The following is a 115,615-nucleotide window of genomic DNA, read 5'->3' as shown; positions in this document are numbered from 1 at the left end:
CAAGCGCTCAGCAGCCACATGGCCCACTGTGCTTGCCTCTCGTGAGTCCTGTTTAGCTCCAGGGCCAGACTTGCCAGCTGTCTTCTCTCAAAACTCTCCTTCCAGCTCAGTGATGCCCAAAGTTCTACCACCACTGAGCTTCTCATGTGGAAAGAGAAAGGCTTCTAGATGGAAGGCTTCCAATAGAAATGCCCCTAAAGGAGGTGTACTTACTGTGTTAAATTCACAAGTAGCCACTTTTCCTCTGATTGTGATTTGGTGGAGAGAGGAGGCCACTGAACCTGAAAGAGACTTAGGAGCTGCAGAGGCGCCCCTGGAAAGGTAGAGCTACCAAGGATAAATACATGTGTCACTTATTACACAACAGTGATTGGGCTGGATCAATGTCTTGGAGCCTCGATTTCCCAGTCTGTTAATTGGGCTTCGTGAGGCCTGCCATGTGGGCAGTTTGGAAGAGTGAATGGGCTGACTCTGAAACAGTAGTTCAGGAAACAGTTCCCCTTTCCAAATCCCCCGAGAAGCTCTCAAGCTACTGTGGTGTTTTGTCGCTTCCCAAGCAGGGGCAGAGAGGGTGACAGGGAAGGCGGTGGTGTGGGTGGGCCGCCGAGTCAGTCCTTGGGGTGGTGAGAAGGCCCAAGCCGGTATTCCTGAGCTGTTGCCGGGCTCCCTTGCCTCTGCATCCCCTGAAAGGGGCTGCAGGAAGCCCAAGAATCCATTCCTCCCACCTCCACTAAGTGCTCACTAAATAGTGATTAACTCAGTGAATCTCTCCCGGAACCAAGAATATAAATTCCCTATGATTTCCCCGACCTTGGGTGGCCCAGCCAGCCTCTGTGTGCTCTGTCAGGTGCCCAGTACCTAGTTCACTTTCTGTCAACACTAGGGACCCCACCCAGCTGGCACTCCCAGCTCCGGGTAGGGTGTAAGGGTGGAGACCTGGGAGGAAGGTCCCTGCAGGCAAATTAGAGGATGGAAGGGGGAGGCTGCCCCACGGTCACCAAAGGAGAAAGAGGGCTCAAGGGGGCTCAGCCCCAGCAACTCCTACTTGCCATCCACCTTTGCTACAGCAGATGCTGACATGAAATCACCTCTGGTCTCCCACCCCCGGTTCTCAGGCCATGCCAGACCTGTGTAGCACAGTCCTGCTTCTTCCTTCCTGGTTCCTGATTTGCTCCCTGTAGGAGAGCAAAAGAGGTCAGTAGGAAGTCGGTTGGCCCAGAGGTTAGGACTGGGGAGGCAGATAGGATTACTGGGTATTTATCTTTCCCTAGAACTGTCCCCTGCTGATGATCTCACCCTAGGCTTGGAGTACCGAAGTTTATCTGCTACAGCAGGTGCTAACAAGAAGTCACCTCTGGTCTCCTACCCCAAGTTCTCAGGCCACGCCAGACCTCCTCTGTAGCACAGTCCTGCCCCTTCCTGGTTCCTGATTTGCTCCCTGTAGGAGAGCAAAGGAGGTCAGTGGGAAGTTGGTTGGCCCAGAGGTTAGGAGTGGGGAGGCAGGTTGGATTATTGGGTATTTACCTTTCCCCGGAAGTGCCTGTGTACACAATCTCAGCCTAGGCTTGGAGTAGAGAAACCAAACAGGGGCTACACCTCTTGGTGGCAGGCAGGTCTCTGCTGTCCCTGTCCTCCTCCACACACTGAGGTCCTCCAGGGCTCAGGGAAGAACAGGATGGATAAGGAAGCAGCAAGGAAGCAGCTTGGGTAGGAGTTCATTGCCGGAGGGAAGTGCCTTCGAGACAGCAGCAGATGCTCTCTGGCACAGCCACTGCTTTATAGGAGCTGCATGGTGATACTCTCATGGCCTCTGCCCCTCACCCCCTACCTCCCCTCTCCCCTTAAAGCCCTGGCTGAGTTCAGACATTGAGGTCCTTCCCTGGGCACCTGCAGAGACATAGGATGTGCAGGTGAGATCGCTCACTGGATTTTATCCGCCCTGGGAGCTTGCTGGGGATTGCTGGGGTGGGGAGAAGCCTGTGTCCTCTGGTCTTGGACCCATGAGGCCCATGAGGGGTAGATGGAAAAGATTTGACATTAGGATTCCTGAGTTCTAACTAATCCTGGGTCCACCACCAACTGACTGTGATTTGCCAGGTCACTTCAATCTGAACCTTTGTTTTTTATCCCTTAACAGAAGGGTTTGGCTAAATCAGTGATTTTCAATAGGTAAGCCACAAGAATTTTTAAAACATGCAATACATGACTATTTAGTCAGGGGCACTGACCTCTCTTCTTAGATTGTAAAAAAAAAAAAAAAAAAATGACAACAGTCAATACAATAGTAGCCATTTGGCATGAGTGAATCGAAATTATACCTAATTTTTTTTTGTCAGATCAGCAAAACATGTAATTTTGTAACTGAACGCAGGTCCAGCTTCCTGCCATGACAAAGGCCAATACTTGAGAGGCAGGTGCTGTTGTAAAGGAAAGTGGTTTATTTTCAGATGCCGGCCATCTGGAGGATGGGGCACTCATGCCTCAAAACCCATCTCCGCATCTCAGTAGAGGCAGAGTTTTTTATAAGGCGGGGGCGGGGGGTGAATAGAACAGAGATCAAGGGGAGGTTGACCAGCACAGTCCACTCCAATAAGTCAAGTGACAGTCCTGTGTGCGTCATCTGGCTTCACGTCATCCTGGCTTCGTGTCTTCCTGACTCCACATATCTTGATTTTATGGTTGAAGGTCAGCAAATTTCATGGACTTGGGATGCCTGAAGGGTGGAGTATGTATCTCTTACAGTTCCTAGGAATTCATAATTCCTAAGAATCTCATACAAACATGCTATTTATCTACAAATTACATAAGTCAGAGTTAGCACTTACAGAAACGTCAAAAGAGATCAAGGGAGGAGGTTGAAAAGCTCTCTATGTTCAGAGTAGCACAGCCCATTCCAATAAAGCAAGTGACAGTCCCATGTGCATCATCCTGGTTTAGCTATCCTGGCTTCACGTCTTCCTAGGAACGTGGTGGGGTGGGTTAAAATTTCCCACCATTACAATTTTCCACTGTTAGTTTTCTGGTGTGCTGCAGAATTTTAGTAATTAGTTTGTGTGTGCCACAAGATGAAAATGTTTGAAAATCGCTGGGCTAGATGATCTTAAGGTCTTGGGGACTAGGGACTGAGGACTTTGTTGTGTGGTGTCCCTCAGGACTGAGGTGTGAGGGGCCTTCTTGGGTTTTGGTTCCCAACCAATGTGTGTATGAAGGGGTAGCCTGAGGGGGCAAGGGCAGCCTATGGAAACTCCTGTGTCCTGGGCATCACCTTGCTCTGCTCCTTAGCTTCAGTCTCCAGGTGTGGTCCTGAGGGGTTCTGCACATCCCAGAGCTGGGCCTGGGAGGCCTGGCCTTATCACTAACTTCCCTGCTGTTGGCCACTGCCTGGCCTCTCTGTGCCCCACCTAGGACCAGAGGCAGAGGCAGAGCCTGGCTGGTTGGGGTAGGGTAGCAGTTCATCCACAGTCAGGAGGGAGCAGTGGGAAGAAGGGCCCCTTCTGGGTTCAGCACCACTGAGGCATGGTGTAGGTGCAGCTCCCTCGAGACCAGCTCTAGTCTTCAGAGGGGTGACACTGAAGCCCCGTGGGTCCTGCTGTGAACTCACAGGCCACCAGCTACCACCAGCACTGAACCACCAGCTACCAGCTTCTCCCACAAGCCTGTCTGAACTCCTCCTCCCTGGCAGGAATTCCAAGAGGCTCTTCAGGTTACCAGGAGATAATAGTAACAGTTCTTCCCCATATCATACAAGTTTGTACATTGTTCAGAAAATAAAGGAAAGTAAGTAAAGAGAATATAAGATCAGCCATATCCTATTTTCCAAGGATGGTAATAACTTAGAGTACTTCCTTCTAGTTTTTCCCTGTGCATTTATATATATATATATATATATATATATATATATATATATATATATATATATATGGTACAATTACAATCAGGAATGGGAATTACTTTACTCACTTTCCATTTTCACTCCTAACAGATAAGGGCTTTTATTGAACAATCATACTTCCCATTAAGGAAATTAATACTTCCTTCATATCATCTCATACCACAGCATCTCAAGTCCTGTTTTCCTTAATTATCTGAAAAAATGTGACTTTTTAATACTTGGTTTGCTTGAATCAGGATTCAAACACATTGCATGTGGTTATGTCTCTTAAGCTGTTTTTAATCTATTATAGTTCCTCCTCCATTTTTATTTTAATAACATTATTATGTTGAAGAAACTGTCCTACACATACTGTTTTGCATTTGTTTTCACTTAATAAAGTCTTGATTTTCTTTCAATGCCAATAATTACAGAGTGGGGCAAAAGCAGGCTTACAGTCATTTATATGGGAAATAATACAATAATTAATAAATAATATAAGGATAAAGTCTGTTTTGCATACTTACAACTGTAAACCTACTCTTGCCCCATGTACATAAACTATCATTTTTAACCATTACTGTATATCCCATTGTGTGGATGTACTATCATTTATAAAGCAAATCACAATATTCTGTTATTTGGATAGTGGCCATGGTCTTATGATAAAGATGTTATGACTATCCTTGTGCCTACATTTTTACACCTGTCACTTATTATTTCCTTAAGTTATGTTTTAGAATGAAAATAGTTGGGTTGAAGCATATACACTTTTTTTTTATTTTTTTAAGAGTTTATTTTTAGAGAGAGGGGAAAGGAAGGAGAAAGATAGGGAGAAAAACATCGATGTGAGAGAGAGATATCAAACACCCCCCGACCAGGGACTGAACCCGCAACCCAACCATGTGCCCCAACCAGGAATAGAACCGGCAACCTTTTGCTTTACAGGGCAATGCCCAATTAACTGAGCCATATCATCTAGGACAGAAGGGCACATACATTTTAAAGGTGACTTGGTTACACAAGAAAACAAAACATTGATCCTGGGACTATCTAAGAAAAATCTGAGACTGGGGGTGCTCCTGGGCCCTGTACAATGTGAGAGGACTCTGGAGTCTGGGACACCTTTCAGGGGTGCCATGAAACTGCTGGCTCTCTGGCTTCAGACCAACCTTGGAAAAGCTGGGGGCTTACATCTCAGCATCTGTAAACTTGGACAGGTCACCACTTCTTCAGGCCTCAGTTTCCTTATTAGTAAACTCAGTGGTCCCTTCCAGCTCTGGGACTACTGTCAGGACATGAAAACAAACAGCTCCTACTAAGGGGTGTCATAGGATTCATAGGGAACTCTGGCTGGGTTATAGTGGAACAGTGAACAGCATCGGTGAACTTGTACTGGAAGACTCTCTCCAGTCTGCCAAACATCAATGCCAGGAGACTCTGGGTACCACTCACCAAACTTTTACAAGTCATTAAGAGGAAGTGAGAGTGGTATGTGCAGAATGTTCTTTTTTGGCTCTGGCCTCTCAAACAGACATAAATCCATGTGACATAGAATGAATTGGAGTAATTATTAAGATGCAAATTTTGGATTCTCCTGGCCTCAAGAGATTAGCAATTTGTAGGACTCTTTAGTAACTTGAGTTCTGAGTAAGTGATTTGAATACAATTGTCAGATTGCTATTTTTTAAAACTTTGTATTGTTGTTCAATTACAGTTGTTTGCATTTTTCTCCGATTGCTCCCTCCTGCCCTGCCCACCACCCTCTTCCACCTTCAATCCTCTCTGAACCCCTTCCCCTGACCCCATTGTCCTTGTCCATGTCTCGGATTCTGTTTTGCTTGCTTCTTTGTTTTATTGCTTAGGTTCCACTTATAGGTGAGATCATATGGTATTTGTCTTTCACCACCTGGCTTTTTTCACTTAGCATAATAGTCTCAATTTTCATCTATGCTGTTGCGAAAGGTAGGAATTCCTTTTTTCCTTCTGCTGTGTAGCATTCCATTCTGTAAATGTACTGCAGTTTTTTGATCCACTCATTTCCTGATGGACACTTAGGCTGTTTCCAGCACTTGGCTATTGTAAATAATGCTGCAATGAAATAGGTTCTTTTGAATTGGTGTTTCAGGGTTCTTAGGGTATAATCCCAGCAGTGGAACTGCCAGGGCAAAAAGCAGTTCTATTTTTAGTTTTTGAGGAAATTCCATACTCTTTTCCACAGTGGCTGCACCAGTCTGCATTTCCACCAACAGTGCACTGAGGTTCCCTTTTCTCCATGTCCTTGCCAGCACTTGTTTGTTGATTTGTTTATGATGGCCATTACGACCAGTGCAAAGCAGTATCTCATTGTGGTTTTAATTTGCATCTCCCTGATGGCTGGCTAGTGATGTTGAGAATCCTTTCATATATCTATGGGCCCTCTGTATGCACTCCTTGGAGAAGTGTCTGTTTAGGTCCTTTGCCCATTTTTTAATTGGATTGTTTGTCTTCCTGGTGTGGAGTCATGTGAGCTCTTTATATATTTTGGAAATCAACCCCATGTCCAAGGTACCATTGGCAAGTATATTTTCCCATACAGTTGGTTCCCTTTTCTGTTTGCTGATGTTTTCTTTAGCTGTGGAGAAGCTTCTTTTGATGAAGTCCCATTTGCTTATTCATTCCTTTATGTCCCTTGCTCTAGGGGATGTATTGGTGAAAATATTGCTGTATGGAATATCTGAAATTTTCCTACCTGTGTTCTCCTCTAGGATGTTTATGTCACACAACTTAAAGTCTTTTATCCATCTTGAGTTTATTTTTGTGTATGGTGTAAGTTGGTGGTCTAGTTTCTTTCTTTCTTTCTCTCTCTCTCTCTCTTTTTTTTTTTTTTTTTTTTTTGCATGTAGCTCTCCAGACCTCCCAATGCCATTTGTTGAAGATGCTATTTTTACTTCATTTTATTCTCCTGTCCCTTTTGTCAAATATTAATTGACCAAGGAAACTTGAGTTTATTTCTGGGCTCTCTGTTTTGTTCCATTGATCTATGTGTCTGTTCTTATGCTAGTACCAGACTGTTTTGATGACAATGGACTTGTGAGGCGAACGTGATAACCACTACACTACGGAAACTCGTCAACAGTGGACTTGAAATATAGTTTGATGTCAGCTATTGTGATCCCTCCTACTTTGTTCTTCTTTCTCAAAGTTGCTGAGGCTATTTGGGGTCATTTATGGTTCCATATAAATTTGTTAAATGTTTGTTCTATATCTGCAAGATATGTCATTGGTATTTTACTGGGATTGCATTGAATCTATAAATTGCTTTGAGTATTATGGACATTTTAATAATGTTAATTCTTCCAATCCATGAACACGGTATATGCCTCCATTTATTTGTGTCTTCCTTAATTTCTTTCTTCAGTGTTCTGTAGTTTTCTGAGTACAGGTCTTTTACCTTCTTGGTTAGGTTTATTCCTAGGTACTTTATTTTTCTTGTTGCTACAGTAAAGGGGATTTTTTTCCTAGTTTCTGTTTCTGATATTTCATTGTTGGTGTACAAAAATGCCTTAGATTTCTGAATGTTGACTTTGTATTCCACTGTTTTGCCAAATTCACTTATTAGGTCGAGTTGTTTTTTGGTGGAGTCTATAGGGTCTTGTATATACACTATCGTGTCATCTGCAAACAATGACAGTATTACTTTCTCCTTTCCAATTTGGATGCCTTTTATTTCTTTTTCTTGTCTGATTGCTGTGACCAGAAATTCCAATACTATGTTGAATAGAAATGGTGAAAGTGGAAACCTTTGTCCTGTTCCTGATCTTAGGGGGAAAGCTTTCAGTTTTTGCCTGTTCAGTATGATGTTGGCTGTAGGTTTTTCATATACAGCCTGTATTATGTTGAGGTATGCTCCTTCTATTTTCACTTTGCTGAGTGTTTTTAGCATAAATGGGTGCTGTACTTTATCAAATGCTTTTTCTGCATCTATTGATATAATTGTGATTTTTGTCTTTCCTTTTCTTTACATGATGTGTTACGTTTATTGATTTGCAAATATTGTACCATCCTTGCATCCCTGGGATGAAACTCGCTTGATCACAGTGTATGATCCTTTTAATGTATTGCTGGATGCAATCTGCCAATATTTTGTTGAGGATTTTAGCATCTGTGTTCATCAGAGATATTGGTCTATAGTTTTCTTTTCTGCTGTTGTTGTGTTTTTATCTGGTTTTGAGATTAGGATGATGCTGGCCTCATAAAAAAAGTTTGGGAGCCTTCCCTCTTCTTGGATTTTTTGAACTAGTTTAAGAAGGATAGGTGTTAGCTCTTCCTTAAATGTTTTGTAAAATTCTCCTGTGAAACCATCTGGTCCAGGGCTTTTGTGTGCCAGGAGTTTTTTTGATTACTGCTTCGATTTCACTAGCTGTTACTGATCTATTCAGGCTTTCTGCTTCTTCTTTATTCAGTTTTGGAAGATTGTATGTTTCTAGAAATTTGTCCATTTCACCCAGGCTTTTGAAGTCCTTGGCATATAGTTGTTCATAGTAATTTCTTACAATCCTTGTATTTCTGTGGTATCGGTTGTAATTTCTCCTATTTCTAATTTTATTTATTTGGGTCTTCCTTCTCTCTCCCCCTCCCCAACAATGAGTCTGGTTAAAGGCTTGTCAATATTGTTTATCTTTCCAAAGAACCAGCTCCTGGATTAATGATCCTTTGAATTGTTCTTTCAGTCTCTATGTCATTTAATTCTGCACTTGATTATTTCCTTCCTTCTACTCACTCTGGGTTTTGTTTGTTGTTGTTCCTTCAGTTCTTGTAGATGTAAAGTTAGGTTGTTTATTTGAAATGTTTCTCTTTTTTAGGTAGGCTTGTATTGCAATGAACTTCCCTCTCCAGGACTGCCTTCACTGTGTCTCATAGGTTTTGAGCTGTTGTGTGTTCATATTCATTTGTTTCCAGAAACTTTTTGATTTCTCCCTTGATCTCATTGTTAAACCACTCATTGTTTAATAACATGCTATTCATTATCCACAAATTTGACTGTTCTTGAATTTTCTCCTTAAGGTTGGTTTCTAGTTTCAAGCCATTGTGGTCTGAGAAAATGCTTGTTATGATTTCAATTTTCTTGAATTTGTTGAGGCTTGTTTTGTGTCCTATCATGTGATTTATCTCTGAAAATGTTCCATGTGCATTTGAAAAGAATGTGTATTTTGCTTGTTTGGAATGAAAGGTTCTGTATGTCTCAAGTCCATTTCATCTAGTGCATCGTTCAGTGCCACAATATCCTTGTTGATTCTTTGTTCACAAGATCTAGCAATTGTAGACAGTGGGGTGTTAAAATCCCCTACTATAAGTATGTTACTGTCTATATTTTTCTTGAATTCTTCCAAGATTTTCCCTATATATTTGGGTGTTCCTATGTTGGGTTCATATATGTTTACAATGTTTATGTCAACTTGATGGATTCTTCCCTTGAGTATTATGAAGTATCCTTCTGTGTCTCTTTTTATGGCCTTTGATGATATAAGTGTTGCTATCCTGACTTCTTTTTCCTGTCCATTTGCTTGGAATATTTTTTTCCAACCTTTCATTTTCAGTCTGTCTAGATCTTTTGTTCTGAGGTGGATCTCTTGCAGGTAGCATATGTGTGGGTCATGTTTTCTTATTCATTCAACTACCCTATGTCTTTTGATTGGAGCATTTAATCCATTTACATTTAGGGTTATTATTGATAGGTACATATTCATTGACATTTTTCCCCTTTGCACCTGTGTTCCTCTTTCTCTCTTTCTCTCACTCTTTTTCTTCATTTTCTTAAAGCAGTCCCTTTAACATGCCTTGCAATGCTGGTTTGGCAGAGGTGTATTCTTTTAGCCTTCTTTTGTCTGGGACACTCCTTATTTTGCCTTCCATTTTAAATGAGAACCTTGCTGGCTAGAATAGTCTTGGTTGCAGGTCTTTGCTTTTCATTACTTGGAATATATCTTGTCATTCTCTTCTGGCCTGTAGTGTTTCTGCTGAGAAATCAGTTGCTAGCCTTATCAGAGTTTCTTTGTATGTTACTTCCTGTTTTTCTTTGCTGCCTTTAAGATTCTTTCTTTGTTTTTGAATTTTGCCATTTTTATTATGATGTGTGTTGGAGTGGGCCTCTTTGGTTCATCTTGATTGGGACTCTCTGTGCTTTCTGGATTTGTGTGACTTTTTCTCTCCTCAAATTAGGAAAGTTTTCTGTCATTACTTTTTCAAACAGATTTTCTATCTTGCTCCTCTTCTTCTCCTCCTGCTATCCCTATTATATGGATATTATTATGTTTCATGTTGTCCTGCAGCTTCCTTAAGGCCCTTCATTCTTTTTGAGTCTTTTTTCCTTTTCTCACTGTTTCTGGGAATTTTTTTCTAACTTGTCCTCCAGCTCACTGATTTGATCCTCTGCTTCATCTAGCCTGCTTTTTATTCCTTCTACTGTGTTCTTCAATAAAGAAATTGTATTCTTCATTTCATCCTGGCTCATATTGATTGTTTCTATGTCCTTTTTCAGGCTGATATAGTTTGAAGTCATTTCCTTGTAGCTTCTCTGTAGTTCTTTGTAATTCTCACTGATGTTGAACTTCCTTATAACCATTGATTTGAACTGAATGTCTGATCATTTACTTGCCTCTATTTCATTTAGCACTCTTGGGTTTCCTTCTTTCCTTTTGAGGCAAAATTTTTGTACCAAAATTTTTGATTGGGGGTTGTTTCTTTGTCTCCCCATTTTAGGGGAGACTCTTCTTGTTTGTTTCTGCTTCTTAAGTTGATCTGTTTTGACTCTCTGTCTTCATGGTATGAACTTCTATGGTAAGAGACCTGTGGTGCTCAGTTGGTGCAGTCTCCTTGATCTCCTGAACTTGATGCTTCTAGGATGCCCTTTTTGCCATTCATGTTGGCTCTCTGGATGTAATTGGGATTTGATTGTTGTTCAGTCATTCTTTGGTGGGTCCTTACCTCCAGCTGGCTGACTAAGGGTCACTCCACCCACCACATCTTGTATGCTGTTGTACAAGTGCTGCCAGAACAAAATCGCAAAGCCCAGGAAACAAACCCATACCCACAAGAATAACTCGCACTCCACAAACCCGCTATCAACAGCAAATGAACAAGTATTAAACCCTGGAAGGTGTGGCTCAGTGGATTGAGCACTGGCCTGTGAACCAAAGGGTCACCAGTTTGATTCTCATCCAGGGCACATGCCTGGGTTGCAGGCCAGGTCCCCAGTAGAGAGTGCACGAGAGGCAACCACCCATGGATGTTTCTCTCCATCTCTTTCTCCCTCCCTTCCCCTCTCTGAAAATAAATAAAATCTTTAAAAAATTAATTGAGTTCAAAGCATTGTTATTTTAAAAAACAAGTGTTAATAAGGGTGTAAAGAGATGAAGACCATTACAAGAAAGGAGATGTGAATATGAGATGACTAACTGAAAGAAAAATGATTTTGAGAGGGTAGGGGGAGGAGCACTAATAAGAGTAGGGAATTGGAGGAATGCAAAGAGAGAGTAAAATTTATGTTATAAATACAAAAGGGAATGAAGAAGGCAGAATGGAGTAAGAGAAGAGAAGCATATAGTATTAGGCCTAAACAAAAATTTTAAAAAATAAAGTGAGAGAGAGAAAGGAAAAGGGGAAAAAATAAAAATAAAAATATAGGAACCAAACTGGAGAAAAAGATCCACTGCAGCACTGTTAACAGCAAATGAGCTAAAATTAATATAAGTGGGATGGGAAGAAGAAGGAAAAAAAAGAAGAAAGAAAGAAAGAAAGAGAAAAAGAAAGAAGAAGGAAGGAAGGAAAGACAGGCTTAAGAGATGTTTAGAAGAAAGGGAAGTAATTCTTAGATGATAGAGGGAGAGGAAATACTAAGAGTGAGGAATGAAAACCAGGCTAAGACAGGCAAAGTTAAGAATTTGAGGGGGGGAAAAAAGAACAGACAGGATGAAGACCAAATGGAGTAGGAGAGAGGAACAGTACAATCTGAGATTTGAAATACAAGAATAATGAAGATCTAGAGATAAAATTGAAAAAAAAATGCAGCAACAACTACCCTATCAACAACCAATGAGCAAAGATTGCTAAAGGTGGAGAGAGAATGTGGGTATTTTAAGAGCATGAAAAAGAATGTGAGAGGACCATTGACAAGAAAATTGGTTTTGAGAGGCTGGACAGGGAAGAAATAATAAGTGTGGAATGGAAACACGCTGTAGCAAGAGAGAAAACAAAATTTAAAACAAAAATAATAAGAGGAAAAAGGAAGGAAAAATGGGGTAAGAGAAGGGAGGAGCAAATATGAGAATTGACATAAACTGTAATAAAATATAATGACTTCATATGCACAAATTTGAAGGACAAGAAATGAATGTTTAAAAACTATTCAGGAAATAAAATATCACAAATCATGGGAAAGACCATGGTGGATTTTGTCTCATTAGTATCTAGTTTTTACCACTGTTTTTTCTTTCTGCATCTGCCTCTGGTGATGTTAGATGAACCAGCCTGGACTTAGACAGCCTATTCAAGAGTACCAGAGTTCTACTGTCCGTGGCTGACTCCTTCAGTTGTTAATCTAATCACTTTGCACTCAGCAGTTAGGCTTAAGCACCACAGGGTGGGGCAGAGTAACTCCTGGGGGGCAGGACTATTTCTTCCCCTCAAGCTGATGCCACTCTGGAGAGGAGTGGTCTGCCTGAGCAAGGTGGCTTCTGCAGTATGGAGAATGACTCAGCACTGGGATCCTGGTGGCTATTCTCTCAGTTCTTTCCTGAAAGCCACCGTCTCCAGTCTCTCCTCAAACATCTCTAGTCCATTCTGCTCCCCACTTTGCTGGAGCCCAGGATAAGAAGCTGCATATGAAAAATTTATGCATTGTTCCTTTAAATGCCTCTTTATGTCTCTAGCCATCCATCTCCAGCAGAGAGAAACCCTGCCGCTTTTTACAGGTGGATGTTTTCTGTGCACTTTTCAGGCTCTGGTGCCATAGGCTGGGAAGACAAGCTTGGGGTTTAGACCCCACACTTCTCAGGGAGATCCCCCCAGCCATTGAAATATCCCTCTGACACTTCAGCTGCCACCCATGGGAACCCAGCCATTCCTTTTGCAGCGCCTCTGCTCTCCCTACCAGTCACGTGGTGTTGAAGCTGTTTCTTCTGTCTGTCCATGGTTATAAAGCTTTTCTACTATTGCTCAGTTGTTTGTCCTGGATGGTTTCTCCACAATTTAGCTGTAATTCCAGAATGATCCTGTGAGGAAGTTAGTGTATCTTCCACTCACTCCTCCACCGTCTTCAATTGGCCTCAAATTGCTATTTTAATTTTTTGTCACATATATATTAACGTTGTGCTTACCTCACCTAACAGTACAGCTTCTCAAATGTGCTTGCATATTTGTGCAGTGTGCTTTTGGGAACACTAAATTAAATCATCTCTCTTGTCACCCGTTATGTGGGATGGGGTGAGACTGCCAGTGGTGACAATATCAAGGATTGATTCTAAAGAACTTCCTGAAAAACTGTTACCAGTAAGCAGATTAAAGGACAGCATTTTACCTGCATCACAGTGAAAGAGGGAAAAGCTAAGAGGAGAAGTATATTCAGAGCAAGGTGAAAAATGTGACTCACTGAGGCCTTTGGAGACTGGGGCTACGGGTTCTAGGGAGCAACCGGGATTTCAGCATAGGGACAGATAGTCGTCCCTAGGGCTCTCCCTGGCCTCCTCTAGACTTGGCTTCCCCCAGTACCACCTGCAGCCAGTTCCTAGGAGCAAGGCGGGGACAGGAAGAGCCGCTGTAAAATAATTACAGCCCTGGCCCCTGAGCAGCCTGGCTAGGGTTACATCTTGAGCTCAAGAATTACTCGTTAGGCCTAAAGGACTGTGGGGTGAAACTGCTGGTTCTGAGAAGCAAGCTGTTTGCATGCTTCAGCCGTGAGGCTGCGTTCATACACTATCTTTTGGCCTTTTTAATTAACCATCTCTTACCTGATGGCAAGCTGAGTGACTGTCTACAGCGAGGGGGACTCTTTTGGCACCTCTCTTTAGTTCTTGCATGCCTGCATGTGTGGTCTTAGTCACGTTTCTGGACTCCATGACACTGATTTTTATTGCTGGATAGAGTCAGGGACCTTTCATTTTCAGAGGAATTAAGGTGGTACTCATTTATGGCTGCCAATGCTTTCTGTGTTATCTTTATCTCTCAGGCTTGTCCTGATTACTTCCCTTTATTTGCTTACTCCATCCCCGCCTCCCACCTTGTGATTTCTGTGGAGAATTTTGTGTTTTCTGGTCTTTGTTGTTGTTGTTGTTGTTTTTTACATTTTATTATTTTTAGAGAAAGGGGAAAGAAGGGAGAAAGAGAGGGAGAGACACATCAATGTGTGAGAGATACATCGCTATATCTGACTGCCTGTTGCACACCCCCAACCAGGGGCCTAGCCGGCAACCCAGGCATGTGCCCTGATTGGGAATTGAAGTGGTGACCATTTGGTCTGCAGGCCAGCACTCAGTCCACTGAGCCACACCAGCCAGGGCTGGGTTCTTTTAAATTAGGTCAGAGGAGAACATTAACTCATCATTCTAAAATTTTAAAAAAATTGTATTTATTGTTTTTTGGTTTTGTTTTGTTTTTCAAATTATAAGAAAAAGTTATTTAGACAGTTACAGGGATAGTGGGAGTGAGCCAGCTGGCCCGCGTAGGCTCAGGAAACAAGTCACGAAGCAGAAGAAGGGCTCTTGGCACTAGGAGAGGGGCAGGCAAAAGTAAGGCACCTGGGGGATGAGGAGGGGGACTGGAAAGGTACAGAAGTGCTCCTGAGAGGAAGGGTAGGCCCATCCTTCTAGTTTTTTAAACTGTTTTTACATCCTGGCTGGGTTCTCAGTTGGTTAGAGGTTCTTCCCAATGCACCAAGGTTGTGGATTTGCTCTGCCAGTCAGGGTACGTACAGGAAACAATAAAAATTTATATTTCTCTCTCTCTTTTCCTTTCTCTCCCTAACCAGTAATAAAATAAGGAAAAAAAATCCTTTTAAACTGGTTTTCCCATAAAAACCTGTAACAATATTTTTATCATTCCTGCTAATTTCTATGAACAATTATGTCATATTTTAATTTTGCTTTAGAGAAGTGTGGATTTAAGTGTTCTCTCCCCATCCTGTTCCCCTTCTACCTCCCAGCCTTATTCAGTCTTCTGTATTATATTGCTGTCTAAAAAACTCTGTCAAATATTTACTCTGCTAGTAGTTTTCACACTATTGTGTCTGATACACTGTTTAATTAGACTTCCGACTATTACATGTGACTTTTTCAGATCACTTCTCTTTATTCATGTCCGCACTATTTCTAATCATTACTTCTATAGCTGACAATCTCTGTTGATGAATTCTTTCCAGGCTTCCATTTCTTGAAATTTTCTCCCAAAGGGGAAAATCACCTGGGACCCTTATCTTGAGTTGCTAATTCCCTTTCCTTCAGGTTGTCTTTCCTTCATGTTCTTCTTCTTTCCCAGTAGTGAGAAGTGAGGTTCAAAAATATTTCATTCTAGCTTCTTTAAAAAAGTTTTTCCCAGAGCCCCCTTGAAAATGGAAAAGTCAGCATTCATGCTGCCTATCACAACCAGAACCAATAAATAAAGACAAGGACTGAATCTTTATAGGTGCTTTATTCAGATGCCGGTGATCTGAGAAGACGGCAGGTTACGTACACTTAAAAGACCATGTTACAACTCATTTCAAGCTGACATTTTTTATAAGAAGAAAAGTGTAGGTAAGGGGTTTGGAATTCAGGGAAAAAGTAGGTAAGGGGTTTGAAATTCAGGGAAAAATTTAACCAGATAAAAGCTGCTGTCTAGCAATTTTCCTAGCATCCTTTCATCTGTTGACCTGTGATTCTTTTTTTATATACAGACTTTTTCTTAAAAAGACTTTTTAAATTTATTTTTAGAGAGAGGGGAAGGGAGGGAGAAGGATAGGGAGAGAAACATCGACGTGAGAGAGAAACACCAATTGGCTGCTCTCATGCACGTCCTGACTGGGGACGGAACCTGCAACCTAGGCATATGCCCTGATTGGGAATTGAACTGGCAACATTTTGCTTCATGGGAGGATGCCCAACCAACTGAGCCACACCGGTCTGGGTGACTGGTGATTATTTATCTGTACCCTGGGCAGCAGAGGTCTCTCTCTGGAGCACAATGATTCAGATACTATCTTGATTGCTTGCAGCCCTTGTGGGACACAAAGGTTAAACTGTTTATGAGTTTCCTGAAATCAGGGTGGGCCCAGTTATACATCCCAGCTACTGGAACAAGAGATTTTTACATGCATTACATGCTAAGCTTATTAACTATAACTTAAAAAGTTTCAAACACTTGAGTTCCCTATCACCCTAACCAGTCACTAAGTACTGCAGCCATTTATGTGGTTTTTCTTGATCTCCTCTTTTAATTTGCAGAATTGGCAAGTAGGTATGTAGAAAAGTGTCATGGAAGGCCATATTGCTCTAAGCTTTATAACATTGTCTCATTTCACCTTCACATTTGGCAGGAAATTGAGACTCAGGGCAATGATGGAACCTGAAAGCAAATAACTGACACATGGGACTTTGATCTCCAAAAACTATTTTTCCCTAACCACAGTGATGCTGCATTTTCTTTCTGATATTCTTGGGTCATTGTGTGGCCCTTGTAACTTATTTTCCTTGTTTAGTTGCTAAGCTGATTAACTTGTTGTTTAATTTGGCTGTATTTAGGCTTTCTATGCTAGTATTTTTAGCAAACTCCTGATTATTTGCTCTCCTCTATACTGGAGATTTAACTCAGCTGAGAAACAAATGTCCCTACCTTACCCAACCCCATTTTCCTAGAAACCTCCTGTGTTGATAATTTGTACTATATCCTTGCAGATACATACATACTATATATATTATACACACATAGATTTAATTTTATAAAAGTGGAATCACAGCCTGGTTATATATATTTCATGTCAGTACATGTAGATGATATTCATTCTTTTTAGTGCTAATATGATTCCACATGTGGATGTACTACATATCACTCTATGTCCTTTATCATTCTTCTGATAGTGGGTGTTTAGGTCTCTTCCAAATGTTGCTATTCTAAACACAATTAAATTCCTTGTACATATGTCTTTTCATATAAACACATAAAATATTTCTGTAAGATTCTTAAAAGTAGGGTTTCCATGCTGAAGGATATTACCACAATATTTTTTTGTCTATTTATTATTACAATTTTTAAGCATCACCCATTTAAGTCTCCCTCAGGGAGGCAAACATGTTTTCCTCTTTTCTAGCTTTCAGAATAAATACTGTCTAATCAATTGGATATTTATAACTCTTCAGCATTTCTCCTATTGTTTCTTCCTTCTTCAGGTTCCTTTTAGTCACCTTTTCCCTTTTCGTGATGAAACATTGATTTTTTAAAAAAATAAGCATCCATTCTATTCCACAAAGCACTCATAGAAATGGATAATACAGATCATGGAGTTCACATTTAATTGAGGGTAGTGACCAGGAGGGAAGAGATGACAAATATGACCCTTGCAGGTTCCGATGTTATATAAGGTAAAATAAATAGGATAACATGTTAGAAGATGCTCCTGTTTTCTATTGCTGCACAAAAAACCAACCTACATTTAGTGGTTTAAAACAGAAACACTGAATTTTCAAAAATTTTCTTTTGAACAGTCAGTGATAATAATAATTTTGACTTGACAACACTCACTGTAACAAAAAACTTTGAATTTTTCTGTTCTGGCTGCCAGTCCTTGCATATATGTGGTGGGCAAGAGTAGACTTACAGTTGTAATACAAGTAAATAATACAATAATTAATAAATAATGGTACAAGAATAAACTCTGTTTCACATACTCACAACTACTTTTGGCAACCACTGTAAGTAATTGTAACTTTAAAAATCTCTGTTTTTAGATTATGAAAGTAATATATACTTGTTATTTAGAAATCAGCCAAATGTGAAAACAGAAAATAAAAATCACTCTTAGTTCTATTCCACCCCCAAGGGTAAGCACTGTTAACAATTTAAAATAAATATTTTCATAGTCACCATCAAAACACAGCTATGATTAATTTTCTCTTATTATGTAATGTAATTTATTCACCAAATACCCCATGAGAACCTGGTCTGTGCCCAGCACTGTCCTAGGCAGTGGATTGATGAGAGTGAACAGCGAAGGCCTAAGTCCTGCCCTCCAGGGGCTCACAGAGGAACAGGAGAGGACACTGAGCCAGCACTGTGCTTGCAAGTGTGACGAGGTATTGCACTTTCCCCCCTGAGTGAGCCTGATTTTCCACTCCTGGAAGGCCGGGGGTGTGTCTTGCATTCCTTTTGGGTCCTGTGGATCTAATATGGTCTGTATTCACAGCAGTTACTCAAGAAATGTCATTTGAACGATTAACAATGGGAAACGGATAATGAAAAGGTTTGATTGCTTCCTGCTCATCTTTTTTTTCTATACCTTTAGAAGTACTAGAATGGAAAGAGTGAGCAGAGATTCCAAGATCTCATGGGACTTGGGTTCAAATCCTGATTCCCCCTGTTACTAGCTGGATGTTTGTGGCCAATTTGTTCTCTGAGCCTCGGGTGCTTCCTCTGTAAAATAGAGGCAAGCAAATATACCTCTCCCAAGAGTTGTGAAGATTAAATGAGGCCATTTGTGTAAATGTGATATAGGGTCTTACACATAAAAACCCTAACATGTTATTTCCCTTACTCTAGCCAACTGAACCCCAGATAAGGGGCAGGGGCAGCTGTTTCCCTAAAATAAGCCTTCCCTTCATTTGGGACGAGTGGAGAAGGGAATGGTTGAATTTTAGGTCTGGAAGGGGTCTTATTTATCCTTTTATTTTCTTGGTGAGGACATTGAGGACCAGAGAACTCAGGTAACTCCCCTAAGGCCGTACAGTAAGTTTAGTAGTAGGGCTGGTTTCCATTCGAACATCCAGTGCATTTTGGGCAGCTGCTCCTAGAATCTCACTACCAGCCTCTCACTCTCAGGAAAGGGAGTATTTTAGTCTTACAGTTCATCTGAGGCTGCTCTCCAGGGAGGACAAGGATTCCTGTGAAGTCGGCTGGAAAGATTCCAGGACATTTATTTACAGCTTCCTGGAATCTGGGTGGGATCCTAGAGCTCACTAGCCAATGTTCAGTTCACAAAGGCCAAGATGGAATGAGTTTCGAAGGGAGTTGGCATTCCCTTAGAGAGGAGTGCAGGCTTCCTTCTCCTTCTTTTTGGGAGATAGGTCATGATGGGGAGGTTGGTGATCAGCAGAGAGCAGGTCTGCACTAGGATCGAGTCACTTAACATCAAGCTCGAAATATTCCAAACTCCTTAGAATATGGAGCTCTGCCATCCAGAGCCTCAGCTGCTCTTAGTAATAGTAATAATAATAACAATAACAACATTACTAGATGCCAGATACAGTTGAGGGCTCTCCATACATTATCTTTGCCTGAAGAATTGCAATTTGCTTTTGAGAGGTAAGATAAAGTGGTAATTAAGGGCATGGTCTCTAGTTAAAACTTCCTGGTGTCAGCCATGGCCAGCTATCTTCATTGGTTAGCAGGTCATCCTCATACCTCCAGGCTGGGGGTTCAATCCCAGGTCAAGGCACATTCAGAAAGCAACCAATGAATGCATTGACAGGTGGAACAACGAATCAATGTTTCTTTCTCTCCTTTCCCCTCTCTAAAATTAGTAAATTTTTTAAAATTAAGAAAAAAAAAACTGGCATCAAATCAAGTCCTCTCACATTCTGGTAACTCTGGGCAAGTTGTTTAAGTCTCTTTGTGCTACAACTTCTGTGATATTGCGATATGCAATAAGAAATATATATATATAGTCTTTATCCCCAATTCTGGGCTCTGGAACAGAGATCCCAAAAGCCTTGCAACTTGCAGTTTCACCCCCTGCTTCCAACCTCTGACAGCCAGGGGCATGAAAGGGACTGAAGATTGAGTTCAACGGCCAATGGCCAGTGACTTAATCAATCGTGACTATGTAATGGAGCCTCTCTAAAAACCCAACGGACAACTCATTGGCTGTTTTTATTGGAGAGCTGCCACAGCGGCCAATCAGAGTTCTTCCACGCGCCACCTTGCCAGCCCAGGCTTCACAAAGACAGGATTTCTTTTATTTGGGATCTTGCTCTATGTATCTCTTTATCTGACTGTTCATGTATATCTTTTAATACCCTTTGTAATAAATCAGCAATCTAGTGAGTAAATGGGTTTTCCTGAGTTCTATGAGCCACTCCAGCAAATTAAAGGAACTCAGGGAGCAAGTATTGGGAACTTCTGGTTTATAGCCAGTCAGTCAGAAACACAGGTAACACCCTGGACTTGAGACTGGCATCTGAAGTAGAGGGCAGTCTTGTGGGCCTGAGCCCTTAGCCTGTGAAATCTGATTCCTACCTCTGGGTAGATAATGTCAAAATTGAGTTGGCACTTGTTGGTGTGGGGAAGCTTCCACATACATGGATTGGTTCTGGAAACCCTTTTCACCCTCCTTATCTGTAAAATGTGGAGAAAGGGTAGCACTTACCTCATAGATTGTTCTAAAAACTGAGTGAATATATCTAAAGCACTTACAATAGTACTGGACACACAGCAAGCCCTGTGTGCATTAGTTGTTAAAATCTTATAGTCACCTTCTTAGGGCCTTCCATTAATAACCTTATCTAAAGGGTCCCCCTTCATCACTCACTAGCGTGTTACATATTCTATTTTATTATCTACAAGGCTCTTTATCATGACCTGGAATTACCTTATTATTTATTTATTTCTTGTCTGTTTGCTCCAACTAACACGTAAGTTTATAGGAAATGGGCCAGTGGCTAGGACATACTAGACAGTCAGCACATATTTCCTGCATTCAACTGAATTATAGTATTGGATTTTCCCAAATTCTTTGAAGCAGATATTCCTGTCAGCCCCATTTTATGGAAGAACAAACAGGCACCGAGAGTTTCCTTTGTCTGTCAATGTCACTCAGCTGGGACTCAAACGCAATTTGAGGCAATAGCCCTTACTTTTAATTACTATGCTAGATTGGCTTCTTCTACTCAAAAATCCTTAGCAATTGGGTGGGAAAAGTGGCACATCTTGTCAACTTTCTCCCTTCTCATTTGGGGCAGAAGCTGGGTCTGAAAAGTTGGAAAAATAGGCAAAAATCTAGTCTTCGTTCCCCTCTTACAGAGCTCAGCCTCAGCACCTCCCTATCCTCATCCACATCCTTCCCACCCACCCACCGAAGAAGTCCTTCTATCCAGCCTCATCCTCCTTTTCTCCACCCTCAATCCCATCACCACCCAATCCCATCTGATTCCTTCTCCATCCCTGTTCTATTCTCATCCTATTCTCTATCTCTGTGGCGCAGGCTTCGGTTGGGCATTCTCCCTGTGCCTGAGACCAACATCTGTGATCTGAGATAGAGGAAGTTTGTTTTCTTTCACAGTAATATTAAAAAATTCCCAGGAAATTCCTCTGAGTCACCCGTCCATGGTCCTCCTTCACTGAAATATTTTGTGGCCTTCCTTGTTTACATATTTTCCAGAATCTAACTGACCTCTCCTCTACACCCATTTGTGCTGCTAGTGACAGCATTTTCCCAATCCAAAAGCATGTTAGCTGATGGCTGCCTGATCCTGCCTTCCAATCCACTTCCCAGAAGAGTTACTCACAAAGGCCCGAGAAGAGTGGGGCCAGTTGAGGGTCCTCATGATTGCCCAGCCTGAAGACACTTTTACTCTCCCTGTAAGTCCTTAACTTTTATAACAGCAATGAGTGGGAATCTGGGCAAGGTTAGACAGAGCAGCCTGATAGCATAAATGAATGTCTCTATCTAGAACCTGGCTAGGGTGCGGAGTCAGGACAGAAGCCAGTCAGGCCAAGTGCCACCTGAGGCTACTCAAGATCATGATGGCAACTTCCTCTGTCTAATGGGACATGCACTTGGCATTGTCTGGCATTTGGGCAAGAGTGATCATGGAGTATTCAAGAGACCCTCACTCAGACCCTAGCAGGGCAGAGGGTAGGAGTGAGTAGAGAATGTTACAGGTAATCATGACAGCCATGTTAACAACATACTGTAGCCTAGCAAGGAGAGATGAATTAGGATGGGACAGATAAATATTTTAAGTGGTCTTTAGAAGGAATAAAGAAGGCACTGATGGGTTAGATTTGGGCCACTTTTTTTTCTCTTCTGGCACTTTAAATTCCCACTCTTATGTTTTAAGTTCACCAAACATAAGCCTGTGAAACCCTGGGCTACCACTTGACCCTAATAAAAACAACCCTAGGCTCCCCTCTCCCTACCCATGGCCTCACCGTGTGGCCCCAGGTGTGCCATGTAACTTCCAGGGCCTGTTAAGTACTGAACACTCTCTCTTTCAAAGTTCCCTGATGGTTATTGTTGAGGGCATCTTACAATCACAATAAGAATCCCAAGGACTGGTTCAACCACTACACTGGTTGTCAATAGGCTGCTATCAGCATACGACTCCTACATTTCCCCATCTGTATAATTTCCTGGGCCAGTATCATTATCTGGCTTCCTAAGATCCACACAGACAATTTAATAGATAAGGAACCAGACTCAGAGAAGGTAAGGGATTTTTCTTTGTAACTACATGAGGGTAAAATTGACATTAGAATCCAGGCCTCTTAGTTCCTGATCTAGCACCCTTCTAGTTCTGTCAGAAATGCCTTTATTTAAAAAAAAAAAAAAAAGATATTATTTATTTATTTTTAGAGAGAGGGGAAGGGAGGGATAAAGAGAGGGAGAGAAACATCAATGTGCTAGAGCTACATTGATCAATTGCCTCTCGTGTGCCCCCAACTAGGACCCTGGTCCACAATCCAGTCATGTGCCCTGACTGGAAATCAAACCAGCAACCTTTTGGTTTGCAGGTCAGCGCTCAATCCACTGAGCCACACCAGCCAGGAAAGATTTCTTTAATATAGAGGGCTGGGAGCCAAAGGCATGAGGCCAATCAGAAGAGGTAGGGTAGGACCAATGAGGACAGGGGCAAGGGGCCTGGGGCAAGGATGTGGAGATGGCCTGAAACTCCCTGCGACAAGGTCCCATTGACTGGAGAACTCCATAACTCAGCAATTTCATTCCTAGATATAGTCTGTCCAGAAGGTATCCAGCCATGTACTATGAAAAATAGAGACACTTACTGAAGAAGATACAAGAAACATTTCACATAGGATAATGATGCCTCTGTCCCCTTCAAAGTAGGCATCTTGGGACCTCACACAGTTCTCCCAGTCACCATCAGCTGCCCTGTCGGATTTTCCTGAATCTCATAAATGGTCTGAAGTCTCTCCCCTTTCAAAGATGATTTTAGTATTGGGAAAAGCCAGAAGTCGCAGGTCACCAAAACTGGGCTCTAAGGGGGCTGAGTCACCTGGGTGATTTGATGTTTCACTAAAAAACTCTGCACAAGACATGATGCATGAGGGGGCACATTGTGGCAATGAAGCTGCCAGGCATCAGTTGCCCATAGCTGCAGCTTTCTGAATGATCCAAATAGCTTCCTTGGAGGAATGTTCAAGCTTAATGCAAAAGAAATTTTCTAAAGATTTTATCTATTTATTTTTTAGACAGAAGAGAAGGGAGGGAAAAAGAGAGGGAGAGAAACAATGTGTGGTTGCCTCTCATGTGTCCCCCACTGTAGACCTGGCCCAAAACCCAGGCATGTGCCCTGACTGGGAATCGAACTGGTAACCCTTTGGTCCACAGGCTGGCACTCAATCCACTGAGCCACACCAGCCAGGGCTTAATGCAAAATTTGATGCAGATTCATCGATCTACTCACTCAGTCATTTTGAATGCAACAGCCACAGAGTGCACATGCTCACTCAACTGGTGTCTACCACCCCCACTGACTACACAGCGAAGTCATCATTGTTTACACATACACATTCCAGTCCACTTTCCTTGCCTGCCAGCTTACACAGATGTCATGCAAACCATTTTCATTATACTAACAATGTTCGGACTTTTTCTGGGCAGACCTCATAGACCCAAGAGGAATGAGTGCATCATTTCCACCAAAAAAACAGGTAGAAGAATGTAGATAGCAGCTTTATTCCTAATTTAAAAAAAACTAAAAACAATCCAAATGTCCACCACCAGAAGAATGGATAAACGAACTATGATACAGCCCTAGAATGGAATACAACTCAGCAATAAAAATGAGCAAACTACTGATACATACAACAATATGGATGAATCACAAAGACATTGTGTTGTGTGAAAAAAGTCAGGGTCAAAGGAGTACATTTAGTGTAAGCAAAACTAATCTGGAGAAATCACAGCAGTTGTTGCTTCTAGGGGTTGGGGAGACTGACTGGAAGGAATGCAAGGGAGGTTTCTGGGACAATGTAAATGTAGTGGTAACACATACACGGTAACTTTAAGATTTATACACTTTGCTGTATGCAAATTATACTAAAATTTTTAAAAATTTAAAGCTCAAGTTTTTAGGAAAGATCCAGTTGAAGAAGGAAAATGAAGGGTCTTTTTTTTTTTTTAAGATTTTATTTATTTATTTTTAGAGAGGGGAAGGGAGAGAAACTTCAATGTGTCATTGCATTTCGCGCACCTCCTGCTGGGGACATGGCCGGCAACCCAGGCATATGCCCTATGCTGGGAATCGAACTGGAGACCCTTTGGTTCACAGGACGGTGCTCAATCCACTGAGCCACACCAGCTAGGGCAGGAAGGGCCTTAAAAGCTAAAATTGGAGGTGACATCCTGTGTAAGGTGACCAATTGATTTTGTAAGGTGATTCCCCAATTTGCCTGGGAGTGAGGGGTTTCCAAGGGTAAAAAACTTTTGGTGCTAAAACTGGGAGAGTCCTGGGTAAATCAAGACAGCTGGTTGCCCTGCTCCTATGGAAGTGGGGAACTGAGAAGGAGTTCTGGATGTCTGGCCCAGGGCTGGACTCCCTTGCTCCCAGAGTCCCAGGGCTGCTCCAGTGGCTCAGACAGTGGGCATTACTGGCTGACACCAGGATCAGCATGGCTGGAGAGATATCTTTGTTTCTCTGGATTCCTGACCCTCTAGGAGCAGAAGAGGTTGGAGATGGAGAAGGAGGGAAAAGACCTCAGAGGCTGAATTGAGGCACTTGGGCTGGCCAGGTTCTAGGCATCACAACTGAACTGGGCTCTCAGGATGTCCTCACTCAGCCCTGTTTTCACATCCCCACCCCGTCCTCCCTCAGATGCCTAGGCCAAGAAAATACCAAAGCAATACATTGATTTCGTGGAAGAAAACCAGACATGGGGACCTATCTGAGGAAACTGCTGTTGTATCTCTTCACCCACACAGCTGTCATACAGCAGGGACCGTCTCCTTCCCATCTGGTCTGCCACAACCCGAGGAGGCTTGAGCTGGAGGGGTCTCCTCTGCCTTCTCAGAGCATGGGACATATGGAGTAACAAGGGAAAGACTGTCCCAGCTCTCCAGCTGAGTCCGGAAATGGATTTTGACAAAGAAACTGCCAGCAGGGCTCGTCTGCAGAGGGGAAGCAGGCACCGGGGAGGGAGGGCTCAGAAGTTCTCGTAGTGGTGCACGAAGAGGGCCTGGTCCTGTCTGTTGATGAGCTGACAGGCCTTCTCTACATTCTTGGTCATTCCTGGAGGGCCACAGCTGAATACCCCAATCTTTCGTACCTGTCAAGTTTGGGGTGCGGGGAGAGTGGTTGCAGAGAGGACAGGCCTGCCAGCTTGAAAGGTTCAGTTCCCAGGAGGAACTTGCTTCTCAAGCCTAGCTGGAACGACCAGATCATCAACACCAAGCCCCGAGGAGGAGATCTGAGCTAAAGGTGGAAAGGTGGGTGGGGGCAGAAGCCTTCCCCTGACACTTGACCTTATCCTGGAGCCTGTTGGGAGTTCTCTACTCAATATAGAGCTACAGCGTAACTTGAAGGCAAGAGTCCCAGGATGGGTATGGGTGGAACTAACCTGTGGATGAACCTCCTGCAGGGATTTGAAGAAGAACTCAAAGGGGGGGCGACCAAAGTGGGTGATGGAGCGCAGGCCAGTGAACAGACTCTGGTTCAGCACCTTCTGGAAGTGCCGCTCACAGATGTACTGGTGGAGGAAAGAAGGGAGGAGGAAGTCAGAGCCAGGCAGAGCCAGGGTCAGCTCCTAGCAGGAGACCCACCCATCCTGCCCGGCTGGCGCTGACGTACCAGCATGGTGGTCCTGAGGTCGAACTTCTCAGCCAGCTGGGTTATATAAATGTGCACGGACACCAGGTCCTGGCAGTCATTCTCCTCCACCTCCCGGATGATGTCAGCCAGCCACTCGAACTGCCGCTGGGTCCGTGTCACCCAGATGAAGTATATCTGGGACACATGGCTGGAGCTTAGGATTCAGCTCACAGTTCCTCCACCCCAGATGACTTCACTTGAGAGGCTGTGAAGCCCCAAAGTGCCCACAGACACGGAACGCCTGTCAGGATCCACAAGCTGGATCCAAGTCTTCTAACCAACAGATCCAGGCAGAGGCCTTTCTGGCTATACTTCTTACCCTCCCTCAAAACATTTGGCATCTGGAAAACCGAGTATAAATGGTCCTGGCAGACCTAGTACTCTGTGGCCTCCAGGGCCAAGCAGGCCATCCGCACCCACTGTGCTGACTTATACTCAAAGCCAGGAGCTTTTTCTAAGGCTACTCTGTTGTGATATGGAAACACAATTAGTCCATATATTCCCATTCCTTTGAAGAATGGGAAAGAGACACTCACCTTTTTACAGAGCATTTGGCTGCCAAAGGATGACTTGAAGACCAGGTCTTTGAGAATAGATGCAAAGGGGGTGACCCCAATGCCTCCTCCCACCAGCACTGACACCTCAAACTTATGCCACTCCTGGTGGCCCTCTCCGAATGGTCCGTCAAGGTACAGCTGCCAACAGAAGGGGGGATGAGATGAGCCTGGCTCTGCCCCAGCTCTGAGGCTAGAAATGGTGTAAGGGGGCAAGGAGAAGAAAGATGCAAATATATCCTTGCCTCTTCTGAGGCACCCAGCTCTCTCCCTGCCTGGCCTTGGTGTGTCTGGTGCTTCTGATCCCAGGGTAGGGGAGGGTGGGGAAACATCTGCCAATGCCAGAGCCCAAAAGTGTTTCCCAATGGTAGGCACCTTCGGGTATCTGGCAGAGCCGTCCAGTGAGGGCGAGTAAATCTCCCTCAGGCGAGTGGTCCAGGGCCCCGCCGCCCGGATGTGCAGGCTGAGCGTGTCCTCGTGGGGAGCCGAAGTCAGCGTGAAGGGGTGGTACTCGTTGGTCCCCAAGGCCAAGCAGGCGATCCGCACCCACTGTCCTGACTTGTACTCAAAGCCGTGGGGCCGCTGGAACTGCAGGTAGGTCACCCCTGGGGGGGTCCATCATGGGCAGAGAAGGGCAGGGATCAGAAGGCTTGCTTCTGGTACCTGAGGGTATCCTGTCCCCTCCACATGCCTGAGTCACAGGGAACAGTCCTGTGGTCTGAACAAGTGGGGCTCCTGGGGCTGGGAGTTGGAGAACACCCGCCGCTATTTCCTGGGTAACCTGAGAGCTGGGTTTCTGGGCTCCTCTGTTCCAGCCCCTCTTCTCCTCTCCTCTCTCGCTTCCCACAAAAATCCCAGGTCTGATACAAGCCTACTGGGTCAGAGGATGCACAGAGGTTCCCCATGGACCATTTCGGTGTCTACCAAACCTCCACTGTTGCAGCCATATCGGCATACTTCCTGCACTATCATTTATGTTTTTCTTTAAATTGACTTCCTTTTTCAATTTGATTTACTTTGACAAGGAAGTTTAGGTTACTAAGGTAAGTGGGAAACCAGTATCATGTACTCTAAATAGCAGGCACTGTGTTTTATCAAATTTTTGCTGGATACTCTTTGTGGCCGGACCACAGCTGAGCCTCAGGCCTGTTCTCTCTTTGTTGCACTCTCAAGTATTTGAAAGTGCAAAATGCATTAACAACACCATACTAACACTTCGTTCTCAAATAATCTTGATTGAAATAAAATAGAAATGAGATTAATTTTCTTACTATGTGAGTCCTAAAGGTTGGATGGTCCCTGCACACCTAAAATCATCTCCACCACCCTCGACAGTGACGTGAATCCCCACGTTAGCCAACACTGACTCAACAACAGACTCTCACAATCGGGCCATTTGCCTGTCTCTGGAAGGGAGTTGTTCTGCAGAAAGAGGTGGGAGAGGGTATACGGTTCCCTGTCCTGACACCAGGCCACATGTGTGGGAGTCTTTCTTGTCCTTAGACTCCTTATTCTGCACTTTCAGCTGCCCCTTCTCATAGTCACTTCTCACTGCCTGCAAGTCCCCCTGGGGTTGCATTGACATCAGAAAAACTGGAGGGGACTCAGAGAGGTTATCAGTAGCCAAGTTGGGGGTCAGGAGGCCTGGGAAGCTGTCTCTCCACATCCCCTAAGTCGACTTCCAGTGCTCTCCACCCAGGGTCAGGCCAGGCCTGGTACCTGAAGGCAGCAGCTCCGCCTTCACCACGCTGATCTCCACCTTCTTCCGGCTCAGGCTCACCAGCTTGTCCCCCCCATAGATTAGTGCCGGGACCAGGAAGAAGATGTGGAAACGGGGAAGCTGGATCAGGCCGAAGCTGCCATGGATGATGATCTGGAGACATGGCCAGTTAATACAGCTCAGGCCCAGCCAGGCCCCCTCCCTGCCCGCCCCTTGCCCAGACACTGTCTGCTTCAGCTCTGGGCCTGGGCTAGGTAGATGAGGATGGCATCAGCCTCAGAGACTGGTATCCCAGAGCTCAGGGTCTCAGTTGGAGACTTTGGGTCCTATTCAGCCTGCTCTCCTTGTCATCATGAGTGCTCATCTTGCCCCATGGCTGGGCCCTGCACAGAGAAGTCTCTCACCAGAATGTAGAGCAGGACGTAGAGGTGGTGGGTCAGCCAGAAGCCCCGGAAGCTGCGACGCCGGAAGTAGTGGGAAGCAAAGACGTACATGATGGCCAAGACCAGGAGCAGAAGCACCCCTGTCATACCTGGGGGTATGGAACACAAGGACAGAGAAGAGTCTCAGGGCCTCATCCTGGGCTGAGAATACAACAGAACAGTACCCCTATTCTGCCCGCCTTCCCTGACCTCCCTCATCCCCCCAGGTCCCCAGGAGAGCTTGCCTAAAGGGGCCGCAGCTGGGGCTTGTCCTAGAGGCTAGAAAGGGAACTTATGACCATTATACACAAGTGTGCATTCATGGGAAGATGAAAGCAAAAGCAGTTTTCATACAGAATCCCCTGACCCCTCACACAGCCTCGCTCCCTACCTGGGACTGTCTGGAAGAACCACCAGTAGAACTTCTGGGGAAAGTGGGACCTGTGGGGAAAAGACACGTGTAGCCTCTGGCTGGGGCAGAAGGTCCTCCATCACTGTCACAATGTGATCCTGTTCCTGTCATCCCTGATGGCTCAGGTTACTGGGCCTCCACCCAGAGGGCCAGCATCCTTCCAAGGAACATGGACCTAGTCTCCCACAGTTCCATCCTCTGCTTTCTCAGCAATTCCTCCTCCTGTGCTGTTCTGAACTCTCCAAATGTGGCTGATCTTTGCCTCCTTCAGTCCTTGATTCATGTCCTATAAACTATGAGGGCAGGAGTACATGTTTTGCTCAGTGCCCTATGTCTGTGCTCAAACAATGAAAGACACAGAGTAAAAGTCCCATATTTGCTGAGTGGTTGCATGTATCTTGGCATCCTTCCTCCCTGGCTCCTGGGTGGACACAATAAATGTTTGCCCAGTGAATCAATGGTAGACTGAGATGTGTGTCAGGTACATGTGGGACAGAGTCCCCAACTTCATCTGTCAAACTCCCTTCCTGGCCAATCACAGCCAGCTTCCTCCCTGAGGGCAAGGAATTCACCTCTCAGTGGCCCCAAGGGGGCTGGCATCTCACCCTCACTCAGGGAGAGAGTGAAGTGTCTAGGACCATCAATTTCTTCTCTATTATACCCTTAGGCCGGCCCTGGTGTCCCTAGGGGACCCTCTTCAGAACTGACCCATCATCCACAAAGACGTTGGGGAAGATACAGGACAGCAGGCTGAGGGGGCTGACTGAGAAGATGTAGACATTGACTGCATGGCCAGCACTGTGCAGAACTGAAAGAGACAGACCATTAGAGATCCCATCTGGGGCCAACTCTACATTCAACCCCAAGGGAGGGAGAGAGAAGGAATGGGGAAAAGATGGAAGTAAAAAACAGCTCCAGTTGCCTCACTATGTTCCCTACAGTTAGTCCCAGGGGGGCTGCAGCAATGAGGAGATTGCCCAGGATCCACGTACTGGCCAGGACAACAGCAGCCATGGCGATCCAGCGATGGAAGTCCACTGCAGCGTCAAAGGGCACGTAGCGGTTGAGGAAGGTCTCTCGCAGGAAGGTGATGAGGTTGCGGCACATGGTGAGCAGGATGTAGGAGAACATGAAGGAGATGCTGGCGGCTGTGCCCCGCGACAGGATGATGCCCACAAAGGTGGTCTCTGCGATGCCGGAGGGTGGCGAGATGAAGGCGTAGTCTGAGGACAGAGTGAGACACTGAGGAGCGGGAACAGCAACCAGAGGGCTTCCCTCACCCTTCCCACTGCCCGAAACCTTGAACTCATACAGTAAGCACGCTCTGCAAACAGGCCGGCACAGATGGCTGAGAAGACTGCAATGCACATGATATGTCGCCGGTAATTCTCGACGAAGCGCTTGTACTGCTGCAGCTTCTGGGCCAGGAAGCCCCGCTGCATCTTCTCCGGCAACGCCTCCGTGTACAACCTCGGAGGGGGCACCACTACCCTGCAGCAGTGGGAGGCAGGGTGGCTGTAAAGCCTAGGCACCCTGGCTTCCCCTAAACACCACCCTGTGAAGGAGACCTGGTGACCCCGTGGGGGTCAGGATGGACCACAACAGAGAAAGGGAAAAGCATTTGGGGGGCAGACTCCCAATCCCCCAAGCCTTCGCTTCTCATCTTTATTTGTTCCATCCACCCCGTCTTCTGTATCCCTACTGCTCTCCTTCCTCTTCTTCCTGCCTGTTCTGCTCTTTCCTCTTTCTTCACCTGCACAGGCCTCACTGCTGTGCCCAAAGTAGGCAGGAGCCAGGAGACTCCTTCTTGCCATCTTGGTGTTGTATCTGAGTGCCAGACTCTAGCCTGAAGATTAGGATGTTGATCATTTGACTGTATAGCCCACCAATCAGGTTAGGTACAAAGGGTATGAGACTCAGGATCGTCACTTGTGTGTCAAGGCGGTGTGGCCAGGGCGCAGAGACCATGAGATCTCTCCCCTGACTCCTGGCTCCAGGGGTCTAGGAAACACTCACTTTTTGCCAAACCTCTTTTTCAGCCCAGGACCTCCCAGCTCTGGGGCTTCTGGGGCAGGAGACCCCACTTTCTGAGGGCAGGACCTGAGAAAAAGTAAACAGATCTCATTCTCCCCTTGTCTTTGCAGCCAGGAGAAGAACTGCTGAGGTCAGAGCTATGGCTGGGGTGGGGTAGGATAGGGGTGAATCCTAGGACCCATCCCTGCCCACACAACCAATCCATAAAACTGGTCAGAGAGGAGCAGGCAGGAGGCAAGGTGAAATGAGTAAATATGATCTAGTCCTCTGTTTTAGAGGATGGCTCTGTCCTGCAGTGGCAGGGAGACAGCCAGGCTCTTGAGAAGTATGGGGCTTGGGAGGCAGCTGGGATTTGTGCTAGGACTGGCCATGCACTGGAAGCTACTTTGAGAAGTCAATGTCTGACCCCAGGGTCAAATTCAGCCAGCCCTACTTCTTTCATTTCTCTGCAGGGGACTGGGCCAAAGGGACTCCCCAATGTCCCATTCCTTCTCACCATTTCCCAGAAGTCCGAGAGATGAATGAGACTCGAGAGCTGATGTTTGGTTTAAAGATGTCTGCAACATCTGGAGAGGAGAACAAGAGGCTAGGCAGGCTTCCTCGTGAGAGCGGCGGTGGGGGGAGGGTGAGATGGGAGATTATCCCTCCACAACCACCACCCTCTGGGAAGGCTGCCAGGGCATGAGGACTTGGTCATGTCCTCATTTCCTGCTCCAGCTCTGTTCCCCTCACTCCCTACGCTGAGTACGCACTGCACACAGGGCAGCCACTGCTAGACAAGGTGGCGATTCTGCACAATTAGAAATAGGAATCCCCTCCAGGTACGTGCCTGGGCCCTGCAGATTCTTTGTGTAAAGAAAGTTATGCCTTTTCCTCTGGCTAGATACACCCCAGGCCAATGCACATGACTTGGTGAGCAGTACGTAGGCTGGATTTCATCTCACTCTTGAACCCTCTGTGGGCTTCTCTGCGCAGTGCCAAATTTTACAGCTGTATGTGACACCCTTGATTACACATGCCAGGCTCTGTGCTATGCACAAGAGCTAAGAGAAAAATGAGATCTGGGTGGTATGCACCAGGAACTCTCCTTCTTGACTCTGACTATTCCCTACATACTCACATACCTCCACCTCCACCTTTGACGTGGAGCTGTGTGCGGCGGAGCTCACTGTCGTGGTCCCGCAGCATGAAGTGGAAGTCCTCCCACGTCAGCTCCTCCTTGTCCTGGAAGCCCGACTCCCGGAACATGGACTCCACCACCTCAGCCAGCTGGGCCTTGGACAGGCAGTTGTTGGAGATCTCGATGAAGGACCTGGGGGACAACCCGAGACAGAGCAGCTTGTCACCTGGCGAGGTCAGGCTTAGACAGGTGCAAGGTGAGGTGGGCCCTGGATGATTTGAAGCTCTTACCAGTGACATGGAAAATAGCTCTTAGAAGGTGTTTATTCAGCCTGTACCTGACACTAAGCTGGGTGGGCTGGCCAGAGGCTCAAAAGGCAGAACAAAACTGAAAGTGACCTTTACCAATGAAAGATAGCAGCCTTCAAATGGAGGGGAGGTCATCTACACTGGGGATGAATGTCCACTTAGTGTAGGGACGTGCCTAGGTATGCCATGGCCTTCTTGCATGGCAGGCTCTCTGCCCACTCTGCTGTGCCGAAGCCTCCCACACCATCACTGAGCTCCCTTTTTCAAGGTCCAGCAGGGGCACAGACAGCAGGGGAGGGAATGCAGCTGCACTGGCTGCTGCTTCCTTGTGCCACAACCCCCAGGGCACGGACAGGAGAGTTTCCACACCCGATCTGACAGAGTCCATGGTGGCAGCAGCAGGGGCTATGCTCTTTTCTTCTGCTGTGTTTTGGGATGAAACAAACTAACCATGCAAGTTTGTGTGAGTCCAGAAGAAAAAGACCTTCTCCCCCACGACAGAGTAAGCATCGCCATCACATTAAAACAACAACAATAACATACACATCATCCCACTAAGACTGAGCAAGCTCCACACACTGAGTATAGGAGAAGGCAGGAGCTCACCCCTTGAGGACAGTGACTTACTGTACATCCCCTAGGCCCAGCCCTGGCCCGGGCCTGCGATGGCACACCCAGTGAGGCACAGTCTGCAATCGGCTGGCTTCACCCTAGCCCTTCTAGAAGCCCATGTCCAGTTGTGCATCTGGACTGTAAGAATGGTGTGGCAGTTAAGGGGCATGCGGAAGTCAGAGGAAAGGATTAAAGGAGCAGAAAAGTTAAAAAGATCTGGGTTGTTGTATGCATTCTGTTCATTGATTGGTTCGTTTAATTCATCTTACTCGGTTAACTATGTACTGAATGCCTGTTATGTGCCAATTGCAGTGCAGAGGAGGTCCATTCAGCAGGGAACAATGAGAGATGTGAACCCTGTCCTTACGGTGCCAAAGGGGACTGTGTTACTGGAGCATTATCTTCAGGAAAAAGAAGTCTCAAAACTGATTTTTTTCAGGACACTACAATCTGAAATAGTTTAAGAAGCAGTAAGAGAGAAGCATTGGAAAATAGAGGAACTTTCTGTGTTTCTCCTCTTGCCTGTCATGGTGATTAATATTGGAAGAATGACCAAGGTCATCTGTCCTCCATCCATCCATTATTTCACTGCATCAAGCAGTGTTAGGCATGCGGTGGATGTCACAAAGATCCAAAGGCATCCAAAGGGGCGAGTGGACTTCTTTTAGTGGTCATACTGGTGTTAGTTATGGTTTTATTGTTGTTTCAACTAGAGAGGAGGAATTTTCTGGCTGGTGTTGAGAGTGCAGATATAGACCCTTCTGGAGGCAGGGGTGTAGCCAGGTAAAAGTTTGAAGCTGGCTGCTCTGAGAGTCTACGACACACTGAGAGCCAGCTCTCAGTGCAGATTGCCTCCTCATCTACCCTCCTCTGACCTGACTTGTTTTCCTGTTTAAAACATCAGGAAGTCTCAGGACTGGAAGGGTCCAGCCCATACCGCATCATGGTGAAGAACTCTTCCTTGGAGAGAAAGCCATTTCCATCAAGGTCATACATGGTGAACATCAGTCGAGACTTGTCTTCTGGGGAGCCTGGGAAGAGCAAGGGAGATGAAGGTCATCTCTATGCTGAAAGAACCCTGGCTCCTGGGATGACCTAATACTTCCTACCTTTCATGAAGACCACCAGGATGTCCAGGAACTCCCGAAAGGACAGGTAGCCATTGCCATCTTTATCAGCCAGAGAGAACATGGACTCCACAAACATGTCCTGGGGCTTGAGGCCCAGGGACTCGGCAAACTCAGCCCTGCTCAGTTCACATGTCAGAGCTTCTCGCACCATCTGTGATGAGTCCTGGGGCAGGGCCCCTGCATCCGCTTGGTCAATGTCCAACACCTGTATCCAGGAAGCAGCAGAGGGAGGGAGAGAAGGAAGTGAGGCCTGGCTGTATACAGCTCAGTGACCCTCACACCTCTCCAAAGTCCAATTCAGAAAGGGTAAACCCTGGCGTCTACTACTAGTCCTCAGATTTACTTCTGACTTGGGCTTCTGCTCTCCAGTAGAAGGGATGACTCAAATCTCCAGCATTTGGCTTATTTTTCTCCCTGGACCCAAGACCCAGGAACCTTATACAGTAGAAATGGTGCTGGGTCTGCAGGGAACAGAGACTGGGAGCAGGGAGAGGCAAAGTTTGGGAATGCAAAGTGAGAGAGCCCATACTGGGGACAGAAGATGTAGTAGACATGGGTGCACAGGCAGGAAAAGGCTAGGAACACATTCTCTTGCCAAGTCAGACAGGCTGCCATGTGACTGATTTGGTCTCTGCAAATTGTGCAAAGATTTTAAAAGTCATATAAATGTAACAACCAGTTGTTAAATGTCTACAATTTACAATTGAGTTGTGACTTAACAACATCAATAGATTCTGCGACTTTAAGCAAAACGACATATAACAAAACCAATTTTATTATAGGCTCATTGATACAAACGAGTTAAGTTCCTATTTCATCTCATCAATGCGATAACAAAATGATATTATTAGAGGATCTCCTGTATCAAGCATTTGGGCTAAACACTACATAAAACAGTGTTTTTCAAGCTTTGGAGTGTATCCCCTGGTGGGCTTGTGGGCCCCAACCCCAGAGTTCCTGGATCACTAGGTCTAGAGCAAGGGCACGGGTCGGGGAGGGCTGCTGAGGACTCAGATTTTTTTTTAGGGGATTTGCATTTTTAACAGTCCTAGGTGAGGCTACTGCTGTTGGACAAGGGGCCATACTTTAAGAACCACTGATGTAGACTGTCTCACTGAATCCTCACAACAACCCAAGGAAATGGATCTTATTTCAGTACACTGTTCTGTAGATGAGGAAACTGACATACAGCGCAGAGATGATATGACTCGTCTAAGGCCACACAGATAGTGAGTGGCAAAACTAGGATTCAATCAAGACTATCAGGCCAAGGATCTCTCCAACCCCAGGGTGGTCCCATCTCCAAAAGGCACGGCCATGGCACCTGGGCAAAAAGGTGTCTGAAGAAGACCTCCAGGATACGGCCTCTCTGCTGCTTGGTCACAGCCTTCCTGAATAGCTCATTCTCACCCATCTCAGTCATGTTGAGGCCCAGAGTCCAACGCACACAGAAGTCTCGCAGATGCTGCACAAACGTGCCTCGTTCCTCCTCAGAGTTAAACTGGAGCACCTGGATGGGAGGGAGGTTGAGCCAATGCTCAGAGCTCCAGCTTCTGGTTCAGCCCCCCCTCAAAGACGCTTAGGTTGGAGGAGGAGGAAAAAGGCTGCCCCCATCCATCCAGGTTGGGAACAGGTGAATGGCCCAAGAGGGTCAGAAGGAGGGTTGGGTTGAGTCTGGGGACCTCTGAAAGGTGTGCCTCTCCCAGCATCAGCCTTCACAGGTGAGCTCTGTAGCTAAGGAGAGGGTGACCTGGGAGGACTCGCTGTGAGAATAAAGGCAGGATGGGCTGTACCAGGTCATACTCCTTGGGGATCCTGAGCAGCAGGGTGCGGCGTCCACAGTTGCTGGACAGAATGAGGTTGACCTGCTGCGGGGGTCGCAGCTGGACAGTGCGCAGCACAGTGAGACGCCTATCCAGAACCTGCAGACCCCTGTCGGGGAGCAGCTGAATGGTGACGGGGCAGCTCTTCTCCTTAGGGCCTGGCCACTCCATTGCTGTGAAGGAGACATTGGGCAGAGCAGTTCAGCATAGGTCCCCAGGCCCCTGCCCACAGGCCAATTCCACTCTACCAGTCTGAGCAGGCATATCAAAACCTGACTTTCTCCCCACATCTGTAACCTGATTCTTTCTTCCAGCCCTCCCCACCCGATCTGTCCCTACTGCCTTACCTCCTCAGCTCCATCTCACCTGGTACTCCGTCTTTGGTGGCCTCCTTCTTCACACTCTCTTTGTCTTTCTTTTGTAACTTCTTGAATTCTCGGCTCCGGAAATAGGCCACCAGCCCAGAGATAAGCAGACTCACTGAAGGGGGTCAGAAGGGGCCCGTGGGTAGGGGAGCCCTTCGCCTGCAGCTTCACTGAGGCTCGGCTGTTGCCCCTCCCTTCCCAAGGCCCCCTGTGCCTGGCTTCAGCTGTACCAAGGAACCAGCCCTGCAAGCCAGCAGGTAATGAGGGGCAGGGACAGTCTGTGGAAAGGGGGGAGACAGGAGAAGAGAGATGGGGGTGGGGGAAAAGGACCCACCTAGTGGAAGACAGCAGAGAGCCACAATGGTGATACCAAAACCAGGACCACTGCCCTTGAAGTAGTCAGACACGGTCATAGGCACACAGGGTGGCAAGCTGTCAGCCGTGAGCTGCTGGGGCTGAGGGCAAGGTGCACCTGAGATAGAAGGCACAAAAAATCTCAAAGCCTGAAGATCCCACTCCCAGCACTGGCGCCCTTCCCTCTCTCTGGTAAAGAACCAGGTACCCTCCTTTCTCCCTGGAACACACTCCCCTCAAAAAGTCCCCTTCCATATCCCATTTCTCAGCACCCACCACAGCTTTACCACAGGGTGCAGCCTGCAAACCAGTCCGGTTCCTACTGAGGGAGATGGCCTAATGTAGACCTCCTGGACTGACGCAGAAAGGGCTGCCTGGTGCCTGCCTCCCTAGATAGTGCCACGCGACCCCAAACCTTTTTCCTTTCTCTGGCAACATTTCTTGTGTTCTCCCAGGCCACCCACCTTCATGCCAGAAAAAGACATTGGACTGCAGGGCACTGGGGTCTACGCCGGTGACAGCCACGAGCACATCTCTCAGAGTGGTGTTTCTGATTTCTGCAATTTCCGCCTCGGAGAACAGCCTAAGTTGGAGGAAGCCAAGAATTGTTGGTATGGGAAAGGGATTCAGTCCCCCAGGGACCCAGGTGAGGAAAGAGACCCAGAGGGGCTGGGGAGCGGGGAGGGCCAGCTGGGCATCAAGGGCCCACAGGGGCTGTTTACAGGCAGAGGGTCTGAGCCCCGGGCAAGGTGGAGTCTGAGGTGGGGGCCCAGGCAGGCCTTACCCATTCCTGGTGTTCTCAAACCAGTAACGGTCACTGTCCCGCAGCCGCACAAACTGGTCAAGGACAATGGTTCTGAACAGGGGTCCGGGATCCCCATGGCTCTCCAGGAGCCCCCCAGGGAGCAGCTCCAGCAGGGACAGGTCCTGATTGTACAGGGCAGCCGTGGCCTCCAGCACCTGGGGCACACAGGAGGTGAGGAGAATGTGTACACATGGCGTGAGTGAGTGAGTGTGTGTGTGTATGTGTGTGTGTGTGTGTGTTGCCCACCCCCTCAAACACAGGACCCCATCAGCTACTTGGCTAGCTGCTCAGGCCTGAGGAAGTCTCCTCTTCCTAGATAGCCGCTTCAGTTGGTGGCAAATATTGTGGGAAGACCAGTGTGTCCCTGCTCATGGTGAGACCACTGTCAGATCCCCAGGGACCACATCTTGTGACCATCGCCACTGAGACTGCTTGGTGCCAATGATTAGCAGCTTCAGAGTCACCCAACTCATGGGTAGGAACTTTGAAGGAATAGGGCAATGTCACCCACACCAGAGGCCACCCTGCAGGAATGGTACAATGCAATCGTGAGGAACATACTCTGGAATCAGGTGATTGAATTTAAATCCTGCCTCTATGGCTAACTTAACAACTATCCCCATTGGTAAAATGGGGGTAATGGTAGTATCCACCCTACAACACTCCCGACATAGATTAATGAGCTACATGTGTAAAGGACTTGGAAGAGTAGAGCCACAGGAAAGCTTTAACTGCTATTATTATCATTACTATTCCTGACCTGGGGATCCAGGTTGGGATTGAGGTAACTCCAGTTATTCGGGGTGTTTAACCCCAAGACCAACAGAGCTTGGCTGTAGCTGGGCAGCCCCATATCCCGGCCACGTTGAATGCTGCTGGCCACGTAGTCTGTGCGGGAGAACTTGCCAGAGCCAGGCCAGTAGTCTAAGGAGGGGAGAAGACTGGACTATAGGATCAGTCACTTCAACACTGCTTTGCCCAATAGCCTTGAACTGGGCTGTTGGCACTAACTACTGCTCCTCCCCTCAACCCGAGCACTTGTCTACGTGTGACCTGTATCCATATCAACCGCACCTTGGTGTGGGGTCCATGCCACCATGTATGATGGCGGGCAATTTTTCTGGCAAGACTCTTCCCCTAATACTCAAGACTGTTTTACTTACCAAGCAGGAAATTCCCTGGCCTTTACCTCCTTAACCTCAAGACAGGGCTGGATGAAAACCTTTAGAGACCTAAACACCAAAAAGTTTATGGTGCCACCCCTCCCCTACATTCTCAGATGTAGGTAATTTAGTATGAAAACATCACTAGATGTGAGTTGAAGGAAATTTTTCAAAGCTTATTTTCTTCTAATGGCTATTTGCAATGTATGTATCTATGTTCCTGCATTGTAGGTACCCTAGGTCTGCCTGTTGATTAACTCAGAAGAATTCCAGGCTGCCCAGCCTCTGGGCCCCTATCCCCTCTGGCTCCAGAGCTCACCCCTCAGGTCTTCAACCACTATCCTGTCCTCCAGCTCTGCAATCTGGGAGGCCATTCCCAGCAGCAACTGATTCACTGCCTGGGCACTGTTCAGGTTGGGGTCCTGGAAGTAAATGACACACTCAGTCAAGGCAGGCTTTCAGGTCTCTTCCCAAAGCCCAGTCCCTCTCACCTAGGACCACTGCAGTACCTCCGGACAAAGGTCCCTTAGCCAGTCTCAGGCTCTCTTGAGCTGTTGTCCCCAGATAATTTTCGGATCACCCTACCCTTCATCTCCTACCACCCTGGAGCAGCAACAATCACGAACTGGATTGTTGCTTTTCCCAGTCTGTGTGATGAGACTGACTTTGACACACCTTCCCCTGACCCTGAACCCAAGCTGACCTGACGAATCCAGTAGCTGTTGCAGACTCTGACAGCTGGAGAGCTGCCAAAACCTTCGTTCATGATCTTCTGGAAATGACAGCTGGTATTTCTGAAGTGGGGGATCAAGAATGTGGTAAGAGAATTCAAGGAAGAAGCTGAGACGAGGTTGAGTAAAGAGAGGGACTCAGAGGGGGTTGGCCAGGACTGAGGGATGGCCCCTGAGGGATGATCCTTGAACAGAGCGGGGACATGGCAATGTGTGTGCATTAAAGATAAAGGTTGCTCTTTACCCTCACCAGAAGGAAAGGGAAGGAGGGAAGAGGGTGACCCATCTGCTGGACAAACCTAGCTCTCAGCAGCCGAAGTTCAGCCATTAGGAGGACCTGAGGAGATTTCGCTATTAAGACTGAACCTCCTGTCTCAGGGTGTTGTTTCAGGACCCCAAATTCTGCTTCCCCCATTACACTGTGGAGGCATATAAAAGGCTACAGGACCCCAAGGACTCTGATTCCCCACATCTGCCAGTGCTGCCCTTTGTTTCCCACCACCAGCCGCGCCCCACCCCCTCACCTCATGTAGACGCCAGGGGGCACCATGGTGGAGAGGAACTGTTCAGAGGCCACCAGGAACTCTGGAGAGATGCTGGGGTCCAGGAAAGGCCGGTACCCTGCTCCACCGGAGTAATGGGAGAAATAAGAGCCTTACCAACCTGCTCTCTTTCCTAACCACGACGTCCACTCAGCCCAGGGGCTCCCCCCAGTGACCTCACCTGCATACTGTGGCGGTGTTTGCTGCAGGAAGCTGGGCAGCCACTCATACAGAGCAATGTTCTGAGGGCCAAGAAAGAGGAAAGGGAAGACAAGCGTTGCAGCTGCCAGGCCAGGAGGGATCTGAGCCCAAGGAAGGCTTAGGTGGGAGGCGGTGGCCAGGCACGGGCAGTCATGGCAAAGGAGACTCAAACAGGAGAGATGCTGAGGTCGTCCCCTCAAGGAGCCGGGCATTTCAGCGGGTGGGTGCAGCTCCATTTCTTGCCTAAGTGACACTTTGCCTCCCTGTCATTTCACGGTCTGTGCCTGGACATCAGCTCTCTGGGGAGGGTGGGCTCCCGGAAAAGGACGCTTCTGGGTGGGGGATGTCCACGGATGGGGGCCTCTGCAGGGGGAGCAGAGTGTCCTGTGGACCAGGGTGTGGGCCCGGGGGACGGGAGGGCAGTGCCACTGACCTGGTAAGTGGCGATGACCCTCTTGCGCGCGTGCTGGAACAGCTCCTCGTCCCCCCAGTGCGGGTGCTCCTCAGCCAGCTTCTGGGCCATCAGATTGTGGTAGCGGAACCAGAGCAGGCCCAGCGCCTGCAGGAAGGGCTCGCGGTTCCCTCGCTCCGCCCCGAAGGCTGCATCCGACGACGTGGGCACGCAGGGGAGAAGATGAGCGGCTGTGTGACCCAGGGGAGCGCCACCTCGCAGACCCCAGCGCGCCCTCCCACCTGCCCGCCCCGCCCCGCCCGCGGCCCGTGCCGGGCCCCGCGGCCTCACCGTACAGCCCCTGGGGCCCGCGCTGTCCCGTGGCGGGGTCGGGCGCGATCCACATGAGCAGGGGCGCCTGCGCCTCGCGGGGGAAGGCGGGGTCGGGGCCGGACGCCAGCCGCCCCCCGGAGAAGCTCCGCAGCGCGTCGCTCCAGGAGTTGGAGGAGCCGTAGATGGCGCTGCCGTCCAGCCAGCCCGTCACCTGGTTGACCTGCGAGGGCGCCGGGCAGGTGAGCCGGGCTCGGGGAGTCGAGGCGGGTAAGGGGGGACCTGGGCCAGGACGGTGCCGTGGGTGGCGGCGGTGGGGCTGGGGGTGTGGGTGGGAGCCTGTCCCCCTCCGACGCCGCCAGACCCGGAGCCCAGAGCCGCAGCTGCCTCCGAAGCAGCTCCTGCCCGGCTTGCTGCCTAGCCTTACCAGGTCGCGGGGGTTGCTGGGGCTCTGTCCGGTCTTGGGGTCCCAGCGGCTCCTCTGGAAGGGCAGCACCACGTCCCCGCGCCGGTCCGGGTCGAACACGGGGTCTCCGGGCGGGATGTGGATGTTGAGGAACTCGGCGGGGCAGCCGGGCCTCTCTACACTCACCAGGTCCGAGAGCACGTGGTAGCCTGCGGGCGTAGGGTGCAAACTGGTGAGAATCGCCACTTTCCCTGGCCAAGTTTCTCAAGAACGGAAAGACAGACGTTCGAGCGCCGGCTCCGAGGCCAGCTCGGCAGGTTTTTTTGTTTTGTTTTGTTTTGTTTTCCTAATCTGCAAAGTTATTATGAGAATCAACGTAATTAATGTAAGGGCTCCTCCACGTCCGTCCCCATCTCCTAACAGGTCCTTGCACCTACCCTCCCTTTCCGGGGAAAAGAGAGTATATCATCGGGAGGAGAGCGGTGGCCGGGGACTCAGCTCCTAACAGCAATAATAGGAGCCCAGTGGCACTCCTGGGTTTGGAGTAAGGGGGGGTAAGAAAAAAAAATTAATGGCAGAAATATCACTCCAGGTCACTCCGAGATGAAGCAATGCTCGGCATGCTGTTTGGTTGATAGAGGAGGTGGTTAGGAGCCTCAGATGGGTCTCCTGTTGCACTTGCTAGTGTTTTCCCAATTTTCCCTCACCAAAGAAGACCCCCAGCACGGTGCGGTTGCGGCTGGATGGCAGCCCGGCTCTGCCCCGCGTGGCGGTGTTGCTGAGTCGGCGCGGGTTGGGTAGCAGAGGCTCTCCCAGAGCTTGATACACGCCGTCCGCGTAATTGGCCGGTACGAGGCGTTGCAGTCTACAGCCTGCAGGAAGCAGGAGGGAGACGGGCTGTGTTGAAGCACTCGGTCCCCAAAGAGCCCACTAAACTTTCTCTACTTCTCCCTCACTCCTCCACCCCCAGTGACGAGACCTCCTCTCCAGAGTCTCTTGGCCCCAGGTATACATAGGAGTTCGCTGCATAGACAGCCAGGAGGCTGGCGGTGCGCTCTCTCCTATTCTCCGTCCCTGGACGCACCTACAGCGCCGCGCTCGTGGTGCCTCAGGTTGTTGAACCAGCCGTCATAGCGCTGCACTTCCCAGGACAGTGAGAGTGCGTCTTGGCCGCCTGTGAGTCAGAGAGTGGCCCCCTCAGTGCTAGCGTCCCTGCGACGCCCAGGGTACCCGATGGCGGTAGTTTGTTTCTCTGGCTCATCGAACATCCCCAAACTGACCCAAGTGGCTATACCTGCGCGGCGTGGAGGCTGCACTGGGAGTTTCCCATTCCGCTGAGCCGCACAGGTACCTGACATGATCTTCCAGCCTTAGGGAGCCGCTTGACTGCAATTCTCCCTCCCCTCATTCCCAGGGGAGCCTGGGCCAGGACTTCTTGAAGCTAGGGACGCCAGATACTTACCTGCTGGATCCAGGGAACCAGTCAGTAGAGCTCCCAGGAGCACCAGTGCCTCTGGTCTTGCGTGGAGCATACTGAGCCTGCAGCCTGGGGGATAAGAGATGGTATGTGAGGGACAAAAAGCCGGTGTCTCTAACGCCTACAGCTGGCACAGTGGGAGGATGCACCAGCTGTTTTCACTTCTGGAGCAACGATTTTAGAAGCATTACCAAACATCCGCACCCACATACCACTCTTTTCCCCGGCATGTGGCAGCCCTGGAGATACTGACAACCGTCCCCACTCTCCATCCTGTCGAAGAACTAACCCGAACACAGAAACCCACGGGGCAAAAGCCTTCTGGAGCCTGTCAGTCAGTGGCCGGACTTTACCTCCAACCTCCTGGGGCCCACCTAAAGCCTGGAATCCCCACTCCAGCCCCCCAGGAACTGCTTCTAGAAAAAACAGAAACAGAAAAGCAACTAGTATGCTCAGGGCGGAGACATGCAGCCCCTCATAGTCTGCAATGAATGTCTGTGCATGGACACGAGGAATGGGAAGACCAGGCCCCAACCCCCAGTCCGACCCCTGGTGTAGGGCCCCAGTTGGGAACAGAAGTCTTCTTTCCTCTTGGAACCTTTGCTTTTTGGCTCTGCCTTCTGCCTCCACCACCTTACTCCCACCCCTACTCACCAGCTCCTAAGAGAGCACCTTCCCCGCTGTAGTCTGACCCTATTCTCTGGATCCTGTGAAGCCCGTTTCGCAGTGTCCACTCTGGCAAGGCCAATGCCAGGTGTGAGCCTCTGGACTCTGGGCTCACCCTCCAGCTGAGAAGGCAGTGCTCTCCTCATTTGCATAGTGACGGCCGCCTCATTTGCATGATCTCTTCCCACAATGACTGGCCTGCAAAGTCCAGACTTCCTCTGGGCATGCTGCCCGTGCTGCTATAAAAGGGGTCTGGTCCCGCACGGCTTCCGAAAGCAGAGCGAACCCGCGGAGACGCAAAGGTAACTGCTCACAGACAGTGAGAAATAATTCCACTCCTCCGCCTTCCTGACTCCTCCCGGAGCACCTGAGAGAGCTTGAGATCGGCTGCACTAGGGTGAGCCAAGGGACTCAGGCTTGGCCAGCCCATTGATTGGGTCACGCCCCAGCACACAGGGGTTGGGGAGTAAAGAAAAGCGGACCGAGCTCTGAGGCCACGGATGCGCTGTCCCCTCTCAAACAGGGTCTGCTCCCACTTGCCGGCCTGCCCGCCTGCCCGTCCAAGTGCAGCCCTCCGCACTGTTACAGCATGACTCTCTGGGATGGAGAGCTGCCTTTCTATCCCCAGACCCTGCATGCCGCCAGCTTCAGCGCCCCGCTGCTCATTGTCATTGTGGTGTTCTTGGCCTTGGCCGTCAGCTTCTTGCTCATCTTGCCCGGGATTCGAGGCCACTCGGTAAGTGGGGCTAGCAGCCCCAGTCTGGGGATGGAGGGTGTTGTGGACAGGTTGTCCCTGAAGGATCCAGGATAGTCAGAGGAGCATAGGTGGAGCAGACCCAGAAGCCTAGTGCAGGAAGCACCCCTTCCCCAGGACAGAGAGGGGTCCCGTTCAAGACATCCTAGAGGACCCAGCTGGAATCATTCAAGAGGCTGCTGCAGAGAGTAGGTACTTGGTCCAGTAATCCTGGGGCTGATTCTAGTTTTCACATCCTGCTGGGACTCCTACCTCTCCCCAAACTGCATCGCCACTCCCATCCAGTCCCCCAGGTAATGATCTTCGGGCCAAAAGGACAGAAACTAGCAGCTCAGACTGCTATGTTTCATCTGTGCTGGGTTGAGATGCATGTATATGGGTGTCCCCATCCTAAAGACTCAGATGCTTCGACACAGCATTCACACTTGTAGCAGACTGAATACTTTCCCTTAGATTCCCCTCTCTCCCAGAACATAAGTTGCCTGTTTTCAAGCCTAGAAGGACCTCTCCTCTCACAACCTTGGTTTCCTGGGAAACCGATGCACCTAGGAATATCTGAGAGGCTGTGTTTCCACCTCCTGTACTTGGCCACCAAACCAGGTCCTCCATCTCTTGGGGGAGGTGACCTCTGCCTGCTTAGCACTTCTGGACTCACTGAGCCTTACCACAGCAGTGAGCTGAGCAGGAGGTGGAACATAGCTGGGGGTAGTGAAGGTTGTGGGAGAGCACCAGGCAGAGCGAGATAGCCCAGTTGCAGGGTGGATTGGAAAATGGGTTTGGGGAGGTGCAAGCTCATGGCCAGAAAACATCAGAAATGCTAGTGGCTCAAGGGACTTGCCCAAAAAACAAGCCTGACTTCAGCCTCAAAATGCCAGGAATGTAACTGGAAAAAAAAGGCATGGAGCAAGAGCGGGCAGTTGCAGGAGCACTAAATATCCAGGTGGTATGGGGTCAAGAGAGGTCTGGGGTCTCTGGCTGAGTGCCCGTGTCTGTTCCTGCAGCGCTGGTTCTGGTTGGTGAGAGTTCTCCTCAGTCTGTTCATAGGCGCAGAAATCGTGGGTGAGTGTGTGGTGTATCGGATGGGGAGAAGACCTGGGGCGAGGAAGGAGGCTGGCAGAGGGCACCTGGGAAAGTGGAGAACTGGTGTGGGTTGTCGCCTCCCTCTCTCCATTCTCCAGCTCTTTCTAGCACCCCGTCTTCTGTCCTTACTATATATATACCATATTGGGCCCCTAGACCTCCGCCTCCATTTCTCCTCACCGTGTCCCACCTTCCACCACCACCCTCCCAATTCTTTCTCTCCAGTCGTTTCCCCAACCAACCCACACTGTGTGCTTTTTCCTCACAGCCGTGCACTTCAGTGCAGAATGGTCAGTGGGTAGAGTGAGCACCAACACATCCTACAAGGCCTTCAGTGCAGCCCGCGTCCAAGCCGACATTGGTCTGCACGTGGGCCTAGAGGGAGTTAATATTACACTCACAGGTGAGGGGAATGGGGCAAAGTAAACTTCTGGGATGGGCAGACCCCAGGGTAGGGGGAGTGCGGCAGGGGCAGCTGCAAGGAACTCTCAGATCCCGCAGGTTCAAAAATCTTTTGGTACTCATGAATTTATGCTTTCCCCAACCACTGCCAAACCTGTTTCTTTCGGGCCATCCCTTTATTATTCCAGTCCGCTCAGTTGCTTGACCCTGCCGCCCCCCGTAGGAATCCCAGTGCTGCAGCTGAATGAGACCATCTACTACAACGAGCAATTCAGGTGGCGTCTGGGCGAGAACTACGCCAAGGAGTACACGGAGGCGCTAGAGAAGGGGCTGCCGGATCCAGTTCTCTACTTGGCCGAGAAGTTCACTCCGAGCAGCCCTTGCGGGCTCCACCGCCAGTACCGCCTGGCGGGACACTATGCTTCAGCCACGCTGTGGTGAGTGCGTGCTGCAGGGAAGCGGGGGTGAGGGGTGGGGGTGGGGCGCGCGAGCGCGCGCGGTTACAGCCTAATATACTCAGGAGAGTATGACCACCCTTCGGGGCAGAATGTCAGGTGATTCGCACAGACCCTCGGAATCCCGAGAGGCTCGGCAACGGCCGGGAACCGGCTACACCCTTTGGTGGTTGCCCCTGCACTTCCGCCACCCCACCCGGGCACTCATTCTCGGGCAGAGACTTCGAGGAAGCGAGGCTGTGGGAGCCCGGGTGGGGCGGGAGAAGCCGGCTCACAGCGCAGCTGGTCTCCCCACAGGGTGGCGTTCTGCCTCTGGCTCCTCTCCAACGCGCTGCTCTCCATGCCGGTCCCGCTTTACGGAGGCCTGGCGCTCCTGGCCACCGGTGCCTTCTCGCTCTTCTCTGTCCTGTCCTTCGTCTCCATCTCCAGTTTGCCGCTCTGCCCGCTCCGCTTCGGCTCCTCCGCGCTCACCAGTCACTATGGTGCCGCCTTTTGGGTGACTCTGGCTACCGGTGAGGACCGAGCGATGGGCCCAGGGGGGCTGGGGATAGGGACGGGACCTATACCGGTGAGCGCTTTCCAGCTTACAAAGTGAGTTCACCTATATTACTAATTTGCCCCTCTCGATAGTTTGTAGAGGCAGGCACTATTATGTCCTTACAGAAGAGTTTGGTATGTTGACCAGTTAGCACGCGAACCCTAGTATCTTGTAATCCACATTAAAGGTCTTTCTCCCGGGGGGGGGGGGGGGGGGGGGAGAGGGGAGACGCGAGAGGTGTTCTCCAATATCTGCAGGGGGCAGTCCGACTTCTGTTCCAGAGCCCTGACTGCCCCCTTTTCTTGCGTCCGCGCCGCCGCAGGCATCCTGTGCCTCTTCCTCGGAGGGGCCGTGGTGAGTCTTCACTACGCTCGCCCCCGCGCTCTTCGAATCTTCTTGGACCAAAGCGTCAAGAACCGCGGTAACCAGACGAGAGAGGACTCGCCTGTCAACTTTAGCAACCCAGTACACAAGCAGCTCGAGGCCTCGGACTTAACGATCAGTACTAGCCTGTGAAGCGGATCTCAGCCTTGAACTCCTCCGCCGCCTCGGTCCCCCGCGGTCTGGGAGCAGCGCCCGCCAGACTTGGGCCGGCAGAGCTCAGGGAGAGGCGCGGCGCTGTGGAAACCCAGGGAAAGGTGGGCGGCCTCAAGCAAGGCGCCGTGCACCCTGGAGTCTCCCGGTGAGCTGTTGTAAATAAAACTTTTTCCTTTTGTTTTTTAAAAACTTTTTCTCCGTTAATTTCCGTGGCTTCTCCAGGTCTTGGGGGATACGCGCCCTCGGGAAACTTCGCTGGGCAGGTGGTAGCCATAAAACTTTCTTTTTCTTTGCTTTGCCACGAACCCGGATCTCTCCTACTGGAGAATCCAGAGTAACCCGGGAAAAAACTCTGGGAGAGGGGCGCCCTCTAGTGAGCCCAGAGGGCAACCAACCGGAGCCAGCAGCGTCCTCTCACGGACCGCGCAGGTGGATTGGATGGTAAGGCGCAGTGACCAGATAGCTCCCACTGACTCACCCAGTGGGACACTTCTCTGCAGGCCTGGCTCTCTCTCTGGCTCGCTCTCGCGCGAGCTCTCTCTCTCTCTCTCTCTCTCTCTCTCTCTCTCTCTCTCTCTCTCTCTCTCGCGCGCGCGCGCGCGCACACACACACACACACACACACCACACCCCTCCCCATTATGTGGGTAAAGCTGGGTTTCAATAAATGGCAAAGAGGCAAAGCCTCAAAGAAAGGCAGAGTTGCTTGCAGAAACATTTGGTCTTACCATGTGACAAGGTTTATGGACAGCCCCAACATCTGTTCAGCACCTCAGGTGTTCTGTTTTGTTTACCATTGATAGGTAGAGTCTCCTTTTTCTCCGCCTACAGACCTACAGACCACCTACAGACCGGGGCTGGAGGGCTAAAACAATCCATCCTATAGGCAGCTGTGGTGGTTTTATGGGATGCAAAGGAGATCTGGAGCCAGATTAGAAATCTGGGGGCCACCTGGCAGAAGAACCCTATAGGGCACTATCAGGCGCTCTGGGGTGCTCCTCTTTATCGCATGCCTTGGAGGAAGCCTCTGATAGAGGAATGTCCTGGGACACAGGACTCTCAGCTGTGGACCGATAGCGAGGGCTCAGGAGTCTCCCTTCCTCAGGATTCCACTCCTGCCCAGGGCTCTCCCCAACACTCTGATTGAAGAAGGCCTTCAGTCTGTGGGGCTGCATCCTGTGGGCCACCGCCACGACCAGGCCCAGCAGCACACAAAGCACTCCTGGGAATGAGACAATAGGTGTCTTGCTTAGTGATGGTGACACCCTCCTAAGGACAATTTCTCCTAAGAGCATCAGAACAACTCTAAGGGAGCCCTGGCATCCCTGCTTCAAGGCAACACTCAGAGAAGTGGTTGTGAGTTTTGGACTCTAAGTCCAATGCTGTTTCAATTATATCCCAGGAAAGAGAGAGAGAGAGAGAGAGAGAGAGAGAGAATCTGTAAACAGAAAAACCCTTGGGGAAGGGCAGAACACAAAGGAGGAGGCATGGGAAAGGGTATGAGGGACAAGACAGAGCGGGACAGGAAAAGACATTAAAACTGCAGGACCTTTTAATGCTATGAGAGGCAGGGACAGAGAAGGGTTCTAGCAATGAAGGACACAGAGAAGAGTGTTTAGGAGAAGTGCGAGGGGAACATGAGATTGGAAGATTTGGGAAAGAGGTAAAGAGAGAGCAGATGAGGGGCATGACAGAGAAAGAGAGAAGACACAGGGGAGTAGGCATATATAAGGAGACAGGGGAAGTGGAACTGAGGAGAGGAAACACAGAGATGGCAGATATAAGAGAGGGGGGCTTTAAAGAGGGGAAAGGCATCCTGGCCGCCAGGCCTTCAACCCCAGCCCTGAGATCCCTAGTGCTGCTTTCAGGGCTGGGTCTCACCTGTCGCGAGTGTAATCCAGAAGGCAGGCCCATGGTGAACGCGCAGTGTAGCAGTGCCCGGGCGCAGAGGACAGGGTGGGGTGAGTGACGTGGCCATGGAGAAGAAGAGTAGTCCCAGCAGCTGGAAGATGCCTGTGGCCAGCAGCATGTGGCCCCCGTAGACCAGCACAGGCATGGACAGCATCACGTTAGCCAGCAGCCAGCAGAGGAATGCCACCCTGGAAAGCCAGGACCCGGTGAAGGCTGGCCCAGGCACCTCTACCTGGAGGGCCCCAGGTGGAGGCTCAGGGACCCAGAACATCCCAGAGATGTGAGGTAGGGATTTCTGCCTTGGGCTTCCCAACCGAGCACTGTGGTGACTGGTGCCAGCTTGTCCCACTGGGATCTCCACATGAGTGGAGGCGAGATGGCTAGAACCCCTGTTCCAGGGTCTGGACTAACAGGGCCTCCACCCCGCCCTCACCACAGAATGGCCGAGGTGTAGTGTCCCGCCAGGCGGTACTGGCCATGCAGGCGACATGGGCTGGTTGGGGTGAACTTCTCAGCCAGGTAGAGCACAGGGTCTGGCAGCCCCTTCTCCAGCGCTCTTGCATACTCCTCAGCATAGTTCTTGCCTAGGTGCCAGGTAAACTCCTCGTTGTAACTGATGGTCTCATTCAGCTGCTGCACTGGTATCCCTGAGAAATGGGGCAGCTGTGCTCAGCAGGGACCCAAGGGTATTTGACTGGGTAAGGGGCTCAGCACAATGGACAGAGGGACAGGAGCTGGTCTCAATGGAGAGAACGCAGCTCCCAAGGCCTGGGAATTCCCCCTCCTACCATCCCTCTCAACCATTGCTCTTTAGACCACACCAAACTAGATCCCAAGGATACAGAGCAGAGCTTTCCTCTCTGTCACTGGTAAGAGCCCTACCTCACCTGTGAGCGTGATGTTGACTCCTCCCAGCCCAACCTGGAGCCCAACGTCAGCACGGATCCACTGGGAACTGAAGGCCTTGTATGATGTGTTGGTTCTGGCTTGGCCCACAGACCACTCAGTACTGAAATTCACAGCTGGGTTGGGGAATTGGACATACAGGAACTTAGGGAGTTCTGGTCATTGCTGGGTTAGAGTCAGAGGGAAAGCCAAATGGGGACCATGTCTGCTTTGCTCATAACTGTATATCCATTAACTAGCCTAGGGTCTGGTATATGGTTGGTTTGCCAAAAATACGTGTGATGAATAAACGATTTCCCTTGGTCATACTCCTCTTACCCCTTCCCTTCCTTCCTTTTCCTATTTAGGGAGAGCCACTCAAGCAGCTGGGGGAGGAAAACATTAAAGTTATAACATGCTAGGCAAACACAGCTCCAACTTAGAGACTTTCCATTTCTCCTTTTTGCCTAATTCTCAAAGCAAAGCAAGCAGACCTCCTCTATTTCCTCCCTCCAGTCTCCAAAGGTCCTCTCCCCACAGACATCCATTTTTAACCTACTTTCCTCTGAATAAAAATGTTAGGAAAGCTGCGAAGATGCATCCAGGATGGTTCCCCAGGACCCGCACCCCTCTGGGCAAGGATAAAAGTGAAGGGATAAGGCTACCATGAGAGAGTCCTTTGGGCAGGGCCTGGAAGCCCGCCCAGAAGCAGAGGCTGCTGTGGGGAAACAAGGAAAGGCCAGATGCACTGCTGAGGGAACCAGATGGGGTGGAGGCACTGCCCAAGACAGTTGAGCTTTACACTCACCCAGGATCACAGCCCCGATGAGTAAGCTGGTCACCACCCGCAGCAGCCAGAACAGCCTCTGAGCCATAACAGGGTGGGTGAGTTTAGGAAGAAGCACCCTCCTTCCAAGTCCACCCTTCCTCTTTCCAGACTTGGGTGATTCAGTCAATTGAGATCAGAGTGCCTGGCACACAGTAGGTGCTCAAGAGCTCTCTGTGGAGGTGGAGTGCTGCTTTCTCAGGACTGGAGCCTCTTTCCTGCGTCTGGTTGTAGTGAGAGAATCTGGCCCCCTCACCTCAAGGCCAAGATCTCTCCGGGATTGGGGGTCTCCAGAGCTGGGTTTGTTTCTTACCATTTTGCCCCGAATGCCAGGCAGGATGATGATGAAAGTGACAAGTGCAGTCAGAAAGATGATGATGATGATGGCCAAGGTGGTGTCCATTGGGAAGATTGGCTTGGGGCCAGGATAGAATGGGAATGTGTGTCCAAAAGCAGCCATTCTGGTGGAGTTGTGTAGGGGAGGGGGATGCTGTACAACAACAATAGATGTTCACTGAGTGCCCTCTGCCAGGCACTGTGCTTGGTGCCGGAGATACATCTGAGAATAAACCAGATCAGGGCCCTCTTTTCTGGAGCTCACCAGATTCCACTGTGACTGCCAATCCACTGCACCTCAGCCACCCATCGCCCCGTGTTTCGGCTGTCAGAGAACGGGGGTCTTGGCAATCAGTCTCTGCTGCCCCACGCCCACTTCCTAACCTCCAGGTCTCCTAAATCAGTACCACCATTACACTTGAGATTTCTCTGCTTCCTTTGGGACTGTCTTAAGAAATACAATTCTTCTTCTTTTTTTTTTTTATCTTCCTCAGGCCTCCAGCATGATTAGACAGAACATAAAAAGAGCTATATTTAATATCAGATGAAAGCATAAGGGTGAAAGATGGTACAGATTACAAAAACATTGGCTTTCCTCCTCAGTTCCCAAAGGAACACAGGCCAGACAGCTCTGCTAAGTATATAGCCAATTTACAGACCTCACACTGCCCATTCTGGTCTGTCCAGCTTTCTCAAGCACCTGGCTCCTGCTCTGGCAACTCCAGAACAACTGAGCTAAATTGAGTTCACCTCAATAAGCACTGAAGGAGCACCTGCCCTCCACCAGGCACAGCGCTGGGGCCAAATGCCCTTCTATCGCACGCATCATCACCCGCAGCCTTCCTCCTTGACTTAAATTCCCAGGACTCATTTCAGCTCAAACACTGGCTCAGCGATTCTCTGCCTGTCCCCAGATCTCAGGGCTAGGTTGACTCTAGTTTGTTCCTTTGCAGACAGGATACTAGGAAATGGTACCAGAACTTGTGTTTTGTTAAATCCAGACAGAATGGATTACAAGACCCACTATTGTCAGAAAGAAGGAAGGAAGGAAGGAAGGGAGGGAGGGAGGGAAGGAGGGAGGGAGGGAGGGAGGGAGGGAGGAAAGAAAGAAAGAAGAGAGAAAGAAATAGAGAGAAAGAAAGGAAAGGAAACGAAGAAAAAACAAAACTACAAATTAAATCATGACAGCCATTCTTAGTAAGATACACTTCAATTTCAGAGACATCAACATGTGGGGAAAAAATGCACCTTACAATCAAAGATCCCAACTCTGCTCATTTCCCTGAGTGTGATCTGCACTGGGACCTGGGTTTGCCCCGGAGGCTCCATAATTTATAGTCTGACCAGGTGGTGTCTTGTTAAGTGATATAGTGAAAGAATAAGCTTCTGAGTTAAGTAACTCTGTGTTTGATTTCTTCCTCTGCCTCTTGTAGAGAGGTTTTTGTTGTTGTTGTTGTTTTAAAGATTTTATTTATTTATTTTTAGAGAGGGGAAGTGAGGGAGAAAGAGAGGGATAGAAATATCAATGTGTGGTTGCATTTTGCATGCCCTCTGCTGGGGACCTGGCCTGCATCCCAGGCATGTGCCCTGCACTGGCAACGGAATCAGTGACCCTTTGGTTCACAGGCCATTGCTCAATCCACTGAGCCACACCAGTTAAGGCTGGAGAGAGTTTTATTAAAAAATGGGGATGATAGTAATGTTTACCTCATAAGGTCATTGTGAGTATAGAATGCAACTGTATATATAAAGTGCTAAGAATAGCACCTGGAACAGAATAATATCAATAAATGGAAGCTACCAGATTGGGAAGGAGGGAGCCTTATATTATTCTATTTATCTCCAATCCTTGGAGAGAACTGGGCTGGAATCAGTTGTCTCTTGTTCCAGTTCTTCAGCGACTAATTTAACAATGGGAAGGCAAATGATATAAAACCTGGTCCTTGGTTTCCTTATCTGCAATTGGATATGATGATCTTTGGGTCCCTTCTGGTTCTAAACACTGTGATTCTCCTAACAATACATTGTAGCTCTCAGCTATTCCCTCTCCTTCTGGGCTGACCACCTCCTTGTGCTTACCCCGGGGTATCACAGTATCAGGCAGACAGAGAGAGAGCCAAAAGGATTTTACTTTTAATCCTGTCTTTTGGGCAAGTTACATAACCTCTATATCTCAGTTTTAACATGAAACTTTGCTTTTTTCCTTAACTTGTCAGCTCTCCCATCCCAGAGAAATGAGTATCTCCTTTTCTTGTGGGCTCTGACACGAATCCTGCCTGCCTTCGCTGCCACCTTTCTCATCAGTTATCTCTTTCTCTGCGACTGTGCAGCTTCTCTTTCTCTGCTGGCTTCTTCTTTCAAGGATATGCTTAGATGTCTCCCATCTCAAGAACACAAAGAAAAAAGACTCTCTCCCCTGACCTTTTGGGTCCCCTCCAGCTACCATCTTATCCCATTCTCTCCCTTTTACAGCCAGGCATTTGGGGAGTATAGTCTACGTTGGTATTTCCACTGCCTTATCTCTTGAACTCATTGTGATCTGGCTTCTCCCCAGCCCAGACTTCTCCATTAGGTCACCGAGTGCTAAATCCAAAGGGAAGTTTCCCCTTTCATCCTTGTTGACCTCTCTGTAGTATTTGACACTGTGGACCATTCCGTCTTTCTTCAATCATTTTCTCCTTGGACCTTCATGACACCACATTCTCCTGGATCAGAGTCCTGCCTTTGGCCTTCTCTTCTGTGGATCCTTCTCCCTCTTAAATGTTATGCTCTCCAGGATCCTGTCTTCACTCTCTTATTTTAGCACTCTCCCTGGTTCTCTGAGGAAGCTCATCTATTCCCATAGCTTATGCTTCTCCAATCTGTCACCAGGTAGACTTCCTATCTGGGCTCCAAACACAAAAGGGTCAATTACCCCACAGGCTTTTCACTTGGATGTTCCATGGATGCCTCAAATTTACCAGGTCCCAAACTGAATTCACTGTCTCCATTCTGCTTTTGATTTTTCTTCTTCTTCTTCTCCTTATTTCTTTGGTGGCATTACCATCCCATCAATCAAATAAGCTGGGGACCTGGAACATATGCTTAAATATTTCTTGACACCATCCATGCATTTCCTTCCCTCCTGCCTTTGCCTTAGTTCAGCCTTATCCTGGCTTGCCTGGTGTTAGAACAATTTTTCTAACAAGCAAATATAATTTGGGGTGGGGGTGGGCAGGTAAAATCTAATCTTCTCACCATCACATAGGAAGTCTTTTGTGATCTGATCCCTCTGCCCTTCCACCTCCACCTTTCGGCCAGCCTAATCTCTAGCCACACTGAACTACTGGCCTCTCCCTGAATTGGACGTGCTCTTTCAAGCCTTCATGCCTTTGTATACGCTATTTCCTCTGCCTGGAATGCTTTTACCTTCTTGGCAAACTCCTTTTAGCCCTTTACATCTCAGTTTGTGTTAGCTCCTCTATGAAGTTTCCTCTGATGCCATTGGGCCTATGTGGATGTTCCCACCTCTAATGTTCTGATTGCATTTTGAACACACTTCCATGATCCCAATAATCACATTATAGTCTAATCGTTTGAACATCTCTCTCCTTGTTAGCTTCTAATCCCATTAAGGGCAGGGACTTTGTCTTTCCATCTTTGCATCTCCTTGTAGGTACACAAATCAGGCTGTGGATCAAATGACTACATGAATGGGTTCCTCTCCCTGCATGTAGCATCTTCTATTTGGAACACAAGAGGGAGCTATGCTCCCTCATTGCCCTATACCATATTCTCATTCAACGTTAACCTGAGTTGGGCTAAGGACAGGGAAGAAAGAGATTTGACCAACTCTGTCAATTTTTAATGCTTTTACAAAATTTTCATAAAGTCTCTTCAAACAGGGGGATTCTCCAAAGCATTCGTGTTCATGTTTAATTGAATTTGAAACATATATTTTAACTCTACCTGAAGATGAGTAAAAATCTGTGGATTCAATTATTTTGTAAAATATGTGATAGTGGTATTTATTTTAAAGCAGATAGACTGAAGCCGTTACAATTTTGATGGAATGCTATATTTTTTTCAAGGATATAAAGTATAGAGTATCTTGATAAGATAGAAAAATAAAGCAAGTTTGCTAAATAGTAAGAATACATGTTACATTCTGGAACTTTAAAAACAAATATTTGCAATATAAGCAAATAATAACAACATAATGTATTTTGATCAGGGTCACATATTAACATGATTCCTGCGTTTATTTGAAAGGGAGCATATAAAATATTTTACAAGAATGGCTCATTTCTATTAGCACAGTGCTTCAAAGAAGCACTAACAAAAGGCTTTATGTATTTTAAGTTCAGAAGAACAGTATTAACTTATTTCCAGTTCTCCAAAATATTTATTTATCTACTAAAGCAAAAAGGCAGTTGGTGAATGAAATTTGCCTTAATTAATTTCTTCTTGTTCAATTTAATGAATTAGGTCTTCCTTAATCCACATTGTCTAGTTTAAAGTTAATTTTTCATGACCCTGATCTTAATTTGATTTTAATTATTAAGTGAACAGTCCTCCTGTATGAAGAGATGTGACTAAAATGAAAAGATCCCACATCTAGCAATTCTCCTTTTCCTATGAAGCTTAGAGTTTCCCATAGATATCTTCCTCCTAGTTTGCCAAGGAGGGTCTAACCATAGAATTTCTTCTTATCTGATGAAAATCTCTTGTCAGTCTTCACTTGATCCACTTCTCCCTGAGCTTATCACCATGACTGGTATATATACACAATGTATAGTTATATTAATGAGCACAAGATACAATCAAATATACACCTATAAGTTCATATAAACTGAAACACAGGCTCCAGAAAGGGCTTCTCAGTAACAGACATCTAGACACAAAAACCCTTCATCAGAGGCCGCTGTGGCAAGACTGGGGCAGTTTCTCACTGCGGTAGGCCAGTCCTCACACTTTGGGGTCCTCCTTTATCACCTGACCTGGAAAGGTGAGGACACCTTTTCCCTTTCTCAAGTCCCTTAAAATACTGAAGCATTTCTCATACTCAGTTGTATTCCAGACAGTTATCCAATACCACCTACCACAGGATGAAGTGAGTTCCTATGCATGTATGAGGGGTGAGCAAGAAATAGTTCCAATCTTTAAGAAAGTTTGTTCTAGTACAAGCCAGTCTTTAGCATCTGAAGTTCTTATGCACCTTCTTACTGCTCTGTGGCTTCTCTTATAGCTTGACGGGAAGAAATTCCTGAAGTCCCCCACCCGCTTCTCCCATCTCTGGGACCTACAGAGTAAGGACAATTAATTCTCTACAAATGGGGGTGGGTTACATGCCTGGAGTTACCAAGAACTCTGACTGGTGACACACAGTTGCTAGAATGTGATGGGTGGTTTATTTCTCTGGTTGGGGTTGACCCCATTAAAAGTTTATAGCCCTGGCCAGCTAAGGAGACTCTGTCAGAAACTCCTGTCCCAGCCTCTCCTTTTCAAAAACGTGTGTGGACATGTGTATATGTATTGTTGCACTAAAGGAAAATGTAAGTGGAGAATCAGAACAAAATCTGAAAGGTAGGATGAGGCAAGAATCCCCAGTAAAGGCTGAGGTAGGTAAGGATCCCAGGAGTGTTGAAACATACAAACCAGACTATTCAGACTCCAGATAAGGATTCAATGTCTGTAAGCCGTGTGGCGTTTATGGCCTTACCAGGTTTTTTTCTTGCCTCCTCTTAGTTTCTTACCAAACTTTCTCTTTGAAAATCTAATTTTGATCAGGGTGGGCAAAAGTGCGCCCCTAGGGGCCGGGGCGAGGGCGGCACTTCAAGGCTCCCTCAAATACCAACCCCGACAGCACCGACCCCCAACAAGCCACATCGCAGCCACACACACGGGACCAGGGTTCCCTACCTTCGCCTCTTTCCAACAGTATGTGAGTGGCAACTCGCGCCGCTGGCCTCCTCCTTGCGGAACCTCACACGCGACGCTCTCGGGTTGAATCAGAGAGGGACACGGTCCGGACGTTGTCACCAAAGCGTACCCTTTCAATCAGCGGGGCTCCCTTCCGTCCCCCACTTTTCCCATTCACTTAAGGACCAAACTATGACCTGACAAACAGGGCCCGGGATGCTGCCCCGCCTCCCACTCTCAGACCGCACTCCAGGCTCCCCGGAGCTGCCCCACACCAGCCTGGCACAGAAAGGGGACGGGTGCCGTTGCTTTCCGCTGGCATTCCTTTGACCCCTCCTTCTCGTCCCCCCCTTCTCGTCCCCCATGCCCGCACCCCAGGCCGCTCCAGCACAAACCTAGCAATGCATTCCGGGGTGCAGGCGGGGCGCGGTGAGACCTTTGAGATCTCACGGTGAATCCTCCGGGACGGGTGTGGTTAGGACAGACTCCAACAGAGTCTGAAGATGGGTGCCTTGCTTGGACGCCTGGCCAGGTCTTCGGGTGTTGATGGATCCTATTGGTCTTAGAGCCCAGAACCAACGGTGTGGAGAGAATTCGGGGAGCGCCTCTCCTCCCCCCTGCCCCCTCTCCGTCTTTCTCCCTCTCCCAGCCCCAGCAGACCCATAGAAACGGACTTGCCTGGTTCGCCGTCAACCTGGCAGAACTAGGCGAGCCCTAGCCACGGAGAGGACATTCCCTCCATATGAGCCCTGAGAGCACGTGGCGTCTCACCTTGCACGCCCAGGTCCCCTTGGAGCACCTCATCCAGTCCCCCGAGCTCGGGTTTCTATCCCGCCCCACTCCGCCCCGCCCCGCCGTAGAACTGGGGCGCGCCAGCTCTTCACCCACCAGCCCCGCCCAACTCCGCGCAGAGCTGCAGAGGGTACCGGTCGGGTGTCGTGGGCCCATCGAACCAGGCGGGAGTGAAGCTGCAGTCCCTACTCAGGGAACACCGCGGCCGCAGGTCAGATCACGGAGAGCTTCCCTGGGCCCGCAGATCTGGGCTCTCGGGTCGGGGTGGGGTCGGGGGAGCTCCAGCCGCAAGGCTGCGTCAGAACGCGGCGCAGCTCCGCATTTTTGAGGCAAGGGGAATTCAGCCTGACCCTCCTTGGCCTCCATTCTTAGCCTGAGGCTACAGTGGGCCCCTTTAGGGCCTATCCTCCACTCTACCAAGGTTTTGGGAGACTGGATGCTTTGGTTTCTGGGTGTTGAGTGGTCTGGTTTGCTTGGGCTTACGGGTATCTCTCTGGAGCTCCTCCTGGCACCAGCACATGATGCCAGGGAGGGAATCTGGGGCTTTTAGAGATCAGGCTTTCTTCTTCAGTCCTCCCTTGGGACTAAGGAGGAACTCCTAAGGCCTTGACTCATCCTTTCCCCACCGCTCTAGGACTTCATGGCTGGAAAAGTTGCTGTGTGGGTCTAGAAAGAGGCGGGCCTGTATTTTCTCCTTGGTTCTGCCACTGCCTGGGGCTTTACTGCCCTTTCCAGAGGTTTACTGCCTTCCTTTCAAGGTTATTGAGAAGTTACCGAACCAATGTTGCTGTGTAAACCATGTGGCTGCCCACCCACAAGAAGCGGTTACTTAGTATGTCCATCTTCTCCTTCAGGTTGTCCCCAGAGCCTGGCCTGAAGGCTCACTGTATGCTATTATGGGTTGACATTGGCTGCCAGAACATTGGTGTCTGGCACCAAAAATGCAGAAGTCAGAGTGATGGGGGGAAGCGGTAAGACATCCTAGATCAGGCAAGGACCGCTGTGGCCACCTCAGTGTGTCCCGCCTTTGAGTTATGACAGGGCCTACGTTTTTTCATTTGTTTAACAGGAGATGGTGAGTGGGGATGAGGTCACTCTCTGGGTTCCTTCCCGTGAAACTAGACAACCTGTCCAGAAGCCTGGAGGGTTTGGCTAGAGATGAGGCTTTGCATGAGCCCCCCCTTCCTCCTGTAGATAGTTCCCCAGCCCCAATCCATCCCCAAACTCCACTTTGCCTTTAGGAGGTCTCCACTGGCCGTGAGTACTCCCTGTGCCACTGAGAAGTCCCAGCCTGAGTCTTCTGCTGCCTGTTTCCCTGTTGCCCCTGAGTGATTTATTGGCCTAGGGAGAGAGAGCAGGAAGTTGGCATTAAACACAGGAACCCCTCTGAGTCGACGCAGAGGAGTCAGGCTCCAGCCTACCTTCTCTATATCACTTCTACATAACACCTGCCACTTTTCAATCTCATATTTGATTCTGGCAACCATGCTATGAGGTAGACAGTTCAGGGATGTTCACTCGCATAGCTGGAATAGGAAACCAAGGTCCAGACCCAACAAGTGACCTAAGATCTACACAGTGGACTGGAAGCAACACCATATCCTGGCCTCAGCCCAAGGTCCTGGCCTCCAAGCAAGGCTCTGTCCAGGGAACACACACTGCAGTAGGCTGGGTCAAAACAAGATTTTCCAATTAATCTGAGGCAGTAAAGTCCTGGAAGGTGGGGATTTCTGTTTGCTTTGTCATCACTTAATCTCCGGTGCCTAGGTCAATGCCCACTACATAGTGAGTGTCCATCAAGTATTTGTTGAACAAATGGAAGATTCCTGGGCGGGAGTCTCCTCTTTGCTCACCACTGTGGCCTCGGTCCACGCCTTGATTCACAGGGACCTTGATTCAGAGGTCCTGGCTTGACTTTCCTCAATTGCTGGTGCTCATTCTCTCTGTGCCCTGTCTTTTTCTAGGGTCTCCATTTTAAGGTATTCTCTATTTTCATCATGGGCTTCTACCTGGCTTTGGCATGGACTCTCCTGGTTGGGCCACCGATGGTTACGGGTAAGTACATATTGGGGGAGAACCATGGCCAGGAGCACAGGAACCCAGCATCTTCTGGGCTTTCCTAAGGACAGAAGCTGTATCACATTTATCTCTACCCCTGCTCTGTAGCTAACACAGGAGTCTGCACAAAGTAGGTGCTCATTTCTAGCTTGCTGACTAGATGGATGGGTAATGGAATAAAATGTTCCCCCAAATTGGCACTTCCTATTCCATTACTTTTATTTTGGGGTCCCTTTGTCTCTCCCCTATCTTCTCTCATCATAAAGGACCCCTGAACCCAAATAAGAAAAGATTGGTTACACACACAAGAAAATAAAGGATCTTGGGGTCAGATTGGACTGAAAGCTGACTTCCCCAAAGGGAAGTCACCAATGTTTTAAAACAATATGATTAAGAAAAAAAATACAACCCACAAGAGTTTCATCTTGTTACTTTTGGCTTTGGAAGTTTCTTACTAGAATCTGAAGCCATTCCCTGTAGTCCGGGTCTCTGAAGAGGGGAGTAGACTTAAGGTACTACAAGTTCCCTTAAAAAAAGCAAGTCCCTGATTATCAGGGGATGCAAGAACAGGAAGCAAAGAAAATCTGTGGAATAATCTGTCCTGGCTGGAGGCATAGGATAATGAGATGGCCCCTGCAGCTTCTCCCTTGCCAAAGCTGCTCTTGTTCTCATTCCTTCCCGCCTTCTCTATGCTTTGGCCTTAGATATTCCTATTCTCTTCCCTCTTACTCTCAAGAGGCATTCTCCCCCACCCCTCCCCAACAGTCCCCACCCTTTTTTCTGCTACTAGTTCATGTAGTTTTATTTTATTTTTTAAAACTTCATTTATCTATTTTTAGAGAGAGGAGAAGGGAGGGAGAAAGAGAGGGAGAAAAACACCTGTGTGAGAGAGAAACGCAATTTGTTGCGTCTCGAGGTGCATACCTCAACCGGAATGGTCCCACAAACCCAGGCATATGCCCTGACAGGGAATCGAACTGGCAACCTTTCACTTTGTGGGGCTATGCCCAACCAACTGCGCCATGCCGGTCAGGGCCAGTTCATCTTATTTCAGCGATCACATGTATGCGGCTGCTCTATTTCTGCCCCAAGTCTAGATCCTTAGTTGGGTTCTGTAGGGGTGAAAAAATTTTCCCTTCTTCCCTTCTAGGTTATTTGACCGATTTAATACTTGAAATGACATAAGACAGATTAACAGGAGAAAAACAAATTGAACTTCATGCATATGAGAGCACCATAAAAATAAGAGATCCAAGGGCAAATTAGGTAGTTGGGGCTTCTCTGTGACCCTAGGCTGAGCAACAGGGTAGGGGCCTGGGGCTTCAAAGGGGAGGAGGGAAATTCACAGGACAATGAAAAGAGCAGATGTTTGGTTAGACGTTTGCCCTGCCATACAGATAAAAAGTTATCTCTAGCATTAGCCCTCTTTCTGAGCTAGGCACCTTATCTAATTTTTTATAGTGGTTAAGGGAAAGGTAGTTTTTTTTCCTGAGTTTACTGTGTCTTGATTGCCTTCAACTCAAAATAATCCACATGCCAAAGTGACATATTTTGGGGTTACTTATTCTGCTGCCCTCAATTCTTTCTTCAAATATCAGGGCCTGAGTCATCTTCCCTCTCTGACCTCCTGGGGTGTGTGCTTGCGTGCGTGCGTGCGTGTGTCGGGTGTGGGGCAGGAGAGTGGTCCTGAGATCCTGTCCTTTGTCTAAGTGGGGAGACAGTCAGAGGAATGGGTGTCTCTCTGACTGGTGAACAGCCTTTTCTTTGCTCTGTTCTCTGAGGTGAGGAGAGAGGGAAACTCAGCCCTGTAAGCCTCCTAGTTTGGGGAAAGGAATCTGGTTGGTCATCTGATCTACTGACCAGAAGGACCCCTGCTATATTTCTGATTCTGGATCCTTCCCTCTGACCCCATTGCCTGAGTTTTTCCCTCAACAGCTGAGTGCACCCTCCCAAGTCCTAGTTTTTTTGGAGCATGATAAGGTCAAGAGGAAGAATTAAACAGGGGACACGATGCCCCCAAAAAGGGGGAGAGCAGGGGTTATCCACATGACTGTTAGTCCCTGATCCCACCCAAGAAACTGGGAAAAAGACCAAAACCACAACTCTGTGGCTCCCATCCTTTCCCTGGGCTCTGCTCAGCAGGAGAGGGCCAAGCCCCTCTCCATGCTGCTGCTGCCTGGAGATGGATCACAGAATCACATGTCCTTCCCTGGGTGAAAGAGTGGCTGGCTTTTGGGGAGCAGCTGGCTCTTGCTCTGTATGATGTCTTAAGGCTTGGAATGGCTTCTGTCCTGCTGTGTCCCCCAGGGAGCTGAGATGTGAGGGCAGTGGAAGTCTCCTGCATCCCCTTCCCCATTGCCACCATCCTCCTTCTGCTTCCTCTTCCTCTCTGAGGCCGTTTGTCAGGACACTGCACCTGGCTCCCTGGCTATAATCCTTTAGTGCTCCCTGCCATAGCTCCACCCCCCACTCCCACCCCCACCAACAGTTTAAAGATTGGTCTTGAACTTGGATATCACTTTGCTCTGATTCTCTCCCTCTGTACCCTACTTCCCACATCTGTGCTGGGTATCCACTCTCTGCTGACCCAAGTACCAGGCTCACAGGATGCATATCCTGCAGGCCTACCCATCCTTTCTTGTACTGACTTGCCCAGCTGCCCCTTCCTCCCTTCTCACACAGGAGCTCAGAACCCCATTTTGTGGGAGGTACAGCGCTTTGATGGATGGTACAACAACCTCATGGAGCACAGATGGGGCAGCATAGGTAGGTGAGAACCAAGTGGATACAGAGCTCCAGGGTCAGGATGGTACCCACCACTAAGGGGCAAGGGCTGGCAGGCACCAGCAAGGGCTGTCCATTCCTAAGGTTTTATGATTTGTGGTATGGAGGAAGCCTGGGAAGGGGAGGTCAAGGAGTCCCTCTGAGGGCTGCTCCTTGTTGCTACCCCTCCCATCCCAGGCTATCGGCTGCAGCGCCTGGTCCCAGCCACCTATGCAGATGGTGTGTACCAGCCCTTGGGAGAACCCCACCTGCCCAGCCCCCGAGACCTCAGCAACGCTGCCATGAGGGGCCCTGCAGGGCAGGCCTCCCTGCAAAACCGCACAGTGCTGGGGGTCTTCTTCGGTAAGGACTTCAACCTGTAGCGGAGGGAGGCTAGTGGGGTCAGCTAGACACCTCTGTGCTTGAGGGGGGACTCAGGGAGTGAGGGAGAGAAGTGCTGGAGGGTCAGAGAGACAGGGCAGAGAGATGGAGGGGCAGGCGATGGGGTGGGGTAAAGGTGGGAGCAGAGGGAGAAAGTCTGGTTGGGGGAGGTATAAATGTGCCCTAGGCTGGGCTGTGGATGGGGCTGTGGATACAAGCAGGAGCATGAATACAACATGGTAGGACTCAGTGGGGTGCTGTTCTCACTCTGCCTCTGTGGCTCCTAGGACAGGCTCAGGGCAGGGTTCTTACCTTGGATGGAGGCCTGAAGGGTGTTGAAATAGGGGTGCTAGGACCTTCTGACTCCAGTGTCTAGTCTGTTGGCTCCCAGCAGGAATGTCAGGCTCCTGCTAGAAATTCAGGTGCCCACACTTGCTACCCAGTGTCCACCATGCCACTGAGGCTGGCAGCTCCTCTGGGCAGGCTGCCAGCCTGAGTGCCAAGGCACACTCGCTGGGCACCGCCCAGTTACCAAGGAGAAGGCCAAACTGGCAAGGAAAGCAGTTTGGACCAGGGTGTAACAAAGTATTGGGAAGCGATGGGCAAGGTCAAGGTTGGGACTTGCCCATAATGTCTGTTGAGTCTTTTGAAGCTTGGGGCTGGGGGTGGGGAGACTGAATACCTGCGGAAGAAAGGAGAGTGGCCTTAGCTGGCCCTAGCACGCCCTCCCCCATTGCCGGCAGGCTACCACGTGCTCTCGGACCTGGTGAGTGTAGAGAGGCCCGGCTGCCCCGCCGAGTTCCTCAACATCCACATCCCGCCCGGAGACCCCGTGTTCGACCCGGACCAGCGCGGGGACGTGGTGCTGCCCTTCCAGAGGAGCCGCTGGGACCCCAAGACCGGACAGAGCCCCAGCAACCCCCGCGACCTGGTAAGGCTAGGCAGCAAGCCGGGCAGGAGCTGCTTCGGAGGCAGCTGCGGCTCTGGGCTCCGGGTCTGGCGGCGTCGGAGGGGGACAGGCTCCCACCCACACCCCCAGCCCCACCCACGGCACCGTCCTGGCCCAGGTCCCCCCTTACCCGCCTCGACTCCCCGAGCCCGGCTCACCTGCCCGGCGCCCTCGCAGGTCAACCAGGTGACGGGCTGGCTGGACGGCAGCGCCATCTACGGCTCCTCCAACTCCTGGAGCGACGCGCTGCGGAGCTTCTCCGGGGGGCGGCTGGCGTCCGGCCCCGACCCCGCCTTCCCCCGCGAGGCGCAGGCGCCCCTGCTCATGTGGATCGCGCCCGACCCCGCCACGGGACAGCGCGGGCCCCAGGGGCTGTACGGTGAGGCCGCGGGGCCCGGCACGGGCCGCGGGCGGGGCGGGGCGGGCAGGTGGGAGGGCGCGCTGGGGTCTGCGAGGTGGCGCTCCCCTGGGTCACACAGCCGCTCATCTTCTCCCCTGCGTGCCCACGTCGTCGGATGCAGCCTTCGGGGCGGAGCGAGGGAACCGCGAGCCCTTCCTGCAGGCGCTGGGCCTGCTCTGGTTCCGCTACCACAATCTGATGGCCCAGAAGCTGGCTGAGGAGCACCCGCACTGGGGGGACGAGGAGCTGTTCCAGCACGCGCGCAAGAGGGTCATCGCCACTTACCAGGTCAGTGGCACTGCCCTCCCGTCCCCCGGGCCCACACCCTGGTCCACAGGACACTCTGCTCCCCTGCAGAGGCCCCCATCCGTGGACATCCCCCACCCAGAAGCGTCCTTTTCCGGGAGCCCACCCTCCCCAGAGAGCTGATGTCCAGGCACAGACCGTGAAATGACAGGGAGGCAAAGTGTCACTTAGGCAAGAAATGGAGCTGCACCCACCCGCTGAAATGCCCGGCTCCTTGAGGGGACGACCTCAGCATCTCTCCTGTTTGAGTCTCCTTTGCCATGACTGCCCGTGCCTGGCCACCGCCTCCCACCTAAGCCTTCCTTGGGCTCAGATCCCTCCTGGCCTGGCAGCTGCAACGCTTGTCTTCCCTTTCCTCTTTCTTGGCCCTCAGAACATTGCCCTGTATGAGTGGCTGCCCAGCTTCCTGCAGCAAACACCGCCACAGTATGCAGGTGAGGTCACTGCGGGGAGCCCCTGGGCTGAGTGGACGTCGTGGTTAGGAAAGAGAGCAGGTTGGTAAGGCTCTTATTTCTCCCATTACTCCGGTGGAGCAGGGTACCGGCCTTTCCTGGACCCCAGCATCTCTCCAGAGTTCCTGGTGGCCTCTGAACAGTTCCTCTCCACCATGGTGCCCCCTGGCGTCTACATGAGGTGAGGGAGGGTTCAGATGTGTTCTGGGAAATGCAGGGAGGGGGGCGGGCGCGCGGGGTGGGGGCGGTTGTCAATTGAGAAAAATTGCCCTCAGGAATCTTCAAGACAGGATTATCAATCTGAAGTCTAGCCCATTCCCCCAGGGAACAGTGAATATGAAGGGGAAGAATAAAAACAATTGTTTAAAAAGATATATCATTGTGGTTTTTAAGCACTTTTACGTCTCTTTTCCTTCAACTGGTGTAGATATTAATCCCCTAGTTTAAGACAGGCTAATTGAGGCTCAGAGGGTGAGTCACAAAGCCTGTTAGCCTGAACTGCAGTTCTTGACACAACCCTGGGGACATTTTTAGCTGTAAACACAGGACCTGGGGCTTATAAACCTTTTAGGGAAATTATAATAAAAATATATGAGAGCTGAAGATAATGCTGGCTCCAAAATAATAAAAAAGGAACTTTAAAAATATACATTTAATTAAATGTATACAAAGCAAAGCATATCAGTATACCTTTCACAATTGCATTATGACTTAAAACAATTCATAGATTGGATTTGTTTACTCTAGAACAATTTCTGGATGTTCCTGATGATGGCCAAGAAATCATAGCAATTGAGTTATCCATAGACAAGTAATTTTAAAATAACAATGAAAAATTCTTCCAAAATGCATGTGTATATGTGGAGAGGGAGAGAGAACACACAAGAGAGCATGTGCAAGCTCTATGCGCACATTTTTCAATGTTTGGTCTGATGTGGGATGAGGGACCCTGAAATCAGATTTTTTGGGTCCTACCTTGAGCACGAGCCACCTCCAGGAAGCCAGACCTGGCCCCTAGCTACGCAGCCTTGAAGACCACAGCTACTGGCTGACGTTAGGACCCCGGGGTCTCAATCAACACTCCCCTCCTCCTTGCATTTCAGAAATTCTAGCTGCCACTTTCAGAAGGTCATCAATCAGAACTCAAGTGTCTCCAGAGCCCTCCGAGTCTGCAACAGCTACTGGAGCCGAAAGGTCAGGGCTGGGACATATATGTGGGCGGGTATACGTGTGTTGTGCGTGCTTATGTGCATGTGTGCATGTGTGTGTGGTGAAGGTGGGCAGTAGGGCTGAGGCAGCCAGCTGGGATGGGCTCGGGTGGAGGAGGCAGCCTGGGGACCAAAGCCATCTCCCCTACCAGTGTCTGAGATGACCAGGTAGCTGTATAGGGTCAAAAGCCAACTCTCTACACTCACCTCCGGGCTGTGTGAGAGACAGTGGGATCTGTGTAAGTGTGGTTCTACATTCACTGCTTCCTCCTAGGTTTTTCTTCTCCCTTAGCAGCCCTGTAGGCCTTGGAGTACCCCAGCCATCCCAGCCCCCAAGGAAACTTCCTAATTAGACACACCCAGGGCTGCATATGAATATATTTTTGTGGGATGGGGGCAAGGAGGAAGGAGGGATTCTGGGAGATTACCAGGGATAGTCTGTCCATCCAAACCAGGTCATTGTGGGTCAAGAGCATTGATTGTTATTTTAAAGCAAACTCAGATTTTTTTGTGTAGGGTGTTCATAAGGGAGGAAGGGAGGAGGTAGGAAAAGAGAAGAGGAAGGCACAGGATCCGTCATGGAGCTGAGTTGAAGGAGACTTCAACGTCCTCCTAATTCTTTTTTTATTATTTCATTAAGTTTATTGTATTATTTTATTAGTCTCTAATGCCCTTTTTAGTAAGAAGAGGACACTGGGTTCAGAGAGGTCCTATGACTTTCCCACAATCACACAGCTGGTCAGTAAACAGAACAAGGACTGAGACCTAGATCTTATAGTGTTTTTGTCAACCACATTCACATTCTCAAGTCTCCTAAGATAGAAGAAATACAGTTTTTGGTTCCTTGTGCTTAAAGAGACCAATATCCCAGCAGCATGGGCTTTGAATGGGGATATCACTCACTCTGAGCAGGGAATCAACTTGAGGAAAAGGAATGACCCACCAGTCTGGGAGTGAACCACAGGACTGGGTAGAGCACTACAGGGTGGAGGGAGCCTGGCTACCCAACCTCTGGTCCCATTAGCCACACCCCTCTCCTCTCCTCACCCCCATAGCACCCAAACCTACAAAGAGCTGAAGATGTAGATTCGCTGTTACTGGGTATGGCCTCCCAGATTGCTGAGCGAGAGGACCATGTGGTGGTTGAGGATGTGCGAGGTAAGGCCAAGACTGGCCCCTATAGGCTGCATACCCCTGGCCCCTGGGAGAAGGTTCAGCTGGAGCTCCGGAGCCAGGGAGGGAGGGCTACCAGGGCTGGGAGCCTGCTCTGTCTCACTGCAGAGAGAGCTTCTGGCCTGATGGCCACAGCTCCCTCTGAATGGCTCAAGTCCCCCTGGGCTGGCTAGAGCCTGGGGCGTGGACTAGAGGAATTATGGTATGGCTAGGCTTCCTCAGACTTTCTGCTATCACATTCACAGATTTCTGGCCCGGGCCACTGAAGTTTTCTCGCACGGACCACTTGGCCAGCTGCCTGCAGCGGGGCCGGGACCTGGGCCTGCCCTCTTACACCAAGGCCAGAGCAGCGCTGGGCCTGCCTCCCATTACCAGATGGCAGGACATCAACCCTGCACTCTCCCAGAGTGATGGCACTGTGAGGAGGGGTCGGGAGCCAGAGGCCAGGGTGGGAGGATCAGGGCACACTGGCTTAAGACACAGAAGATGGGCCATGAGACCCAAGCACCAGAGACAAGCAGCTGGTGAAAGGGGCAGGGCGCACCCAGGTGGCTTCCCCCAGTATCACACCCCAGCATGGAGGGTCCCAGACCAGCAGGATTTGGCTTTGGACTCTGTGACTGTGCAGATCCAGCAAATGTTTGTTGAGCATCTGTTGCGTGCCAAGCACTTAATAGGCACTATCTCATTCTTCCCAACGATTCCCTGAGTTGGTATAGAAAGTCCTTGACTCAGGAACAAGCTGTACTTTCGTGCACTGATATTCAAGCTGCCTTTGGGGAGTCAGCCCTCCACCCTGGGTGAGTGGCATTGCCTGACAGCCAACAGACCAGTTTTAGCTGCCTTACCATCTTGGCACAGTGGTGTTTCTACAATTGTATGACAACTTTATTGCCTTTGCCGTTACTATTTCATAATATTGGTGCAAGGTGGAGGATTGAAAGGCGGATAAAGAAGGGATATGTACATGGGGCTCATAAACTTTATAAAATCAGTATAAAGTTAGGAATCACCAGGTATACTCACAGTGGCAAATCTTTTATTTCAATTGTGCCTTGGGATTAAGCCGGTCAAGTGCTTATTTACATCGTAAAGAAAAGAACTAAAGTAAAGGTCAAGTAGAATATGCTTCTCATATATTGTTGAAGACTGTTTTTAAAAGGCGATGCATATATGGATATTTGATTTTTTTAAAACATACTTTTTAGATCTAAAGAATAGAAACCTCTTGTAACACATCATTGTACCATTCAACATCTGCACTGATTTTGGTCCTTCAACTTTTATACCTTTTCAAGAATAAGTTCCGTAGGAGACTGGCTGCCTATTTTATTGCAACTTTATAAAATAAGCAGCTGAATCTGTGAGAGAATTCCCATAATGAGTTAACTTATGTAAAGCACTCAGCAGTGCCTGGGGCACAATAAGTGAACTATTGTTACTGTCATTTATTATTATTGTCATCTCTGAGGCTGATCCCTGGGAGCCACCTCTTTGACTGAGGGTGGGTGCCAGGTCCTTATACTCACTCCTATCCTTTCTTGGCCCCAGGTGCTAGAAGCCACGGCTGCCCTGTACAACCAGGACCTGTCCCTGCTGGAGCTGCTCCCTGGGGGGCTCCTGGAGAGCCATGGGAACCCTGGGCCCCTCTTTAGCACCATTGTCCTTGACCAGTTTGTGCGGCTGCGGGACGGTGACCGTTACTGGTTTGAGAACACCAGGAACGGGTAAGGCCTGCCTGGGCCCCCACGTCAGACTCCACCTCGGCCGGGGCTCAGACCCTCTGCCTGTAAACAGCTCCCCTGGGCCCTTGATGCCCAGCTGGCCCTCCCCCCTCCCCAGCCCCTCTGGGTCTCCTTCCTCATCTGGGTCTCCGGGCCTGGGGCCTGCACCTTTCCCCCACTCTGAGAGCTACCCCCTTCTCCCATCCCCAGGCTGTTTTCTGAGGAAGAGATCGCAGAAATCAGAAACACATCCTTATGGGACGTGCTGGTGGCTGTCACCAAGGTGGACCCCAGTGCCCTGCAGCCCAATGTCTTTTTCTGGCGTGCGGGTGAGTGGCCAGCGGGTACTTGCAGGGGTTAGGGGTCTGGCATCTCCTTCCTCCTCAGCCGAGGGTTTGGTTCAGTGAATCTGGACAGCAGACTCCAGAGAGGGGAGTGAACTATGGTTCTGCCCTTGGGGACTTTGGATCTGGGCACCAAGGTTGCCACACACAGCTGTGTAGGTTTCCCTCCGCCCAACTCCAGGAGGTGCCCAAGTGAGAGCAAGGCTGAGGCTCAGAGAGACCTGGTATGGAGACTCACATTCAGCTGGGATGGGGCTGGGGGTGAGGGGGACACTAGGAGGGCTCAGTGTGGTGAGGAAATGCCAACGCCTCAGCTGTGACAAGGGAAGGGGTGTGTGTGTGTGTGTGTGTGCGCGCGCGCGTGTGTGTGTGTGTGTGTAGTTGAGGTTCATTTTAGACCCCACTTGTTATCCAAGTAGGCAAATGCCACATTCTTGGTACAATGGCAGGGACAATGGCAGGGTAAGCAGCCCCCTCCCCTCTGGTACCCAGAACCATCCCCCAAGCCTCTGCTTTCTGCTTCCCTAACTTCTTCAGTGATCCTGTGCCTGAGCCTGTAGCCCAGCATCCCAGCCGCTCAGGACTCCGGCTTTCTCTGTTTCCCCAGGGGACCCCTGCGCACAGCCAGGACAACTCAGCACCGAGGGCCTGCCGGCCTGTGTTCCCCCCGTCATGAGGGACTATTTCAAGGGCAGTGGATTTGGCTTTGGGGTCACCATCGGGACCCTCTGCTGCTTCCCCCTGGGTAAAAGTGATGGGCAGGGTGGGGTCGGGTGAGCGATGCAAGCTGAGGGGTGGGGTTGGTTCCATCTGTGGCAGCCAGCCGTGCAGAATACTGTGCCTTTGGGCAGGCGGTGAAAACATCAGAGCAGGAGGGAGCATGCGAAGTGTCTGACCTGCACATAAGTTGGCACCAGGGAGAATTTGCCCCCCTGTTCTCCTGGGATCCCCTCAGGGCTCAGACTGGTCAGGCACTACAGGGAATTCACAATCTACAGCTACCTGCAGGAGCCTGGGCCTGGCAAACTGTCATAGCAGGCAAATCCCTATTGGAGAACCAGGGCTGGGATGATGTTGCTGGGCCGAAAGCTTCATTCAAACTTAGTCTTTGGCACAGCCGCGTGTGTGGGTGTCAACCAGCAGCCTGGTGGAGTGGGTCCCGTCTTTGTCTGGAAAGGGACCTGAGTGCTCAGAGCAGGGGATGAGGCGACACAGGCCTCGTAGGTGCTGTGCAAAGGATGCAAAGCACCCCCCTCCCTGAAGGGAGCTTCACAATATGAAGAGGGACAGAGCTAGGACTTGGGGAAAGCAGGGTCTTGCCAAGGAAGGGAGCCTGGCAGAGGAGCCGCTGATCTCTCGAGACCCCTGCCTTCCTCTGAGCGTCCTACTGCCGCTGCCCTCCCAGGGAGCCTGCTTGTCGCCTGGGTTGTTGCCCGGCTCCGGAGGAGAGACTTCAAGAGGCTCCAGGGCCAGGACCGCCAGAGCATCAAGGCTGAAAAGTGTGTGGAGGGCATGGAAGGTAAGCCTGGGGCTGGTCAGGGCGGTTGTAGAGAGACCAGGGCTCAGGGTGGCAATCCCTGGCTCTATGTCAGCAGCCTAAGCGGGAAAAGCCTCCTTTTGGAGGCCTCCAGGCAGCCGGGGCAGGTGGGAAGAGCCACAGGGGCACTGGGTGGAAGCGGGACCCGCAGTCCTCCCACCTCCATAGCTCCTCCCAATGGCTGCAGATCCCGAGAATGACTGGGACTGCATTTCACGGTTACTGTGACTCACAGATCCCGCAAAACTGCGGCTCTGTGCATTTCACACTGGAATTTCAGGCAACAGAGAAGTAATTAATGAAGGCCTAGAGTCAGACTGACTGAGGGTTGGAATCTTAGTTCCACCAGTTTGGCCTCAGGCAGATTTTTAAATTTCTCTAAGCTTATTTTTCCTTATCTGTAAAATAAGAAGAATAATAGCACTTACATCATAGATTTATGAAGATTAAATGAACTTGTTCCTGCAAAGTACTTGGCGCAGTGTCGGGCCCATCATAACCACTCAGGAAATGGTAGTTATTCTTCTCATGGGCTAGAGGCACAGCAGGATTGTCAGGGATGGGATGACCCTCAACAGCCAAGAAGAGGCAAGGAGGTGAGGAGGCCTTGCCCTAACTCCAGTTCTGAGCTGGCCTCCTTCTGTTGGATGTGCTTTGGGCAGGTCAGGCCCACAGGGCCCCAGCTGACCCAGCTCCGTCTCTCCCCAGCGTTGGAATGGCAGGGCCGCAAGGAGCCCTGCCGGCCTGTGCTGGTGCACCTGCAGCCTGGGCAGATCCGCATCATGGACGGCAGGCTCTCTCTACTCCGTACCATCCACCTGAGGCCTCTGCAGCAGATCAAACTCATCCTATCCAGCAACCGCGGGCGCCGCACCCTGCTGCTCAAGATCCCCAAGGAATATGACCTGGTGTGTCCCAGCTGACCCCCTGGCTCCTTGTCCACAGCCACAGCCAGCCAAGCAGAGGGAAGGGAGCACTGGGCCAGACAGGGCTTCTGGTTACTGGCTGTAGTATCTCATAGGGAGAGAAACTGGAGCACATTTTTTCCTGCCCCATGATTTCCACAGTCCCCTATTCCCCTTGCAGACACAGTCTGCCTCCTCCCTTCCTAAGAACGCTGTGGCAGGTCCTAGTTAGGATTCCTTGGAAGAAGCTGGGTGCTCTTCCCTGTCCCCTGATTTCAGCCTGTAGAGATTTGTTAAAGATGTTGGGAGGGGAGCTCAATCAGAGGCTAATCTTCAGCTCTGACTGTCTGGCTCATGGTCCCTTCAGTCCTCTGGCCTCCCTGCCTTCCCCTTCTCCAGTATGGAATAGAGAGGGAAGAATACCTTTATATATATATATATATATATATATATATATATATATGACTGAATGCTACCTCTGTAAGAAAACCATTTAACCCCACGGAGCCCAGGAAATAACAGTATCTTTTTGGCAAGGGCTCTCTTTCCAGTGGCCCCCAACAAAATTCATGTAAAGCTCCTGGACCCAAGAAACCATGACAGATGGTTGCTCTCCCTTCTGCTGCCTCCACAGGTGCTGCTGTTTAATCTGGAGGAAGAGCGGCAGGCACTGGTGGAGAACATTCGGGTGGCTCTGAAGGAGAGCGGGCTGAGCTTCCAGGAGTGGGAGCTGCGGGAGCAGGAGCTGATGAGAGCAGCCGTGACGCGGGAGCAGCGGAGCCACCTCCTGGAGACCTTTTTCAGGCACCTTTTCTCCCAGGTACGTACATGGGAACAGAGCCGTCCTTGTGTGTAGTGCTGTCCTTACCTGGGCATGGCCAAGCGGTGATGCCCAGGAAAGACGGAAACTTTGAGATCACAGCTAAGAACAACTCTACTGTGATTTTGGCCAAGTCACCCGACCTTAATATAAGGAGATGTTTCTGACCCCTTTCCAATCTCACCCCCACCTGTGAGACTCCAGAGAGGTGTTCCCTAGGAAGGGGCCTCTGTGCACGAGTCAACCTCTCTCCTCAGGGCTGCCCAGGCTCTCTGCCCTCCTCAGAGGCTGCAGAAACCTAGGGCGAGACAGGCAGTGTTGGGCAGTGAGAGCCTTTGATCACCCCTCCTTAGGGGAGCACAGCTGCCAGAGGCCTCTCCAGGGGGTGTTAGTGCCCACCTCCCGGACTCCTGAAAGCTACTGAGAGAGGGAAATAAGATTGAAGGGAACTGCAAGGGTTTGAGTCTGGGACAGGACACTGGAAAGGAGTCGCTCGGGAAATATACTGTAATACAGCAAGGGCACCCACAGAAGGAGTTCATCATCCTTCTGGGAAGAAGGGATGCACACAGAAAGGAAAATAACTGGCAAAGAATGACAGCTATAAATGTGACCAAAGAAATAAGTGGTCTGGGAGCTAAGCCAGGCTAGGGAAGCTTCAGGTGGGTGTAAAGTCATGGCGGGGCGTGAGATTTGGCAAGGACTCAAAGTTTGAAACGTTTTGGCTCCGAAGAGGGGAGCAGAAAGGACTGAGCAGAGGTGCCTGGTAGAAGGGCAGAAAACCAGTGTTTGAGGAGAAGGAGCAGGGGGTTGGGCCAGCTGGGGAGAGGATTCATGAGGGCAGCGACCACTTCATGGTCATTTACTGCTTGCACATGACTACTTCATTTACTCCTCAAACAAGGTGAACTTGAGTGTGTACTAGAATGGAGGGTCCTCCAACTGGGGTGGCTCATTGCCGGGGACCTGGGCACCTCTACTCGGTTCAGGATCTGCCAGGGCTGTGAAAGAGAACTCTCTATGCTGGGGGTGTGCTGCCATTTCCTGGGGATAGCTGCCAACCCTTTCTATCGGCACAGTGCTTTCAGCTTTCAAATATTTTTCATACAGTGTCTCTTGTTGACTCTCACCATAACCCTGTGAAGTAAGTAGGGCAGGTGAGGAAACGAATGCCAGACCACTGGAGCCTTGCCTGAGGCCACACAGTGAACCGGTGGCACAGTTAGGACATGAACCCAGATCTCTTGTCTCCAGCCCCACGCCCTTTCCACTAAAACACCTTGTTTCAAACAACAAGGTTTACCTCATGAAACCACAGCCAGACTTGGAGTAGGGGCGTCCAGTTGACAGACCGGAAAGACAGGAGCCATGGTTTGCAGCCTGCTTGCTCCCCTCACCATCTCCTTACACGGGGACAGCCCCTTGGGTGGGCTAAAGATGGCCCATGATGGGAATGTCACCTGCCTGAGCCCAACTTTTTCTCAACCCAACTGAGGCTTTTCCCAGTCAAAACCCTGCGCGTAAGAAAAACCCATTCAAGCTAGCATTGACGGATGGTCCGCTGACTGAAGCCGCTGACTGAAGCCATGGCGATGACTCAGGAATTCCAAAGGGAGGACCGTGACCTGGCCTGGAAAGGACCAGGGAAGGGAAAGCTATAAGCAAGCAAGGCCACACCTCTCTCAGGCTGCCTCCTTTTTCTCCGGGCCTCTGCTTCGCCCTCTCTCCGTGTCTCTGAGCACTTCGAGGAAGAGTGTGGTCCACAGCTTCTGAGTTTTCTTGTGCTCAGGTCAAGACAGACCTAGGACCTCTCAGTCCCAATTCCAGATCCCCTGCCTGGCTCAATTGTGCATCCCTGGTCCAGTGCACTAATGCACAGGGCCAGGGTCTGTAGAATAAATGGCCACAAGGACCACCCACAGGGCTCACAGAGGAGTGCTTAGGGGTGGGGGTGCTGGGCAGACACCTTAAAAGGTGGCTTCTACAAGCCTCGGCTGGCCTTTAAGTCATGGAATCCCCATCTCCTCCCTCCCTCCCTCTGCTGCTGCCCAAGTGCAGGTGCTGGACATTGACCAGGCAGACGCAGGGACCCTGCCCCTGGACTCGTCAGAGAAGGTGCAGGAGGCCCTGACGTGCGAGCTCAGCAGGGCTGAGTTTGCCGAGTCCCTGGGCCTCAAGCCCCAGGACATGTTTGTGGAGTCCATGTTCTCTCTGGCTGATAAAGATGGCAATGGCTACCTGTCCTTTCGGGAGTTCCTGGACATCCTGGTGGTCTTCATGAAAGGTAGTGGAGGAGAGCGTGATTGTCCGGAAGGAGAAGATGGAAGGGGCTGCAGACTGGGGCTGGAGACTGAGGCTGGAGTGTAGCTGACCTGCTGGAGATGGGGAAGCACTTGGGCCAGGTTTCTAGCCATGGTGGACACCTGGGAGCACCCAGGTAGGGTCAGGGAGCAGAAGAGCACCTCGCTGAGTCCACCGGTGGGTCACCCCAGTGTAAAGCCCCTTCTGGCCAGCCCAGAATTTAGGCAGGTGGTCTGGGCCTCTCATAGCATCCTCCTTCTCCCAGGCTCCCCTGAAGAGAAGTCTCGCCTTATGTTCCGCATGTACGACTTTGATGGGAATGGTCTCATTTCCAAGGACGAGTTCATCCGGATGCTGAGGTTGGTCCAATGGGACAACCAGGAGAGTGGGCCAGAGCAGGGACTGGCAGGGGAAAGAGGTGGGACATGAAGGAGGAAGCAGGAGGGTAAAGAGCAGGGGCTTCCTCCTTCTCACCCATGTAGCCAGAGACTGTTATAGTTAAGAAGGAACTTAGGATCTGGTCAGTCAGGGTCTTTCTATGTGGGCTTTGAAGGCCTGGTGGGATGGCCAGTGGCCCTGTGTCTAGGCCCCAGGCCCCTTGTCAGGGCCTGATGGCTCCCCTCCCCCAACCCCCAGGTCCTTCATCGAGATCTCCAACAACTGCCTGTCCAAGGCCCAGCTGGCTGAGGTGGTGGAGTCCATGTTCCGGGAGTCGGGCTTTCAGGACAAGGAAGAGCTGACGTGGGAGGACTTCCACTTCATGCTGCGGGACCACGACAGTGAGCTCCGCTTCACACAGCTCTGCGTCAAAGGTGAGGGAGCCCGGAGGCAGGGCTGACGTCCATTGAGCACAGCCGGCCCAGTACGTAGGGCCCACGTGCTTTGGGAGTCTGTGGGAATGTTTTCATTTCTTTGAAAACCAGAAGGAAAGAGTGAGAAGAATAATAATAAATATGTAATAATGTATCCAGCCTGGATTATGTTCTTTACACCAACATAATTATAATATATAATTTTTAGGGTTTTTTTTGTTGTTGTTTTTAATGGAAGAAGGGTCCCAGGAAGGCAACAGTGCCTAGGACCCACAAAAGTCATGATGCCGCGCTGCTGGTAGGGTGGGCAGGGTCAGGATGGAGTGGGGGATGGCAGCTGGGATCCCTCTTTCTTGGCAGAGACCCCTGTTCCTGGAGCCCAGTGCTGGGGAGGGGGATGGGGGAACAGTGTCTCCTCATTACAGCCCTACCCCAGCCATACCTACCTCCGCTGGGGTGTCAGGGGGTGGTGGATGTTTTGGTTTCGTTTGCCACTTTATCCTGTGGAGGAATGCTCAGTAAATGTTTGCTGAGTGCATGAAGACCCACTTCTCTTGTCCCGCCTCTCCACTTCCTGCCCCGCCTGTGTCTGACTCAGGCGGGTGGGGGCTAGAAACCAGGTGAGGAGTGGGCAGAGAGCAGGCAGAGGGACGGCCTGTGGCCTGCTCTGAGCTGCCTGGGATTCTCACCGGGGCATGTTGAAACCAAACCCAGCCCATCCCAGGATTATGAGAAGCTGGGGGAGCTGAGCAGTCCAGGTGGGGAAGAGGGGCGAGTTAGACAAGGCACAGCGGGCCGTTTGGTTAGGGCTTCCCCTGCCCAGGGTGGGAGGAAAGTGGGTAGAGTACAGACCCCCCACTCCTGATGCTGCAGCTTTTCGCCCTTCCCAGGCAGCCAGTGCAGCACGCACCCAGGCCAGAGGGCAGAGCAGGGGCAGGGGACTGAAGGGAGCCCAGGCCACAGTCCCAGGGATATCCAACCCCTGGGGAGGAGGAAGGCGCCGGCATGGAAAGAAAGGATTACACAGAGGGTTAGCAATGAGTACTATTTTGTTTGGCTTTTAATTGTTGTGCTTTGTTGTTTCCTCCAAATTTTACTTTGAAACATTTTAAACCTACAGAAAAGGCGCAAGAATAGTACAAGGAGTATCCCTTTCCCCCGACCTAATTCAGCTTAATCACTTTTGGCCTCTGGCCTGTGGACCAGGGTAGTCTTCAGGAAGTGACCTGCAGATTCCCAGCTCCTGTGAGAGCCTGGAATTGCTGTTCAGTCCTGCTCTGCCCCTAAGTGCTCGGCCCAGACAGGGAACAACGGGCAGCTCCTGGAGGGGGTCCCCCCGACCCAACATTTTCTTATGAATATTTTCAAACATAGAAAAGTGGAAAAAATTTTATAGTGATCTCCCGTATATGCACCACCTAGATTCCACATTTCACTCCTGGGAGATTTTAAGCTGGAGGATCGTTAGCAAGGTTTTGTGGCAGAATGATCTTAGCAGGCAGGTTGCATGCAGTTCCTGAACTCTCCCCCATAAGCCTGATTCTAGTCCCAGGAGTGAGACTGACGGTGGACACACACTCAGGGGAGCCTGCCTGGCCACCGTTGTTTCCCTGCCCACCAGTGGCTGGGTCTAGCTCCCACTGGGGGCACAGGCTGAGCCAGGGGCACCAAGAGGCAGGGTACTGGCCAGGGACCCTCTCTAGTGTCCAGATATTTGAGCCAGGTCCCCCTGAGGCTCTGAGCCCTGAGCTGCCTCCTAGCCTGGCTCTGCATTTTGCAGGGGTGGAGGTACCTGCAGTTATCAAGGACCTCTGCCGGCGAGCCTCCTACATCAGCCAGGAGAAGCTCTGGTGAGCCCTCATCTGGGAATGTTGGAGGGAGGGCTGGGGTCAGGCAGTTGCCTTTTCTCTCCCTGGAATGACTGGGATCACAGCCCACGCTAGCCCACATGAAGCCTTCGCATAAATTAGAAAAGGGCACTTCTTACTCTCTGAGGACACAGCCCTGCACTCACCTGCGGTCTGGGTCAGATGCCCTTATAAAGGGCCCAGCGGCATGTGACAGCCTTGGCTGGGACCCCCGGGATCAGACTCATTCTCCGTTTAGGTCTCTGTTGGGAGTCCTGCTGTCCCCTGGCTGAGAGCTTTGACCCTTCCTCAGTAGAGTGGGTCTGGAGGCAGACCAAGGGCAACAGAGCACCAAGTGACTTAGGTAACCAAGGTCCTATCTCTTCCTGTCCTAGTCCCTCTCCCAGAGTGAGTGCTCGCTCTTCCCACAGTGATGTCGAGGCGGAGCTGACACCACACAGACTGCAGTGCCCCATGGATACAGAGCCCCCCCAGGAGATTCGACGGAGGTTTGGCAAGAAGTACGCCTGCTCCTCCCACTAAGCCCAGGAAGTTCATCCATCCTTTCAGCATGCATGTATTGATTACTTGGTGCCAGGCACTGGGCTAAGCGCTGCCTCAGAACATCACAATCTGATGAATAGATAGTCTGGTACACTGATAATTACAGTGTCCCACTAATGAATGGCATAATAGTGATAAGAACAAGGGGCTTTAGAGCTCAAGGAAATGCTCATCTCTGCCTGGGTAGTGAGGGAAGGCTTCCTGGAGGAGTTGTCCTTTGAGCCTCCAGTAAAGGGTGAGAACAAAGCCTTGGAAGTTGGGAGCTACAGACTGGGAGGGGAGAGGTTCGTCTGAGTGTGAGTGAGAACTGGGGTAGATGAAGTGCATCCCTTGGGATGGACGGATACAGTGACCACTTGTGATGTCGTATCCCTACATGGACAGCCTGCTTGAGGAGTATGCTCTATAGCCTTTGGGCTCTGAACTATCCTTGGCTTGAGTAACTGACCCCTCCCCCGCCCCTGCCCCGTTCTCCCCTCTGGGGAGCAGGTCTGCACTAGAGTTAGGTCCTCACCTGAGAGCCAAGACTTCCTGTCTCCCAGGGTGACGTTGTTTCAGCCCCTGCTATTCACCGAGGCTCACCGAGAGAAGTTTCAACGAAGCCGTCTTCACCAGGCGGTGCAGCACTTCAAGCGCTTCGTCGAAAACTACCGGTGCCACATCGGTTGTGTGGTCGTGTTCTATGCCATCGCTGCAGGCCTTTTCCTGGAGAGAGCCTACTGTGAGTGTCGGCCACGGGGTGGGGACAGGACTTGGAAAAACCGATAACTTTGAGGGCGGGCCTACTTGAGTGACAGCTGCAGGAAGGACAGTGCGGGGGCAGACTGTGAGCGACAGAGAGTAGCAGGGCTAGGCCTGCACTTGGTGCCAGCCGTGGGGGCAGGACCTGCTGGGGGTGCTTGGGCTTGTTTGAATGAAGACTTCGGGAGGAGGTTGAGAGTGGTGGCTGGCCAGGGCCTGCAGTTGACCTCCCTCAGTGGCACCCTGTCCTGTGCACTGCACCCCACTTAAGTGCCTGCACCCCTCTGCAGACTACGCCTTCGTCGCGCCACCCTCCGGCATCGCAGAGACCACCTTTGTGGGCATCATCCTGTCGCGGGGCACAGCCGCCAGCATCTCCTTCATGTTCTCCTACATCCTGCTCACCATGTGCCACAACCTCATCACCTTCCTGCGAGAGACCTTCCTCAACCGCTACGTGCCCTTCGACGCTGCAGTGGACTTCCATCGCCTCATTGCCTCCACTGCCATCGTGCTCACAGGCAGGCCCTGGGAGTCCCTGGGATCCTCCATGTCCTCCCGCCCCCCACTGGCTTCTGCTCCTCTGAGAGCCTCCTCCTCTCTATCTGCACCTAACTGGAGTGTGAGTCTTGGATGCCTTCTCATAAGGATGGAGGTGGCCCCAGCGGCGGTGTGAGGCCCAGGATCTCCTCATTGCCCCCCCCCCCCAGTGCCTCTTGCCACACTTGCAAGGCCACCTTACCGCCCTCCAGCTGACAAGTTACTAACACCCCAGAATGAGTGTACATACTCTGTGGTCTTACAATTTTTATGTTTTAAAACATAATTCTGTAAGAGAAACCAAAAAAGTGAATTTCTAATATAATTTGGACTCATGTGGTTGTGTTCAGGGATGGTGTGTGTGTGGGACATGGGGAGACACAGGAAGTTGATCAGAGATCAGAAGTCCAAACCCCTAGGGTCCTTCAGGCCCCCAGCTCTGGCTGGAGTTCTACACCTTGGGCTGAATGGGTTGAGCACCCCCACCCAGTTGCCCCCAGGCTCACCGCACCCTGTCTGGTCTTCTTTAGTTTTACACAGTGCAGGCCATGTGGTGAACGTGTACCTGTTCTCCATCAGCCCACTCAGCATCCTCTCCTGCCTCTTCCCTGGCCTCTTCCACAACGATGGGTGAGTACTGAGTGAGGGGAGAGGGGAGGGGGGTATTATGTATGGGTGTAAAGAATCAAATTATCTTGGCTCAGAGGAGCCAAGATTATAGGTTATAGGACAGACAATGACCAGCCTGAGCCCCCAGCCCCAAGTCTGCAGAAAGGGAGGCTGGTAGTTAGGTTGGGGTGCCTTGTCTGGGGGGTCCTTTCTGGAAGACCCAGACCTCTCCTCTCAGGATCCTTCCTTGTGTTCCCTTGCCCACAGGTCTGAGTTCCCTCAGAAGTATTACTGGTGGTTCTTCCAGACTGTGCCAGGTGAGAGCCCTTCTTGCTCTGTGAGTTTCTGGGCCTGGCTCTCAGCTCCAGGTTCTGGGCTCTCATGGTGAGTCAGGCTGTGCCCTCTGGCCCTGAGGACTCTCCTGGGCGAGAGGAGACTGCTTTCCAGTGCCCCGTTCAGGAGCTCGACTGGGCGCCCACCCCAACTCTGAACCAGCTCACCCTCTGTGGAATGGGAGTGGGCCCCCTCCACTCTCCCAACACGCACCTACCATGCTGGTGGCTCTGAGAAATGCTGTGCCCCACCTGCACAGGAAAGGAACCAGGCTTTGTCAAGCCAGGTAGACTCCGCCCAATCCCACCCCTTTTAGTTTATCTTGACAAGGACTATTTAGAGGTATATCCCTAACTCCCCATAATCACCCATTTTAGGGCTATTAGCTGTGAATCTATTCAAACACTTCTTGAACGTATTTATATTTTCAGCTTGTTCCCTCCTTGGGGTAACACATTGTCTGTACTCACTCCTCTGTGTAACAGCACAGTTTTTAAAATTTTTTATTTTTTAATCCTAAAATGATCTGCTTTGAACTTCAGAGACTGCTTGCTAATTCCTGCACACTGGGATTTAGAGGATAAGGCTGTGTTTATACTCCTTTCTCCATTCTGTACTTCACAGCTTTGGTTAGATCCCTTCTTAACCTCTGCTTTTCCACACTTCAGGGCTCTAATCTTCCTAAATTCTGACTCTCTCCTCCTTGATCATTTGAGGGGCCATTCTCTGGCCCCTGCATTCCCACCCTGGCTCCGTATTGCCCTCCTGTGTAGCCCAGGCGTGGGATTCCCTGTGAAAAGGGGCCTCCCACCAACTCAGGGCTGAACCCAAGTTCTGCCCTGTGGCAGCTAGGGGGAGTGCTGCAGGGATGTGGACTGAGCCTTGACTCCATGAGGAAAGGGCCTGCAACGTCCCGAGTCTGACCCAGAGTAGACATACCTTGCATTCATTCTTTCAGTGTACATTTGTATGGCCCACGAGGCACTAGAATTCAGTGGCAATCCAGTCTAGCCTGGTCCCTGTTCTTGTGAACCTGAGAGCCAGGAAGATGATGGACATGTAAAACAAATAATGACACAGGTGACTGAAAAATATCATGACAAGGTCTGTGAAGGATGAGTAGGGTCTGATGAAGTGAGAGGTACGTGTGATCAATGGTGTGAGGGGAGAGGAACAGAAGGAGATGCTAGGGTTTTCCCTACCCACTCCTAGGACAGTGGGGCGGAAAAGGGATCTGGGCCTTTGGCGGGCTCAGAACAGCCCTATTCCTTTGCCCTTCTCCCCTTGTTCATTGTGCAGGCCTCACAGGGGTCATAATGCTCCTGGTCCTGGCCATCATGTACGTCTTCGCCTCCCACCACTTCCGGCGCCACAGCTTCCGGGGCTTCTGGCTGACCCACCACCTCTACATCCTGCTCTACATCCTGGTGAGCCAGGCTAGTGGGGTCTGGGCAAGAGGTTCCCAGGGAGGCAGAGAGGGCTGAGACATCAGTTCTCTATCCTCTTAGTTAATTCAAGTATCCTCTTCATTTGTCACTTAAAAAGATGGGAATGATAGTATGGGACTCTCGAGTAGACTGACCCATATGCAGCACTTGGAAGGTGGGCTCGCGGGTGGGGGGTTTGCAGTAGCAGGGCTCCCAGGCTGATCTGCATCCCTTGCAGACACCCCCATGTCATTTCTGCCCAGCCACCTTTCCTCCACTTTGTGTGGCTGGGTTGGTTCCCCTGGGTGGACTGCCTGCATTCAAGGGAGCATCACCCTTTTTAAGAGAAACTTAATTGAGTTTTGTCACTTTTGTTCTGATCCTGTTTTCTGGCATATTAGCCACCTGAACCAGCTAAGTGCCACCTACAAAGTTAATAACTTTGATCAAAATGTCTTCACTTGAACTGTTGATAAAATGGATTTTTAAGACTCCACCTGTCCCTTTTCCTCCTTATTCTGGGCCCCTGCCTGCCTTCCTTCACATTCCCTCCTTTCTCCTGTCCTGTTCCTTACACCCTTCCCCGGGTTTGTCATCTGCTGCGCCAGCTTGTTGGTTTCAGAACTGACTGTGATCTGTGCTCCTGAGTCATGGTTCTGCCTGGCCTGCCTTCCTCCTGGACACAGGCAGTTCCCCCAAGGGCATCCCAAGGGCCCTTGTTTCCCCACTGATGATAGCTGCCGGCATTCAAGAAGTCCAGAACCCATATGGCTGCCCTCCCTTTCACCTGGCTCCGGGAAGAACTGCAGACACACAGGGATCTCCCACTGCCTGCGCCACACAGGCACCTGTGGCGGGCCCCGCCTCCTCCCAGGTGCAGTTCTGTCCTCACCGCTAGGCAGTGGGGTCTGTCTCCATTTTGCCTGAGACTCAGCACTTCACAGTTGTGAAGATGACTACCCAGCCTCAGCTTAGGTTGTTTCCTAGAATTGATGACATGTATTTCCAAAGAAATCTCTCGCTAGCTGATTTATTCCTTCCTCTCCACTTTCTCAGGAATGGGTGGAGCGCCAGCATCCTAGGTTACTGTTTGTGTTAGGGGTGGAGGTCATGTTCTTGTTCCTGGTGAAAAAACAGCTTCTTTGAACTAATGGGAGACCCAGATGAGAGTAGTCGGATAGGCTCCCTGAGACCAAGACCCCTTTCTGATTTATCTCTGGTTTGTGGGGGTCACTGGAGTTCAGAGCCACCCTTCCTGCCAGCAGGGAAGTCAGCAGCTCAGAAAGGTGCAGGTCCCTCTGCTGGGTGGCCCTAGCTCAGACATTGTGAGTGTCTCTCCTGGGGGTAGAGCGGGGGCCAAAACACCTGCTTCCTTCTAGTATATCACAGATGCGGTCACTTGACCTCAGGCAGAAAGAAAAGTTATGAGAGTAAAGGTCCCACTGTGGAGCCGACCCTGGGAAGGCTGTCTAGGCTCCTTCTCCAGGCTGGAGAGGGCAGGGCTAGCACAGCAAACCTGAGCTGGCAGGCTGCTCCCACAGCCCCTCAGCCAACCATGAGTCTGCAGCAGTTTTGTGGCTTAAAAGTAGAGCCAACACTAAACAGGGTGTATAAACATGAAGTCACCCCGACATTGTTCTCAGCCAGGTTGGATGCTCAGAAAGCCTTGGGAGTGGGTGTGGGCTCCACAATGAAAGAGGAACTTGGAGAACCTGAGCCAGTTCAGAGCAGAGCCCAGAGAGGTTTGCATAAGTCCTGTGGGGAAAGGCTCAAGAATTCGGAAATGCTTGCCTGGGGGAAGGGAGAGATGAATGAGGAACTGGAGTTCACTTTAATAACTCTCTATTGAGAGCCTATGTCCTAGCCCTATGCTAAGCCCTTCACAGGAAGGGGAAGCTCTAAGCTCTGCCCTCAGGAATTTGGGATTTGCCACAAGATAAATGCTGAGCATGTGAAATGATGGAAATGAGCAGACAATACAGAATTAATAGCTGAGCTGAGTGTTCCAAAAAGTAAGTTACAGGAGCTCTCGAAGGGAGTTTCATCTGGGCCAAACTGGTTAGGGAAGACTTTGCGGAGAAGATGGGACTTGGGCCAAGCCTTAAGGAGAGATAAGCTAAGGTTTGGCAGTGTAGGGTGGAAGCTGAAGAGCATTTCAGGTAGAAGGCAAGGCATGAGGACGGGTGTGGAGGTGGTGATAGAATATTCAGGGCACAGAAGAGACAGGCCTGACTGTGGATGACCACAGAACGTTAGGTGGTGGCAGGACATGGCGGAGCTATGTGAGTTGCACTGAAGCTGAGGGGCTGTGGCTCAGCTGCGAGGCCGCACCACATGGGAGAGCATAGAAAGGCAAGAGCAGAAGGTGAGGAAATCAGGCTTGGGCAATACACAGGGTTGGGGGTGGGGAAGGAACAGAGTCAGTGCGGGCGATGGGAGTGAGCGGCCTGAGAGGAGGGAGACCCAGGAGAGCGTTCATTGCTGCAGCAGTGTCAAGGAGGGGTGGTTGCTGTGCCACAGATTGGCAAGGATGGGAGCGCAGGTGGTCTGAAAGGAGACCTCAGGGTCTGGCCATTCGCGAGCCCTCAGTGAGCAGATCCTGAAAGAGAGGGAGGAGGGAGCCAGACTGACCAGACTCAGGAGCAAGCAAGTAGGAAGAATGAGGCAAGTAGTGTCTGAGCTTGTTGGGGAAAGGACTAGAGCTGGACAATACCTGGCAGTTATTTCATGGAGAAAGGTGTTCTTAGACCCCAAAGGGAGAGAATAAATTGGGGAAATTCATGTCGACTCAACAGTTTTGAGTGCCTACCATGTCCTAAGCAGAAGCTGCTAGGAGCTGAGAGTACAGTGGCAAACAAAATGGATACAGTACCTACTCCAATAGTCCCCTGGGGAAAACAACAGTAAACATGGCAGTGAATGAAGAAACAAAATTATCGTGGATGACAACTGCTTCGAAGGGAGTTAACAGGGAGCTGTGACGGAGAAGACTAGGGGAAGGCCTGGGGAGGTGGTGTTTCTGCTGAGACCTGAACAATGAAATGGAGATAATCCTGGGAAGGACCAGGGGAAGGGCATTCCCAGAAGAGGGAACAGCAGGTACAAAGGTCGCGAGGCAGAAAGGACTTGCCACATTTGAAGAACAGGGTGAAGGAAATGCTGGCAGGCAGGGATCCGAGCATCTCAAGGCCTTGTGGTGCGATGGGAAGGCCACGAAGTCTTTTTAAACAGGGATGACGTGATAAAACAGACTTTTTTAAAAAAGTCACCCTGGCTGCCTTGAAGAGAATCGATCACAGGAAGGCAACCAGTGGAAAACCAGTTAGGAGGCTCCTGCATGAGTGCAGGGGAGAGTCCACATGGCTTGATCTAGGATGGTGTCAGAGATGAACATAGTCTTGTTCATCATGGACACTTTGGAAGAGGGTGTTGGGAATGGTTAGGTTTTGGAACCTAGAAGGAGCATGGCACATGGTGAGGTGGGGGGATTGGATGTGACTGGGGGAGGGACACAGGGGTCGAAGCCCCGAGCTGGCCTCAGATGCTGGTGTCGGTGTGGCTGGGTCTGATCTGCATTCTTCACTCGATTCAGCTCATCGTCCATGGCAGCTTCGCTCTGATCCAGATGCCTCGTTTCCACATCTTCTTCTTGGTCCCGGCACTAATCTATGTGGGGGACAAGCTGGTGAGCCTCAGCCGGAAGAAGGTAGAGATCAGCGTGGTGAAGGCGGAGCTGCTGCCTTCAGGTACAAGCCTAGAGGCTGCCAGAGGACCAGCTTGGTGGTCCTGAGGAAGCAGAGCAGAGCCTGGACCTTGCAATCTCCTAGCCTGGCCCAGTGGGGTTGGCAGGGGCCTTGGGGAGGAAGGGATGAGGGAGCTGGTAAGAGAGGCTCTTTGCCTGGGGTCCTGAGCTTCTCTCACAACAGGGAGGAGGAGCCCAGGTCAGGCTGTCCCTGGCCCTACTGACCACCAGCACCTCCTTAGGGCAGACATGGCCTGAGGGCAGTAATGACTTCTGATGGGCGGAGATCCCCCTGATGTATTCCAAAAACGGAGCTGAGAGTGCAGCTCGGGGAACTCTCTGGAGACCACACTGTTGCTGGGCTCAGGACAGCAGCCTCCCGCCCACCTCCCCTCCTTAGGAGTGACCCACCTGCAGTTTCAGCGGCCCGAGGGCTTTGAGTACAAGTCAGGACAGTGGGTGCGGATCGCCTGCTTGGCTCTGGGAACCACCGAGTACCACCCCTTCACGCTGACTTCAGCTCCCCACGAGGACACGCTCAGCCTGCACATCCGGGCGGCGGGGCCCTGGACCACTCGCCTCAGGGAAATCTACTCGCCCTCGCCGGACGGCTCTGCCAAATACCCAAAGGTGCCCAGACCCAGGCCAGATGTGCCACATGTTCCCATTATCCCCTAAGCAGGCCTGGGCCCTGCAGCAACAGACGCCCCACTGTGTTCCTCCCGTCCCCTGTCCAGAGGCTGGCTGTTCCAGATAAAACCACAGCCTCCCTCTTCCCCCTCATTCCACAAACCTACCTGCCCTATCTTGCCTCTCATTTCTGGCTTCAGAAATATGGTGGTAGCTGAGAGCTTAACTCAAACCCACTTCCCTCCCTGCAGTTGTACCTTGACGGACCATTCGGAGAGGGCCACCAGGAGTGGCATAAGTTCGAGGTGTCAGTGCTGGTGGGAGGGGGCATTGGGGTCACCCCCTTTGCCTCCATTCTCAAAGACCTGGTCTTCAAGTCATCGGTCAGCTACCAAGTGTTCTGTAAGAAGGCAAGTGCCCCCTCCTCCAGCCAGCCCATGTCCCCTGCTCCCTATCACTGTGTCCATCTGTGTCTGCCTTTCCTGCCTCTGTTTATGGTCTCCCTGGTTTGGACAAGGCCAAGCTGGCCTGACCCGGGGTGGTGGGGCAGGTAGGTGGTGGTCAAGAAATCCCCCAATCCACAAGGACAGAGTTAGTTTGCTAGTGTCCCCAGGTTCCTGCCCTCAGTTATGAGGCACCCCACACAAGGTTTGCTTCTGGGAATCCCTCCAGGCAGGGTTGCAGAGGGGTAAAGAAACCCATTCCCTCTTACAGAGGAGGCTAGCGTCTGAGGGAGGCACTGTCAGACTGGGAGAAGGAAGGGCACACCGGGGGTGGGGCTTGAGGTGGGACACAAGTGAAACTGGCTTTGCTCCCGAGAGAAAGAGAGCAGAGGTGGTGGTAGGCAGGGCTGAAGGGCATGGCTGGCTGCAAAGGCAGCCCAGGCCCTCAGGCCCCATCCGCACCGCGCTCTTTTACCCTGGCCTGAACCTGGTGGCAGGTACCTGCTTGTCTCTCTAGGCCTGGCGGGTGACTCAGGAGCACAAGAATGGAACAGGCAGAGGCCCTGCCCCTATGTTGTCAGCATTCAGAGGGTGACAGACAGTTCCTGCTCCCAAGCCAGCTCTGCCTATGCTCCTTAACCCACACAGTCCCACTTCTCTGCATCAGAAGCTAGAGATGGGTCCTCCAAGGGAAGCTTCATCCCCGCCCCCTGCCGCCCCCTGCGGTCTCTCTTTGAGTCCATTCCCATCTCCTCCAGGCAGCCCACTGGGTCTCCCCTGGGGATGTTCTATGACAATCCCCTTAGTGGGATCCTCTCCCTCTGGGCTAGGGTTGGGTCGGAGCCTAGCGGCCTAAGGAGGGCCCATTGGAGAGAGTGGCAGGACAGGCTCAGTATGAAAAAGCTGCTTCCACCCCATCAGGCCTTGAGGGGTCTCAGGCTGTCACTCACTTGCACCTCTCCATGCCCTGGGGCAACTCCTCTCCTGTCCCAGAGCCTGGCCCTGTAGCCCCATACACTCCATCTCCCCAGACATCCTGGGCACAAACTGGCCAGAAGAGTTCTATTGGGGTGTTGGTTCCTGCGATATAGGGAGCCTGAGCTGAGCTGGGTCGTAAGCTCCAACCCTGTCCCCAGATCTATTTCATCTGGGTGACGCGGACCCAGCGGCAGTTCGAGTGGCTGGCTGACATCATCCGGGAGGTGGAGGAGAATGACTGCCAGGACCTGGTGTCCGTGCACATTTATATAACCCAGCTGGCTGAGAAGTTCGACCTCAGGACCACCATGCTGGTACGTCAGCGCCAGCCGGGCAGGGCAGCTCGGTGGGTGTGTGTGGGTTAGCAGGGTGAGGCAGGATGGCCAGGGCCGGCGGGTGGACAGCAGGCTCCGTTGCCAGGAGGCACAGAGCTGGTGACTCCAATACTCAGCCTCCAGCTCCCTCCCCACACCAGGCGTTGGGCTGGTTTGGGCTCGGCACTGTCTCTGATTGTTCGTGGCCTTACCTGCCCCTGTGCCCCCAGTACATCTGTGAGCGGCACTTCCAGAAGGTACTGAACCGGAGTCTGTTCACGGGCCTGCGCTCTGTCACCCACTTTGGTCGCCCCCCCTTCGAGCCCTTCTTCAACTCCCTGCAGGAGGTTCATCCACAGGTCAGTCCCCACCCCATATCCAGGTTCTCTTCAGTTTATCATCTGGGGTTTGAGCAAAGCTCCCAAACCTGCTTCATCAGGGAAGAAATTGCCGAAGAGAACACATCATCCCCTGGGAAGTTGGCGGGGTAGTGAATTTGGAAAGAAGTGGGGATCACCCTGAGGGCCTAAGGGGGGAGGCAGGCGATGAGAACTTGCGGCTTCTGAAGCTGTGATGCCTTGTTCGAAAGGAAAGCTCCATGATTGAGCTAGTCCTCACCATAAATGCAGAGCTACCCTTATCACTAATATTGAGCCAGGCCTCACGCTGGACACTGAGCTAATCTTCATTGTGAACAGTGGGCAAGCCACTGCTTTCATAAACACTGGGTTAATCCTCAATGAGACACAAAGCTATACCTCAACTTGAGCATTGATTAACCCAGCCCCTATCAGAAAAACTGATCTTGCTTGCGCTTGAAGCTGGCAAATGCCCTGGAAAGTAGAGGCTGGACCCACAGAGAGCAGGTCTACCAAAACCGAGTTAGATTTAAAAACGCAGAACTGGCCCTCATCATGCACGGTGAAGCAAACCTTCATTAGGAACATGGAATGAGCCCTCATCAAGGATTCTTCATGGCTTTAACATGGACGCTGAGCTAGCCTTCACTTCTTCTCCCAACAGGTCCGGAAGATTGGAGTGTTCAGCTGCGGCCCTCCTGGCATGACCAAGAATGTAGAAAAGGCCTGTCAGCTCATCAACAGGCAGGACCGAACTCATTTCTCCCACCATTACAAGAACTTCTAGGCCTCCTGTCCAGGGGCTTCACCCACCGCTCAGCTGGGCAGGGGTTTGGGCCACACCTCACCTCGCCTCTGTACTTCCTGTTTCTGGCTCCCTCTGCCTTCTCCCCATTCCTACCTCCTGACCTTGGTCCAGGTGGCCATGGTCCATCACCCTATGGGGGTTCAGGGACCCCCAGGTTCATAACGTCTCAGCCAGGAGAATTGGGAGGCACTGTCTGGGGACTGACTAGAGGTTGGGAGCTATTACCGTTTTGGGGCAAAGTGACACCTCTTCTTCCAAACTAAAAAAATTCAAAAGACTGGATCTGACTGGGTGGGGTGTGTGTGTGTTTGTGTGTGTCTGTGTAGGAAGCTGTGAGCCTAAGGATGAAGTGGGAGCACAGATGCTGGCATCTTAGAATCCCTCCCCTAAATCCTCCCCCTCCTCTGGGCTTCCCACTGTCAAAAGGGCTGGCAAATGACTTGAAATGGGTAGAGGCTGAACCCATAGAGAGCAATTTATAGGAACCCCACAGCATCCCCATTTAACAGCACAATTTATCTTCTCTACCCAAGTTCTTAAACAGGTACTGTAGTCAGAATCTGGCCCAATATCTATGTAGTGCTCTTCAGCACTTCTCTCTTCCTTTACAAATAAACCACTTTCCTGCACTCTGGGTTTCTTCATTCTGCCCCAGGGAGGGGTAGGTACTGACAAAAGCAGCCAGTTGACCAGCCTGTTAACATAGGCTGATGCAGACATTCTCTGCTTGAGAAGTATCCACTGAATAAAGGAACCCGCCCAGCTAGTGACTCCTTCCTTTCCTGGCTCTTCCTGACAGAGGGCCTGAGTGGCTAGCGTGAGGCTTCTGAAGCCTGATCCGGAGATGGAGAGAGAGGTGTGAGGGGTGCTAGAGAAAGTGGGCTGGGCGCAAGGGTGTGTGTGTGAGCGGGGAGAGGGGGAATGCTGAGAGACAGCAGGAGGCTAGAGGGAGGCAGAGATGGCCTGGCCTGCTCCAGGTCCTGTTACTCCCAGCCCTTCTCTGAGTACCAGGTAGTGTGATGATAGCAAGAAGACAGATGAGCACATCACCTAACCTTTTTAGAACTCTGTTTTGGCATCTGCCAAAATGAGTGAGTGCCCTCCAAGTACACTTAAAGATAGGCCAAGCCTCTATGAGGGAATTGCTGAAGCAGTGTCCAATTTCAAGTGATTCTTTCAACCATCCCCACAGAATCCTTACATTTGTCAGATCGCATATCCTCGATTTCAATAAATTAACCACTAAATTAGAAAATCCAAAATCCTATGATTCCACATCACACTTGTGAATTGCAGATTTAGGTTATGGAGGAGGCCCTCAGGTGCCCTCCCAAGGCAGCTGTCCCTGAGGGGTGTGCGTATGTGTGCTCAGCCCTTCGGGAAGTTTTTGTTCAGGCTGCCACTGGGAGCAGGAGGGCGGGCCTGGAGTGGCTTGACAGCAGCTCCGCCTGGCGGCCTAGTAAGTATTCCCCGGGGGCTGGGCCCACAGGCCTAGGAGGGTTGCAGCCAGAGGCGAGTGCAGGGGCGCCACCGGGGCGCAGGCGGGTGTGGCCCCGCGCCCAGGACCCGAGGTTAGGGGCATGGCCAGCAGAGGGCGCGCGTGGACGGCCCCGCAAACCGCAGCCACAGCCAGGAGGCGGATTTGGGCCCAGGCTCACTGGCTGCAGGTCCCCGGGGGCCAAACCATATTTCACGGAATGAGGGAGGCGCGACAGGCCCTGGCTTCCTTTGGAAAGGGAACACAGTAGGCTGTGCCAGCTTTCCCAGCTCCGCGGGCGCGCGGCTTCCGCGTGGCAAGGCCACCCCACTCCCCCCGCCTGGCGCGGTGCCTCTTTGTCTCTCCACGGCTCCCCTCCTCCCAGACAAATGGCTGTAGGCAGGAAATTGGATGTGCTCCTGGGTAGCCGCGCTCCTTAGCGCGGCGGGGAGGGGGCGCCGCGAGGCCCGCCAGCTCCGGGGTCTACCCGCCCCCCCCCCCCGGCACCCCGCCCCGCAAGCTAGGACGGGGGCGTTGGGTGGATGTTTTGACATCTTGTCAAAGGAAGGAACTTGATGCTTCGAAAGCGCTTTTCACAGCCGGCCTATGTCTGCTCCAGAGCTGATTTATAAACAGATCTGTGCTCGCTTTGCCGCTCCTCACTCGGTCAGCCAGGGGTGGGGGCCGGGGGGTGGGGAGTGCGCAGCAGGAGGCGCGGACGCGGTTCTGCCTGGCAGCACTGGATTTATTTATTGCCTCTGGCCGGGTGCCGGGGCAGCCCGGGGACCGCACAAGTTCCCTCAGGCCCGAGCCCTTCCCCACCTCTCCCTGCCCCAACGCCATCTCCATCCCAGGCGTCTGCCATCCCCAAGCTCTACACCAGACTCTGGACTGAGCCCCGCTGGTGGATTGGGGATGGAGGCGAAGAATACGGCCAGGGAGCCCCTCAGGCCCGCGTCCTGTTCAACGCCGCACTGACCCGGGGAGTAGAGGGTGGTGGGCAAGGGGGTCACCACCTCTGCCTCAGAGGCGGAAAGGCTCTGGAGCTGCCGATCTTAAACTCTACAGGAGACCCGCGGTTCTGAAGCCCTCTTCCTCCAGGGGCTATCCTTTCTCTCCAGGGATTCCTCTCTCAGCTCTGGGCCACCTCTTACTCCAAGGCCTCAGTAGCCCTTTCCCCTTTAGAATAAATTAAGGAATCTCCAGCTTCCACTAGATCCCAGGGAGAGGGGAAGAAAGGCTTGGGAGATCATGTCCCCAGGAAGGACCACAGCCTGTAGCCAGGGGACAGGCACAGGACTGGATCCAGACCTGTCACAGAGCCCAGGCCTCACATCTACAGAGTCCGGATGGCCACAGGGTAGAGCAGGGACATGTGCTCAGCCCCCTTAATGGGCAGCTTGCGGCTGGCGTAGTGGTGCACGATTTCAGGGACGCTGCTGAATGGCGGGCTGTTTTGGCCCAGCACATACTTGTCTTCCTTGGTCCGAGACAGCTTCATATGCATGAAGCCTTGACTGCTCCTGGGAAGAGAAAAGGAGACCCTGGTGAGGGGGAGCTCTCTCCATTCTCCCTCCCCTCCCCGATCCTGGCAGCAAATATCTCCTTCCAAACCAACAGAGAGTGGAAGTGACTAGGGAAGGTGGAGGTCAGTCCAGAAAGCAGGGAGGGGGCGGAGGGGGTTTTGTGAGCAGGTAACAGTAGGTATTGGCTTTGTGGTAAGAGCACTGGGTGTGCCAAGAATGTGTGTCTAGTGAGTGTACAGGGTGTGTGCAGGTGGCAACTGGAGGGACCAATACCTCCCGCCTCCTCAAACCCTGGTATCCAGGCACTCCTGCCTTCCGGCCTGTGTGGCCAGGACCAGTTCACCCTCCCCTCCTCTGAGCGGTAGGGGAGGACACCAGTGAGGGGCTCCTGGTCACTGCTGTGGAGACACAACACCCTTGGCAGGACAGCGGTGGACAGATGTGACAACCAAAAGACTCTTGTTTGGGGACCTCTCTTGCAGATGCTAGGGGAGGGGGCAGGCTACTCCCCAAATCTGTAAATAAGTCAGCCACCTTGTCCTGGGGACATCCCTTCACCCTGCTGCTAACTGGGCCTTGGGCCAAGCCCCCGGCTCATCCATCCTGCCTTTTGGCCTGGGCTGACATCATCGATGAGGAGGCAGCCCCAGCCCCATTCTCTTTCTCAGCGAGGACATGCTCCGCTGCCTCTCCTGTCTCCCGGCCACAGTCCAGGAAATCAGCATTAGTGCCTGGCCCTGGCCACAAGACAAGGACCCGCCCACCCCGAGCTCTGGCTATCTCCCAGACGTCTGGGTACCCTCAGCCTTAGAGAGAGGATGTGGAGGTGGTACCCAAGCAAGAATGTTTGTCCAAACTACCACCGGCATGGGTGGCCAGGTCCCAGGTCTGAAACTCACCCACACGCAAATGGTTGGCACTGCTTGGGGGAGCCCTGCTGGTCAGAGCCTACCTGGGGACAAGGACATGGCTCAGAAGCAGGTATGGGAGGTAGGACTGGTGAGGAGGCCGATTCATGGGGAGGCCTCTACTTGAGAAGTGAAGCTGGCAAACCTCCTCACTTGCCTCCCCTGCCTGGGTACAGAGAGGGCTCTGACTGAACCCATTTCACTAGGCCCACCCGTGAGAAAGCAGGGAGAGTGGGGTGACTGAAGAGAGGAAAGGGATGGGAGGAAAACACAGGCCCTTAACTCCACCCTCCCCTCACCTCCTCTCCCCAGAGCACAGTGCCCGGTAAAGCCTGCTGGGGGCCCCAGCCCTGGGCGTGTGTGTCAGGGTGTGGGGCCATCCTTCATCTGCAGGTCTGAGATAACCACTGAGGCTGACAGTGACCACATAGGCCCTGGAGAAAGGAGCCAAGGGCCTCAGGAAAATGTACAGCCCCAGGGGACTGTAGAGAAGGAAGGCAGTTAGTGGTCCCCTCCGGTCTGCCCTATGCCAAGACCCAGGCCCGAGACTGGGCAGCAGCATGGGCCCTGCCTTCCCTCGCCCTCGCAGTTTGGGGCGGCCAGTTTCCCGTAGCCCACTTGGGAAAATCACCTCTCCTAAAAACTGTCCATCTTTGGGGGACAGATCTGGCCATAAAAGGGCAACAAGTAGCCAGAGACCAGAGTTGGAAGCTGAGAGCTCAGCCTCCGTCTGGATAACTGACCTCCTGGGACAAAGTCCCAAGGGTCCATTAGGAGGCAGCAGAACCCTTGCCAGACCCTCAGGGAGCCTGGGTGGGACTAGCTGGGCCGCAGGGCAAGGGCTGGCTTGACTTTTGGAGGAAGCTGTTTAATTACCAGTGAAAGCCCTTCCATTACAGAGAGAAGAGAAACCATAATTGTATTTCCCAGAAGCCATTTATATGTAAACGAGGCCCTGGCAGACCGATGCTGGCGGGGCCAGATCGGCGTGGGCTGGAGCCTGGCGTCCAGGCCAGCCCCCGCCCCCTTACTCCCCAGGCTCAGGCAGGGCTGTGTTCCCGGCTGTGCTCTGCTCCAGGAGCCAGGCCCCTGCAGACTCCCCTTGCCAGGGACTGTCCCGGACTTGTTGACGGGTGGAGCTGTCCCACGGAACAGATGGGACAGCGAGGTTTTTAGAATCAGATTGAGCTGAGTTCAAATCCTGCTTTTGGAAATTTATTCACTGGTAGCCTTGAACAAATCACATGCCTCTTTGAATCTATTTTTTGTTTATAAAAAGAGACTGATTTTGCAGGATGGCAGTTGTTTAGAGAGGGTATATATGCTACTTGGCACACAGTAGATGCTTTGTGAACCTTAACTATAATTTTTAAAACAATACATATTCCTGAAGTTATGTGAATCACATTTTTGACAAATGAATTTTCCCCTAATGCTCCTCTGATTTAATGATAATTCACAGACTCCCTGAGTATGGGAGCTGGAAGAAACCTTAGAGGTAACCATTAACACATTCTGCAAAAAGAGAAACAAGGCCCAGAGACATTAAGGGATTTGCCTAGGGTCACATAGCTAGTTTGATTAAACCCAAGAATAAAACCCAGGTTGTGGCCATAGTTGTATTTTTTTTCTATCATCTTTTAGTGAAGCTGAATAATGATCTTCGAATGCATCTGTTCAGTATCCCAAATTTCCATATTTTGGTTTTGTTTGAAGTGGGGGTACGTCTATACTGCCTCCAGGAAATGTGGTAGGACGTGGTACAGATGCCCCAGAAGGGGTGCGCAGACGTGAATGGACACACCACTCTGACAGGATGCCATGTGCTGTGCAGGCTTTCCCAGGGGGGACTCCTGGGCGCCAAGGAGAGGACTTGTCATCCTGCCAGGAGAGCCTGGGAGGCCGATGCTGGCCTGCGGGTACCTGCTCCCGGGGAGGAAGGCTGACGGCTCGGGAGGGCCCTGCCTCCCTACCTCCTCCAGGACCCTTTAAAGCTCAGCCGTCAGCCACCAGCAGCCAGACCTCCTGCCAACTTCTTCAGAGTGAAGAACAACTTTTTGCTCACTGGCCTGCCCTCCTCCCAGGACCCAGCCTCCATCTCCCCCTACAGATCCTTTCAGGCAAAGTTCCTCTATCTCCTTGCCTGTGCTTCTAGAACATCTCGGACTTCCCTGAATAATGATGATGACGATAACTTAATGAGCATTCAGCGTCACACTAACTGCTTCCCATACATTATTTCATTTAATCCGTCCCTAGAAAGTATTATTGTCATTTCCCTACTTTGTAAGTAAGGGCGCCCCAGGCCACACAGCTAATAAGTGACAGACCCCTTCTGAGCTGGACAGTAGCTCAACTGAGAGCAGGGGCTGAGCTCAGAGCACTCCAGGTCCTCAGGGCCTGGCCCCAAGTCAGCAAATGTTCTTGAGGGATGGGGTTCTCCCCTGCTTGAGTGGGTATGGCAGGAATACGGGAGTCTCCCCTTGTCCTGGCGGTTGTCCTCCCAGTGATTATCCTTGGTGCCATCTTGACAGGCTAACCCTACCTAAAGCTGCCAACCTGCCCCACTCACTTGAGGGACAAGGAGAAGTCATTCTTGCTGGTCTCACTGTTGCGCACCAGGTAGCTGGCCTCTTTGCACAGCCGGAGCAGGTTCTCGGCATCTGTTCGACTGATGGCCCCATGGTACCAGCTGAGGACGAGAGAGAGGAAGGGGGCATTTCTGCTGGGTCCCTGGCTGACCAGGCCCACCCATTCTGGGTGTTCCCTACAGGCAAGCCAGTGCTAGGAGAGGAAGGGAGGAGACAGAGTCCCCAGCTGGACACAGACACTCACACCTGGTTTTCCAGAGGCAGTGCTGGGTCTGTCCACTCCCCCAGGGGGCTGCTGGGCTCCATGCTTAGGGGCTTGGGTGACTTGGGGTTCCCTGCAGAGAGTCGGGGAGGTAGACGCCCCTTCTCCTCCCGGCCCGGTGACAGGCAGCTCTTCTCAGATCCTTCAAACTGGGCTGTGGGGAACATACCAGTCACAGACTCTGAGGACCTCATAGGTAGATCCCTACAGAATAACCAGTGCCCCACCCCATTTCCTGCCAAAAGGGGTCAAAGGCATGTTCTGGAAGGGCTGGACATGCTCATGGGCCTGACTGGCCCTGGGGACCAAATTCTGGGTCCATTCCCCAGGAGGGGGCAGGAGTCGGGGTAGGTGTGGGGCTCAGCCCTCCTGTCCCAGGCAGAGCCTCCCAGTCCCCACCCTGGGAGGGGAGGGAAGAGAAGCAACAAGAGAAACCACTTAAGTTTCTCCCTCTGGAGCAGCTGACTGCCTTCCCCTATTCCATCCTCCGCAGGGTGGCTTCGGCGCTGATAATATTGTTTCTTTCTCCTCCTCAGAGTTCATTACCGTTCTCCAAATCACCCTGCCAAGCCATTCTGCAGAAATGACTTATCGATCTGAGAACAATTATCCGATTCCCCTTGGTGCCATCCTGACAGGCTAATCCTGCCCAAAGCCGCCAGCTGGTCTGCCCCTCCCCCGCCCCCAAGGTCGCTGCCCGCGGGCTCCCCGCCCCCCCCCGCCACCCCCACCCCCCAAGCCCAGTGGAGGTAGCTCTGCCTTTCCAGACCTCCCAGTGCTAAGCCTGCACAAGGGACTGCTGAAGCCAGCAGGCCACACAGGCACAGGCACACATATGCAGGTGACAGAGACCCACCTTCACTCTGTATTTATAAAATACCCACTCACACTCAGACACAAATGTACAAATGGGTCCTCAAGTCCTGTGTGCACATGTGTAGACGCACACACATACCCTTGGCTGTGCATTCTTGATAAAACTGAACATAGGTGACGTGTTTAGTGCCTTCTTTCTCCCCATCTGGACTTTTCTTCCCCTCCTTGCAGCACTTTCAAGCCCTTATTGTCTTTCAGACACCAGATGCGAGGATCAGATCCTTTACTCTGGGGTTAGACATTTCCTGTGCTAGCCAGTATCACCTCAAACTCAGGAGTTATTTGCATTGCTGAAGACTCTGGCCAGTGAATTTAGAATACTGGGCGTTTTGGCATGGTGGGGAAAAGACTGGAAGGGATCTCCCTAAGGAGACACCTTACCCATACCTTTGGGGGTGAGGGGAAGGATGTGTACTTTGTCCGTTCTTTCTTCCTCTAGGAACAGGGATTCTTCCTGGTTCTCCAGACCCTATCCCACCTCAGCTCCTCCAACCCAAGCCCACAGGGCCTGAGGGGTGAAAGCATGCGTCACTCTGGCCAGAAGCCCCCAAAGAACCCACCGCTGCCGTCCTCCAGGCTGGGCTCGGGAAGGGGTGAGGCTGGACCGGAGATGTCCCTGTCCCCGTCAGGCAGGGAGGGGCTGCTGTCTAGCTGTCCCACCGGTGGAGGCCAAGGTAGGTCTTTGATGACCTTAATGTCAACTGGAGCCAGTAGCAGCAGGGAGAAGAGAGACAGACAGGAACAGAGACAGAGACAGAGACAGAGGCAGAAGTTGAGACACTAAAACCCAGAGCCAGGACACAGGACAGCCTAGAAAGGAGGGTCAGAGTAGAGGCAGGGGCAGCTTCTGAATGGGGAACAGGACCTTCGGAGGCTGGGCAGGGCCGCTGACCACAACGGGCTGGTGGCAGGGGGTGGGAGGCTCAGGCGGCAACCTGCACGACGCGGGGCCTGGCTCTGACAGTCCCCTGGGTCCCCTTCATTTGACCTCTCACAAGCCTCCAGGGACCAGAGGGACCAGGAAAGGAGGAAAAGAGGGACAAGGAGCTGCCCACGCCTCCCAGCACCACACCCAGATATCCTCAGCCTCCCAGCACCCCCAGCCTTGTGTGGTGTCCTCCACTTCCCACACCCTAACTCCCGAGCCCCAGCAATCAGGAGAGCGGTGCCACTGGCGGCCCCAGGGCTGCTAACGAGGTTTCCTAATGACGAGCATAGATTTTCCCATTAGGCAATCCAAACAGTATTGATTCTCCAAGGAGACTTCTGGAGATAAACAGCCCATCCTCAGTGATGCATGCTTTACAGGAACAAATTAGAAACCTGTAGTTTCCCAGTCTGGTTGCCAGGGTGGGGAGGACAGCAAACAGCAGGGTCCAGCTCCAAGAGGAGTCTCTTGCCCAAGGAGGAGTGAGGGGGACATGGGAAAGCGAATGAAGTCTAATGGCATTTAAATCCTCTATGTTCTCACTGAATCAAGGATCCAGGAGCTAAAGCTGTGTTTGTATTCCAGGCTCTCGTGCCCCCTCACTCAAACCACCCACACACCCCCTCTCCACGCCGGACTCCTGGCCTGACACGGCCACTGAGGTGCTCGCGACAGAAGAAACCTACCCTCACGCAGTAAAGGCGATGTCTCCCCTGCCCACTGGTCCTCGCTCCTCAGAAATCCCTCTGGCAGTAGGCCCCCCTGGTCTGGCATGCCTCCCACTGGAAGACACAGCCCTCTAACTCAGGGCTGGTATCTCTAAAGGTTACATGGGCAGCTGTTTTCATTGTCTAGTGTTAAATGCCTTCTTTCGTTAAGTGCAAGTATTTAACATATGCCACAAGTTTTATAATTTTGTTTGGAATTTCTTTATTTTTAAATATATCCGGTCCCCGAAAAGATGGAAGTGGCCCAAGCCTGTTGGCCTCCGTGAGGTGGTGATGCAGGGAGACACCTTCATCCTTCTCTTGTGCCCAGTCCCTGACCCTGCACACGGCACAGCGTCCACTGCCAACTCACAGCTCTCCATGATTCAGACTCAACTACACTTCCCTCCTGGGCCTCTGCGGGTCCCAGGGCTCCGCCCCTTCCATTCCCCTGAGCCCAGAAAGCTGCTCAGAGGCCCCAGCAGACCTGCCATCTCCACCCAGGACTCACCAGCAAAGGCTTTGGAAATCCGCTCCTTCTTCCACTCCCAGGGTTGGTCATACTCCTCGGGGGGCCTCTCGTCATCCTCGGGCAGGCGAGACTCCCGGGGCCAGGGGGCCCCCTCACCCTCCGGGGTGGCGCCCTCCTCCTCTGGCTCATAGGGTGTGTCATACAGAGGCAGGGGATGAGCTGCGGTCTCCTTGGAGCCCCGGATCTCTACCAGGGCAAGGCAGGAAGGGAGGTGTGAGAGCAGCCCTGGCTGCCTGGCTCAGCTCCTCTGGGTGTGCGCCTCTACATCGAGTCAGGCCTCCTTCAGAGGAGATGCTGCTGGCTCTGGGGCACACATCCCGGGTCCCTCAAAACACCCCTGGGGTTCCAGAAGCAGGGACCCAACAGAGGCACCAGAGTGAAAGACAGGAGAAAGATCCTGCAATGGCCAGCAAGGGCTGGAGAGCCGAGGCTTAACCATTCAGGAAACCAAGGCGGGGTCCTCTCCTAGTCCATCTCCTTCTTGCTACCCAACAACCCAACTCCCCTTCTTTCCTTGGGTCCCAAGGGATACAAGGGACACCATTTTGCAATCTGAAAATCCTTCTTTGTTACTCAGATACTGCTGACCACCCTGTCCTTGAAATTGTCCCCTTTGATAAGTCATTTTCATGGACTGTCCTCCTCTCTGACCATCCCGTTTGGTTTCTTTCCCTGGATCCTCTCTTGGTCTGTTTACCAAGGCCAAGTCTTACTCATTTCTTCAGGCCCTCGCTCCTTGAGCTACTTGCCCAGTCTCGTGGAACCCTTCGCGCCTATATATTTCCAATTGCCATAAAGATGTTTCACTTTCATGTTTCAAACTCACCACTTTCCCGAAAAGTTCTCCTAGCCTGTTCTGCGATTCTCTTTAGGACTTCTGACCCCAGGGAAACTATGATGAAAGCTATGGAGCTCCCAGGAAAATGTGCAAATATTCTCATCAATTCCAGGGCACCCTGGACCTCCTAGGAGGCCATCTCTCACTTTCTCCATTTCTGTCCACGACACTGCCCTCCTCGGTCCTGGCCCTCCTCCATTCTCGGAGTCCCGCCTGTTCACTGCCAACGCCTGATGAGTCTCACCCTCATCTCTCCACATCTGGATTACTGCTAGGGTGAACCCCCACTCCTCAGGCTCCTATTTCACAGGCTCCGTGGAATAACTCTCCTGACTGCCCTCTGCCCTCTCACCCACCTCTCCCAGGGAGGGAGAGAAGCTTATTTGATTGACTTTCTTGTAGAGAGAGAACATTCTGGTTCTTTCTCCTCCTGCCCCTGTGCAGGGGCCTACAGCTGTCCTACGCTGCCCAAGCCTGAGTGGGCTTGTTTAATTCTGTGGTGAAGTGTTAAGAAGCCCATTGTGGTGACCTAGCTAAGTAGTGTTCTCCAACCACCTTTATCGGTAATAAAGCTGACATTGTAATCTCCATCTTTCTGTTTCCTTGATCTCATTTCTCAATTATTTCCAAGCTCCAGAGGGGAAGAAAGGGGTGTTGATTATTGGTTCCTTAAAGCCTCGGTAATTTCCACAATAGCCTGCTAACTCATCTTTCTAATGCCCAGTTTTTCTAGTCTGTACACCAAAGCCTCTTTAATCCTCTTAAAATGCCATATTTGTCCTATTCTTTTCTTGCTCAAGAATCCATAATGGTTCCCCTCCCCCTTTTGGAGCAAGTCCAAGCACCTCATTGCAGCCTTCAATGCCTTTCACTGCCCCTCTTGGCCTTTCTTGTCTTGCCTCTCCTGTATGTCCAGCACGAAGATTATTTACCTCTGAACAAATCTTCCTTTCATCCTGCCCAGGGCCTTGGCTTAGACTGACTCACCTGTGTCCTCCTCTCTGATCACCCCCTTGTGGTCTTTCCATGGATCTTTTCTCAATCTCTGTCCCCAGGGCCAGGTCTTACTCATTTCTTCCTGCCCTCACTCCTTGAACTACTTGCCAAGTATCATGGAACCCTTTGCGTCTGCATTTATAGTCATGCGTTTCCAATTGTCTTGAAGAGGTTTCACTTTGACATCACATCATTTCAAATTTACCACCTTCCCTAAAGCTAGTGATTCTCTTTTGGACCAATGACCCGCCCCCGCCCCCCCACCCCAGCCCACACCACTATCTTGCCCTTCTGACTATCCCAAATGCTTCCATCTGTCTGAGCTTTGGTTGTGTGGTCTTCTCTACCAACTCAGGTCTCAGGCACCACAAATCACAGCTCCTTCTCCAAAGGGACTATCTTGAAAGCAGTGGTCACCTTTCCCGAGGACCCCAGCAAAGGCATTCTCCATATTTTCTGAAGACCAAGGAATCAGTTGTTAGATGTACGGGTGCCAGGGCTCGTTTTGCAGTACTCAAGCCTCAGGGAACAATCCCCCTAACCCGCTTTGTGACTCTATTACTTACCGGCCATCATCTTTTGGGCCTCATAGGGCTCCATATAGCCATCATTTTCTGGGACCTTCTCTGGGGCTCCTGAAGCTCCTACTGGGCCATCACCAGTCTCCTGGACATCAAATGGGTCTGCGTAGTCTTCTAGGATTGCCAACTATGGGAAGAGAGCAGGCTTCAGACATCTGAGAGATAGCTCTGCGTCTCCCCAGGTACTCTATCCACAGGAGCAAGAGTCCTGGACAGCTGACCTTAGAACCAAAGCCCCAAGTACCCAAGGGAAGAATCTGAGCTTAGGTGGGGACAAGCTCTGGCTCTTCCTTTGCAGGCCTCTCCCACTAGGTTGCTGAAGACTGGTACTGTCTTTTCTGTTAATTTTGTGCCTCTGGGCCATCTCCTAGGCTAAAAGGCCAGAATGAGGCTATGGGTCCTAAGGTTGGCCTCAGTCAGGGTCCCAGCAGGGCAAATCTCACACCAGGTGGTCCACAGAGGGGGTCAATTCAGAGAACTGGTTACAGTGGTGTTGGAAGAGTTCAAAGACTGATCAGGGCACAGTGGGCAATGTGGAGATTAGCTTGGTCCATGTCTACCACTGTTACCAGGTGCTGAACAAAAAATATATGTGCTGACCATCAAGAACATAATGACTGAGTACCCACTTTATGCCACAGTTTTGTAGGTTTATCTACACAACACCCATCATATCATCATGTGGGTATTATCCCCATGTTAAGGAAATGGAAACTCAGAGCAGGTAGGGAACAACATGCCCAAGGCCATCCCGCATAAATGGAGGAACCAGGATCAGAACCTGTGCCCTTTGTAGAAAATCATGCTGCCAGCCTGGCACCAGTGGGCATCTTGGCTGTCCCAAGAGAAGGACAACACTGGGACAGCCATGAGGAAAGCCAGGATTTGGGCTCTGCTGAAATCCCCTAGGCTCCTAGGGGACAGTGACAGGAAAGGCCTGGCCTTGGTCCTCCACGTCCCACTTTCTCCCACACTAGTGGCTCACCGTCACCCCTCTGTCCCTGCTCCCAGTCAAAAGAGAGGGAACCGCAAGCCACAAACCCTGCAGAGGAGTTCAAGGTGCTTAGGGCGGGGTGCAGCTGAGGACAATAGAGCCTTTCTCCGAGCTGGGCACAGGCTCCTGGAGGGCCGGGAGGGGAGGACTGGCTGAGGCAGACAGAGCCCAGCCCACCCAGGGCTGCCAGCCCCAGCCCCTCAGGGGAGCGCTGCAAGGGAGTTGACAGGCATTGACGAGAGGTGGCTCTGGGGCCAGCAGCATGGGGAAGGGCCACTCCTGCCTCTTCTGGATTCCCGGTCTAGGCTTTGGCTCTGGCCCAAGATCCCACAGCTCAGGACTGTGGGAGCCAGTTGGGCAAGGAGGCTGTAGGGGTCACCCCCCTGCCCTGGGTTAGGAGATTTGGGACCCCTAGCAAGATAGAGATGGAAAACGGAAACCTCCCACCTCAGAGGCACGTTCTTCATGTTGCTTAGACTGCTGCAAGCCCCTCCGGGGTGTCTAAAGCACATCCCAAAGGCTCCTACCACCTCATCCTTCAGTTTGTCAGCTCCCAACTTATTCCACTTTGTGCTTGCCAAGCCACCCAGCTCCTTCCCTCCCTCAAATCTCTGCCTGCTTCCAAGAAGACTGCCACCACCATATCATCCACTAGCCTGGAGCTCTTTACCATTTTTGTCTCTCCAGCTCCAATAAGCACCCGGCTCACAGTAGGCACTAGAAAAATGTTTCCACTAGACTGCTGCCTATCTCCCTTGGAGCCCACCGCACCTCATCCTCCTTCCTCCAAGTAAAGAAAAGAAATCCGCTCACCCCCTCCTTCCCCAGGCTGCTTCCTCCCAGGCCAGCTGGCAAGGCCCCCAATCGGCCCCACCCACTTGACCAAGGGGGCTCTGGAGCCAGTCTGTTGGGTACCCAGCCCAGCTGGCACCCAGCCTCACGCTCACACATGGCAGCTCCTTAACAGTAACTGAATCAACAGACATGCTATCCTTAAACCTTGCAATGGCTCTCCAGTGGCTACAAAAAAAGTCCATAGTTAAAGAGATTTAAAGATTCTATTTTCCTCTCTGGCTTCTCTTCACCCATCTCAAATCACTTTGTTACCTGAAAACTCTATGTTCTCTTTCTCATTTCAAAAGCTTTCCCTCTGCCTGAATCAGATTCTTTTCTCTCTTCAGAAAAAAGCCTGTCCATTCTCTCCCCGGGTCTGGTTAGGTGCCTCTGAGCTGAGTTATCATCACATGTGTAGTAAATACTTGTTTTATTAGCTGTCTTCCTGCAGACTGTGAGCTTCCTGAGGGCAGGAACCATGTTCACTGCTAAATTCCCAGGGCCTAAAAGTGCTCAGTAAATCAGTTCCCATAAAACAGAAAGAATGGACAAAGGAGCACATTTTCTGGTTCATTCAGAAGACGGTGGAAGCATAAATCTGAGTGGGGTGGGGGAACAGACAAGGGGATTGAGACCCTGGAAGCTGCTCAGTGAACCGAAGCATGTGGCCCAAGCACCTCCCGCCCTCGCACACTCCACAGAGTCCCCCAGTCCTTCCCTCACCAAGCCTGGTCAGAGCCGCATGCAGCGCCCTTCCCACTGGAGTCCTGGGCCAGTGCCTAGAGCTACGACTCCTCCCAGTCCAGCGTGGGCCTCCCTAGCGCCAGCCCTTGGTCCCTGTGGGCGCCCAGGTGGCAGCTCTGTGGGCAGCTCAATGGCTCCTCTGTTCCACTCCTGGCTCCACACCCTGCTCCGGGAAGCCCAGCTTGTCCCCCCTGGACTGGTGGGCCTAGAGGAGCCACCCACAGGGCTAGGGGTCGGGAGCAGCAGCAGAGACACCTGCTGGGAAGCCAGGCAGGACGGGCACCTGCTCTGGACATAGAGGATCCCTGTCATAGGCCAGGCCTGCTTTCCCAGGGGCTTCTAGGTCAATCAGAGAGGTAAAACTGCTCAGCGGGGGAAGCTGCTTCTGACACCTGTGCCCTACCACAATGCATTTTGTGCATGGGCCCGTTACCGGACTCGAATGTGCTCACTGTTGTGCACCATGCCCATCACAGAGCCTGGCACACAGTGGGTGCTCAGTGCACATTTCCTGGAGGCTCAACGGGCCTCCTTCTCTTCCCAGACTCACAGACTCTCAGATCCCCATTCATCCGAACTCTCACCGACCAGTAGCAGCTGGAGGAGCAGAATGGACAAAGGAATGGGGATCAAAGCCTCTGGCTCAAAGGCAGGAGGAGAAACTAACAGAGAAGCACTAAGACCAGGGCTGATATTTAGGTAACCCTCTGGTAGAGTCACAATGCTGTTAAAATGCTGAACTATTTCCAAACTAACATGTAAGTAGCTCTGCCCAGAGGACCCCCTTATCCCCATACTCCCTGCCCACCAGATCCCCCTCCTCCCTATTGTCCAGCAGGGTCCCTCCAGGAGTCGGCCCCTGTGCCTGTTCCGAGTGGGCAGTGCCCCTCCTGGAGCAGCTGTCAGGCTTTGACGCTCCTTCCTGCGCAATCCTCTCCTGAGGTGGCGGCAGGCCCGCCATCTGGTTCCACCCTCCCCTCCGCAGCTGGGCCCTGCTACGAGTCCCTGACCTCCGCCCCCCCATGGGGCTTGTGAGCCCAGGGGGAGCAAGGGGACAGACATCATAGGGTTTGGCTCTGCAAGGTCCCCCAAATCTACTACTGCCCCTTTCCCCCATTTCTTTAGTTTACATTTAATGTCTGGAAGCCTCTGGTTTTTTATCTGTAAAATGGGGATAGTATTAATACCTACCTCAGAGGTTGGGAAGAGGATGATGAGTGTAAAAGTCCCTGGCCCAAAGGCTGGCCCATAGTCAGTGCTCAATAAATGTTAGCCCTGGTGATAATTTTTTATATTCAGGGATTAAGGCCCCAGAATATAGGTACTTGTCTAGGGCGCACAGCTTGTAGCTGCAGAGATAAGACCGGGATCCAGGTCTCCTGACTCTCAGTGTCTTGCCACAGATTTTACAAAAAATTGGGAAATGCAGCAACAAATAGACATTAGCATGCTAAAGTCTCTGAGAAATCCTGTAGCAAAGGGAGCAGTCTAATTTTGTTTAATTGCACATTTGTCCAAAGTATTTAATACTATGAAATCCTTTTTAACTGAAAGTTTGTCAGTTAGGGGAATGGTATACTATTTAACTCCCCTGAAATCAAAACTTTTTGTACCCTCAGTTCCCACTTATTGGAATGCCTGTCCCAATTGTATCTGCCAGGGAAATTTCTTCATATGAAACAAATTTGTTACTATCCTTTCTAATTACAAAGCAATGCCATCCTTATAAAACAATCAAACACCACAGACATGCAATTGATGCCACCAGCCCTTTTAAGACCGTTACCAGGTGTGTCTGTGGCTACCTAAAGACTGGGTGGCAAGTGGGGGCCTTCATCATTCAGAAATTGGCAAACGCAGCCCAGAATGCACTCCTCTTTCCTCCTCCGAGCCTCCTTCCCCTTGTTCGTTAGCACATGCTTAGTGAACACCTCTGCTCTGCAGGGCTCCTCTCCGAGAGCGTGAGGGTCCTGGCACAGCACTGGCAGCCAGTCTGGAGGCAGGCTGCCTGGTTGTCAGCCTCGGCTCTCCTACTTGCTAGCTGTGAAATCATGCAAGTGTGGCCCAACATTCCTATGCTTCAGCCTCCCCGTGTATAACCTGGGGATAGTAACTGAATTTTCCTCATAGGGTTGTTGTAAGGATCAACCGGCCTCATACATGTCAGCCACTTCAAAATGGTACCAGACACATGGTAAGCGCTCAGTAAATGCCTGCCATTATATTAAAAAGGAAAAGACCAAATTCCTGGGTCCTGCAGGAGCTCACAGTGATGACAGAACAGGCTCCAAAAGACTGAAGCCTCTTGAGGGGTCGTGAAGCCCCATATCTGGGACCCGGGCTCTGGAGGCACCACAGGCTCACTGCATGTAGGGACCGGGCCTCGCCTCTGTTGTCACATGGTATCACACTGGTTCTGTGATGAGGGCCACTGGAGCGGGCAGCAGGCACCCCCTCCAAGCCCAGGCTACAACCGGCTGCTCCCATTCTCATTCACAGTCCACAGGGTCCCAGTTGTTCCCATCTCCCAATGGGTACAACGCCAGGGCTGAGGTGGCACTGGGTAGAGTGGACAGACCTGCCATACAACCCCACAGACTGTAGGCCTCAGCCCTCCCTGAAGCACCAACAGCAGCACAGATGGACAGCTCAGGCCACAAAGGGTTAAGAGGTCTAACCAGCCCCCCAAGGGTCCCTGATCTGGACCCTTCTCTTCTCCTCTTTCTACTTCTACTGGAGGCCACATGTGAGATAAACAGATCAGACCTGCAGACTCTGTGGAAGTCATAACAAGGAAAATTAAAGCAAACACGCAAACTCAAAAAAGGCAAGGACCAAGTCTTCTAAGTGGAGAGACACTTTCAGCACCGAGGTGTCACTTAATGATACATAAACACTCAATGAACACTGGGTAAGGAAGGGCCTCTACCCCTCCTTCTAACCACAGGGCAGGCATGTCTTGTTAGATTTCAGACACCTGAACATCTCCTTCACTTTACTATACTCTTCCTACCTGTCTGTTCACTCCTTCTGAATTTGGGCCTGCAGGATCTAAGTCCATGTGGATACCATCTATGAGGTACATCTATTTTTTTAAGTTCTTAATATTTTGGGCCCTGTGAACCCCTGTGAGAATCTGAGAGCTGTGAGCCTTTTCCCAGAAAAAATGCTCATGTACCCAAATATCTGCATAATTTCTGGAGGTTCATGAGCCCCAGAGATGCCTCCATGAGCTAAGAACAAGAGCCCTAGTTTCACTTCATACAGGGTGCCTGTCTTATTGTTCCCATCACCTCTCTCTCTCTCTCTCTCTCTCTCTCTCTCTCACACACACACACACACACACACACACACACACACACACACATCTTGGCATGATGGAGGCAAAGGACATTGTGCAGATGGCCACAGACAGTTCTAAGCTTCATCTAATCAGGGCCCCTTTCCCATCCCCATCCCCCTTTCCTAGACCAGGTTTTCCCTATTGAAGGTCTGATAAAAGGGAGCAAAGCAAGGGAAGGCCTAGCTCTCTAACCCCTCTGTCAGAGCACAACCTGGAGGCCAGAAAGGGCCCAACACCATGAGGGAGCTCTTCCTGTGACCAGATGGCAACTCCCGGCCTTCCCATCCCATGCAGGGCGGGGCTCCTGCTGCTCCCACACCTGTCCTGCCAGGCCTGCCCAGATGGCCACCCTTGTACCCCTGCCAACTGCAGCAATGGGTCTCAGGGTAGGCCAGCAGCCAGAGCCCTGCATATGAGAAGGTTGTGAGCCCCCTGGGCCTCTCAGGGTCCTGTCTAGGTCCCCATTCTCTCCTACCTGATAGTCACTGAGCTCAATTCCCCTCAATCTCTCTGGCTCATCACAGAAGCATTTCCACCTATTTCATCAAACTGCACAACCCAGCCCCTCTCAGAAGAGTTCTGGCTCCTCTAGCACCAGTCCCTGGGTTGCAGGAGAAGGAGAGAAATTGACCATTCCAAGGCACAGCCTGGTCCTCAGTCCATACCTCATCTCAGGAAGTGACCCAAAAGCCAAGAGGACCTGCAGGGCTGAGAGAGGGAGAACAGAGAATAGGGAGAAAGTAGCCACACAGAACAGAAAAACCGGCTCCACACCACCTCAAGAGCCAGAGCCAGGCCAGCTCACTGTCCGGGGCAGCAACTGCGTGTGAGCTCTGCAGGCGTGTGCTGGCAGTTGGATTTAGGGCAAATGGCTCAGGTATCTTGTCTAGGCTCCTCCAAAGGGAAGACCCTGGAGTCCCCCAAACTTTGCTGTGAAGGGGGTGGAGCTGCTCTCTCTGAATGGTGGGAGGCCCCATGTCAGGGCCCATGGAAACAGCGTCCCGGCCCCTGAGCCATCTTGGATGGCACCCTGGGTCCTTCTCATCACACCCAGTGAAGACACCACAGATTGTGTGGCTCCCAGGAGATCCTGCTGGATTTTGTTCCTGTCCCTGCAGCTGACAAAGGAATCAGACACCTCTTGGCCCCCAAAGTCTGAACAGCCAAGAGATCATGGAGCTGACCCAGGGTGAGGTATGGACACTGTCAGGGAGAAGAGGCTGTAGGTCTCTGTGCAGTTGCGTGGGCACAGCCACTTCATTCTGCGGTCTTTGTGGGGAAATGTATAAGGGGACTCTCTGACCCTCGGGTCACCCTGGCAAAGGACAGTCACCATTCGGGATATATTTATGCACCTTTTTTTATGCCAAGCATTGTGTCAATCACTTGGAAGACACAGACATGAGGAAAACATGGTCGCTGTCCTAGAGGAGCCCACGGCTTGCTAGTCTAAGAGGAAGAGGGCCAGGAACAGCTCAGGCCCACATGCCAATGGGTTGTGAGCAGGGAGGAGGAGATTAACTGGCCAATAGTAAGAACAAGGTCTAATGCTCCCTCTGCCTTACTGCCACCACCGCCATCACGTTAACCAAGAGCGGGGGACAATTAGGAAAAAGAGAAGACTAAGGACATGTGGTGAAGGCACAGCCTCCTTCTGCCGGCTAAGGGTCCTAACCCAGGATGGGCAGCCATGCCCCATGGCAAGAACCAGGAGAAAAAATAATTCACATTCCTAAGGCTCCTGCTCTGACCCTGACATAACTCTCTTATCCAGGAAATCAGGCAGAACGTTACTCTCTTGGCTGGAAGCTTCAACCCTGGAGCCAGCGGATTCGGACAGCAACGTTGCTGTCCAATCCAATAAAACTGAGGAAAAGGGGAATAAGCCTTTCCTCAGGGGGAGTTGGCCTCCCAGGGGTGAGTGAAGAAGGACAACGGGGCCAGAGCAGCCTGGAGTATCATAGAACTTAAGGCTAGAGGGACCTGGGATGGCTTTCAGCTGCCAAGGAGGGAGAGGCCGAAATGAGGTTGAGCAAGGGGTGGCTTCTCCACCAGAGCCCTCTGAGGCACAGTGGATGTTCTCAGGAACAGTGAATGCCAGGCTCTCCTTTCTATCCCAAGCCTGCAGATCCATGAAAGGCTCTAGCCACCTTCAGAATAAACTAAGAGAGGGGGAGTCCAAGAGGAGAAGAGGATTGGTTTCAGCTGCTTAGCCCCTTCCGGACAACAGGTTCTGAGCACTGACTGTCCCCACACCTGGGAGGCCAAGGGAAGGAGTGCCATAGTGGGTCTGCCTGAACCTCAGTGGTCAGCATCCTTAGCACAGAGCTGCATATTCCCTGTCCTGGCTTCCTGAGAACAACAGTCTGCCCGGCTCCAGTCCGACTGCTTGAGGTAAAGGCCAGCTCTTGCTGTGTCCACAGGGAGAAACCCCAGCCTTCGCCTCCTGCCTGTGGCTTCAGCACCTGCAAGGATGCTTGGGCTCCCAGAGGAGTAGGAGGAGTGGAGCTCAGCGCCGGCTCTGCCCTGGGGGGAGGGGTCAGAGATCAAAGGGCAGTGAGCTGCTGCTCCCAGGGGGCAGAAAGGCCATAAAGGGCAGGGTGTGGTGGGGGACTCAAATCCCGTTAGAAAAAGCCTGGCAGATTTAGGCTCCAGGGGGCTGCGATGAGGACAGCAGAGCCCCGGAGGGGGAGGGTCACCAAGTCCTGGGACTATAATAGGGACACAAGCAGAGTTTGGGGCACACGTCCCAGATTAGTAGGTCGAGAATCTGAACAAAGGTGGATGAAGACTCCGAGTCCCGGGGTCAGGGACTAAGATCGTGTCCGCCAGAAACCGTGACACCGAGGGGCCCAGCCCCTGCCAGGCCACCTTTGTCCCTCTCGAAAGCCCTAGACCACCAACCACCTCTTCGCCTGGTCACCCCCGCCCGTCGCGGCACTCACCCTGTCGCTGCTGCCTGGGGGTCCAGAGATCCGTTCCTCGGGCGGGGGCGCTGGGGGACCAGGGGTCTCGACCCGGATAAGGCGGTGGGGGGGCGAGCCGTGGCGCGGAGGCGGCGTGGGGCCGGGGACCACGGGGGTGGCTAGGGCAACGGAGCCGGACGGACCCCCGGAGTAGGGGTCTTCGAAGTCACGCTCCTTCTGCAGACGGTAGGCAGCCAGGATGTCCGGGGGTGGCGCGGGGGGTGCGGCCGGGGAGGGTACGGGGGGACGATAGTCCGGCTCCGGGGGCGCCGGCTTGCCCCCACCTCCGCCCCCGCCCCCCCCACGGAAGCCCAGGTGCTCCCGGAGCCACTTGGCTACTCCGCCACTGCCGCTCCCTCCTGGGCCGGCTCCGGTACCCCCAGCGCCCCGGCGCGACCCCCCTGGGCCGCTCCCCGCGCTTCCCTGTGCCCGCGGCCCCGGGCCGGAGCCCGCCGGAGGGGCTCCGCTCAGTAGCATGGGGCCGGCCAGACTGAGCTGCGGGAGCGCTGTGGTCGCGCGGGGGGCGGGGGCGGGGGCGAGGGCGGAGCTCCGCTGGGCGGCGGGAGGGGGCGGGGCTCGTCAGTAACAAGGGAGGGGCGGGGTTCCGCTCCCTAACAGGATCAACCTCACGGGGCCCCCGCGGAGAAGAGGGGCGCAGGCTTCCCGCGGTGTGGACTCGTGAGAAGTGAAGCGGGTGACCCTAGGACAGGGGATGCGATTCCCCGACTGAGGATGAATCGATGAATCCTCCACGTGTCGCCACGCATGCCCCAGTGGGGGCGCACCTGTCCCCATCAATTCTCTCTCTCCAGCTTCCAGTTCGTGCGCAACGCCAACAGGGGAGCCCTCGGACACCTTCCACCTCTCCCATACTCTCTCCCAAGGCCCCCTAACTGGGAAATAATATCCTAGGAGAAAAGCTAGGGAGGGCGAGAGAAGGAGCTGTTCCTAAGATGTGCCTGTAACTACCCCTCCCTCCTGGGAGGCCCACCTACCTCTTCCCATTCAACTGTTCGCACCTCACAAACTCGAACCCACATTGCTTCCCAAGCCACACAGACACACATCCGATCACAATCAACTTCCTAGAGGCACGTCCTCCCCACGCGCAAACAGCCCCCTCGCATAAACGTCTTTCATTCACGGGAGTACCCGCTTCTAGCAGGCCCACCGGGCCCTGACCGCAGCGCACGCACACGCAGAAATCACTTTAAGTCACATTCCGGGTTTCATTGTCAATCAGGTTAGTGACAAAATAGAAACAGACAAGTCAATAAATCAAGTCTAGAACCAGTTTCAGTGTTGTCTATCACGAATCTCTTTTCCCTGAGGCTCGGATGCTGAAAGGATACTAAGCATTTTTGTCTTAGAAGTAAAGCCAATTTCTCTCCAGAAATGTAGCCCTGAAGCAGGCGCCAACATTTGCTGTTGGCTCTGCTAGGAAGGTAGCAGCTTCACCTCATCATCATCCCCCTAGGCACTCCCTCACTCTTAGGCTCATATCTACCTTCTGAGGGAGCCAAGAACCACGTGAGGCCTCAAAGGGAAGGAACTCACAGCTGGGAGAGTAGAGAATGATGGGGGGGGGGGGGGGGGGCGGGGGGGCGGGGAGGAGGGAAACTGAGAATCCTCTAGGATTCCCAGGGTCCCAGGTCTCAAAATGTTAGAGTTTCTGCTTTATGCATATTCTAGTTGATGTTATAAGACAGCGCTTCTCAAACTTGAATGTGATTATGAATCCCCCAGGGAACTTGTTTGATCGAGGTTTCTGATCCTGAAGGTCTAGCTGGGTAGGGTCCCAGACTGTGGTTCTAATAGGCTCCCAGCTGATACAGTTGCTGCTGGTTCCCCCATCACACTTTGATTAGCAGGGCTGTAGGGCATTCTGAAATATCTGACATTCCGCCTGGCTTCAGGAGGAAAAATAACATGTGCACATTGTAAAAAGAGACCTAAGCTGGGTAGGATTTGGACAAGTGAAGCAAAGGAATGAAAGGTCATTCCAAGCTAGGATCAACCTAGCTTGAGCTGAGAAAAGGCATTGAGATGGGAACCAGAATGCCAGAAAGAAGGGGAGGACCCATAGTAGAGAAGAGTATGAAATAAAGATAGGCGAGGAAAGAGGAGGATGTCATAAAGGTAGAGTTTAAATAATTAAAATGCTGTAATACCTTGTGTGCACCATGTACTTAATCTTATTTTAAATGATCTGTTAGTGCAGTGTCCGCCCCCACCAGAGTGTGGACTCCTAAAGCAGACATTGTTGAGAGCCTCATGGGGCCAGGCCGCTTACTCAGAGCCAAGGGCACAGAGGTGAGGCTGTCACAGCAAGGCCCCTCTGAGGTTGGGGTAGAAATGGCCAGACTGAAGCCTTGCATGCTAGGCATGTTTAGCATTACTGGGAAATAACATCCTAGGAGGAAAAGCTAGGGAGGGCAAGAAAAGGAGCTTCTGAAGGGGAACAAGGTGTTCCCATCACTTAGCGCAGAGCCTGTCATGTGGCAAGAGCTTAACAAACGTTGAAATGAAGATTCTTTTATCTTGTTCTTATTTTATAGAGCTATAATTGTGGTATACACAATTTTGTTTTTATTTTTTAATTTAGTATTGCACAATTTCTCCATTTTGGGGTGCTTTTTTAAAAAAATTTCTTCCAACTCCTTTTTCAAAGAATTTCAAACCTACAGAAAAGCTCAAAGGAAGTGCAGTGGAACTCTGTATACCCTTCACTTAGATTCACTCATTTTTAACATTTTTGCCATACTGGCTCTATCCTTTTTTCTTTTTTTCTTAACCATTTGATTGCAAGTTGCAAATATCATGACACTTTAGTTCTAAATACTTCAGCAGCCATTTCCTAACAATAAGACATTCTTCTATGGGGCCATAAAACCATTATCATAATAGTATTTATTATACAGTCTATGCTGAAATTTTCCTATTTTCTCTCCAATATGTTGTATATATTCTTAATTCAGGATTTAATTAAGATTCCCCCATTGCATTTGTTTAAATTTCTTTAGTATCTTTTAATCTTAAAGAGTTCCCCATTTTATTGTTGTTAGTTTGTTTTTCATGGCATTGATTATTTTGAAGCATCCAACATAGCTGTCATGTAGAATGTCCCACATTCTGGATTTTCCCATAGTTTCCTCCTGATTAGATTTAGATTAAACATTTTGAAAAAGACTTTCCTACTGGGGGTGGAGGGTATAAGGGGACTAAATGATAATGGGGAAAAATTACAATAAAGGTTAAATTAAAAAATTTAAAAATTAAAAAAATAAAAAGACTTTCCAATGTTGAAAAGACCACTACATAAGGTATGTTGTGGATCTCCCAGTGTGTCAACAGTGGGAGGCCAATAGTACACATTTGTCTCTTTATTAGTGAGGCTAGGCTTGATAGCTTGGTTAAGATGGAGTTCATCAAATCTCTCTACTTTGCAACTTAAAATAAGCTCTAGTGTGATTTCCTAAGACCTTTTCGCTATTTGCTTCCAACAATGTTTTACCCAGTGGTTTTAACTTCCATGATGATCTAGGCTTGCATTTGTTATTATACTGGAGATTGCAAAATGGTGACTCTCTAATTCTGTCATTTCTTTTGCATTTATTATCTGGAATTCTTCAATCAAGAGTTCCTCCTCCTCCTCTTCCTCCTCCTCCTTCTTTCTTTCTCTCTCACCCTCCGCAGTCTCAAAAATTCCTTTTTAAAAAATTCAATATAATATAACCCATTACTATCAATATTGTTTTTGATGCTCAAATTACCCAAAATTTGTCCAAAAAGAGCCCTTTCAAAAGGCTTCTGTGTCCTTCTGCCTTGGTCTCATCAATCTTTAAGCACTTACTAGCTTTCTTACAAGATATTTCAGACTCAACTTGTACTTCCCCTGATGCAGACCTGTAACCAATCATTTCTTCCAGGAAATCTTACTTTTTTTAGTTGGAAATGATATTTAAAAGTTGACTTTATACTTTTAAAATGACTAACATATCACCAAGTGAACATAACTTAGTCCATCAGCACTTTTATTTGTTGAGCATTTAGGCTATTTCCACTCTCTTCTAAATAATTCTATAATAAACATCTTTATGCAGATAACTCTTCCAAGTTTAGGATTATTTTCTTTGGCAAGACTCCCAAAAGTAGAATTATTGGAGCAAAGAGTATACATATTTTTTCTGATTCTTGATACACATTGTCCAGTTGTTCCCATGTAAAGTTTTTAAAGTCAACAATGACTTTAAAACAGTATCAAAAACAATATCAAAGCTAATGATTTTGATTCATTTCTCTTTCTCCTTTGCAGCTCCTGAGTTTGCTGATCTTCTCCTCTGTGCTTGAAATCTCCTCCCAAACTTTCCTTAAAATGACAGTGTTCTGATTCTCCTTTCTTTCAGGCCACATCCTGTCTTCCTCCATTAACTTCCTAAATTTGTGCATGTCCCAAGGCCTAGTCCTTAGCTCTCACGTTTTTTACTGGGTACTGACTGAATGGGGTGTTCTCACTTTTGTCTGTGCCTAACTTTGGATGCTCAGTACTGACCTGAGCTCTGATCCCTTCTGGGTTTTGCCTTCCTTTAAGTCTAGTCTTTGCCTTGCCTTGAACTCATTTCTGTCCACAACCTTGAGGGGATTAATATATCCTTGTACACTCACATGTGGTCTGTTCTTTGAGATTCTTGATGTACATGGAGCTTTCTTTGGGCCAAGTTTTATATTTGTCTGATATGAAATTAACATGGTTCTATGTTGAAAGAATACAACTTAAGATGCAACCAAAAAGCAAACTGGGCCACTTCACTCATTTGTGGACTCCATAAGAAACCTCTGTTCAAATATTTATGGAGAAGGTGTATTCTTGGAACACAAACATAGTAATATTGGGTTCTGCCTTCAATGAACTTGAATTTTCT

At 50.8% G+C, this 115,615-nt stretch overlaps 5 protein-coding genes across 8 annotated transcripts; 2 read left to right on the top strand and 3 right to left on the bottom strand.

Annotated features, from left to right (window-relative positions):
• Positions 1-25,474: 25,474 nt before the first annotated feature.
• DUOX2 (dual oxidase 2) lies at positions 25,475-43,789 on the bottom strand. The gene is made up of 34 exons (XM_054565018.1): positions 43,694-43,789; positions 43,025-43,108; positions 42,647-42,736; positions 42,270-42,434; positions 41,584-41,771; positions 41,178-41,379; positions 40,869-41,035; positions 40,416-40,476; positions 40,217-40,313; positions 39,665-39,755; positions 39,281-39,383; positions 38,559-38,722; positions 37,778-37,953; positions 37,458-37,576; positions 36,974-37,111; positions 36,641-36,754; positions 36,245-36,447; positions 35,776-35,961; positions 34,431-34,656; positions 34,259-34,352; positions 32,406-32,593; positions 31,778-31,847; positions 31,264-31,347; positions 30,560-30,738; positions 30,240-30,470; positions 29,956-30,055; positions 29,227-29,276; positions 28,818-28,945; positions 28,413-28,566; positions 27,069-27,298; positions 26,676-26,834; positions 26,119-26,274; positions 25,889-26,017; positions 25,475-25,597 (listed from the first exon to the last, which is right to left on the bottom strand). Exons 2-34 carry the CDS (start codon positions 43,092-43,094, stop codon positions 25,475-25,477), a joined length of 4,635 nt encoding a protein of 1,544 aa, XP_054420993.1. The 5' UTR covers positions 43,095-43,108; positions 43,694-43,789.
• Positions 43,790-44,234: 445 nt separating this feature from the next.
• Positions 44,235-47,450, top strand: DUOXA2 (dual oxidase maturation factor 2). Its single transcript, XM_054565006.1, has 6 exons — positions 44,235-44,441; positions 45,461-45,518; positions 45,808-45,942; positions 46,165-46,378; positions 46,694-46,908; positions 47,257-47,450. Exons 1-6 carry the CDS (start codon positions 44,295-44,297, stop codon positions 47,448-47,450), a joined length of 963 nt encoding a protein of 320 aa, XP_054420981.1. The 5' UTR covers positions 44,235-44,294.
• Positions 47,451-48,397: 947 nt separating this feature from the next.
• DUOXA1 (dual oxidase maturation factor 1) lies at positions 48,398-57,386 on the bottom strand. The gene is made up of 7 exons (XM_054564995.1): positions 57,331-57,386; positions 51,407-51,583; positions 51,076-51,133; positions 50,270-50,404; positions 49,816-50,029; positions 49,353-49,570; positions 48,398-48,693 (listed from the first exon to the last, which is right to left on the bottom strand). Exons 2-7 carry the CDS (start codon positions 51,551-51,553, stop codon positions 48,437-48,439), a joined length of 1,029 nt encoding a protein of 342 aa, XP_054420970.1. The 5' UTR covers positions 51,554-51,583; positions 57,331-57,386; the 3' UTR covers positions 48,398-48,436.
• An 887-nt stretch (positions 57,387-58,273) lies between these two features.
• DUOX1 (dual oxidase 1) lies at positions 58,274-89,676 on the top strand. The gene is made up of 34 exons (XM_054564984.1): positions 58,274-58,333; positions 60,087-60,177; positions 62,863-62,946; positions 63,142-63,306; positions 64,068-64,255; positions 64,451-64,652; positions 64,795-64,961; positions 65,353-65,413; positions 65,516-65,612; positions 66,535-66,625; positions 67,695-67,797; positions 68,058-68,230; positions 69,364-69,539; positions 69,747-69,865; positions 70,488-70,625; positions 71,286-71,399; positions 72,126-72,325; positions 72,957-73,142; positions 75,201-75,426; positions 75,709-75,802; positions 76,080-76,255; positions 78,036-78,105; positions 78,498-78,623; positions 79,209-79,387; positions 79,698-79,928; positions 80,478-80,577; positions 80,824-80,873; positions 82,189-82,316; positions 85,909-86,062; positions 86,459-86,688; positions 86,940-87,098; positions 88,268-88,423; positions 88,654-88,782; positions 89,447-89,676. The coding sequence occupies exons 2-34, from the start codon at positions 60,120-60,122 to the stop codon at positions 89,567-89,569; spliced, it is 4,653 nt and encodes a 1,550-aa protein (XP_054420959.1). The 5' UTR covers positions 58,274-58,333; positions 60,087-60,119; the 3' UTR covers positions 89,570-89,676.
• A 2,127-nt stretch (positions 89,677-91,803) lies between these two features.
• Positions 91,804-111,170, bottom strand: SHF (Src homology 2 domain containing F). Of its 4 annotated transcripts, XM_054564951.1 has the most exons (7): positions 110,673-111,170; positions 101,798-101,939; positions 99,377-99,583; positions 97,791-97,931; positions 96,337-96,508; positions 96,074-96,193; positions 91,804-92,590 (listed from the first exon to the last, which is right to left on the bottom strand). In XM_054564951.1, the coding sequence occupies exons 1-7, from the start codon at positions 111,168-111,170 to the stop codon at positions 92,404-92,406; spliced, it is 1,467 nt and encodes a 488-aa protein (XP_054420926.1). In that variant the 3' UTR covers positions 91,804-92,403. The 4 variants fall into 4 exon arrangements, with proteins under 4 accessions (XP_054420926.1, XP_054420931.1, XP_054420941.1 ...); XM_054564956.1 differs by lacking the exon at positions 97,791-97,931; XM_054564966.1 differs by lacking the exon at positions 96,337-96,508 and having other exon boundaries at positions 92,428-92,590.
• Between the last annotated feature and the right edge of the window lie 4,445 nt (positions 111,171-115,615).

Source organism: Pteronotus mesoamericanus, unplaced genomic scaffold, assembly GCF_021234165.1.
Source record: "Pteronotus mesoamericanus isolate MK-2021 breed Mesoamerican mustached bat unplaced genomic scaffold, CSHL_Meso_final contig_164, whole genome shotgun sequence".
Lineage (NCBI taxonomy): Eukaryota > Metazoa > Chordata > Mammalia > Chiroptera > Mormoopidae > Pteronotus > Pteronotus mesoamericanus.
Note: the sequence above shows the minus strand (reverse complement) of the source record. Positions and strands in the feature narration are given on the sequence as shown.

Coding starts and splice junctions, on each gene's coding strand:
- DUOX2 (XM_054565018.1), bottom strand. CDS start 43,094: ATGCTCCACGCAAGACCAGAGGCACTGGTGCTCCTGGGAGCTCTACTG. Junction 41,380..41,583: donor CCAGCAACCCCCGCGACCTG/GTAAGGCTAGGC, acceptor GCGCCCTCGCAG/GTCAACCAGGTGACGGGCTG. Junction 38,723..39,280: donor AGTGGTTGAAGACCTGAGGG/GTGAGCTCTGGA, acceptor TCCCCTCCTTAG/ACTACTGGCCTGGCTCTGGC.
- DUOXA2 (XM_054565006.1), top strand. CDS start 44,295: ATGACTCTCTGGGATGGAGAGCTGCCTTTCTATCCCCAGACCCTGCAT. Junction 45,943..46,164: donor AGTTAATATTACACTCACAG/GTGAGGGGAATG, acceptor CGCCCCCCGTAG/GAATCCCAGTGCTGCAGCTG. Junction 46,909..47,256: donor TTGGGTGACTCTGGCTACCG/GTGAGGACCGAG, acceptor GCGCCGCCGCAG/GCATCCTGTGCCTCTTCCTC.
- DUOXA1 (XM_054564995.1), bottom strand. CDS start 51,553: ATGGCTGCTTTTGGACACACATTCCCATTCTATCCTGGCCCCAAGCCA. Junction 49,571..49,815: donor TACACCTCGGCCATTCTGTG/GTGAGGGCGGGG, acceptor CTGGCTTTCCAG/GGTGGCATTCCTCTGCTGGC. Junction 48,694..49,352: donor CTGGATTACACTCGCGACAG/GTGAGACCCAGC, acceptor TCTCATTCCCAG/GAGTGCTTTGTGTGCTGCTG.
- DUOX1 (XM_054564984.1), top strand. CDS start 60,120: ATGGGCTTCTACCTGGCTTTGGCATGGACTCTCCTGGTTGGGCCACCG. Junction 78,106..78,497: donor ATCAGCCAGGAGAAGCTCTG/GTGAGCCCTCAT, acceptor TTCCTGTCCTAG/TCCCTCTCCCAGAGTGAGTG. Junction 86,063..86,458: donor GGCGGAGCTGCTGCCTTCAG/GTACAAGCCTAG, acceptor TCCCCTCCTTAG/GAGTGACCCACCTGCAGTTT.
- SHF (XM_054564951.1), bottom strand. CDS start 111,170: ATGCTACTGAGCGGAGCCCCTCCGGCGGGCTCCGGCCCGGGGCCGCGG. Junction 101,940..110,672: donor CCCCAGGCAGCAGCGACAGG/GTGAGTGCCGCG, acceptor CTCTTCCCATAG/TTGGCAATCCTAGAAGACTA. Junction 97,932..99,376: donor GATTTCCAAAGCCTTTGCTG/GTGAGTCCTGGG, acceptor TACTGGCTCCAG/TTGACATTAAGGTCATCAAA.